General features: G+C 38.7%; 7 protein-coding genes across 11 annotated transcripts; 3 read left to right on the top strand and 4 right to left on the bottom strand.

Moving 5' to 3' along the window:
* The first annotated feature begins 15,951 nt into the window (after window positions 1-15,951).
* Window positions 15,952-35,922, top strand: hs6st3a (heparan sulfate 6-O-sulfotransferase 3a). Its single transcript, XM_067493612.1, has 2 exons — window positions 15,952-16,869; window positions 34,441-35,922. Exons 1-2 carry the CDS (start codon window positions 16,328-16,330, stop codon window positions 35,204-35,206), a joined length of 1,308 nt encoding a protein of 435 aa, XP_067349713.1. The 5' UTR covers window positions 15,952-16,327; the 3' UTR covers window positions 35,207-35,922.
* A 1,609-nt stretch (window positions 35,923-37,531) lies between these two features.
* LOC137108784 (2-oxoglutarate receptor 1-like) lies at window positions 37,532-42,905 on the bottom strand. 2 transcript variants are annotated; one of them, XR_010912241.1, is made up of 3 exons: window positions 40,946-42,905; window positions 38,456-39,957; window positions 37,532-38,290 (listed from the first exon to the last, which is right to left on the bottom strand). XR_010912241.1 is itself a non-coding variant. In XM_067493818.1 (2 exons), the coding sequence occupies exon 2, from the start codon at window positions 39,925-39,927 to the stop codon at window positions 38,926-38,928; it is 1,002 nt and encodes a 333-aa protein (XP_067349919.1). In that variant the 5' UTR covers window positions 39,928-39,957; window positions 40,946-42,905; the 3' UTR covers window positions 37,533-38,925. The 2 variants fall into 2 exon arrangements, 1 of the variants encoding a protein (XP_067349919.1); XM_067493818.1 differs by having other exon boundaries at window positions 37,533-39,957.
* Window positions 42,906-43,122: 217 nt separating this feature from the next.
* LOC137108783 (kelch-like protein 41b) lies at window positions 43,123-49,745 on the bottom strand. Its single transcript, XM_067493817.1, has 6 exons — window positions 48,474-49,745; window positions 46,874-47,031; window positions 46,103-46,210; window positions 44,644-44,829; window positions 43,625-43,771; window positions 43,123-43,539 (listed from the first exon to the last, which is right to left on the bottom strand). Exons 1-6 carry the CDS (start codon window positions 49,584-49,586, stop codon window positions 43,428-43,430), a joined length of 1,824 nt encoding a protein of 607 aa, XP_067349918.1. The 5' UTR covers window positions 49,587-49,745; the 3' UTR covers window positions 43,123-43,427.
* Window positions 49,746-51,957: 2,212 nt separating this feature from the next.
* On the bottom strand, window positions 51,958-81,343 carry LOC137108794 (collagen alpha-1(XXVIII) chain-like). Of its 2 annotated transcripts, none has more exons than XM_067493835.1 (36): window positions 81,036-81,343; window positions 80,733-80,890; window positions 78,631-79,205; window positions 77,165-77,185; window positions 77,014-77,076; window positions 72,562-72,615; window positions 72,393-72,437; window positions 72,200-72,226; window positions 71,813-71,857; window positions 71,436-71,480; window positions 70,951-71,004; window positions 69,376-69,444; window positions 69,191-69,259; window positions 67,647-67,715; window positions 63,975-64,043; window positions 62,824-62,892; window positions 62,437-62,505; window positions 62,016-62,084; window positions 61,860-61,931; window positions 61,694-61,762; window positions 61,513-61,584; window positions 61,301-61,369; window positions 60,753-60,821; window positions 60,282-60,350; window positions 58,981-59,049; window positions 58,310-58,378; window positions 56,983-57,051; window positions 56,764-56,832; window positions 56,599-56,679; window positions 56,310-56,345; window positions 56,191-56,227; window positions 55,422-55,979; window positions 54,560-54,831; window positions 54,250-54,475; window positions 52,809-53,003; window positions 51,958-52,612 (listed from the first exon to the last, which is right to left on the bottom strand). In XM_067493835.1, exons 2-36 carry the CDS (start codon window positions 80,881-80,883, stop codon window positions 52,605-52,607), a joined length of 3,672 nt encoding a protein of 1,223 aa, XP_067349936.1. In that variant the 5' UTR covers window positions 80,884-80,890; window positions 81,036-81,343; the 3' UTR covers window positions 51,958-52,604. The 2 variants fall into 2 exon arrangements, with proteins under 2 accessions (XP_067349936.1, XP_067349937.1); XM_067493836.1 differs by having other exon boundaries at window positions 54,605-54,831; window positions 81,036-81,339.
* Window positions 81,344-87,464: 6,121 nt separating this feature from the next.
* On the top strand, window positions 87,465-91,215 carry atp5f1b (ATP synthase F1 subunit beta). The gene is made up of 10 exons (XM_067493467.1): window positions 87,465-87,624; window positions 88,477-88,650; window positions 88,737-88,911; window positions 89,110-89,231; window positions 89,319-89,503; window positions 89,596-89,754; window positions 89,887-90,009; window positions 90,236-90,448; window positions 90,526-90,727; window positions 90,815-91,215. The coding sequence occupies exons 1-10, from the start codon at window positions 87,522-87,524 to the stop codon at window positions 90,910-90,912; spliced, it is 1,554 nt and encodes a 517-aa protein (XP_067349568.1). The 5' UTR covers window positions 87,465-87,521; the 3' UTR covers window positions 90,913-91,215.
* A 753-nt stretch (window positions 91,216-91,968) lies between these two features.
* On the bottom strand, window positions 91,969-95,096 carry LOC137108635 (retinol dehydrogenase 7-like). The gene is made up of 5 exons (XM_067493468.1): window positions 94,939-95,096; window positions 94,033-94,347; window positions 92,578-92,836; window positions 92,326-92,489; window positions 91,969-92,243 (listed from the first exon to the last, which is right to left on the bottom strand). Exons 2-5 carry the CDS (start codon window positions 94,343-94,345, stop codon window positions 92,029-92,031), a joined length of 951 nt encoding a protein of 316 aa, XP_067349569.1. The 5' UTR covers window positions 94,346-94,347; window positions 94,939-95,096; the 3' UTR covers window positions 91,969-92,028.
* A 5,305-nt stretch (window positions 95,097-100,401) lies between these two features.
* On the top strand, window positions 100,402-116,528 carry abcb11b (ATP-binding cassette, sub-family B (MDR/TAP), member 11b). Of its 3 annotated transcripts, XM_067493677.1 has the most exons (29): window positions 100,412-100,573; window positions 100,745-100,830; window positions 101,005-101,023; window positions 101,955-101,993; window positions 102,075-102,126; window positions 102,220-102,518; window positions 102,660-102,747; window positions 102,921-103,054; window positions 103,132-103,303; window positions 103,559-103,683; window positions 103,756-103,930; window positions 104,321-104,434; window positions 104,537-104,647; window positions 104,747-104,872; window positions 105,183-105,386; window positions 105,486-105,656; window positions 106,848-107,049; window positions 107,220-107,289; window positions 107,732-107,849; window positions 108,057-108,227; window positions 108,506-108,610; window positions 108,924-109,085; window positions 109,547-109,750; window positions 110,396-110,637; window positions 110,815-110,971; window positions 111,392-111,589; window positions 113,154-113,360; window positions 114,575-114,721; window positions 115,221-116,528. In XM_067493677.1, the coding sequence occupies exons 2-29, from the start codon at window positions 100,755-100,757 to the stop codon at window positions 115,419-115,421; spliced, it is 4,089 nt and encodes a 1,362-aa protein (XP_067349778.1). In that variant the 5' UTR covers window positions 100,412-100,573; window positions 100,745-100,754; the 3' UTR covers window positions 115,422-116,528. The 3 variants fall into 3 exon arrangements, with proteins under 3 accessions (XP_067349779.1, XP_067349778.1, XP_067349780.1); XM_067493678.1 differs by lacking the exons at window positions 114,575-114,721; window positions 115,221-116,528 and adding an exon at window positions 112,149-112,196 and having other exon boundaries at window positions 100,402-100,573; window positions 113,154-113,293; XM_067493679.1 differs by lacking the exons at window positions 100,412-100,573; window positions 100,745-100,830; window positions 101,005-101,023; ... (5 more) ...; window positions 103,132-103,303; window positions 103,756-103,930 and having other exon boundaries at window positions 103,566-103,683.
* The last annotated feature ends 1,038 nt before the right edge of the window (window positions 116,529-117,566 follow it).

Genomic DNA, 117,566 nt, shown 5'->3' with positions numbered 1-117,566 from the left:
GAAGTTCTCAGCGGGGGTGAGGTGGTATATCTTTCCCACTATAGGTAGCAGTGGCTCCACTTCCCAATCCCCCTTGAGACCCACTCTCACCACTCTGGGCCTTAGTGGGACTATAAATAATGGCCACTGTAACAAGTACACATTGAACAGAGAGAGGATGCCCAAAAATCTTTATTCATGAAGGGGGTTCTTATCTTCCCCTGCAGAGGACCAGATTAGAAGAGATACTAAAGAATTGGATGAAAGAAAGGTGAAAGAGACCTTTGATATAGCTGAGTTTTCTGTCTGTGCCCATGTGTAACCATGCAATTTAGAAAACGAGAGATGCATTCAAATATAGTGACTTTTCTTTTCACACAGTTTAAAGAGATGCGGCTTCAAAGAAGGGGGGCAAAGTGAACAGGTGTAACAGCAGGTATTATGGTAACAACTGTGCTTAGGTGATCCTGTGTGGGAAAAAATTATGGAATTTTGTAATTTAAAAAAAAGGCAGACAAAAAATTTAAATGTAATGTGTTAGCACTTTGTTTTGATATATGTGTTAATTAGTTTAAATGATTATTCTTCTAGATATAAATACATTAAAATAACATGGAGCCATAGAGAGAAGTGCGCAGTAAAATTACGTGGTATCAAGTGGAGTCGAATAATATGCTTTACTTTCCTGCAATCATTAAATCGTAGGTCACATAAAGCTGATAACATTAAATAAAGACCTTAATGGAATTATTATGTTTACCTCACATGTGTGAGTTGAGGTGTAGGGAGTATACAGCTTTTTGGTAATCAACATCATAGCACAGATTACTTACAAAGCCGAGCGGAAAGCATGAATCAAGGAAATGTTTGACTTTAGTGAACTGTACTTAGTAGTAAAATGGTAATCAACTCAGTGGAGAGACCATCAGGGCCGACCATGACACTGACACAATCTTAGCTGCAGACATTGTTTTTCCACCAATTAGCCCTTCTGTCTCTGTGGCCACATGCGGTATTACAATGATAAACCATGTGCCCCAAAAAGCATTTTCCCCATAGTCCAAAATGATCAAATAACACTTTTCTACCACATGGTGCCAGTTCAACTCAGCTCAGTTCAACCCTACTCAGTACTGGTATTAATTGTTTTGTTTTCCACTGCAAATATAGATAGCACTACTTGGTTATCATGCCAAAAGTCGTGATGTCACCATCAACATGACACACAGGAACAATGGAGAATACTGAAGGAATACTGCTCTTGATCTATGTGACTGTTTGTCACAGCAAGGGAACATTTTTTTCAGATAAAGCTAAAGGCAACAACAAAGGCAGCAAAGTTTTGAACACACTTCTTCCAAGTGTAGTTTAGACCACAAAAAGTGTGGTCGCAGTCACAAGTACCAAGCACCAGGTCCTATCCACAGCTTATGCAGCTTTTGCTTCCACATCCACCTAAAAACAAGGGATTTATTTTATTGCTGCATGAACAAGTGATGTCACAGTGACAGAGAATGTATTCCTTTGCTAAAAGGCAAAAAGCTAAATCATTTTTAATTATGACGGTAAGTGCATTGTCATTCCTTTTATCTCCAGTTTGTTTTTATTAAAGGAGTTTAAATCTACCATCAAAAATGGTTTCACAGACGCTTGTATAGCTGCCTGGCAGTGCCAGCCCTCTTCAATTTACACGAGCAGAATCCAGACAAATGGAAGTGTCAGCTCAGCAAGAGCGTTTGCCACTGCCTGAGCAACTTGAAGCCAAGCGGCAATCTAGCTTGCAACTGCCCACCGGTTTTCATCTCAGACACTTTGTTGTCTATTTTCAACGAGGCAGCCTGCAGGGGTCACAAGTGGTGAATCAGCCTTGTGGGAAGGAGAGATGAAAGAGTGCTGCAGTGGGGAGGGGAGAAGGAGAGAAGCATCCCACCGTTTCCTTTCATTGTCCCCTATGAATGTTACTCAGGTCAGAAGAGGTACCAGCACTAAAGAATTATATATAGCAGATAAATGACGAGGTTTGCACTGTTTTTTTTTATCCTCCCACTGAGCGAGGGGGCTTAGGCTCTATAGGGCAAACAGCCGCAGCAGCGGCAGTGGATCCTTTGGAGGGAATACAGGTAATAGACATTGAATATATGGAAAGAGTAATGTATGATGAAGTTGCTCCAGGGTTTGAAACTTGACCCAGACTTTATTGTAACAGAAGAAATTTTTGCTTGTGTCTGCAGCATTAGCAATCTCTGCACATTCTCTATCATCTGGTCTAATCATATATACAAATTAATCAGCTGTTGACCTTTTTCTTATGGCAGCCATTTTGAACATTTTAATGGGTAAGTCTGAAATGAACTTTCCACACTTTGTCTGGGCAAACCTTTTTTTTTTTTTGGCAGACTTGAAGGCAGGGTGAAAGCCGGGGTGATGGGTGAAAATCATTAAAATATCATCAACTTATGCATATGTTTGGACATTCAGTTATATTGATGCACTTGCATGTAACAATTAGAAGCAGCAGGACTAGGTTGAAGGACAAAAATATGTGATTGTGTTTTCATTAGTATGTATTCACTTAAAACTTAAGGATTCCTGTGTTTTCCTTAGCTTACAGTAAGCCATTTATATCTAACTGGGGAGTGTGTCCCCTTTCAAGAAGGCCACCATGTTGTGCTCCAGGTTTCTAGAATAGCCCCGAACAGACAAACAAAATATAGGCTTATCGGAGGGAATTTCTGAATGTCACTTTGAAATGGCTACTTGAATTTGGTGACACTAAAACACCACTTGGAGGATGAAGTAGAAGAAGAAGATAGAAGAACAAAGAACAATCAGTCACTTGAAAAGTTTGAGATCGTAAATTTGGATAAACTTAGGATCATTAATGACATGAAAAAGGAGTGTAAACACTCATCGGTAAAAGAAGCAAAGACATGAAGAAACAAAACTACACTGTGGTAATTCTTAATGATGACAAATGTTTTCAGACTTAGGTTGTCTGTTTTCCACTGGACAGGTAATTTAGCCTAATATGAAACCTAGTTCAGTTGACACTAGTTCACTTTGGTTTTGTATTCACATACATTTATACTTATGAGCACACACACACACACACACACACACACACACACACGCGCGCACACACACACACACACACACACACACACACACACACACACACACACGTCTCGCTATACTTGTGAGGACACTCATTGACATAATGCAATGCCTAGCCCCTCCTCTAGCCATCCCAACCGAATGCTTAACCGTAACCCTTCCTCTAACCCTTACCTAAACCTGATTGTAACCCTGACCCTAAAACCCAGTCTTGACCCTCAAAAAGTCCTTTGAAGTTGTGTGGACCAGCCAAAATGTCCTCACAACACCAAAATGTCTTCACAACAATGGTTTTGAAACAAAATTTTTCCACACAAGGCAATAAAGAGATGTACACACAAACACCATATACACATGATAATTTTACAACGCTTAGACCAAATATGGTGTAGGTAGAAACTACAGCTTATTTTCCTACCCTTCACAAAATTAACACTCAAACAGCTGAATTTCTTTAACCTTTTTATGTTTTAATTCTCATATCATATCTTGACTACATTGGACTCGTTCATTGGGCCTTTTAAAAATGTAATGAGTAAATCACACATCTTCAACTCAGTACTGATTCCACAAAATCCAAACTGGATACACATCTGTTTAACATGTGTTCTTACTTTTTGTTTTTTATACATATACACTCCTCTCATATCTTTTTTGTTTTATCCCACTGTGAACATCTTTTCCTGTTATCAAGTGGTTAACAGTTATGTTAATTTTTTTGCACATAATTTGTAGTATTCTTATTTTCACTCATTTCTGCAATTTTAGACCCATTAGCTTATAAAAACAGTGTATCAGTTGGTATCAGATAGAATGCCCTGTTAACTATTCTTACAGCTCACTTTTGTAAAATGAAAATGGATTTTGTGTTTGATTTATATTCTCCAAGCCTCCTGACAGCATGTCATGTATGGAAATATCAATGAATAATAGAATGTGTATAACTAACAAATCCTTGACTTTATACAATATTGCAGATTTTGACATTTTTTTGATTTAACTTGATGAGGTACATGATATTTCCAACTCAATTTATAATTACCAATCACTGACAAAACACATTATTTTAAGCAGTTTTTTTTATTTTAGTGTCAAGTCCACTATATTAATTTATTTTATGGTTTCCAAAAATTACATTTTATCTTGATTTAAGGATAATTTATTCATTCATTTAATACTGCCAACTCCCTCTGTACCACCTCAAGAATCTGTTCAAGATATGTGCTAGAGAAAAAACATGCTATATCATGAGCAAACAAAAATAAGTTTAGAAAATAAGTGTCTAGCCTGGACACACTGGAAAATGTATCTATATACAAAATAAAGAAAAGTCCCAAGACTGAGCCTTGTGGGACCCCATAAGCTATTTTCAATGATAAGCTTTGGACTATATTCATCATTGTAGTATTTTCTTTTAGAAACATTGAATGCTAATTTCTGTCCACAGTTAAAATGTCATTATCCTGTATGATCTTTTTTACTTTGCCTCATTATCCTTCCATTTTCCTTTCAGAATCATTGGTTCTTTTTTAGGAATTCCCTGTATATTTTTCTTTTAGTAGCCTTCTGTTAACCCATTATAATCCAAGGTTTATTTACAGTGTTTTAATTCTATCACACTTCAGTTCACTTCACTTCTAACAGTTCAGTTAAAGTAATCAATCGAGTTTTGTAGGTAATGAGTTTAAAGGGCAACAAATGTCCATTACTTGTGACTGATTAATCAGCAATTATTTTTTTTAAATTGATATGTTTAGTTTAATAAAATACAGATCGTTTTTATAAATATAAATGGTCTGCACTTATATAGTGCTTTTCTTGGCACTCAAAGCACTTTACACTGCTTCTCATTCACCCGTTCACACACACTGATGGGGGAGCTGCTATCAGCTGGCCAATACTCACTGGGAGCAACTTAATTGGAGTTCAGTCCTTGACTCTTGGACGTGTGACCGGAGGAGCCGGGGATCGAACCAACAACTGCGGAATTGTTGGACGACCACTCTAACTTCCTGCACCACAGTCGCCCTGATGTTTATTAGAATATATTGTTTTGTCTGAGCAAGATTCAACAATACAAAAATTATGAATTCATTACAAATTTGGACATAAAACATAGGCAGTAGGAAAGAGGAGGAAAATGAACCAACAAATATTTTACGTTATAAATATCATGAATAAATATTCAATAAAAATTTGTTGATTTCAATGAACTTGATAATTTTGTTTCAATTACAATATTTAACCAAATGTACACAACTTTACATATTTTCATAACATGGCACAGGTGAGTACAGTTTGCTATCAGACACTTTATTTGCAAAATTGTTAGATATTTGATTATTGCAGATGCTGTGGGTTGCATATATTGGCAATGGGTTTGTTTATTTGGCTGAAGATCAGCTATAGCAGATCAGTTTATATCTGTAAACTAAATGGCTAATCGATTAGCTAAAGATTGTTTTGTACAAAAGTAAAGAAAAATAAGCTACCCACTGTTATCCTGATTAAAATGATTAAATACTTATATATTAACATATATTATGTTTCTGTCTCTAAATGTATTACATATGGCTTTGTTTTTGCAACATTAAGATGCTTAATATTCCTTCCAAAACCTGATTATTACAAAATGTTCATTAACCTGGAATGAAAAATATCTTATTTTAGTGTATAATACATGCAATGTATTATTATTATTATTGTTGTTCATATTAGTATGAAGACACACGTTCCTTTAAGATTTAATTTCTATATTAGAACATTATGGACAACAGAAGCAGATAGAAGCATGCCAGCTCATTCTGGTGATGTTAAGTCTCCAGTTAATGCTCCATCCAGCTGGTGTGTGTGTGTGTGTGTGAGTGAGTGTGTGTAAGTGTGTGAGTGTGTGTGTGTGTGTGTGTGTGTGTTCATGCCAGGTTAACCATTTCTTTAAGCTGAGTCAGGGGCTGTCTGGGCTACATGCCAATAACTCTGGCAGTTTTTTAACTATTTTACAGCCAATTTACAGCAGCATTGCTTAAGACAGTATTCCGCATGAGTTCGGTCATCACACATCCCAGAAACACTTACAGTACAATGGTATCTGTCCTGGTCTTCAGCCCTGTTTATGCCCTTATTTATCCAAATTGCATCTACACCAGTTACCTTACCTGGCAGGTAGGGCCTTTTTGTCATAGCTATAGAGATGTTATAATTATTGTCAGGCCAAATCTGCCATGTGTGCTCACACCATTGGGTCATGATTCAATTCATGTCACAACATTCCAGGTACTCAAGCCTTTAAGAATTAGAAAAAAAAGATTTCTGCAGTAGTCTTCGGGTGAGGTGTGAATTGAAATAAGTCATTATCTACAGAAAACACCTTTCCGAGAGCCAGTAAGGAGAGGCTTCAAAAGGATGTTTTATTGTCGCAATCCAGACACATTGCAGAAAATAGGAGAGAAGCATACAGGAGGAATCTCTGGGAGGCCGGTTATGGCAAGCTGCTTAGGTAACTGTATTAGACAACCAAACATCAAAGCCTTAAATATTCAAGGAGCCCTGAGATTGCGAGAAATGTACAAATGGATTATTCCTCCTTGAATAAACATAAAATATAAGCACATGGCAAGGGTAAGCAAGGGAGTCTGCAGGAGAGCATTTAGAAAAGTGCAGTTGGTCGTGATGATAAAAAATGGTCAAATATGATGAGAGAAATAAAAATGTGATTACAAGATGAGGTATTATTGCAGCTCTTACCAGTACATTCAGCTATCCAGCTGTCACCAGGGACAGCTTCAGTCATGTCTCCCTCCTACATCAGATGCACTTTCTAAGAGAACTGTTCAACAAGGTGTCTGAAGCTGTGATAAAGTGAAAAAAAAAAAACTTGAATCCTACAGCAATGAGCGACCATATCAGAGACAAACAGAAAAATGAGCATGTTGGGATTCTCTGCTTATATGGGTGGGGTATCTGATGAATAGCTAACAATGTTTTCTAAACGCTGCTCCCGTGCAGCAGCTTCATCACTATGCAGCTCTATCTTCATATATCTAACTCCCTGCTTGATTTATTGGAGGCCATGACACAGTCGCTAGTACAAATGCTTAAATAGTCTGCGTGAAAAAAGATACCTTTGTCAGATAGATGAGTCTTGCACAGTTTTTGCAAAATATTTCAGATGCTTGTTACATGGATTTACATGAATTTGTTTGTTAGACTATTTTTATACCACCCTTGTGAAGAAAAAGCTGAAAAAGCTGTGTATCCAGTGGCAACCTACACCTTTAATTGGAACACATTTCACACAAAAACAATGATTGATTAGTTCAATCTCAGTACCATACCAGGAAACTGACCTTTTTTTACCTGTTAAATATTAATGCTGCCTTGTTGTGGAGGTCTCTTCAGGATAAGCCCAAATCGATGAGCGATATTAAGACTAGTATAAATAAAAGGGAGATTTTCAGCATTATTCAGCAGAGTGAGATTCTTTAAAATGGCTTTGATCCACAGTTAAGATGAGTATTACGACCATCTGGTTAAGATTCAGAATTCCAGAAAGCTTGTATCGCCCACTCATAAAGCTCAGTGTGTCCTATCCTGTGGCCGATTATTTAAAATGCACCGTGCATGTGTGGATTTCTTCTAAGGATAACACAAGTCCTCATGTACAGTCTAAGAAGATTGTTCTGTGAGCTTAAAAAGATCATATCTGAGAGAAACGAGATGAAACCATTTTAGACAAAGCTTAATGTGAGCCCCAGAATTGGTGCAATGGGTGCAAGACCAGAGGCTGGGTTATTCTCTTATCTTTGTGGCCAAAGCTTTCTGGCAAAGCACCCCTCCTGGCATTTAAAACACATGTCTGCGATAACATCATTGGTTCTTTTCTCCCTCCCTCTGGCCTCCAGAGAGAATCTCTAAATGTCACGTTAAGTGCTTCTCTGGACCCGCGCTGACACAAAAACGCGGTGCTTTCTGAATACAAAGAAGGCCCCAACTGGATGGCTGCCATAGCTCAAAGAGAGCGACAGTTATCTGCTCTCCTGTTTCCTGCTCTCTCCCTCATTTGTTCAAACTGTCAGAAGTAACATTTAGTCGGTAATAGGGCTGCCCAAAGGACAGGAAAGACTTCCACTAGTGGCTCTAAATATGAGTGCTGCGCTATGTTCATAAACTTGGGGCTATTTTGGGTTATATTAAGATTATAGTAAATGCTACTCAAATTAAAGTCCCCCTCTCTCTAGTGCAGGTACATCCATAAGCAGCAAGAACACAAGCAGTGCACTAATCGTCTTGTAACTTAATACTGAAAGGAAAATATAATTAGAACCTCCAGGTAAGAAATCAGAAATGCAGTGGTGTGAAAATTATGACTCCTTTAAATGCTAATGTCATAACAAGGTGCTATTTTAGCCTCCTGGAGCTGCAAGTGTGAGACAGCAATTAGTTCCCTCCTTGTTGATTTCTTGTTAATAGCAGCTTCCACGGGTGCTGCTTTTATCAAAATTCACACGGAGCTACATTTGAGCACAAGGTGGAAAGGTGCACCTTGAAAATCAGCAATTAAATCAAGTGGTGACTTCAACAAAGAACTTCGCCTCTTGATTTTTGTCATAAGATTGTCACTTGAAGTAGTGTTTACGAAAATAATTTAACATTAGGAGTTTTATGACTTTGTTGTTAGTTAGAGAAGCAGAAATCTGTTCCATTCTCATGTCTCCCAGCTACAACCAGGAGATAATTAGTTTAGCATAAAGACTGGAAGCAGGGCCAACAAAATCAGCCTACTCATATTGAGACCCTTAATTCAGTATTTTGTGGAAGCACCTTTGGCAGTGATTAGAGCTTTGGTTGCAACCTTTAATCTTTTCAATACTAGCGCCCCCCATCCCCTCACTAAGACAGAGCCAATGGTGTCCATCACATGGTTGTATGAAGTAGCAGTGAGCTCCATATGAGCTGAGTCTAAATTCTAGTTTTGGGGCATAGAAAATTATATTCCTTCCAAAAAATTGAATCGCTGTAAGATATAACAGTGAAAAGGTTGCTTGTGTTGGGAACTATGCCCCTGGCATAGTTTATGCCCCTGGTCTAGCTAATGCAATCAAAAAAACTAATTGCTTTTAGGTTACTGAGGATCAATTAAATAGAACCCTGTGCATGGACTGTGTAATATCTGTGTAAATGCAAATTTTGATAAAATACAGAATTATTTGGAGCGGGTTACCAGCTGTATACATAGAACCCCAGAATCCTGTATATTACAGATTATATACTGTAGTAGGATAATTGGCATAATTGAACATACTGTACTTTTTGCATGTGGGGATTTTAACACACTAACATACATAACAACTATAGGCACACAAAAGATTTGGACCAGCGATTCAGATATTTTATCTTGAATTTAAAGACTATTTATATTAGCATTTTTATTTATAATATTTTAGCATTTACGTGATTCAAACTTGCCCCTAGTTGGTAGCAGAGATGTTTGGGTCTTGTAAATATAGTATTTATCCACTGACGGGCCTGTAAATAATAACTGAACCAGCAAGTCAGTAATGAAGAATTTATAATGCATTTATTTAAGTCTACCAAACCTCTAATCTCAGCACATTTCAACCCCTTTTTTCAATGACCTGTAAAAACTCGCTTAGGCTTTTTAACATAAGGTTTCAGCACATTGTGATGCTGAATTTGGATTCTTATTCAGAGGTTAATGAAAAAGTTTAGTGAAACTTCAGGAACTAATATTTATATTAGCTAATAAGCAGCAAATTCTCATATCTCCCACCACTTTGAGAATGGTAAGGTATACAACATTGTATTTAAATGGTCCTTAGTGATATATTGTAAAAGCAGTTTGATAACATTTTTAAAACTTAAAAGCTATAATTTGTAACGTTTTTTGAATATTTTTCCAGGAAAATGTGTTCCAAACATATTTTCCCTCCAAAGAAATTCTGACTACAGAAGAGACCTGGCAGCAATCCAGAGATATTTAAGGTGTTGAGAAAAGTAAAAATGTTGCGCATTGAGTTAACATAACTTCCCTAACAGTCTGTGATGTACATCATGTTCTCTTGCAACAAGGATGCAAGATAGTTACAAAGTTTGTGACTGTGTCATAGCCTTTAGACATCGCCCAACTGTAATCTATGTTAGCTGCCTTCTGCTGATGGTCTATTGACTCATATATTACAGGGTAGCCTCCACCAAAGGGGCTATAATATGTTTAATAATGTTAAAATACAAGAAGTTTGTGGACATTGTTTCCCTACCCTCTTCTCTACAAAAAAGCCAAAATAAAAACAAAGAGAGCCATACATGTGGTATGTTTAGCAGTGAAATTGCATGGCACTGTCTTTAAATCAGTGAATCTAAAGAAAGGTGACCTTAATATTGGGGTACATGCTCCAATAAAGCTTGACGAATTCAATTACAGTAATTTCCTCTCTGACATTCATTCAGCAGCTCAAATCAACTTCTCTGGGAAGTGACATGCAGGCCCTGTTTCTTGAAGACGATAAACATCCATCAGTGCTAATGGTAGAGACAGGAAGGCTGATTAGGCCACGGCAGGACATATCACCATCAACAGTGTCCCCAAAGCTTCAATTACCTGCTACAAAATGCAGATTGTATATCACAGACTTCCTCTCCAATGTCCGCACAGTGTAGTGGATAGTAGACCAATCTGGGTTATATTCTGTTTAGCTGCCAAGTCGCACAGCAGGGGGCCAACTGCTTCCTTTTCTCCAAGTAGAGAGAGGGTGTCCCTTTTGATTAAGTGTTTTGGATGACGCTTTGGTGGAAGCCTGGCACAGCTTGGCGAGGTGCCATTGCCATGTTGCAGTTCTCTGGGCCTGCTGGTAGATCCCTGTGGAGGAGATTTTGCACAACTTCAGTCACTTGCTCCACATGCAGCCAAGGCACATGGCCAGGGTTGTCACTGTCTGAAACCAGAGATGCAGTATGGCATCCAATTAGAATCTGTTTCTGCTTAAACCATTTTGCTGTAAATTGCTGTTTGAAAGGATTACTATTAAAAAACATTATATGATTGTAATATGATCTAACAAAATGTTTTTCCAGTAACAAGCATGTTCAGGTGATGTAAATCATTCAAAACATCAAAACATTCACTCACACTTTCAAGTTTCATAAAATATTAATTACAAATATGCCCTTGTCCTTCACAACCCTTTAGGATGAAGAGACCTTCAAAGAAATTCCTGTTGGAGTTGGCCATCGGAAAACCTTGCTTCTCTGCACCTGAGCCCATTAAAAGCAGGGAACATCTCTAAGGGCAGTGTTGTTGTGGCTGAACTGAAGAATTCTCCCAAACAACAATAAAATACACAGTTTTTTTCTCAACAGCTGATGCTGAGCAATGGTGGATGTGAACTGGAAGCTAAATAAAAAAAAAACAGGTAGGAAAATCAGTGTTTAGATGACCTGCCTTGATAAAATACTGCATAAATAGGTTTTAGGATAAAAATAGTGCATGAAATAATTTGTTTGCTAATTTGAACTTTAAATGGTGCTATTGATCAATAACAATATTTGGCTGCGTATCTCAGATTTGTTTAGGTTAAGTCAGCGTGCCAGTGGGTTAACGGTGTTTGATTTACAATCCAAGCAACACTCAGAATAAAGAAAGTACATCTCTACCGACAGTGTACAAAGCAAATGAGTACTGAAAGCCAAGATGTTACTTTTTAATGTGCATAACAATCAGATGAATGCCAGCTTCTCTCTGAAGCACTTTCTAAATAATTTCACAGAGAAGAGGCCTGGAAAACCCTTTTTACCAGAGGGAACATAAAGGTAGCTAAAGCACTTTCATTTCAACACATTCACTTTAAAAAAATTTCCTCATAATTTGTTTGTGATGTCAGTATTAATTTGTCCAATACTTTGGTTTATGACCAAAAATAGCTTTGCTAAAAGGGTTGCACAGTGGAAATAAATAAAAATGAACACTAATGCAGTTATTTCAGCTAATTCAAAATGAGTTACACTGTTATAGAATTGCAAACTTCATTGGTATAAAAAAAACATCCTAACTATAGGAGGCAGCAAAGCTTGCTAATTTATACTTTTCAATTATGTTGCTATAAGGCTAGCAGAGCTAGAATAATGGCAGATCTTCCCGCTCCTTATTTGCATACATGAGTGTAGAAGCATTAAAGCTAAATGCTAAATTTACAGCTCAAAAATAAAAAATGTAATACCTGTTAAGCATTAACGTGTTAGCGTTGTCATTGTAAATATGAAAGCGTTTACCTCGGAGTGCCACCGTATATAAATACACCCTCAGAGCTGCTAGCATAGCAGCGGATAAGTCTTACCTGAATCTAGAAAAACAAATGATTTTTTTCTGGTGCTCTAAGCGTGTGCTTGCCATTTTTTTCTCCTAATACTAGCCAGGCAACATTATTTTGGCATCCTTTGAATGTTTGTACTAGCATTCCCTTCACTTGTAACATGTAATGAAACTACTGGGATCAATTTCAACCAACAGTGCAGAGCAAATGAGAAGTGACTGCCAAGGTGCTGCGATTTAATTGCTAGTTATTTGAAAAAGGTCAACGAAGGAACAAAATGACTCCATGAAACTTTTTTTTAGTATTTGCAAAGATAATGGAGCTGAATAATTTGAGACAAGTTAAAAATAAGTCTTTACAGAATCAGCTTTTTGGATTTGGCCTTTTCTTTTTCTAATCCATATTAATAATAGATCACATTTAATCTCAAAAGTGCTTCAGTTGGAGAGAATGGCCAAAACCACTAAAGCTTTGACAGCAGGCAGAAGCTTTTCCCCCTTGTATTTCCAAAACCTGTAACAGTTAAGGAAGAAGCTACGCCCGTAATCAGCAACAGGTTGCCAGTGAGCACATCAAAAACAACAAGCACACAAAACAAAGGCAGAGTCAGGTGGCTAACCTTTTAAGGCAGAAGGTAAAATACGGGAAGAAAATTCTACAGGAGATCAGCAACATCTAACAACCAACAGCAAGTAATCCACCTGTTAGCTACACATAGACATTGAAGTGATGAGCAGCAGCTGGGCAGTCAGGTGATGATCTGATGATCAGTAACAGCAGGTGAGGCATGACAGCAGGGAATGGAGCACAGAGGAGCTGGAGCTGCAGTCACCATCTGAAAAATTTCCAGTATGACAGTTTACAGAACACATCTGCATGCTTGAACCTTCATTGTTGCAGCTTTCACCTAAGATAATGATGTGGACAGTTACTCCCTTTGATTTTACTCCTTGTAGTATGTAAAAACACATATATGAAGATGCTGGGAATTTCTTCAAACAATTCCACAGGTCACTTGATGATCGAATATTCTCATTTATTGCATTCTTTTGGTATTTATGTTGTTAAAATGACTCATTTTTATTATCTGCCACACTTTGTATGTGTCTTATTCTCATTTAGATCATTTTCAAGAAAGCCAGCAGCCAGAGGCAGATATTTATTGACGCTATGAGGCAGTTAGGTTTGGGATAATTTTTCATGCTCTACAAAATAAATCTACAACAGCAGTACAGGATGCCCTCTTTATACTCCACATTGTTTTTCTTCTCTTTCAATTTTCTCAATATTTCTTGTGCAGCAGGTTTACATTCCATTTGCTTTCCTTAATAGCGTCCCTGACTGCTCATTTGCTAGAAATGTCCAGAAACTCTCTGCACACCAGAGGTCTCACTGCAAGAGTCCAAAAGAGAACTTACAGAACGCCTCTCTGCATCATCTGAAAATCAATACTAATTCCAATCAATACAAAATACATAGACATCTGTAGCTGCCTTGGTGAAAATGAAAAAAGACAAAACCAGATAAACAGAAATCCCAAACCAATCCAATCATAATTTCCAGGATGCTTCAGTTCCATTAATGTGAGGCCTGTACAATGCTGCTGCCGGCTGAATCAGCACTTCCCAGAGTTATTTCTCATAAGGCTTGTGTAGGAGCGTCAGGGACCTCGTAAATATCCCAGCTGCACAGCCAGAACAACACTAGTCTTGCTTCAGTGCACAAAACAGTAATGCAGATTCTTCCCCATCAGGCATTCTGCTCAGATTTTAATCAGCATGCCATTTGTAAAAAAGGGTTACTTTTGCAAAGTGAGGCCTGTATCGTGGCATCTGGGAGAGACCTTACAGGTAAAGAGCATGCTGACACAGGATGTTATCATCACCGAGCCAAAGAAAAAAAACTACTGTCCACTTCTGCATGACCTTTTGAAAATGAGATATTTCTTCTCTTGACGCTTTCCAGTCCCCTTCATGCTCCCCTTCCATCCTCTCTTAGGAAGAGGGATCTGCCTTCATTGAGCCACAGAGAGGTGAGCCAGACTAAACTCCCATACAGATTAAGTCAATGTCAGAGCGAGAGGGCAGAGTGCATTTAGTGCTGAAAGAGGATTGAATACAATACATAATAAAGTGCATCCTGGTTAAATCCCTTGATGGAGGGCATCTTAGGGAAAATAACAAAAGCTTTTGATCAGCCCAGGCTTAAAGGAAATCTGTTACTGAGGGCTAAAATGCCTTTAGTTCTAGCCTGCGGTGTTCATGTATTCAGCTGCATCACGTGTTCGAGTCTGTCAATGTGCAGGTAAAAGGAAAACCCATGTGTGATGATGAGGAAGTGGCAAGCGCACAAGCGCATACCAATGCGCACGGCCGCACGCACGCTGCCAATTATTGACTTGACGTGTTGGAATCTGTCCATGGTGCTGAAATCACTCACCGAGCGCTCGGCTGACTCTTCCCTGCTGCTGTATGGAAACTTAAAACCAGACATGTTTTTAAGCTCACACTGTGGAGAGATGCTTACAGTAGCCTATGGGAGCCCTACAAACAAACATTAGGATACTGACACTAAACAGAAAACAACAAGCGTGGGCTCTATAATATGAATTCAATAGGGTCATTTGAAGTAATTTTAAATGGATTGTCTACTGTATCAAAATCAATGTATTTTGATACTTCAAAGTCACTAAAGAGACCATGTGATACGCACAAATGACCAGTAAGAATAACATTAGAATTCCCTGTCGTTTATGCAGTGGCATTTCCTGTTTAATGTTTTCTATATTGTTTTAATAACAGCAGTTAGTCTAGGCCACTCAAATTGCCAGTGTGTGTGTGATTAGAGATGTGGTTGCGTCACCGCCTCGGCAGCCTGGACAGATGACTGGCGCAGATGTAGAGTCAACGCATGCAGAATGAAACCGGAATCTGTTTTATTTGAATGTCAAAATAAAAATAATCCTATACTTCCAGAGCATGATTTGAACTTCAGGTTATTTCATGAACTGGACATCAAGTTGATAAATGATGGTGGTCTATTGGATTTATATTCTTCCTAGCAGTGTGCAGAATAGTTGGATAGTTTTGGAAATAACTGTTAAGATGTCCGATTACGGTCCTGTATCCAGCAATGTGGACCAATTTTATTATAAGAAATTAGATTAGAAAGATTCAGTTAGAAGTGAGTTTTAGGAGCACTAGGCTCCTAACAACTAAGCAGGGTCACTAGTCCCAGCTATGTGTCAAAATGTCCTTGGGAAAGACACTGAACCCCAAGGTCAGGTGAGCATCTTGCATTGCAGCCACCGACATCAGTGTGTGAGACTGTGAACGGGTGAATGCAACATTGTAAAGGGCTTTGGATAAAAGTAATATATAAGTGGCCATTTACCATTTAGCACTGATGGTAATTGATGTCATAAAAATAAACTCTTCCATGCGTTTAATCTTGTCGACATAATCGGTTTTAATTTGAAGGCGCTGGCCGGAAGTTATGGTGCGAAATGCGCCGAGCTTGTCGCTACTGCTCCGGGCTCAGATAGCGATCAGCATTTGGCTTTGGCAGGACAGCCGAGCGCGAGCGCTCCGCACGCGGGCATGTGCAGTTTAGAGCTAAGAGGAAGTATTACTGGACGAGACTGTTTCCACTAGACTGACAAATTTAGGAAAAATGTCTGAGTCTTTTAGAAATGAAGTGACTGTTTAGTGGCAGCTTCAAGTTTGAAAAAGTGGAGCTGTTCTGGTGCAGGACAAAGCCAGTCAGAAGAGCCCCTCCGGGACATGGTCTTACCTGCGGCTGGGACTTCAGGAGCCGCCTGAAGTGAAAGTGCAGGATGAGACGAGGGGAAGAGGACTCGGACATCACGTTACCGTTTGTGCCAACGGCGTGACTGACTGTTTGCCACCATGGAGGAGAAGTTCAACAGACTCATCTTCATTCCCATTGCGGCGGTGCTCTTCTTAATGATCGGCTACCAGTACGTGTGCCCGGCAGACAGCAACACCTGCTACTTCGCCGCTGACGGTAAAGGGCTTTTCCAGCGCTATTCATCGAGCTTGGAGTTAGTTTACACGGAGCAAGAGGCGGACGAGGAGCTTCCCTCTAAAATCCCGTCTAAATTTAACTTCACGGAGCGGGACCTGGACAGGCACGTCGACTTCAACATCCGCGGAGATGATGTGATGGTTTTCCTCCATATTCAGAAGACTGGCGGGACCACGTTTGGGCGTCACCTGGTCAAAAATATCCAGCTGGAGCAGCCCTGCGACTGCATGCCCGGCCAGAGGAAATGCACCTGCCACCGGCCCGGTAAAGCCGAGTCGTGGCTCTTCTCCCGGTTCTCCACGGGCTGGAGTTGTGGCTTGCACGCGGACTGGACCGAGCTCACGAGCTGTGTTCCTGTAGTAATGAACAAGAAGAAGAGCACGAGCAAAAGTGAGAACAAAAGGTGAGGTGAGACCTTCACGACAGGTATAGAACCATTTACAACCGAATAGATGAATCAAACGTGGAATAGGGTAACTTTAGTCATTCCACATGACCATGAGGTCACGCTCAATTATTCACTCATTCATTTCCTATTTTACTAATTAATCCACTGGGTTCCAAACTGATTTAATTTTCATGAATTTTCCGATTTATTCCTGTAGTCACTTACTCACACTCTTACAAACTCATTTTATTCACTGATGCACCTATCTTCTAATTTCCTTACTTTGCTTACTTACCGATTCACTCATTCACTTCGCGAAAGAAACATGAACCTAAATGAATAAGTGACCACAATCACCCACCTTTTTTTTAGTAAATTCACAAATGAATACATAAATAAAGGTGTAAAATGACCATTTTGTCAGCACTGGGTGGGTGAGTAAATGGATCAAATACTAATTCGCGCACTCAGTCTCATTCACGCAATCACTAATTTTAATTCACTCAGTAGGTGGATGAACAAGATCATTTACTCATTTATTTTAAATTAGTCACTTAACTGTTTCCTCACTCACTTGATAAGTCACTACATGACAAGTAACATGAGTAAATTAAAGAGTGAATGAAAGAGTGTGCAAGTGAGTGACTTATTAAGTCGCTTATTTTAATTTAGTCCTTTGTCAATGAGCAGCAATTACGTTAATATGTGAACAAGTGAGCGACAATGTTATCATTCAGTGGGTAGACTTACTAGCCTTCTCACTCACAATTTTTTTCACTGATGCACCAGTTTACTAATTTTATTAGTAATTTCACATTTTAGTTCATAGACCCATTTACTTAGCATTAAGCATTCCATAAATCATTAACTTATGAATGCTCACTCATTCACTCATTGTGTCAGTTGCTCTGTTAGTCTGATCTGATCTGAGTGAGCAAGAAAGTAAATGAATAAATAAGTGATTGACTCAACAGATTAACAAGTGGATCAAGGAAAATGTTAATTAAAGTGAAGCAAATTACCAATCCAACAAGTACAAACACTCAGCGTTTAGACTTAATAAAGTCGTGAGTTGTGAGGAATTTATATAGCAAAACCTTTGCTGCCTAGTCATTATTTTACATCCTTATAAGTTGAATACTATTAGATTGGACTGCTGGTCAGACAAAGCAAGCTATTTGAGTACACAACCTTGAGCCATTTTCCCACCACCATTTTCAAGTGTTCCAGTATGTTTTTGAATAGTTGTTCATTAAGTTAGTTGATTATGATTACTGCCATGTAATGTAGTATATAGAGCTTTTGAAGATGCAGTGTTAACATGCACACCACATGGCACATCGACACCAGCCAAAGAAACAGCTAGCAGCAGAAGGTCAGTTTCAATTTCCTATAATTACAGAAGCAATAGAGCTAAGCTTAAGGGAGTAAATCACTTAAGAAGGCCAGGGTCCTCTGAGGTGTGCTGCCTGCGTGTTGAAGCCAATTTGCCTTGCAGTTGGTTCAGAGAGCAAATCTCCATATGTTACTGAGAGCGTTAAAGGGGGTCGACAAGGACCCAGGGTGCCTTCACGAATCCTTCCAATCCATTAAGTATCCTCTGTGGCAGCCATCAGACTTAATTTAATGCTTTAAAATAGTTTGGAAGAGCCACCTAAGAGCCATGTCAGCACTATGAGTAAGTCAACAACACTGCAGTCAACACTTGTCAACTCAATATATTAATCAGTCAAATGCTACTCATTAACATTGGCACTTTGCTGTGCATAAGGTTGATCACAGAAGTAAGTTTTGACCGAGTCTGGCGAGGCAGCAAATTTCCAGCTATTATATGTCAATTTCTTTTTTATTATTTAATATGACATAGGGAGTGTTGATTGTTGAATCAAGTTTCCACTCACAGAGTTAAGGAGTGCTGGATAAACTGTTGTAGGTGTTGGCTTACACAATGATTTTTTTTTTGTGGCTTATCACAGCACCAGACAATATGATATATGATAATACACTGAACAGTACTCACTGATAATGTGATACTCCATTGATCTCTGCAGTGAAATACTCTTTTAGCTAGGGCTGCTCCACAGGGAGGTCAGAGGTCATCTCAGCTTGCGAGTGGCTTTTAGGGAGTCAAAGTCGTGCTCAAGGACAAATGTGTATCTGCTTTGTTTAATGGCTGAACGATTGATTAATGTGCTGCAATGCATATCTTTTTTTTTCAATTTTTAGTCACAGATGAACCATAAATTCTTACAGCTTTTACAAGTTTTGTGTGCACAATCGTTACATATATCCAGATGAAGGATATATACTGTATATATTTTAGAAGAAAGTATCAAATTGGAGCCAAATGCACCATGAGTCATAACTCATTCTATGCCCATGAATTTATCGGAAGAGTTGTGAGTCATAACTCATTCAACAGCCACAAATCTGTCACAAGAAGTTCTCATTTGCAGGGGATAATAATGCCTGGTTAACAAACACACACACACAATCACACACAAACCGACACACACACATACACATGCACACACGCACGCACGCAGGCATCCACGCACACACACACACACACACACACACACACACTTAAGGAAGAATATCAGGGAACTATCGCATGCACCGATCTGCCTGGAAATAGACAAACATTTAAGTGAAGGCAACCTTTCATTGCACATTAAAACTGCTGAATAAAGACTTTGCTGAGCTTGTTCTGTACTCAATAGTGTGTTGCCATGAGGTTTTATAGTGTGGTTTTACCAGATCTGAAAGGGTCTTGTCCTGTCACTTTGGGCCATGTATCTCCTCCATGATGGACTGTGACACACAAAATTACAACAGTAGAGAGGGAATGGAACAGCGTGTATCAGTGTGTGTGCTACTAAGCCTTGTTACAGCTCAGCTTACTACAATATTTAATGCAATGCTGATCTATTCTTTAAGATCACTCTGCTTTGATGCATTTGTCTTTCACTCTTGATCCCTCTGTTCATAAGAGAGGTTAAGAGAGGTTAAAGAGTGTTATAGTTTTTCCCAACTTACACATACTGTATTGTTTTGCACTGAACTTAGTACCTTAGGTTAAAACATAATCATTGAGAGTATTTGTCTCAACCATCTGAAAGCAATTTTCCTAGCAAAAGACAATCCAAATTGTTGAAAGCATGTTGATATTGAAGAACGGCCCTCATCTTACACCAGTTACATAGCAAACGGAGTGCAGACAGGAATAAAAGAAGGGAATCTCATTATTTAGACCATACAGGGAGCATGTAACCTATTTTACCTATAGTATTTGATAAATATGAGGTATGAGTACTTATTCGTATTTACATTTTCAGTTTCAAACTACTAATTTACTAAATTTCGGAAGAAAATGTCAGCACTATACGGTATACTGTGGTATAGAGATTCATTTTTCAGATATTTTAACTTAAGATTAAAGCTACAGTGTGTAATTGTTCCTAATTATTATTTATGTAGAAATATCCTCCAATACGTATCTATGTATAGAGATGCTGTGGGAGGCTTCTGTGACCGAGACCTATTGAGCCATCTAACCCTAGTGCAGAAATATTCACCTCTACTGGTTTTTGGGTGAGGCTAACTCTTCTCACCAATAAAAGGATGCCACTCTTTTTCTGCCTGGTTGGTGAGTTTTGTAACTTCCTAATTATTGTACTGTAGCTTTAAATATTTTTTGGGGGGGATTGGAACCTTTTAGATATTTAGGTTTATTGCAACAGTGCAGATGTCCATAGCTAGGTTGAATGTAGTTTTTCCCCCAAAAAACTTTGAATTAGCAAAACAAATGCTAACAAATGTTTTCGTCTATACAATATTTTATGTGAAGATTTTACAGTCTAAATTTCTGGTTGGGAAATATTTATTTTAGCACCTAAACAAAAATGGGTTAAATTTATTCAGTACCATAGGTGAGTAAAAGTAGGGTCTTTGACCCAGTGACCCAATCGGTATGTATAAATAATACAAACACTGTGTGGCAAAAACTCACTGGTATTGGACAAATCTAACCCTGTACTCGTTGTATCTATTGTGTAGGTGCAACACTGAATGAATGTTTTTGACTGTGGGAGGACTGAGATAAACATTTGGTTGGACTAATTCCCCTTTTGGGTGCCATTAGAATGCTAAATAACGAGAAAACTTATCGAGATGATATAAAATTTAGTTTAATTTAATTTAATAAAGTAAATTTATGGAACAACTGTGGAGAACATGATGGAAATATGATATTTTTTGTTTGTTTCCTGTATTAATTTGAGAAAGGTTACAGTCATTGGTCCACACAGATCTATTGGTATAGTCTTGCTTGACCTCAAGAAGCTTGAGTTTGTGGATGGATTTGCAAATTGACAATACACACAGTAGAAGCAGGTATTGAAAGACATATTTTACATACATATTTTGTGATGCCACAATTTAAATATTTTCATATTTTTCAATGCCTTTTATCATATTTCCATATTTCCAAGAAGAGCTGCAAATGCAATAAATAAATTGCTCATTCCATGCCCCCTGAGCTATATCCTGTGATAACAACCAACGACTATCAACTACCTGGTTGTACTGTATATAAAGCAGTCAAACAGTAAAGTTCTGCTTAAACACATATGCATAACTATTACCTATCTAATATATTAGTCACATTTCTAGACAACCACTAACGTATTTATGTCACCACGTTACTTACTTCCTTTGCTGCTGCCTCATTTCCCTGTTGGCCCTTGATGAAATATATGTATTTGGGTCAGGGGGATGTTGTGTAATGAGGTGAAAATTACTTCAATGTACACTGAATGTACAGAATATTTTGAGAGCTTTTACCAATCTACATTTTTGTTATATGTGAAAACATCTGTCCCCGCTTATGATCACTGTAAAATGAACAGATCAGTTTTTTTCTCAATTCACCTTATTACTGTTCTTCATAAAAAGATTAATATTGTGCACATTTGGTGTATGTTGTCCTACTGGTGTGTTCTGAATACAGAAGCACCATCTGTCTGCTTTTGAGCACTTCATAGTCACCTTGAAATCACCTCTCTCCTACACACTCGACCAGTGTAAAAACTAAAAACACTTGCAAATATATGAAATACAGCATTATAATACAAAAAAACCTAGGTTTACTTACAATATAATAGATGGAAATAATTCATAATCTGAATGAATTTGGTAATACAGTATTCTTTCGTGTAATTGTGAGTTGTTTACTTATGAAAAGTTTCTTCAAAGTCGATACATGGACAAAAAGAAAAACCAAGAAAGTGAGAGAATGATCACTAATTAGCTCCTTGGTTACCAAAGGAGTTGGCATAGCAACCAGATCTCGTTTTGTTAAAGCTCCGCTATAGTGATGCTTTATAAGAATTGGTGCATTGCTTTGACACGTCTTGGTTAAGCTAGAGCCGTTGGATGTATTTAGCTCTTGTTCAGTGGACAGCAAATTGATGGTGATGGATGTTATCACAACATATTTATTAGAAGATCATATTGAATTTAGTAATTAAACTCCTGTTGATTTTTCTTTTCCTTTGCTCTTTATTTCCTCTTTATCAATTCACTCTGACATAAGTAGCATATGCTGCATTGACCCATCCACCCTTTTTTTGTCTGGCAATTTCCCTGCTAATGCACAAACTTCACTTGAATATGTGGCCATGTCAAGTAGTTTTGGATAGGCACACCGCTGGTCAAAAGTTCCTGTGGGGCTTTGCTCGCAGCATGGGGCTACAGCATTCACATCACAGCAGGTTACAAAATTGCTGAAAGGCCAGACGTCAAACCTGCTTCCATTGCCAGGCTGCCCCATTCGTCCTCAGCGGTAAGCCTCACACTGAGCAGTCAGAGAGTGTAACCTTATTACTGACCTCATTATTTCAGATTAGAGCAAAGAATGCAGGCCGGCCAAGACACAGATCAGCCTGAGTCTAATTAGCCCAGTTCTTTTTGGACATAGTTAAGGTGGTTGTAGCTGTTAATTTGGCAATGATGTCCTATTACTGATGATGATAATGGCACTATTAGCTTGAGAATTGGTAACAATATGCAGAAAGTTGACAAGTTGACAAGAAAAACTTTAACAACATAAAGAGGCTAACAATCTAAAATCAGTTGGATTGTGTACGTTTCTTACTTTAGGAGACAGTTTGCACTTGACTCAAGTTATGATTCGTCACTTCTTGTGGGTGGAAAAGTATATGTACAGTACCTGACACCAGAGTTTTATTTTTAGTAAAGGGTGAATGTACAGGTCTTTTGGGAGATCCTATACTGCAGCCTGATGTTGTGATGTAGGCTGATGAAGCATAAAAATCTCTTCAGCTAGCATTCTGTCTTTGTTAGTACTTTATATCCTTACACAACCCTGGCTTAATACCCCTAGTGGAAGCAGCCAAGACAGTGACATCAAATGTTTGCTAATGAGGTGTAGACGTTAGATGTGCTCATCATGCGGATATATATATATATATATATATATATATTTGTGTGTGTGTATGTGTCTCTTCACACCCATGACACAACTTGTTCTTACCAGCCCGTCAATGACGTCTGGTTGGATTTATCACCTTTTCGCATGACTTAGCAAATGATAAGTTTTGACTGTATCCACTGTGCCTTTATGTCAGTTCTGACCTTGATCACATTCCTTCCAGCAGAATGGTGATAATTTTAACAATTAGGCCCAACTTAGAGCAGAATGACCTTTGAACTCCCTTGTGGTTTATGAAATATTGATACTGATACCAAGGTGACACTAATCCTCTAAAATTAGGTTTATCTTTAAAATTAGTACTCGTATTATGTTACATTGGTTTGATACTCAAAATTCTAAAGATCACCAGAGTCAGACAGATAACAGACTAATGAACACAATACAGAAAACAAGTCACTGCAAAGTTTCATTGCTAAAATGTTTACTTGGCAGGTCAGTACTGAAGACCGAGATGAGATATTTGCTAACTAGACTTGTTACTAGCTGTCAGATATTAGGATGATGTTAATCGTCTTAACTAGCACTCAAGGAATAAAAGTAAATAACAGTTTGCTTAAATGTTAAAAAATGTCCCCCCCTTTACAGGCTTACTCTAATAGATTTTACTATCACTGAATTGTTTTAATTTTAAACTAACAGCCTGTCACATTTTATCCCATAATACACTGCACTGATAAGCTCAGCAGACACTATATGACCTTTATATGACCTATATAAACCATTTACGATGTGTTAACTCAAACTACAGGCTTTAATTGTCTTTGTTATGATCAGATCATTTGACTTCTCTGCTTCACATATCAGTCAGTTGTTCAGATGCAGGATCATAATTAAGAATGTTTATTTTATCCATAATCATAGTTCCTAGTCATAATTATAAGAAAAGAATAAAATATTATTTTATTATAATAATATTTTTTAAATATCTGATTATTGAGCAAACCAAATAAAAAGACAATTTTTTATTTATGTTTAGGTTTGGATGTTTGGAGATCATTTAATTGTTGCAGAGACAAACTAAGAACTTCTGCTAACTCAAACCCCTAAGCACACTCCGTTCATAACAGCAAGCAGTGTCTTGTATTCTGGTGAGAAATGTGAGATATTCAGAGGATCTTGGTAATCTCCACACTCCTTAGGGGGATTAGGGGCAGTCTAAGACAGGTTTTGTTATATGAGGGAGGAGGAAGGGGAGATTAATCCAGAAGTCTAGATTTACAAAGAAGCCTTTTTTACAAAACTGAGCCTCCATTTTGTTAAGAGAAAAAAACATGATGGGGGGAAGTCTCTGCTAGACTAATCGTTATATGCTATCCATCAAAAAGCCTCACAGGTTCTATTTTGTGCTGTCAGACTTTTTGTAGTATGGATGACAGATAAGTTATTTTACAGAGTTATAATTATAGAAAGGTTACAAGCTATAAAACACTCACAGGTTTCAAAGACTCTGTGTTAAAGTGCTGTAGGAGGACATACAGTACAGTGTTGGAAGCAGCTTTCACATAATACTAAAAAGTGGAATACTTTTCAGAAATTCCTCAGTAGTTTGTGTGGGTAGATGTGACCTTTGCAGAGCACAGTCTCCCATTTATCCTTTCCATATCTACATGGACCTAGAAGACTGACTGACACCTTCACAAAGCTGTAGAGATTAAGATGTCAAGCAAAGGTTAAGGCTAAGACGCTAAGCTGCACACGCCAGGTCATTGTGTATCTGAAGGTCTTTGACACTATACATGTCGTGGGTGTGTTTAAAAACCAAATGAACTCAAGGAACTTTAGAAAGCATGTACCTTTCCTACCCAAAATGAAGCCACATCTTGATAAATACAGATGGATGATTCTATCTCCAGAGGAAAATGTTCAATGCAAAGATGATACCTCATTTTGTACTGAACCCTGACACACACTGCATAATTTAATTTGTTAAAGTGTATGTTGGCTGCAGCTCCTCACATAAGTCTATCACCTAGTTTTCAGCTAAACCAAATCTCACACCCTTGCTTGTCTGGACACCTCGTCTTTCTGGAAGTGTTCTCAGTTCCCCCATCTCCACACCAGCATCCCAGGGGCTTTTCCTTTATCACCAAAAATAGCATCTCATATTTGCAGCCAGTGAAGATCACACTGCAGCAACGGTCTCTTTGCTCATCATTCCTCTCATACTCCCCTTCTCAATCTGTGCTTGATGTACACTGTGACTGATTCACTTGATTGTATGATTTATCAACTAATGTTACCTACTGATGGTCTGGACAACTGGGTAATGCTCTAGAGGGGAAAGTGCACCATTAATGGATAATTTTGAAGTAGAGCGGATTGTGTTGTGGTTTTTGTGTGTGTATATCTATGCTTGCTTGTAGGATAGTGAACTTGATGTGTGCAGATGGGGACTGGGATCATTTTGCCTGTAATTGGCATACAAAGATTAAATTAGTACAAGAGAGAATCGGATGAGTGGAAATGGATCCCGCTTGACCTCTTGCTCTGAAGATGGATGTGATCAGACTTACTCTGTGCATCTTGACTGAGTCATCTAGATTACATCCCTTTTAACATTCACACTTGCTGCTGCTCCATATTCACCTCTGATATTCCCATTTTATTTTTCTAAATCCAGTCTTATCTACTTATTTTCAAATTTGTGCCCCTTTGCAATTTTTTAGCTCTCCCTATTTGTAACTGCTGCTTACCAGTAGTTTTCCATTCACCCACAGTCAAGTTAAGCTGAAAACCAAATATTTTATATGCTTTGCCAAATGCAGTAGCTAAAGGCTGTGTATGTTCCTGTTGCTGAGATTCTAATGTGGCAATTTGCCTTTTTGCTGCCCATTTTAACAAGACATTTTGAGCTTTATTTGAGGTATAATGTGCCTCTATGTTGTGCATCTGACCACCCTTGTGCCCAACCATACCCTCCTGGACTTACTTGTAACTTGAACTTTGAACCTTGAACTTACTTTTCGGGCAAAAAAATGCAAAAAACACCGTGCAATAAAATTCATAAACAAACAACAGTAATTGATCTTGTTTGCAATTTAACATGAACTACTCTCACCACAGGGAGATTTTCTTTCTTTGCTCTACCTCATGTGTGCACTGGAAAAAAATTGATCATAACTTTAAGTGATAGTGTATCTGGGATTTAAGCAGGTGTGCAAATAAACAAAGTCCCTGCTTGTCCCAGCTTGCCACCGTAGAAAAGCACTAGTACGCATTCCTTGTAAGCCCAAAAAGGCAAAGCATTCAGATGGTTTAGTTAATTTTTATGCTCATAATGTGGAAAAAACAAGCATATTTTGCATCACAGAACATCTTTTATAGCAGTGAACTGAGTGCTCTGTTACAGTCCAATTTCTAGTTTTCTTTCCATGGTCTATACATAGAAGCAAGTTACATGCATGTGCATAGTAAAGATTCAATGTCATTGGTTAAAAATAAGGTGGGCAACCTCTTTTGCTGTACGTTCAGTGCGAGAACTGGCAAAATGATATGTTGTGGTTAACAATTCTGTTGAATTGTTAGGGTTCTGTAATAATTAATTCGGTTATTTTCCTGTTTTTGACTAATATAACGTCCATCACTTTTAGATGTAGCCATGCAAGATGTTTCAATGAAGCCAGTCTGCAAAATTATAACCTGAAACATAGTAAAAAGATAACAGATATTTTACTTAATTTCTTAATGTTGCTTAATTGTATTTGGTACCTAGTAAGATAATATGTGACATCACCTATTTCTAAAGGAGCCCCGCCCACTTCAAAAACAGTATGACAGAAACATCATCTTATTTAAAAGAACCAAAATAAGATGTGCTCTTCATGGAGCCTATTACTCATGGTAAGAAGCCGATTGGAAAAGTTTTGTTCATGCATCCATTCATTAGCTGTACCTGCTTATCTGGTAGTAGGGGAAACGTTTAATCAGTAAAATTGTGCTGTTTAATGAAGATTTTAGACAAAAACAAAGGGTATACTGAGAGTATTTTACATTAGAAACAAGTGATATTATCTCAAACGTACATAATTAAAAGATTAAATTTAAGATATTTCTACAGTGCTCCTGTTCCTCTAATAGATAAGTTTATTCTCTCTGTTCAATGTGATAAATGAAGTGTGATTCACACACCAAAACTTTTACTGAAGCAATCATTATCACAACCAAAGGGGGCATTTAAAAGTGATTTTAGGAAGATAAAATTGAACTTTTAAAAACAGCGTGTGACTAGAGATTGAGATGACTGAGGGTTTTTTTCATATCAGACAGTAATTCCCTCTCAGAGGCAGTGGTTAGGGGATCCCTTGTGGGCACAGAAACACCTTTAAAATGGATTTGCTCCAACTGTGCGAGTTATCAACACCCTGACTTCAGTGCGAAATCAATGGGCAGCCCTGTGCTTGTTTTCAAAGTCTCTTCTCCCAACTTGGCTGATAGAAATGGCTTGGAAAGCAATCCTTCATTGACCGCATTCATTGGACCAGTGTGAAGTTGAGTTGGAGTAATGAAATAATTTTCCAGAAATTTCTCCACCAAAGCAAAATGATGTAAAAAATGAAATTGAAATTATTTTTCTATGGCCTGTTTCTTCAGTGGCATAAATAGTTTCCATCAAGGCTTTTATCATGAGACTGATGCTGTCCTTGATGGCAGTGAGCGAATTAACAAGGCAGTTATTGATCTTTTGCTGTGAGTTTCCTCTGTAGCTTTTTAATGGTGATTTAGAGAGTGGGAGAGGGACCATCGGGGGAGAGATGGAGAGAGGCCAATCAATAGTGTTTGCAAGTTTGCTGTATGGGGAAAGGTGACAGGCAGCAAGAAGGGCATGAATGAGGTGTTGGGATTGATTTGTTGCAAAATGTGACAAGCTGATTTAACTTTACCATTATGGACAACCTGACATGATCACACTCATGCATGGTTGTGTGCTGACGATTCTGCTTTTAAATGACACTAGTGTCAACATTTTCTATGTTCACTCAAATCTGTTCGAGAGCATTCAACCAGGTGTGCAGCTGAAAATGTTCCCACTTTGTCCCATTCAGGCTGGAATTACTTGAAAGCTGCTGGGCAGAGAGCTTACACACAAGCAAGGAACAAACTATAGTGGGTGATATAATGAGTAAAAGAGATAGAGTTACTGGAGTTTCTTCAGTACAGGAAATCCTTATCACCAGTTTTAGATAAAAGTAACTTTGCTGTCATTGCTCCTTAGATCTGTAGGCTTTTTACATCAGCTTTGGTGCATTTTTAATGCAAATGGAACATTTTGTACTGCAGCATCAGATATATTGAGGAAATTTGTGATTTTCATCACCTGCCTAAGTCTACAAGAGTCTTAATGGACACTATCCTTGTTAATGACAGATTGGAAATCCCCTGGAGCCTCGATGAAGGGTGGATCATAAAGACACCATAGACACATTATTTAAACATACTTTTCCATGTCATTCACCCATTAAAACAAGAGCTCTTATTTTCACTAACGACTATTACCATTGTTTTTATAATGCAATTTACAAAAGTATCTGTGTACAGATACCAAAAACCAAAAATGTACCTTTGCTGTATATGTTCAACCTACACACATTTTCGAAAGGTAGCCCATACCTTCTAAAATCCAGAAGTGGATGAAAAGAACTGTGATTGCTGTTTATCATGGGTTAATGCTTTTGCATAAAGCCATGCTATGAAAGATACACTGCAATACAAGGGAAAGCAGAGACAATTCAATCATGCATCCATTTAAAGTTTGAGTGCCACCATGAAACAACAACCTGTGTCCTAAAAATGACATTTATATAGTACTAAATGGGTTTACCAATTATGGTATGATGACACGTAAATGGAGTCTGGTTAATGTCTGAGGCAAAGCAAGTGGCTGTGCCAGAAAGATGTGGTTCTGAGAAATCTATTTTCAGCACACATTTAAAACACATTTTCCAAAATGCCTGTGCTGCCTTATTTGAATGAACCTCCCACTTGATTGTTTCTCTCCTCCCACCCTAGTACATGTTCAGTCACTCAGATTGCTGAATGTGGAAAAATATCCAAGTGATTTATTTGCTGATCTAATGTCAACGTGCAATGTGGTGGCACACAGTTGTTAGACTACCACTCTGTTATTCTCTGTGGTCAGTTATTATGTTTTAATGCAGTAGAATCGATTATGTACTTTTTTGCTTAGATGTTTCTGTTTTGGTTGTCAGACATAAATTCATGAAATAGATTTGGTTTTAATGTGATGTATTAACCAGAATTAATTTGAGTCTTGTTAAAGATCTATAGAATATTTTATAATCTAGGGGTTTATGACAGGAGCTGCATTATATATTTAGGTATAATACATTCTAACTGTAGCATACACCATGTTTAATATTTCCCTGATGTCATCATTGACAAAAAAAATTTAAACCCTATTATTATGACTAGTAACTGGTGCCAGTGCTGGCAGATGGGAAGAGCATGTTGGTTTTCTGAAGTTGCGCAGAGGTATGTGCAGGGACACTGCATTTTCACTACAAGGGTGCTGCAACCTTTAGTAATTTCAGAGTATTGCCATAGTAGCCTACTTTATTTTTCTTAGGCGTTGGTGGAGACCAAAGTGGAGCTTAAACAAGAGTTATATTGATATTACGTTTATCACCTGGCAGGAAACATGACTTCAAAAAATGCTCAGGGTTGTGTCATGTCTAACTGGGAAACTAATATGTTTGCTGTATCAACATTAAAAGATGCTAACATAGTTTGTCAGTGTTGTTTCCAGTCACTAAAAGTCACTTACTGTAGGTTTATGAAGGTGTATTGTAAGTCATTCAATTTTCTATAAATAAAATACTTGCTAAAATGCTGAAAGAAGTTCCGGCATTTGGCATCAAAATGTAACCATAAAACATCTCCTACTGGCCATACTTTGTACTTTAGTGAAAGTTATAAATGTTCTCTATGAAAGTGAGACATAAAAACTGTCATTTGAAATAAGAAACATGAAAAAAAAAGTCAGCCATTTCATCCATCATGTAGCCTAATTAGTGTTAACCCTCACAATCTGACCCTGCCTCTGTCCCTAACACAAGTAAGGGGAGAGCTTTGACTTTTGCTGCTTTATGTCAATAGGTCACGATGAAAGCACGAACACAGAAAGGCGGGGTAGCATGAACATTTATTGATCTTGCTGCCTCACAGCTAGCTGTACAGACAGATGATAGGAACGGGAGGTGGAAAAGAGAGAGCTGTTTTCCAGGAAGTACAACAAAGCCCGCTGTTTGAGGCACTTGTCCGTGTCCATCCACCTAGTGCCGTCCGTCTAACCTGGCAAGATGGCAGGGTAATTCACTTAGCTTCCATTGTGGGTGGCCATTATCTCTGGGTGGTGTGCCTTTCTGAGGGTGTGTTCTGCCATGATATCATCATGGCAATCACTTAAGTATATAGTATAGTACAGCTGATTGATATCTGCCATCTGGTGATAATTGTTAAATTGTGGCCCTTTTAAAGCTGTTTGGCTGGGCTTAGTAAGGCAGGTTCTTTCTCAATTGTTCAAATTTCTCAGTTTAGCAGTGAAATTTAAACAATTACAGCTGTACAAATGCTTTTGTTACAAAACCCCCAATTTTCACATGTATGCAGGACTGTTTTTTATACATACTTAAGATTCAAAATGAGGAGATTTAACCAATAGTGATTAATGCATTTAAATGGAATGTATCATGTCAGTGTAAAAATAGTAAATAAAAAAAGATCAACGGCTTTTAGCTCCTCCCTTCAGGGTTGCCACAGTGGAATGGGTTCCACATGTTCATTTAACATGTGTTTTACGCTAGATGACCTTCCTGCTGTAGCCATCCCATTTTATCCGTGCTCGGCACCAGCGTGGCCCTTGGTGGCTGGGCGGGGCCACGCCTGGTGGGGCGGGATTCCAGCCTGCTGCCTTCTGCATCCCAAGCCAATGCTCTACCACTGAGCCACCAGGGCCCCTAAAAGTAGTAACTTAATATACCCTTTATTTTTTAGTATTTCCTGGAGTAAGTTTTTGTTAGGAATCAAAAACACACATGTGCAAAGGTTTGGTAAAACATGATCCAAATGTTGAAGCATAGTTTATGGAAAAATAATATGCCACAAGGCCATGAAAAAGTCAAATAAGGGATAATAAGGGATCTGTAAACATTTTATTCTATTTTGTAACATATTAAGGTATTAAGTATTTTAATAGATAAAAGGTGCAAGTGCATCTTGGCATAGCTTTTGTCCACACCCATAGTCCACACCCAAACCTGCTTTCATCTAGTTACAGTGGGACAGTGCGATCACACAGTCACGCACTTTCAGGTGTGTGATGTATTGTACACAAAGAAACCCACAAACCATAAGGGAACTGATTTTTTCAAAGCCGTGATCTGGTTTCTCCTTAGCCAAAGAGTTTCTCACAAGGAGAGATAATCAAATGGTAAACCACTGTTAAAACACTCACAGTAACTCACAGTAAAATATTGTCAACAAAAAAAGTTCAAGGTATGATATTAATGAAAGTATTTTTTTAATTTGTTATTTTTTAAATTGTACACAATGCACTTGTCCTATCAAATATAACATCTGCTATTTATCTGGTGCAAAGTCCAGAGCCTGGAGTTCAGCACATTGCTTAGTAGCACAATATTGTTTTCTGGATTTGAGCAGTGTTGGAGTCATTGTGGCAGATGCTGGGCTTAGCGTGTGTGTCACGTAGTGCTGCAGATGCTGCTTGTTGTTGAGTAAGCTTAGCGAGCTTTTCCTCATGTGACCACATTCATTATTCGTCGAACTGCCGCAGCCGGATACTCATAAACCCCATTTACACTTGGTTTAAGAATGCATTTAGGGTGATCGGATCCCAAGTGGACTGAGCTAAATACAGTTGTTAAGAATCACCAAGACGGCTTGTGATCCAATCACTGAAACCACTGCTTAGATGGTCTGGAACACATCTGCCCACAGTTTTTGTAATGTAAATGCTAATGCATCTTAATGCATTCCCGTTGCAGGAAAATATGTCATCACTGTAAGACATACAGAATTGTTAATTTTATTGAGAGCATGCCAGACCACGCAACTCCCCCGCAGGTCTGATGGCCCATGAAAGCCCCCTCAACCATCCACAGTCCAACAACAGGCTACTACCCAACCAGGTGCCAGCTCTGACATGTTGACGGACTGACTTATGTTGTATGTTATCAGAGCGAGACAGCAGTAACAAAGTCTGTACACAAGTGGCCTGGAGATAACTTGTCCTCCATAGATATTATTTGATATGGGTCAGTGAACTGTTTGTTGAAATAGTGCAGCCATGTACCGAGGTAGGCATCTGTTGAAATTGCAGCGCTTTTAACAAAACGGCAGCTGTCATTCCTTACAATGGAGCCTAAATGACACCAGTTTCACACTCATTTTTGGTTTTAAATAAAAGTAGAGCTTCTTCTAGCTGCTCGGGGGGCTTGTTTGGTCTGTTTGCCTAAACGAGGGTCCATGATTGCTACTGCATGTCATGTAATATTCAAAATTTGAAACAATGTTTCATCTCTAGTAAGTAGGGGGCCTGGTGACTCAGTAGTAGAGCATAGGGTTGGGATGCAGAACCTAGTAAAAGATCACGTGTTGTGTATTAAAAACTATCCATATGTAACAGGACTTTGAGACAAGCTTCCAGAACATGTAAAATGTCCTTGAATTATTTAGCTGTTGACTGAAAGCTTCCAGAAGGTAAACTGCAGTCCTGTTGAATGAAAGAAGTGAAATGTTTGGCTTTTTATTTAGGCTTTATATTCGTTTTGACACTGTAAGGTCATGGTGCTCTTTGCGCACAAGATGAACGTTTTCAATTTCCCTTTTATCTATCTTGTTTACCTTTTGAAAAACTTTTTGAAAATGCTGAAATTCCCTTGGTGCTGACTCCTTCAGTCATGCCGGTCATCGCTGAACTCAATAGATAAGAGTAGAAAGATGTGTATGTTAGTTGAAAGGTTTCCGTGTGGCTGGGTTAGAGACATTTTTGAAGCAGTGTTCGTGGCAGATCAGAGTGATCCAGAAACACGAAAGGTACAGGAGACGAATAAAAAAGTCATTACCAGAGGTAGGCTGGAGCAAATTGGTGTGACAAAAACAAAAATAATCTTCAGGATATTAAATGCCATACATGCATGGTTTGCATTGCATTCTCTATCATTATTCTCTAACACCCTTAGATGCACTCCATGATGTTTTTCATTTAAACTCTAATCATACTTTCAGTGCACTCTATATACTTTGAGCGTTGTGGTATTTCTTCCGGCTCAGATTTCTTTTTTTTAACTGCAGGATATGAGATAGCTGATGTGTAGTTTCATTCTCTTTCACTGTGCTGGAAATGTGGCTCATGGTGTTTTCCCAGACAGTTTGTTCAACCTTTATATCATTCACTGTGAAGAAACCATAAGAAAATGTATGCAGTTGAAATCCAGTTGATAGATGTTTTTAAAGAAAATATTGAGGCTGTCTGACTGAAAAGCAATTTATATTAACCATACAATTGCAACAGTAATGAATATAATCTGCAACCATCTACAGTCTTGTCTGCTCTGCTAAACTATGGGACAAAAGGAAATGTAACAAATGTATGTGTCAACATGAGAATAGTTTTTAAGTGTGCTGATTTGAAGCAGAAACATTTGACATTTTGTAAAATGCACATTTTTTGCTAATGGTCATATAGGAAGATAGTAGATGCCACTCTTGAGTCTATAAGCAGCAACATTTAGCTTTGCCTGGCATTAAAAACCAAAGAATAAACAAAATAAAAATAATCTGGTGATTTTACAACCAGTCTTTTACAGTCTTTCTGTACTAACAACATATAACACCTGTTACATTAGCAGTTTACAATGTTCATTATCCTTATGCTAAGATAAACTGAGATGAATAATCACTTGGGCACTTTTAAACTGTTTGTTACTATAGGGAGTGTTTTCTAAAATAACAGAGTGAAGACAGAGATGATCTTTGAGATAATTTACTCAACAGATTCCTTATCTCATGCATGTCTTTGTCTGTCTTTGCAGGAATTTCTATTATATCACCATGCTACGTGACCCTGTGTCACGCTACCTCAGTGAGTGGAAGCACGTGCAGCGTGGGGCCACTTGGAAAACAGCACTCCACATGTGTGATGGACGCCCACCCACTCAGGACGAACTGCCCGCTTGCTACAGCGGTGAAGACTGGACCGGCGTGCCCCTGGTAGACTTCATGAACTGCCCTTCTAACCTCGCCAACAACCGCCAGGTGCGCATGCTGGCGGACCTCAGCCTGGTGGGCTGCTACAACATGTCCTCCATGAGCGAGCTGGAGCGAGGCCACCAGCTGCTCGCCAGCGCCAAGACAAACCTGCGCAACATGGCTTTCTTTGGCCTGACAGAGTTCCAACGTAAGACGCAGTACCTGTTTGAGCGGACGTTCGGCCTGCGCTTCATCCGAGCCTTCACGCAGATCAACAGCACGCGTGCAGCCAGTGTAGGAATCACAGAGAAAGTGCGGTGGCGTATTGAGGGGCTGAACGCCCTTGACATGGAGCTCTATGAGTACGCCAAGGAGCTCTTCCTGCGGCGCTACCAGTACAACCGCCAGAAGCAGCACCAGGAGGAGCGGCTGAGGAGGAGGCAGGAGAGACAACAGAGGCAGCGGATGCACAGGACCTATCTAGCTGAGCTGTGGAGACTAGGAGGAGGAGGAGGGGAGGAAGAGGAAAAAGAGGAGGAAGAGGAGGTGAAGGTGGTAGAAGAGGTAGCCACCACAGAGGACTACAGCAGCCAGGTTGTGCGATGGTGAGAACACAGGAACTACAGACACCCATGCACTGACTGATTGCTGTTTGATTCATTGTGCTTTACTCTCCTCCCTTCGTTTACCTCCATCTCACCTCTACTGTGAATCTGCCAAATCCTCCTGCCCCCATAGAGCTTCATTGGACTTCCGAATGGTGTCTTAATATTTATGATGGATGTATCTGGCAACATTTTGTATTTATGTTTTTTTTTTTTCCTAAGGTTAATTTTGGCACTGCAGTTGTGAAATGTATTTATTTCTTTATTAGCAAGTGCTTTGAATGTTCTCAAAGCAGTGAAACTGTTTCTTAAATTTCTTTAAGAATTAGTGGAACTGAAAAAAAGAAGTGCTTCACGAAGAAGGCCAATTTTAGTATGTTTTCAAAACGATGAATGACTTGAAGGATCCTCTGTGTCATGTTTGTGATCTAGCGCTGTTTTGATCAGTGAAATCTTGTAGTTACTCTGTGGTGTTTGGCTTCATAAGAATATCAAAGCACAAAATTGGCAATAGTCTGCAGTGTGTTTTTCTTTATGACTGATTAAGCTGCAATATACAGAAACAATCAAGGCAATTTCTCGCAGGAAATGTGTTCAATAAAAATATGCAGCATCCAGTGATGTAAATTTGTCCCTGATGGACTCTCTCTGGTACGCATGTGTACGTGCACGTGTTCTTGCCTTGCTCCTTTTTTTCACAGCATGTTCTCACCATAAAAATCTGAAATCTTTTATGCGGTGTGCCAACTTCTTCCATATCCACACACATGCAGACACACTGACGCACATTGATGAGGCTTTTTCTCAAGGAGAGGAAAGCAGCGGGCCTGAAAGACAGGCTGTCAGAGCCAGTTTCAGCGCTCTTACATCACGGAGACAGAACATTGGTATTTCCACCATTAGTGCATTGATCACAGGCCCTTTGCTTCCAAATTGATCATTTAAAGTTCAATTGACCATGACTCTGGCACAGCAGAAAATAGAAGAAACCCAGCGACTTGCTGAATGCTTTTTCCTCCATAATCTGACAAACAGTACTGACATGCAGTACTCGGCTCGACTGGCGTTTCCATTTCCAGTCCAGTAGGGAAAACAATCTGTATTAACACATTTCCACAGACACCCTATGAGATGTTACATGCTGGAATGATTACTTAATATTAATATCCTTTTTCTGGAAATTCATGGTTATAATAAGCGTTTCATAGGCACGCCACACCACACCACGCCAGCGTTTTGTTCATGAGAAGGAAAATGAAGATGAGGATATCAGTCAGGAAGCAGAAGAGAAAACTGCTATGTCCAAAGACTAAAATAGCCTTTCCTACCCAGCTGCAGTCTCTTTTCCAGACACACATTTGAATTATATAAGCCTATGATAATGACACTAGATTTTTATTTCCATGTGCAGGAACCCAGAAAAATGATAGCCCTTAAATGTCTCTTTAATTACCTCTGTGTTGTTTGACCCATTTGTTTTAATATGTGATCTTAAGTATAAATTTAAAAAAATGACACGTAGTATCCAGGAGAAGCAACTAGCAGCCCGCCATAGTCAAATAATGTAAAAGCTTCTTTTATCTATAATGGATGTGTCATTTGTTGACGGGCAGGATTTGCTTTGGGAGGTTTGCTTTCGATGAAGACACTTCATTGATTTTTGTACATTTTAGAATTAATGCTCTATTGGAAGAACACTGATTCTGACTAGAGAGCAGTACGGATGCTTTCAACATGAGACGTGCTGACTGCCTGGTTAGCTCATGGGGAAGGTGAATACATCTACAAAGAAAACTCAGCAAACTGCTTAGATACAAGCTTTCACAGATCAGTAGCTGCAGAAGGTGTTACTGGGCTGTTAAATCATTGTATCACATGTTTGAGACAAATGTAGCAATCCATGATGAATGATATAGTCTCTTTTTGCCATCAGTTAAAACTTTCTATCCATGTCCAAAGTATTGGGAATTTAGGAAGTGCAAAACACGTATAAACGTGTTAAATGATTGATAAATTATAATTATTCATTCGAAAACAAAGCAAGAACAAAAGCCTAATGAGAAAGAAGTTAAAGTCAAAGTCACTAAGCTTCTATAATAGTAGAGATTATAATAAGAGATTTATCTTAGGCCAATAATAAACCCATGAGTTGGGCTAAAGGAAAAGTCTGAAACATACTATTTACTGCTCTTAACTGTGAAACAACTTCAGAATCACTGTAGAAATATTGGGAGCACGTCATAAAACATTTTTATAAAAAAGTCAAACTCCCTTCCTGGTTTTAGAACTGCAGAGACAAACTTTCTGCAGCTGCACACAAAAGAATGTGTTACAGAAGAGGCGTGGACAATATTCTTACTTAACATGCAAATTTTACCTTGAGACTTTTATACAGTATTTCTGTTTCAGGCATTGGAACAGCTTACTCAGAGGAAATGAAAGATCCCCTTTGTCTCGGTTGTTTCTCCAACTGATATGCAAGTGCATTTCAAAACCTGGATGGGATTTTGATCTCGTACTTCTAAAATGTAACTCTTGAGAAATGTCATCTCGATCCTTACAACATCCTCACACTTTTATTTAAAAAAAAAAAAAAAAAGTCTTGAGATACCACAAGGCTTCAAAACCATACTGATTTGACTCTTATGTAGTATCAGATTTTATGTTAGTCAAGGGTCACATGGTTTAACTTAAGGCAAAAGTTTCACACTAACATTCTCAGTACCCTGTGTTTGTTAAAGATGTCACAAATTTCAAAAGTGAGGTAATACTTCAGTTGAGATTTTTGTTTATTACGCCTAGTCTGTCTTAAACAGCTCAACTATAAACCAGGATGTTTTCTTACAAACATTAGACATGAACATTAACAGCTGCTAGTGAATCTAACAAAGCAAGCTGGGATCTAACATGCATTTTCTTCACATTTTGGCAAAGGAGTTCAACAGGGCAGAGCATGAAACATAAAGACCCAAATACACTCCTCGTTCAGGTGGTTGTGTTCTGCTTGATTGGAAGTCAATCTACTGTCAGACTGGACCAATCAGAGAAGAGCTGGTTAACACTCGGTCACCCATATAGGGGCCAAAGCCTATGTGGAGAGGACACACATAGAAACATACATTAAATGTATCAGACTAAAACATGGTAAAGCCAAATTGTTCAATTCAGACATCTCTAATTAAATATTGTGTCTAAGGCTTCTTCCTTTTGTCCTATTTTGCCTCTACAAAAAGTTACATTCATTAATTTACACCTGGCTGTGGCATTGGAGAGCAGTTCTCTGATGTTTGCAGCCTTGGTGGTATAATCCCAGTTGCACCTTATCTCATGTTTAAGTGTCCTTGGACAGGACATTGAACCTTCATTTGATTCCAGTGGGCTGACCAGCAGTTGTGAAGTGCTTCATCCATTAAAAGCACTCAAGTGCATCTCCAAGTGTACTTTTCTTTGTTTGTATCATAAAACAGTCCTATAAACCTTCAGTATGAGTACCAAGATAATTCTTTCTTCATGTATCTCCTAAGGTAGGGTTCAGGAACAAAAGTGCAGAGACAGTTGTGAGCAGCACTGTGAAACTAAAACTATAGGACAGTTTATTGTCTCTGGGGAGCACACAGTGAAGAAACCACAGCTGTCACACAGCTTTACTGACATGTCTGAGCAAACAAGCCCACAGTTTGTCCACTGTGTGAGTCTGAGAGAGATCAGGTGTTGCACAGTCACTCATACAGCTGGCGTGTCACTGCCTGTGTTACTGATGATGGCCAGCTGGAGCTGTGACCTGGTCTTAGTCAGGCAACATTTCCAGTAAAAAATGCTAAGGAAGGCTTCCCTGAACATATCGCCTGAAAGAGTGTACAGAGCAAGGTTAAAGAAGGTGTTGAGTCCAGCCAGAGGCCTGGAGATAATGTATACTGCATTAACAACATGGTCCATCATGCATGATAGCTCTTGCATGTTTCTAGTTTGGATTCTCAACACGCGCATGATGTGAAATGGCAGATAACACACTACAAACACCACCAAGATCAGCACAGTCATGCGCCGTGCTCGCATCCGACAGAGGCTGGTCGTTTTGGGCCCTTTCGCTAACTTTTTCACTACACCAATATAACACATGAACACCACTAGCAAAGGGAGAATGAATCCAAGCACAGTGAGCAGCCAGTTATACCACAGTATATCATCAACACGTGGGGTGCTAGCAAAGTCCAAACAGTAGGTCTTGTTGTTCTGCTCCTCCATGGTTATCAAGGTCAACATGGGCGTGATTTCTGCAGCAGCTATAATCCAGACAGCTGAGCATGCGACGATACCCCAGCGTTTCTGCTGCACCTGTGCCGTCCTCAAAGGATTCATCACCACAATATAGCGGAAAACTGCAAGACACGTCAGGAAGAGGATGCTCCCATACAGGTTAAAATGAAAGCCGAAGCGCACAAAGCGGCACATGAAGTCACCAAGCATCCACGAATCCCCATTGCTATAGTAATAAACCAGAAAGGGCAGACTGAGGACGTAGAAGAGGTCAGTCAGCGCCAGGTTGACCATGATGATGCTGCTGCTCTTCCAGGGTCGCAGTTTGGTCAGATAAACACTGATGGATGTTGCATTTCCTACGAGGCCTACGATAAAGATGATGGAATAGGTGACAGGCAGGTAATACTCTTTCATCAGTGTGTCCACATCGGTGCAGTTCTGATCTTCATTGTGGATGCTGGCCATGGCTGAGCCAAAATATTAAAGCTGCAGGACCTAAAATAATAACAACAATGTAAAAGGTGCTAAACACTCCATAGAGCTGAGGTAAACAGAAGTTGGATGACAATAATGTTTGGTACTTTTGATGACACCTTTTTATCATACATGTATTTATGTGATCCATTGTTGATGTATAAATATTGATCAGTGCAGCTTTAAAATGTCTAAATGTGCTGAATAAAAGGCTGAATGCTTTTTTCTTTTATAATGGATGTCTTGAGGTAGACGAATAAACTGAAGATCTGTGAAGTTTTCCAATATTCAGTTCAAGTGAATACATTAACAGTATACACTGATCAGCACAAACACTGTCAGCATGGGCACTCACACCTCCATAAGCATCAAGCATTGATTCACTGTGTGTTCTGACACCTGTCGATCACAGCCAGCCGTCCATTTTTCACATGCTGACCGCTGGCTGCCACACAAAACCACCAGCTGATCTTAATGTTGTGGCTGATCAGTGTATGTTGTTGTGGGGTGAGGCAAAAAATAGACTGTGAGCAAATCATCATTCCCTTTTCCCTCAGCTGTCACATCATTGTCAGCGGCAATTACTGCTCGAAGAAAGAAGGAAAAAGCAGCGAGCGAAACCCAAAGGTGAGTAGACTAGGACAGGCACAAACAATCAAGCAAACTCAGTGTGAAAGAAGCAAACAAAATCATCTTTTTTCGTCGTCAAGTGTGATTGTCGAAAGCCTCTCAGGAGATGACAGTGCCTATGGCATCCTGGCTTGATGGCAGTTTCCTGTAATGCTGTCAGTACAACCTGCTCTCATTATAGATGTGAGGAAATGTCGTTCACACATCTCGTGTACACCCGTATTTCATAAGACAGGAACTTGTACTCATTAAAATGGTTATATTTGTGGAATAACACAAACTTTATCTAAAAGCTCATTTTATCCAGCCTACTGTGGAAATGCACACAGACAAAATGGCTCATAAATGTATAGTTTAAAGAAGAGATTTTTCCACCCACCTTTAGTTGTAGTGTCCTCATCAGTGTTCACTCCAAGCTGTCAGTGTCAGTTTTCACATCTATTCCTGCTTATTATATCTTTTCCAGTCCTTCACACCCACAGGGGATAACCCTCGCATTGTTTAGTTTGCTTCCGCATGTAAACTGACAAAACTAAAGACTTATGTACGTATGTACACGGATCAGGTTTCATGATTAGCAAATAAAACCAGAGGTCGAGCCCAGCAATACATTTATTACTTTCCATTGGTGTGCCCTGTTCCTCAGGAAAATTGACTCAGGGTTTACAACCGAGATCTTTGTTTTTTATACAAACAGCCATGGGTCTGTGACACAGACCTTGGTTTCCGATTAAACTAATAAGGAAGTTTGAAAGAATGTGGGAAGTCTGCATACCTGTGACGTAATTGCACACTGTTAAACAATACAAGTATTTCATTTTGGACTAGACACATCAATGGCCAAACTTTAAATTGTTAAACTTGTCAGTTTCAAGTGTCTGATACTGTGAGCTATGCAAATACTCTAACTACATAGAAACTTGAAGATTCATATAAGTTTTACCTGAATTGTGCACATGTAAATGTCACTGTGTGCAAATTCAAAGCTGTCAAGCTTAATTTTAGTCCTCACCAGATTTTGAGAAATATATCCAACTCTTCTTCTGCTAAATACTGCAATATGTTCAGCTAGTTGCTAAATTTGTCTGTGACTGTACAGCAAAGTACAGAAACACTTTACAGAAAATAGCTGCCTGCAGTGTCTGAGAACGATCCTGAAATGAGAGTGATCTGCAACAATAAAGGTTTGGGGTGACAAAAGTTGAAGACAAATCATGTTTTAAAACATATAAAAAAAACCGAACAAACAAATAAATAAATAAGTTTAAAAAAAAAAGAAAATCACAAAATCAGAGTAGAGCTGAACAGCTGGTTATAATTCTTTTAGGGTTAATCAATACGGGTGACACTGATCACATTTCACATAATCTGATCCATTGCTAATATAAAAATATTTATTAGAGCAGCTTTAATTTTTTGACGCACACCATTCTGATATTTTTACAGGGAAATTGGGAAACATAGGCCTACTGCTATTTTGGATTTGAAATCTTTACCTGATATTTGCTGGCAGTGCATTTGCTCCTTTATAGTGAATCACATTTATAATATTCCATATTGGTTTGCTAAGTATGGTTAGGGTTTGTTTTGTTTGTTTGTTTTTTACCTCTAGCTAGCATAACTTTTGTTGTTCACAAGCAGTTTACTCATCACAACTTCTTCCAGCCCTTCCATTTGAACTATAATTTCATTAGATACATTTGTCCATTTTAATTCTTTTAACACATATTTTACACATACAGTTAATTTCCCCTCATAATATAAAGAACATTTTTTATTGTTGAAAAACCTGAAATAACTTATAATAATAATCTGGGATTAACATGAGTACTACTGTTCCACTAGGATCTGCACAACCCTTAGTCTTTATTAAACTACAATAAATGAGATTGCTACAAAACTTACTAAGCAAGCCAAAATGAAAGAAGTTGGCTCGAAAGGTGATCCTCCCTCAAAAACCGCCTCACTCTGCTGTCAGATTATGTTGTGAATCAGATTTCAAACAGCACCTCTCCACAGTAAGGTACGATTTAGAGCATATCTCAAAAAAATAAATAGAAATTTGCAATTACAATTTAAACTGCTGTTCGTTTTATATACGATATGATGTTTCGGCTTAAACCCCAATAACATTTTAAGTCACAAAAGGCAGTCGAAACTTTATCTATTTCACTCTAATAATTAATTCAAGTGTAATTTCCTTCTCAATGGCAGTGCACAGATGCAAATTGCAAAACATTGAAAATTGATCGCAATAAAATGTCATTTCCTGTGCCATTATCCAATTATTGTGCCACGTGTGAAAATACCTTTGATTTTCAGTGTGTTGCATATTGCACTGACTGGTGTAGTAACACTCTACAGAGTGACACATGACACGTTCAAAAAGAGTGTGTTTAAAGAAGGCACCTGCTATTACCAAGTTCAATTTCCTTGTTTAAGTAAAAAGAACAAAGGAATTAGTAATACATGTGTTTTTTCACTGCCCCTCAACGTGTGGGCACAGTGTTGCTAATAGTAATTTTCTGAACATCAGATAAATTCAAAAGAGTAAAGTGAGATTATAAATGTTTATTTTACAAAAGAAGAGCTGAAAGCAATGATGTAAACAGAGCTAGATGGATCAATCTAAATTGTCACTTCTTTTAAACGCTGTGGGGATTGGGCACTCTTTGAACCAGCAGCAGTGTTTATAATACAGATAAAAATCATCTGAGTTCAGAGAAAAATTTATGTCAAAGATCAGCTCGGCGCAAAGAAATCTGAGTGCAGAGGATGAGACGCTTCAGAGGCAGCTTGCCTGTGGAGAGGGGTGGGGGTGTTGGTAGGTTGTTGATTCAGAAAAGAAAGAAAGGTTGTGTCTACAGTTTGGGCATCCTGGCAGCGTTGAGGCGCATGGACACACAAGAAGAGCCAGCAGCATAACGCATCTCCCTCAGCATGCCACTCCACTGCTTCTTATCATCCTCATACCTAACAAGAGATACAGGTGAGTCACAACCCAGAACACCAAGGAAAATATGTCAGTGCTGGTCCCATTACGTGTTATAAGACTTACTGCCATACGTCAGTGACCTCTGTGGGAGTCACCTCCTTGTTCTCCATCTGAACCATAGCGAAGCCGCCCACAGCATACAGTGAGCCACTGTTGCTCACCAGGTTGATAGAGCTTCTTTCCTGGGGAAACTCTGTGAAGGGCTCCCACCTAAACAGATACAACATTAGGAGAAGGTCAAGTGTAAGATGAAGCTCTGCAGAGGTCTCGTTTACTTTTGTCAAATTTTCTCACCAGGTGAAACAACTGGGATGTGTTATATCCAAGCCCAAAAAGCTTAATATTGAACATTTAAACGAAACAATAGGAAACAAAAACATAAAACATAAGCAAAAATATGCAGGTTTACAGGTAAATAAAAATTGTGAAAAATCCTTGCTAAATATGATTTCATCATTCTGATGAATAAATACATTTATTACAACTCTTAATTCCATGATAAAAAAAACCTCATTTGCGTTTGCATTGTTGCATAGATAAACTTTTAGCTGATCATGTGACCCCTGCTTCATTAAGTGGCAAACACAGTGAATTTGTCATTACAATTAACCAGCCAACTTCTCTTAGTTAGGGTTAGGGTCATAGTTATTGATTGTACAGTAGTTTTTGCGGAGAAAAACACACATCTTTGTCCAGGTCAACACTCAGTCAAACAGTTTGTGTTCACATATTCTAAAATGTATTCATAGATAAGGCTTTTGGCTTGTCCCTTCATTGGTCGTCACAGCGGAACGTATTCCGCGTGTTAAACTGATGTGAGTTTTTACACCGGACGCCCTTCCTGCTGCAACACTCTTATTTTGTCAGGGCTCGGGACCAGCACAGGTGGCTGGATGGGGCTACACATGTTGGAGTGGGACTCTAACTCGTGGCCTTCTGCATCCCAAACTGATGCTCTACCACTGAGAATCCAGACCCCCCCAAAAATGTAAAATATATTCATACATTTAAAAAAATTGTTGTGGTTTCTTTTGTTTTTAGCACTTAACTAAAAAGTAAATCAATTTCAAACAGATTCATACTTGTTTGTTGCGAAGTCGAATGCTTCACACATAGCAATGAGGCCTTCCTCGTTCACTCCACCAGCCACTATGATCTTGCCATTGTGGATAACAGCTCCAAACATCGCTCTAGGCATCTTCATGGCTGGCAGCTCTCTCCACTCTGACTGCTTGTGATTGTATGAAAACATCTTGTTGAGGGCTTTGCTGTGGAGAACAATTTTCAAAATGAGAAGAAAATGTTTTGTTATTATTTTTTTTTTTTTTGGCAAAAAGCACCTCCTGTTTATTTGAGCTAAAGACATTTCAACAAAAAGATTATGGTCATTTAGGTGAATGATGGAAATTTCATCTCATGTCTTTATTTCTTTTGCTAATATTATTTAGAGCTTAACAGAGTGACAATGTGTTTTAATATGGAACCTTCATCAATGAGGACACAATAATTTGTGGGATATCTCTAGTGATTACTGCAAGATAAAGAGATGATCCGCAAGTTGCTCAGGAGGAAACAATATTAATAGAAAAAATGAAGAATGGGATAAAATAATCAACAGATATAACAAGAAATACAATCAAAAAAGGAAGCAATTTATATTAATGTAATTTTATTTAACTGGAAGGGTTTGGGATTACTCGATATTTACATTTTTGCAGAAAGTAAAGATTAAAAAAACTGGAACGCTTTTTGCCTGTATATGGCTTCTTTGAAATGTACAAATGTATATTTAGGTTTACAATGATTCTGAGTTGTGAACATATGTGTTTTATTAAAAAAATAAAATTATATATATATATATATATATATATATATATATATATATATATATATAGTTTTCTTTGAGTTACATTCATACTTTTTTCTTTACATCCTCTTCTCACAGGTTTTATAGTTTCCTTGCTGATTGATTAATTGCATGTTGTTTTTAATAGGTAATTTTAATGAAGGCTTTCACATTTTTTTTTTTTTAAACAGAGCCACAGCTGAAATTCAGTGTAATAGAAACACACCTGTTCCCTCGTGATAATTAGCACAGTGCTCTGCCAGCAGCTGCAAACACTGAACAGACGCATTTTAAGTTAAAGCATTAAATCCTAACATTGTGGATATTAATAATGTATAAATTTTCCTGAAAAGCCCAGTGGGTCACTACTGCATGCACTGCAAATATATTGACTGTTACAGCATGGTGTGTTCAATCTTGGATTATCATGCTGAGAAAATATACAGAGCCTGCTTTTTTGTTGTAACATGCAACAAGAGTTACCCAGGATTCGGATTTTCCATTATTGTAGCAGTGCTGGACTGCAGCAGTGTAATTGTTGCCTGACATGCCGTGCTGCCCTGCAGTCTGGCAGAATGATAGACCACAAACAGCTGCAGCTCACAGCATAAAGTTTCTCATACACACATGCATGCATGCATGCACACGCACACACACACACACACACACACACACACACACACACATTTACTCACTTGTCGTCAGTCTTTCCTCCAATACAGTAGACTAATCCTTTGTGGGAGACAACAGCATGGCCATGGATCTTCAGAGGAAGCTTTTTGGTCTCAGTCCACCTCATTTTCCTAAATCAAGAACATTATAAGCCATCTTTTTTAAACACATTGACTCATTCACAGATACTTTGCCTTGTTGAGAATCTCAGATACAGCTAATGATGATACATGTGATCTCCTGGGTGGTAACTTAATCACCCTGGAGTTGTAATGAACTTAAGCTAAATATTCAAACAGTAAATGTAATAAAAACTGTTCTTTAATTATTGAAGTAACAACAGGAGCCGATTAAGAAGGTGAGATCACATTTAAAAATAATTAATTACACTTAACACAAATTTGTTCAAAGGAAGCAATTCTGTTAATTTCCTGATGTTATTGATCATGTGAAAACTTTATACAAGGGAACTGACAGAGTGAGCATCAAAAAGACCAACAGCTTTCAGCTTGTCCCTTCAGGGGTCGCCACAGAGGAGCATGTTCCACACGTTGGTTTGGCATGTGTTTTTACACCAGATGCCATTCCTGCCATTTTTATCTGGGATTGGGACCCGCACCAAGGTCACCCTTGGTGGCTGGGTAGGGCCTCACCTGGTTTGTGTGGGATTTCAACCCACTGCCTTCTGTAGCCCAACCCAATGCTCTACCACTGAGCCATCAGGCCCCCTACAGAGTGAGCATCAAAGGGGGTAAAAAAAGGGAAAGAGCCAAGAAGCAAGTAATACCACTAACTCAACATCGTAGCACATGACAGAATCCAGAGACTCGTTGGTCTGAAGGTCTTTTCCAGCCACAACAAACAGCAGGTTCCCAGTCTCTCCGATGTTGAAGAGGCATCTTGGAGAAGGCATGGGTGGCAGGGCGAGCCAGTTAGAAGTGAATGGATCCAACTGTGGAGGAAAAAATAATACTGTACATTAAACTAGGGAGGAGACAGCACCCTCTTAGATCGCATTAGCTATTTATCTCCACACAAAAAAGGGCATGACTCATAGGACTGTATTGGATCCACATATTGATTATACTGTAAAATAAAAGTATTCAAGGCCTCTATTATATCCAAAGAGTGTATCATGTAGGACTGATGGGCAACATGGGAAATATAATCCATTGATGCCTGGCAGATGGATTCAGGAAAAACTGTATTTCATTCATTCTTTTGTTTACATACTGGAAAATGAATTTCAACTGCTGCTGTTCCATTTGTCCTGTGTTTTTTTTTTTTTTTTTGTGAATGGCATTATGGCTGGCTTTTTGACTCCTTTTTATAAATACTGAATGTATTTTAAACAAATCTATAACACTTTATGCACCCAATGTTGTTCAGATTTTTCTAAATACATCCTTACACAAAGCCCAGATTGCCTTATGTTTTTTATCAGTGCTTTTGGAGCTGTTAAAGTGAAATGTGGAGCATATTCTGCTCTGATTGGCTGGGGTTGGCTTTTACATTAACTCAATATGAACATGGACTAATAATAAATACATATTCTCTTACACGTTAGCTACAGCTATATATTGGCAGCCAGTGGAAACCTAAAAAGAGTAAGACAGTTGTTATATGGCAATTATATAGCAAGTCTGACTCTGAATGCGAAAGGGAAGAACTTACAGATTCACAATTGAGACTTGAACAGGATGTTTCAGATCATGTCTAAAGGTTATTTTAGGGACTTATTCTCACGCATCCCCAGTTTGATGTGACAGTAGTAGCAGCTATAACACTGCTTAATCTCCAGACAGGAGAGTCCAAATTTTAAATAACTTAAAAACACTGAAGAAAGACTGTAGTAGTTTTAAATCTCCTGTCCCTCAAACTCTTTTCTGTATAAATTATCCATCATACCAGCTCATGAACATTACTTCCTGTCAGCTACACCTGTATTAGCTGCATTAGCTGCATTCCCAAATAAGTTTTAAGACGGTTTGAAATTGGAATGTTCATTTTTAATAGTTCAACATGTATTTGTCTTCCTGAGTGTGACATGAAAATATCAATACCACTCTCATGCCTGTTCATAAAATATAAAAGCTATAGCCCAAAAAGTTGCCCATTAACATTTCTAAAGCTAAAAACAAAAGTGCTACATTTTTAATACATGTTTAACTTAATTGCAATTATTATATCAATGATTGAGACATGAGAAATTTCTTAAATATATAATCTCATTGTGAGAATGTAGCAGTAGTTAACCTTTTTCCTGTCTGTAGCCTAATAGGGAAGATGAAAATGTGACATCAAGCTTCTTCTGTGTTTCTGTATCTTAGCCTTAAGCAGCTATTTGAATAAAACATAGTCATATCAAATGATGTTGAATCCAAACCTGCTTACCAAATATACATAACACTGCAGAGGCACGTCCTTATTGTCCTCATCCACAAATAGTCCGCCAATGATGTAGAGCTGGTTTTTTTGTGTCGCTAGGCTGACATGGTTTCGTGGCACCTGGTCTGACATAGCCACCAGGAAGCACTCATTCTCGTTGACATCATATGCCACCGCCGCTGTGTCATTGATCATCATAATGAAGTCACGTGCATACATGCCATGTCTGGGATTGTCATTCAGGAAACCGGGGAATGGGCTCTCTTCCTCCTCGCCTTCTTCCTTGTCAGACCCCTGCTCACCCTCCTTCTGCTTAGGCTTCTCTGGAAGTTTTCCCTTGAAAGCATCCCTGATGATCTGGATTGTCTTTTGGAGCTCCGGGTCGGCCTTGATGATCTCATCGGTCTCCACTTTGTCTTTAAAGTACTTCTCAGGCAGCAGACGGAAGCGGATGCAATTGAAAGCATCCTTAAGGACCTTGATGCGCTTATCCCTGTCATGGCGGACCCAGGCCATGACTGCTTCAAAAACCAGCTCCTCTTTCTCCACATTCAGTGAGTCCCCTCCGATGATGGCAAACAGTTCATGGGCTGCAAGCTTTAGAAACTCTTCTTCTTTGTAGAGGAGCTCAAACCGGTCAGCAATGTAGTTGCGTGCAGCCACAGCAAGCCTGGGACAGCTGAGCACCAGGCCCATTCTGAAAATGGCCATGCAGTTGCCCAGGGAGAGCTTCTTCTGGAGGTAATTGACACAAACTGTGAAGACTGAAGGGATCTGGAATCTGTTTGCCACAGCAATTATGTCCTGCACATTGTCATCGGTGAGGTCAATCTCGGCCGAGTAGAGGTATTGAATAATCATGTCCAGAATGGAAGGATTGACATCTTCCAGGACCACCTGTTTAGTGCCCTCCACCTCCTTCCCATCCTCTGTGAAGAAGATTTCCCTGAAATAAGGACTGCAGGCGGCCATGATCAGCCGATGGCAGGGAAAGCTGCGGTCCCCTACCTTCAGGGTGCAGTCCACAAACTTGTTCTCATTTAGCAGCTCCTTTAGCCCGTCCTGGAGCAGGGTGCTTTGAAACAGACGCAGTTCCTCCTTGATGGCGTTGGGGTCCATGGTGTGTCAGGAGGGGAATTGGAGGGTGAACAAAACGGTTTGTGGAGAGAGGAAGGAGACGGCGGTCACAGGTCTTTTTGGCAGTCAGTCCTGGTTGGAAAAGGCAGAGCAGAGAAACGGTTCCTGGTGTGAAGACCCTGCAATTTAATCCTCTCCCACTCTAAATATAGCTCCCTCTACCCCCTGCCTGCTTCAGCTCCACAAGAATCTGACTGGGCCAAATCACAGAGCAGCACAGGCCTCGGTTTGAGCAGCTGCTGTCTGAGAGTGAAAGAAGCAACTGGCTGCTTAAGCTGGAGATATGCCACCATGATTCAGCTCCCCCAGTGTCATGTGTCCAGCTAACAGCGGAGACAATGCTGTCAATCCCACAAAAAGCTGAACTTATGACTCGAAGGATATTTAGAGCAGACACTGTCTCATTTACAAATATGACTTTCTCTTGGCTTTAGAAATATAAAACAATTCCTAATATTTTTTATTTTTTACCAAGTTAAATTTTCTAATTTGGCCATATGCACTCATAAAAAACAGTTTTTAAGCTTTATAATTTCAATATATTGACATATGAACAATGTCTGTAGTTTAATTATAATACTAACAGTCACTATTACGGTGCATTTTACATTTCTAATAACACTAAGATACTAACAGAGAAAAGTGGAAAATCCTCACTTGTGAATCTACAGTATATGTTATAAGATTTTTGTTATAGGTTTTAATTTAAGGAAAAACCAAAGCCAGTACAAAATGACATATGTAAGGTTAAAATGTAAAAACATTGTGGTAAAAATGGAGCAGAGAAGTTTGTTTCTGTCCTCAAAGACAGGTGTCCACCAATTACTATGGCTCTGCCTTTTCCTGATAGGGTGTATTATTGTTCAGCTGTTTGATTGTGTGTTTGTCTTTTTGTCTGTGTGATTGTGTTGCTTTGCCAGTTAAACCTTTACCTATGAAAACACACTTCAAACACTAATTACAACGCTGAAAAAACTGTTTAGTGGGTTTCCATCTTCGTGAAGATTAATGATTTCAATTTGCACACAGCATTGTGTTTTAGTACAAAATGATAAACATGACCATAAAAAATGTAATTCTCTATGTCCTTGGATCAATGGGTCCTTCTAGTGTTAAGTCTTATATCTGTGGCCTGTATGAGGGGTGTGTGGAGTTAGGTAATGTTTCTCTCATGGGCAGCACTAAAGATAGATCTTGCTCCCCTTGTCAACGAGTGCCCAGCATGTAATTTAAGCAAAAGGGGAGAAGAGATTGTACAGAAGAAAGTGTTTTCCCTTAAACATGGCAAATCACTAAAACATGTTTTGCAAATATGTATTTGTCCAGTATTAGTTACTGTATAAAAAGTACTGGCACAGGAAAAGGTGGTGGTGGAGGATTAACAGGTTCATTTTCTTTGGATTCCTGCTTTGACATCCCTTATCCCACTGATATAAATAAATAACATTACAAAGTCATTGTTTTTTAAGTTTTTGTTTTGCACATAGTCACAGATTATGTGGCCATAGGACACACATATCGTGTGTAAAAGCTGCGTTTTCTGCTCAGAATAATAAGGGTGAATCTCTGCTTAGATTTGAAAGTTTGGTACAGCTAAAATTCTCTCTCCCCCCTGTAACATTTGTTGGCATATAGTCCCAGGTTATGCCTCACACACATAGCTGCTAGTAATGTTAACGAGTCCGGAAAATGACAACACATGGGTCTGCTGATATAATTAGAGCTTAACAATATATTTACGGATGTTGAACAGCAATGCTAACTCTTATAAACAGGATAGCAGTGGTTATGTTCTGCTACTTATGCACAGACACACACAGCGGAGAGCCTCTCTTAGCAGAGCTGCTAGCATCGCTGCAAACACAAGCACCCACACAGTAACTCTCTCAAACGATAGACTTTGTGTTTCTAGACTCCCTGTCTTTGCAGTGGAGAAACCAAGTTGGACAGTAGCTTCTTATGGCTGATTAGCTGTTCACGCTACACTAATCAGTCAACAGGGCACAAGGATTTTTATTTTTTTTTTAATTATCACAATGGATAAATAAAGCCAGCTTCTTTGTGTCCCTAATTTAGTATATTTTTTTTTAACAAAATAGGTCTAGGCGATACCTTTGCACACATTAGTTTAGATCATATTTATTAAAGAAGTTTTATATCAAATGTTGACAATTAAAAGGACAGAATGAATGAACGCAATACACCTGGGCAACGGTGACAGATCAAAGGAAGTCATTTCTGCCCCAACAGTACACAGCATGTGTTAGCCAGTAGAGGGCAGTGTGTGTGTGTCCATCAGTGTTTGCTGTTCAAACTAGCAGAAGAGAGTTAGTGGTAAATGAAATCAGGTAAACACAAAACATCACATTTTATTCAGAAGATGTAGAAAACACATTGAAAATGCACAAAATCATTCCACGAAGTTACAGGGCATCAGTCATTTTTATATAAACACAAAACAATCTATATTTTATTGATATAAGTGACGAGAGGCTTCATCTTTGCTGTGTGTTATTGATTCCTGTGATTATGCTGAAACAACAATATAGCCCACAGCGACTGCTTGACTAAAGAATAGCTACAGTTTGGTTTAAAGGCATACTGATTGATATAAGTGATCTTTGAGTCTGACAGTGACAAGGCACCATTGTTATTATGGATCATGTTGAAGTTTTCATTCACAAACTTTGCAGTACTACTGACTGTGTATGCAAAACCAAACAAAATAAAAAAAAATAGGTGTGAATCCCAGGGAATTGAACACACACTCACAAAGAGTGCTCATCTGTATTCCTGAGTAGAAGTATCTCCTGCGCTGGATGGAGGTATTTCTGAAAGCTGAGCTTTCTTTTACTGTAATTAGATTAGAACAATTTTAGTTGGGGACAGGAATTGAAATTTTATGGTACATCAGTGTACATGCGTATGCCTGAGAATAATGCAAAATAAGGCAGCTCCTCCTTTAAGTATCTACAGCAGGTGTAAGGCAGGGGTCTTCACTCAGCCTCCTGAAAAAAGAAAATGCAAGAAAGTCAGTACTTTTAGAAATTTGGAACTAATAACTTTTTTATGGCTTCATTTCAGCTGCGGAAATTGCAAAAAGAGAAATAAAGTAAAAGGAAATGACAGATTTCCTGTTTTACCAGGTAGGTGTGAAACATATAAATGATATTAACATGGCAGGCATGAGTCATGAGAGTTTACCCGTGGATCTTGCGATCACACACGTCCTTCTGCACTCCTCCTCTGTGTCAAAGCGGTTTTTGTTGCCATTACAGCCTCCGTACCAGAACTGTGCGCAAGCGTTGGCCTGCTTGTCGTAGTACCAGCGGATGCTATAGTCCCGACACGTACCCTGGTCCAAGACCAAGCCACAGCGAGGATCTAATGGAACAGTCTCTGCAGGAAAGTGTGCCGAATAAGGTCAGATCATGAAAAACGATTTACAACCTGTCCATCCAATTCTGCCTCATAGCAACCACTTCTGCTCTCTCTGAAGGCAATATCTGTTTCTCCGCTGCACTCTCAGGAAGCAGCACATTCTGTAAAATCATCCACGCTGCATCAAAAATAATTGGCCTCCCTGCTCCTCACACGACCTCATTACAGAGCCTATCAATCACAAAGCTCTAATCATAACCCCGGAGCAAGGCCCGCAACACTTGAAACTATGGAGACCGGGACTGTTCTAGCCACGGAACAGTGCTCATCACTCAGAAAATGATCATTAAGGAAATTGGTTTCCTCTTTCTGACTATCCAGTTTGTTTGTGGCCACTGTCTTCACCGTCAGCACATGTCACTGTGGTACTAACTTCTAATATCATTTCTCTGATGTACTTTATCTACTAGCAGCGGATTTTCTTTCCTGCTCCCGTCTGCTTTTTGTCTTGTGTCTATTTCCACCAAATTCCTGTTAGTTCATTCTTATTTAAATGTTTAAATCTAAAAATTCTGTTGTTGTTTTTTTTATTTCACCTGATTATTACAGAAGGTATTAAACATCTCTAACCTTTACTTTTAAACCTGACTCACTCAGGATCTCTGTGGTGAATGGGGTAGATATGATAAATGCTTCTCTCTGGTTCTTTCTTCTTGGAGGATAAATATTATTAATGATGCTAACACTGGACAGTTGTTCTTAGGTTTCTTTTTTGCCGTGAACATTTAAACGTATTTTAAGTGCATCATTTATTCATTTTTGATTGTGCTACCCTATAAGTAGTAGTGCTTTGACTTATCATTGGGCTTCATTCCTCACATTTAGCAAAGAACTGTTGTTTTTTACTCAGAAGTCCCTGGTAATTAATTACAAAAAAAAAAAAAAAAAAAACCTTTCAACAACACTAGTCCAATTTTGACAGAAAAACAACTCCCTCTAATTAAAAACATATTGTACCATACCAAAGACATATTAAAACTTGCTTCACGAATCTCTAGTCACTTGAAAAAGGGCCACAATAGTTCATTGTCGCAATTTGTTTTCTGTGCCTGAGAAATTTATTTTGACAGCTGGAGGGATGATGCATTTAAAAACACTCATTTTGATGCTATAACAATACACAAATTAAAGACAAATACTTAATTATAGATATAGTATGAATACAGGGCTCCAATTAAGTTTAGTAGTATAATAGACTGTGTACCTTTGGGGAGAGCTGGTCTTGATGCAGGCACATTCTGCACAGATCCACGTGAGGATGAAGATGTGGTTATATTTGTAGAAGATGATGAAGATGAAGAGGAGCCTGTGCTACTAGAGGATTCTTTTCTGGAAGGAGGGGCAGGTGTTGGGTTTAATGGTTCATGCTTGAAAGTGTCCCCGCGCTCACTTCCGCTGCTGGTTGTCTCAGTGTGCTGTCCTCCTCCTGCCTGATGGAGACAAACCCAGCACACACTGTCAAGTACTGGTTTATGATGATCTCTATTTACAGTAATCTAAATAATGCTTCATACATGTACTGTATTGGATCCTTTGTTGCCATGCTGACTGGTCTGTACCTGGCCACTGGAAGTGCTGGTGCCAGTGCTGGTACCAGTCTGTCGGGTGTTCAGTGTTCCCTGCTCAGTCACAGACCGGGATCCGTAACCATTGACGGCGAAGTTTCCATTTATGCCATTCCTGTTGCCATTGTTTCCGTAGCCATTGTAGCTATTAGTAATTCTGTTATATATTAAGGCTCCATTCTCGTCTTCACAGAACTGGCTCACCAACTTGGACTCCAGAGCTAAGACAGACACACAGAGACATCAGATGTCTCTAGATCGTCAAAACACAAACTTTGAGCCTTTTAGGGATTGGACAGACTGCTTTCAGACTTTCATTTTAAATGTGAGCATAATGGTTGTCTTTCTGTGTTGGCCCTAAGATGGACTGGTATCCTGTCCATTTATGACTGGAAAGTGAGATATTCTGACTTCCTAGTTCAAATTGAATGTACAGTTAAGTATAGCATTATATTTAACACGGTGTAAGTTGATGGGGTAATGGTAATTGATTATATATATGACCGGGTTAGGTTGGCCCATAGTGGAGGCGCATTCAGTCAGAGCTGCTCAGGGCTAAACCTCCACCTGATCATCTGATGCAATTTTGTACACCTTCTATGTATAATGACAAATAAAGCACTTTACTTTACTTTACTTATATATATATATATTTGATTTTTTTAAACTGATACTGAAACCCAGTATATTAGCCAGTATATTACTGCATATTCAGATTTTAGCATAAACACATACAAACCTGCAGAGCTTTGCTGCTGCTCAAGTATTGATTCAGTGTGTTAACAGCCTGACAGAGAAATATATCTCTTACCTGGCAGGGTGTTGAAGTCATCAATGAGGAACATGTGCTCAGAGTCTGGGTCAGACGCAATCAGGTTCAACTCTCTTAGGAACTCAGCCTGCGTTGGGTCTGATGTGTTTACAATCCCCAGAGCAAACATTTCAATATTAGCAGCGTGTGCTTCTCGTACAGCGAAATCCAGCTTCGTTGGATCTCGCTTGTCCGTCTGACCGTCTGTAATCACGATGGCCACTTTGCTGACTCCCACACGTGAACTGTAGAAGGCATCCTGTGTAGCTTTATGGATGGCTGTGCCTGTGTGTGTGCCTTCTCCCATGTATGCGATGTTCCTGATGGCCTGCTTGATGTCCTGTTTGGTGATGTAGCGGCCCAAGTTGAACACCAGCTTCACATCTAAGCTGTACAGCACCAGGCCAATCCTGGTGGCGTTGCGGCCCACTGTGACCCGGTCGACTAGTGCGTTTACAAAGTCCTTTATGATCTCAAAGTTCTCTGGACCCACACTCTCTGAACTGTCAATGACAAACACCAGCTCCATAGGCCTCTCCTTACACTTGATCCCACAACCTGAAATCACATCACATAAAATACATGAGATGATCACTGTATTGTCGTAGGCTCAGTCTGTGGAATCTAATCTAACGATTTACTAATAAGATGAGACAGATGCTTAGAGGTAGAAACTAAATCTTATACCATCTGTGCTGTTGAGACATCACTGAGAAGTGAAATAATTATTGCAACAATAGATACTTTACTGCAAACAAAGATACTTTACCACAGATCTCTTTGATCATTCGAATGATGTCCTCTCTCTGAAATAAAACAGTGTGGCTGCATGAATATACATAAGAGGAAACTGATGCAAAAGTAAATTAAAAAAATGGGAGAACTCACAGTCAGGCCAGCTTCACCTTTGACACCAGGCCGGCCCTAAGAAAAGAACACACAAAATAAAAAAGAAACAAAAAGCAAATTGAACTAATATAAAATCAACATTTTATTAATTGTTATAAATGTTATAATTGTTATAAATGTTTTTTAGTTAAACGTTGCTTGGTTTCTACACATTTTGAGTTTAATTTACCAGATAAGTATTTGCTGAAATTAATGATAGAAGAGATATGAAAGTCACATGCAAGTACACAATAAACGGACATAAACAAGCATCATTAGTGTCACTCACAGCTTGCCCCGGGGTCCCAGGGTCTCCCATATCTCCTTTGAACCCCTTCATCCCTCTCTCTCCTGCTGAGCCACGGTCACCCTGTCACCCATTGGAGGCAAAATGTCAGTGATCAGAAAATAATCAATAACACAAACTCACATTCACATGATTGAAAAAACTCACTTTAGCTCCGGAAATGCCCTCTCCAGGAATCCCCCTTGGCCCTGTTACGCCCTGAGCCCCCTGCTCTCCCTGTTCAACACATTAAAAGACAGAAACATGCAGAGATACAGAAAGTATTAAATCTTTCTCTTAATAAAGCAGCTAAACACAATATGCGAGTGAAAAACTTACACAGAGATGCTTGAATTTCTGTATGGAAGACAACAGATCATAGCCTACCTTTGGCCCTTGAACTCCTTGTCCTTGTGGCCCCATTGGCCCTGGTGGGCCAGGTCGGCCGGGGTTACCCTGCGAGGCAAGTTAATTTGATATCACCATTCAACATCAATTCAAAGGGGTTTAATCATACCTAGGACAATGATACATGTACTAAGATATTTGAATAGAAGAAACAGACGATCGAATTTCTTTGCTTGTAGCTACAAAACTCCTCCAGATGACGTTATCTGGAGGAGCTGTGAAAAAGCAGACAAACAAACAAAAAAACAACAACCCAATTGCAGGAATGTTCACTATTACAGTCAATGCACTGAATTAAGCAGCTAGTCGAATCTGTTAACACCAGTTTCTGACTTTAATACTCAGGAGTAATCCAAACTTAAACCTAGCTAAAAATAAAAGGTAAAAAAATTATACTCTAGCATGTTACATGTAACTGGTTGATTTAAAAAAAAACTTCAGCATTGGTTTTGCCTTAGACAGGAGGTGGGTGTATGCGACTGAATAAAAATTGGGTGGATGGGCATTAGTAACAATATGGCCGCGATAAAAAGTATTTATTCAATATTGAGCATTTCGGGACTTGATTTGCTTTGCTCTCCAACAATTCATGCTTTTTAAAATATAATTACATATGATTAAATTAATTTTTAAAATATAATTAATGGTGCCATGGCCCCCCTTCACCATTCTAGAACATCACTGTTTTCACTCATTTCTGACACCCCAACTTTCTCAGCACAGATAAGGGCTGAAGTCTGCCAACGTGATCTGGATTCTAATTTTTTCTCCATTTGACAGCTTTAGTTAGCTCAATTAAATTTCACCCAATGCTGCATGAGTGTGACAGCACTCATACCTGCAGAGACACTGGTCTGAAGCCTGCAGGGAATCTGGTTGTGATATTTGAGGACATACGGGTGACGGGTGTTGCTTTAGTTAGGCCTGTTAGGCCAAGTGCTTCTCATTAGACACATATGTCTGTGGAGATTCACACAATGCATCAATGTGTCAGAGAGCTGTGGGGAAAATCATGATAAATACCCTGAACAAATGAACTGGCAGCCTTCGAATATAAGGCCCCTATGGTGGGCATGTTCACACACAAGATGAAGCACTCTTTTTCATTCTTCAGAGAATGTGACTCAATCTCCACCATCTGGGTTTACATCAAATAAAATTACAGAAAGCTCCCTGCATAAGTAAACACATTAGAATGTTGTCCTTGACTCGTGTTATCAGAAACACAATATAAAACCTGTCTCTGTGAATTAAATCTGAATGAAAGGTTAAAATGGAAATCATTTTAGTTAGAGATGTAAAATACCAGAGGTCCTTGGAGGCCTTCTCCTGGAGGTCCTGGTAGACCGGGCAATCCACGAAAACCAATATCCCCCTACGAAGATAAATCCCATAGTGAAGATATATGAACACTTACAACACAGCAATTTACAATTTATCAAAGAAATTAAGTTCTGTGCTGAGCAAGTAGTGTTTCTTTAATTAGGTTCCCTTAACAAATTGGTGAATTTTCCCTTATCTCCAGTGCACTTCCTTCTTACATCACTAAGACAAAAGGATGACCGTGGCTGTGCTTCTCTCCTTCCAATGATAGTAAACTATATGCTGATTTAACACAGTGATCTAGAGAAATTAGCCACTAATGGCTCATTTTAAACTTAACTTGCTACCAGAAATATGCCATTAGCTTCCCAGGCAACTGCCCCAAAATCTGTTCTATTTCATCACAATTTGGGAGGTGCCAGTGAATTGAGGTGACCTAAACTTTAAATTCAAACTGACAAAAAAGGTTCAAATTGACCAGCGTGTAGTGCTTCTTTATTTAAATACAATTTCACATTAACTGAACAAAACGTGTGTAAAAACAAGCACAAATTTAATTTAAATACATCACCTTCTATCGTTTTCTTTATTAATTTTTCTTTTGCCACCAACATGTATATATTTGACACTTGCTTTACAGATTAGGATTCTGACCTTTGGTCCAGGGATACCCACTCCTTCTGGGCCAGGTTCTCCTGGAAGTCCAGGAAGACCAGGTGGGCCCTAAAAGATACAGAGGGAGAATACACTCTTAGATGTGATGAATGACTACATACCTATAGGCAGTGCGATGGCTGAATTAGCAGAGAGTTAAACAGCTTGATAATTAGCTATTACTATCCACAACCTTTTACAATGCAATATATGTAATATATGTGTAATCAATTACTAACCACTATCGTGAATGGTTGTGTGATGTCTGTGGGTTGTGTGAGTTGTGCTTTTAAAGAGACGGGTGGCTATGGGACACTGGTATCTACCATTGAGTCTTCTCAGTGTGGTGGACACCCCTTAACAAAACAGCACTTTGTAGGCTGACGGTGGTTGGACAACTGAACAGATCTTTGCCTAACAAGCCAGCCTGGCATCCTGAACAGATGCAGCAGGGTGTAGATATAAGGCTCACTAGTGCACCAGCTCTCAGCTTGGATGATGATAGATTTTAAGATTTATGGGTGCACTATATCAGAGAGTTGCTGGTTGACTTTATGGTATAACTAATAACTACTAGTAGCATTTCTGGAACTATGTAGGCAAGTAATGCCTGACCACATACATTCAGACATGAGACTGGGTCAAGCTGCTGAGTTTTTGGATAAGGCTAGGAGCTAAAAGCAACTTTAAACTATGTTAGGTCAGTCAGGTTAGAAATGAAGAATGGTGTCACCTATCGTGGGGCCCAGCCGATTTATGAGAGCATGGCCTGATACCCACTGCAGGGCCCAGTGAAAGGTAGGACATTTATCATGAACATCAGGCTTTCATAAGAAAGCTCACGCAACCTTTGGCATAATTAACTTTGAAATGACAACTTCAGTAGACACACAAAAGAGTATTATTAGTATTAGTCTTTGTAGGTAATTCCTGTCAAAAGTAATAGATAAATAAATATAAACATGGAACTGCTCTTGTAAATCTCTTCCTTAGTGACTTACACAGTTAGCCCTAATGTGAAGCCTATTGTCTGTAGAAGCTCAAAATTGACCTAATATATCCCCCATGATATAGTCTTAATTAAAGAAAACATACTGAGGAGATTTAAAAGGGCCAGCAACTGCAATGTTTGGTAATAAATGTCACACTGATGGATAGATGGCTAACTGATGACTACATTAAGAAAGATGAAAGACAGATGAATGGAGGACAGGATATGATATGACGAAGGATGAAATGAATATCCAGATTTATGAGTGGACAGATTTATGAGTATGTCAGTGACTGAATGAATTCCTCGCCATAGGGCCGGGATAGCCATCTCCTTTGGGACCAAATGGACCTGCAGGTCCGGGATCTCCGCGGTCACCCTACAGCACACAGATACATATACATCAATAATTCATTTAAGTAAAGGAACCTCAGTGATATACAGATAGATTTTCAAAGGAAACTCAAGTGGAATAGGGATGTCAGTGGACACATGTGGTTCAGTGCATGCTTCTGTACTTTAGGAATTGTAAAATACATCAAAACAAGTGTAGGTCGGTTGCAAAACATGTGCTAGCATTTTATTAGTTGAAATGCAATCACTGTATTTAATTTTAAACAAATGTTGGCACAACCACAGGATAACAATGATTTGCTCAGTGTTTTCCATCCAATTTTTTACATCCGTGCTTATTCTTAGTCCTGGGAAGTGGTCTTCATTACATTTCTTCAGCTTTACACAAAAGTAATAAAACAAAAGAGGAGTTCATAGTGAGTGTCACCTTTGGACCAGGAAGTCCGTAGCCAGTCTCTCCAGTTAGACCAGGAGGACCATTTGGGCCAGGATCACCCTAAGACAAATTTAAAACTTCGTAAACACAGTATTCATACTCACTGGTGGTATTTGTGATTGGATTACAAAATATCATGTATCCTAAAAAACTTTTGTTAGGGCTTAATTCACTGTATAGGTCTTTCCACAGTGATCATCACCTGAGTGTGTCCATTTGTTTTCACCTCTGTGTACAGAGGTGAAAAGAGATTAGTAACATCCTGCTTTTCAGGTTTGTGTTAAGTTACTCTTAAAAATTCTTTATTGTCTGCATACCTGTTCTACAACTGATGACAGTAAAACAAAAGAGAATTGATGGCAGTGCAATGAGATAATGAATCCTAAGTCAGGAGTGTATCAGCTGACACAAAAAGGATGATTTTTAACAACACTGGGAAAAATCAAAATCATTAACACTTATTTTATAAAAATCAGCATGGAACACAACAGCCCTCTATAGCTTCTTAGTGACACTGCAGAAGAACTAAGAGTAGTTACCTTGGGTCCCTCAATGAATCGACCTGGTGGACCTGGAGGACCCACTCTTCCTTGTGTCCCTGGTTCTCCCTGATGAGAACAAATCCAAACAGTCGAAATGATTAACTGATCTTTCATCACCATTTAAAACCTTTCAGAAGGCCACAGATATGGTCTTAATTTAACAAATACTGAATAACAAAATAACTAATGGTGGCTTAAGAACTTCTCACCTTTGGCCCCGAGGGTCCAGCAATACCGGGTGGACCAGTCAGACCTCTTATTCCTCTTGGGCCTTGGTCACCCTTTAAGACCAAATTGGGAATATAGTTGCTAACATGAAAACTGTGATGTTATTTATTAAATACACTGTAGACATGGAAAAAAAGGAGTGGACAATATTTTTTTTTTTACCTTTTCTCCCTGAGTGCCAATTCCATGTGCCCCCTCTAGACCCCTTAGGCCTACAGCTCCTGGTTCACCCTTAAAAAAAAGAACCACAGATATTTAATTTTTTATAGGTGTGATATTGGAGAAAACAGTCGTTGAGACTATGGTATGGGAGTTAGTCCTTATTTACCTTCTGGCCAGGGGCTCCATCCTCTCCTGGCAGCCCTGGCAAGCCAGAGATACCTGGTGATCCTGGCTCACCCTGGGGACAGATTCATTGATTTGTAAATCGAAAATGTAATCATTGTAAAAAGTATAGATGACTGCCAGTAGTGTGGGTTTTTACTTTAGATCCAGGGTCTCCGGCCCCTCTTTCTCCTGGGGCACCAATCTCGCCCGGCAACCCTTGGTCTCCCTGCATGAGACAACAAGGCAATCTCAACTCCATGCCAAATATCAGCAGTTGTCCAAGAACCATAGGGTCAGTAGTTTGACACCTGTACCCTCCTGGCTACATGTCAAAGTTTTCTTGGATGAAACACTAAACTCCAAGTTGCACCTGGTAGAATAACCAAGCACCTTGCTTGCCAGCTGGTGTCCTCTTTGTATGAGTGTGAGTGTTTGTGTGAATTGGTGAATGTGAAGCAACATTGTAAAACACTTTGGGTTTAAGCACTATATAAGCAGACCATTTACCATTTAACTTATTCTTGACCTTCTAACACTAGTTTTGTAGCACATCATACACAGTGAGGGTATGTGCAAACCTTGGGTCCAGGCAAGCCCTCTCCCGGTGGGCCCCTGCTCCCTGGTGGCCCCCTGGGTCCTTCTATGCCCTAAAAAGATAAATAGATGGAGTTACAAAATGAGAGGCCATTTATTAAAAATCGATATTAAATAAAAATTGGTTGGAATTACACATTCTTTTAGTAGCTGAATATTCAGAGCGTTGTTTCTATGTGACACATTGGCTAATTAGCATTTAACAAAAATTCCAGCTGAGGAGACATGAAAATGACAGTATTGCAGATTTTAGCCAGTGTCAAAACATTTACACTTTTGTCCTGATGATGGTGCAAGATGAAAAGTAAACGCATCATAAATTATAAAATTCAGTTTAATCCACAGTATCATCTTATAAATGTATTACTTGCCTTCGTGCCTTGTATACCTACTCCTGGGAGGCCAAGGGGCCCTGGAAGACCTGGAGGTCCAAAATCTCCCTAAACGTTAAGGAGTCAAGGTTAAATGACATAATCACAGATTTGCAAAAAGCATTGCATAATTCTGACCTTTCATGTAATTAATAAAATATAAGAGGTTTTAATAAAACACAAACCTCTTCTGGATGACATCATCTGAAGGGGTTTTTGTTTTCAGATAATGTCATCTGAAGGAGTATCTAAAGAACTGTAGAAAAGTGTAAAGATGTAAAGTATGTGAAGTTCTGAAGGAGCAGCTAAACAAGAGTACAATCTTCACAATATGAGTAACCAGATGACGTCACCTGAACTATAACTATAAAACTCCTCCAGATGATGTCATCCAGAGTAATTTTTCACCTAAAACAACATGGGTTTTTTAATACTTGGAAGGAAGAGGGAAATGTGATACCATTAATATGCATGTAGCCCTCAAAGTAGAACCATAGGTAGCAATGTAATAGTAGTGCAGACACCCTTTAATAGTGATAACAACGTGTAATTGCTGATAGTAAGACAGTGCATCACATTCCTTTGCCAACTTGGAAAAAATTACAGTTATAGCATGTGGAAAGCTACCAACTGTAAACGATTCTTTGCCAAGATCTTGTGCATTTCCTTCTGACTTAGTCATAAAATGTATTGTTTGGTGCATTGAATGGATGTAAAAATCTTTGTTTTTATTATTTTATGGGTAAAACAATGTCACCACCCTTATGGTATGTTAGTGACATATTACAGTGATACATAATAAATAGTGTTAATAAGTAAATTTTCCTGGCTGTGTCCTTGTAGACATCTCTGAGCTAAAACATCCTGAAAGTAAGAATTATATCTTCATGCCCTCGTTTGACTTTGCCAGTGCAGAGCTACCTTTTCTACATTCATCAGCTCAAACCACGAAGCCTCACTCCTCCTACACCATCCAAGCTTTTACTTCGATTCATCACTTGCAGACTGTGACCTCTTATATGACACCATGCTGAATGCATTCAATAGTGACTCTGCCAACTCTTGGCCTTTTTCGCATCAGAACTCTGGTTTCACAGCTGTACAAAGTTTTTTTAGCCAGGTGTCTTATTTACAACCTTTCTGTACTTTACCTTGTCTCCTTTGATTCCAACGCCGAGCTGTCCTCTGGGCCCCCGCGGCCCCTCAAAGCCTCGCTCTCCCTGTGAAGACAGACGGGCAAGTTATTACATTTTGTCTCTTGAAATAGCAGTTAATATATGAAAAATAATGTAAGAACTTTGCAGGATGTAGTGAGCAGTGAATATGTCTCTTGGAAATAGCACATTTTATTCTCACTATTCTCACATCTGATATCAATATGATTCACCCAGTACCAAACACATAGACCGTAAAAGCTGTAGCTGAAGTTGGTGGATTCTAATGTTTTGTAGAGACTAATCAAGCAGAGACATTTTACTGTTTTTGACAGTATTTGGAACCAAGTACGTAATTATTCAGACGGACACCGCAGACACCCATACAATTTAAACTTGTAGGTTTAAGTGACCCGTATTTCCAAAAAGCTTTGTCCTGTTGTTAACTTACTGTTAGATAATTGACTTTTACCTCTCTGAAATGTAAGATATGTGTGAATGTTCTGCGAGTTTGACTTTTCAAATGGGGAAACAAGCCTAATAGCCCAGTTATAGCAAATTGCATAAGAAAACTAAGGTGATTTCTTTCTATGGTAGTAAATGACACCAACTTATGTTGTGAGTGGAGCTGCAGTCACAGCTTCCATTGAGAAATGATGAATAGTGAACTTTTAAGATGTGGGAACCTGTATTCCTTCCAATGTCATTCCTTCCAAAGGGATTTGCATGCTGTCACAGAAGTGTGTTTTTTTAACAATTTTATTTATGCTGGGATGTCATCAGTGAGCGGTGAAAGATAAACGAATAAATGAATAGTCTTATAAGAAAAGTAAAAGTGCAAAATGTATCTGAAAAGGCTTTTAATGGTTTGTGTTAAAATTAGACTTGGGATTACACCCTGGAAATGCCAACCATAGAGGGATTCTGAGAAGAAAGGTCCCCTGTGCAATGGGTCAGACAAGCACCTTGAATGGCAGCCGTGTGTGTGTACGAAAGGGTGAATGCAGAGCAATGTTGTAAAATGCTATATATGCAGAGCATTTACTATTTAAATGTGTATCTAATAAAATGTGGCTTCAGCAAGACTTTTTAACAGCCTCTGAGTTTCCCTGTTGAATTGTTTTAAGGGAAAGAAACAAAACTGAGGGAATAATATACAAAAAAGCCTGCAACTGTGGTAATAGGTAATATAAAGCTTGAAGCCATATGTTTTCTACAAAAAACTTTTTGATGTATTTTTAAACAAATGGAGGGGTGTGGATTTTGGCCCCTATCACTTAAATAAGAAGCATCGAGCACAGGAGGAATGATTATATTAAGTAAAACCCATTTCAGTGCTCATATGGGCACAATTGCATTGAAAACTTGAAAAACTGTGAACCTATTCTTCAACTCAGTAAAGTCTGCATAGTTTCTGAATGTGTAGTAACTGTGTTTAATAATGGCCAGTCTATTTATTGGTCAGTCTCAAACAGCTGATTTAAATCCCCCCCACCTCTGTTCTGACTTTGGAAACTACAAGGTTCTGTTGTTAGAATGAGGTCTGCTTACTGCTTCAGATACCATGTTTCTATGCTGACTGAAGTGGAAAACGATTATGTTTTCCTGCCTGTTCAGTGTGTCTCCAAAACCCAACTGAGACAGTTAGAATCAACTCAATCTTTTTAAAAGTAAAACTATGTAACTATATAAGCATTAATATTAAATGTGAAAACAGAGTGGCATCAAATCAGTGACATTTTCTAACATCAACATCCATAAGCTGAATGTGTAGAATTAGCAAACAAAACATTTTTTTTACACCCATGAATTCAGCTTGTTTTTTAAGATGAATAATGTGTTATTTCGTTCTAAAGTTAGGTAGGTTAGGAACTCTGTGTGTGTAACTGGGCCAGTAGTGGTCCTGAGTGGTGCCAAAAGCCTGAGGGATATCCATTTTTGCATACTGATTGGGAAAGAGTAGATGTGTTTTTCATCCCTACTTGTAGTTTCATGACTGTTTTATCAGCGAAAAAACACATATTGGACATAAATATGTATCAAAGCTGAGTATTTTGTGTGCCTAGAGGGGATATACTGTAGAAAAAAAGAGAAAAGGCTGGAATAGTAATACAGTGAGGGATTAGACCAGCCATCCAAGCTGACAGTGGCTACGATGAAAATAGTGCAGCATAATGTGTGACTCTGCAGTGAAGTCTCATTTCCCTTGAAAAATATTCCCTCTTGGCCACGGTCAGCCAAGGACAACAGCATACAGTGTCTGACATAGAACTACATTGATAAGCATAGTAATGTAGCATTTGCATGTCAGCTTTATAAAGAATAGCTTTATTGTTCCAAGTCTGTGGTCCCTCAGTTCTGCACTGAGGCCGAACTTTTAATGATGTGGAAAAGAGGGTAAGCTTCTGTGAATCTGGAGCTTGTCAAGACTCGTCGCGTGAAGAACGCTGCTTTGGAACAAAAGCACCATCTGTGAGTCCGCAGTCAAATCTCCTGTCAAGGAAAAAACGAGCACCCCCGAGGCCAGTCTCTAACAGAGAGATACACCTCCTCCCGCTAAGGGCTGGAAACTAGATGCTACCATCTCAGAGGGAAGTCGACAAATGATAAATTGGATAAAGGACTGGGAAATGTAGAAAAAGAAGGAGTTCCACCTGAGTTATAGCTACTTTTGACAATGCCAAAAAAAATGTATTATATTAGTCATAAAAATATTCTACCACCTTAATAAAGTTTTTTTAAACTGTCTACATTCATCAAATCACTTTTGTACACCTGCGATCTTAAAAAGAAGCAGTCACAATTTTCTAAAGCGACATTTTCACTAATAATTATAACGTTAGCAAATGCACTGATAAAGAGTTTATAAGTGCCATTCCCTCGTGGAGCTGATATGGTTTTGGGGTAAATCTTTGAAAGTATTGAAGCAAAATTAACATACAACGAATAATGATCAGGAAAAACAACAATAGACTGCAACTGCATCAACTATCTCAGAGTCGAGAGTCTGGCTTAGTGTGTTCACCTGTGTTAATGAGCTTAAGTGTTATTTTATTAAAACCACGTCAGTGAAACACACCACTGCACTGGGTGACATGTTTTTTCCCCTATAAAAAATGTAAGGTCTGTCATATTTCAAAAACGAGCTTGAGAAGCAAACGAAGAAGATGTACAGTGGAAACTGCACCTCCGGTTGCACTTTCATCTGATGGAGACAATATGTGTGCTTGTGTGCCCTGACAAGACACAGACATGGGAACAGACTCATTTTTTCCTATGTCTCTGGGTCACTCTGTCTTATCTTCAGGTGCCCTGGCTATTTCCTTTATGTTCTTTGCATCCTCTGCTGAGCACTAACATGTCCTTGTGTCCTCTGGTGAGAATGATCAATAGACTAGATAATAGCATTAGGTAATGAGAGCCATACTGCGCCGTCGTGTGTGAATTTGTGGAACTTCTTTGATGTGTTATCATGTCTTGTAGCCATTGTCAATTTCCTGCTGTTACAACCTGAAATCTGGGGTCCAGACGGGGTCTTTGAGTGTAGGTAAGTGAAGTAAAGATGAATGTGTGAAAATGGGGTGAAGGGGGTTCAGAGCCTTCAACTGGCTTCAGTGCCATGAGCCCCAGGAGGCACATGAGACATGAAAGACATGAGTACTAACTCACCTTTGGTCCAGGAAGACCTTCTCCAATCGGTCCTCTCTCTCCTTGGACTCCCTGTGGCCCTTGGGGCCCCTGAGTAAAACAAAACCATGTAAATGAGCAACAGAGGTATATATAAAAACTGACCTTTTTCAATAATTCACAGTTTCTTAAACCCTTCCTGTGATTCTCCAATCACAGCTTAGCAACTGCATCCACACACAGTAGGGCTGTCATTCTTTGGTTTCTTAATTAAAAGCCCTTAAAACTCACTTGGCTTTTTCTGATGAGCCATGGCTTCATACACCTTCTCACTGTTCTGCCAGTTACTGAACCTTTTTTTGTTGTTTCACTCAAGAAACTCTGTCTTGTATTTGAGTTCTTGCTTAACTTACTCAGGAAAAAAATGATGTCACAAAGCCTCAGAGTATCTATAATAACCCACTTTAAAGAGACCACTATTGCACATTCTTTGTCTTGCTTTGGATAAAAGCCATCCAGTTTCCTCAAACCATGTTACAGATCCATGCATTGCCCTATTAGAAACCAGGATCCACTCATAATTTGACTGTCAAAAAGGCCCTCTTTGCTTTGAATTACAATCTTTCATTTAGTTCTAATGCTGGTAAGATAGTTCCAGCTGCAGGTTGAGTTACTTGAACAAGACTCTAAAGAGTTGTGTTTTATTGGATAAATCTCAAGGAGTTCTATGTTTTTGTAATGTAGAGTCAAGTGCCATTAGAACACATTGCCAACAGGCTTTAGTGTGCACGTTCTGCCATGTGTGCCAGTAAGAGATAGATGAATACTTGGGACCATGGATATACAGACTAAACCATTTTTTTAATAAGCACGTGTTATTGATGATGTTACAAATTGTACTGGTGTAAAATCACGGTCTCTATGTCCTTAAACTTGCTTATTATTTCTAGGTTTGCATGACAGTATCACAGATGTTCAATCTCAGTTTTTGTATTTAATTTTGCAGATTTCATCTATAATTATTGCTTATATTTAAAGAATATTTAGAAATATTTTACAGACCCCCCAGAAATTTGAGACACACAAATTCAACCAATCCATGCAACCTAGCTATTCTGTTAAATTACCACAATAATTCCTGCAAATTTGACCTCTATTCACTGTCCCTGAATGCCTCAGCAGAACTGGCAGCTGCTATGCAGAAGACGCTCAAAACTTCAAGGAGAGGTGAGATGTTTTAAGAAATTACTACCCTGCAAAGATTCACTTTTGTTTTGCATATAAAGGGAGATAAACTGTTTTGCACCGTCTACAACATTGTGGTGGAACACAAACAATCGGCATCAATTCTCCCAGAAGACGCACCTGGAGAATTACCAAAACATGGGGAAAACAGATTAAATCATCCTGTCAGAGACTGTTGCCTCCCGAGTTATTGCAGTGCAAATAAATCTGCAGTGCTGAAACAATCAAGGTGATACTCATTTGCTGAGCTCTTTCTTTGTAAAAATGAAACATGCTAACATATATATTATAAACACCTGGGATTTGTGGCACTATTCTCAGTTTACTCGTTTCTTACTCACTGGTGGTCCTGTCTCTCCAATTCCCGGAGGACCAGGAGGACCTGGTTGCCCCTGGAACCCAACATCACCCTATGGAGTATGAAGGAGCAAGAGGAATGCACAAACACAATGAGACATAGGTAGATAATAATTTTGTGGCTTAATTTTCCAAAACAATAGCACAATAGATAGAAAATAGATTTCACCTTGGGTCCTGGAAGGCCAATCCCTGTTTCCCCTTGGATTCCAGGTGGCCCAATGAGTCCCCTTTCCCCCTGTAAAAGACCGGAAGGGACAGACATGGGCAAGTACAAAAACAGATGCATTTTGACATGGGAGGACAGCAGTGGAGCTACTCAGAGACCAATATTATACTTTTACTCAACTACATTTATGTCAGTACCTCTTAGTTACAGTTTAGATTCAGATCAATAATACATGATACAGTATAATAAGACTTTATCAACCCCCATTGTGAAATTCATAAGTAGTTAGCCAAATGCAAAGAGATTAAAATTAATATCAATAATTATAATCGGATAATATATTATTTGGTGTAAATACTAATGTGTACTTTTATTTTTGGTACTTTTTTTACTTCTTGTTAAGTAACACTTACTAATGGCATTGTAGCACAGTATTTTTACATAGTGGCAATGATAGTTTTACTTAAAAGGAGCTGAGCACTTACTCCTCTGCAAACCACTTTTCCTTTGGATGATATTAAGCTATTTTCAAAGGGGGTTTAGACATGTACGCTCAGGGTTCCTTCATTCCTTCGTCCAGACTGTGGTGGTATAGAATGCAATTATTCAGTCAGAAGTGGTAAATAACAGTCATGGTGTGCAGCAGGAGGGCACACAACAGGCAAGAAGAGGGTGTGAAAACACCGGTAGGTACATACCGGTACCTTTTTTTCCTTTACTTGCCCTTTCAGGCAAGTTAAGACAATGTTTAAAGCTAGACATTAGGCTGCCTTACAGGTGATATAGGATGACAGCCAGACAATCAACATGAACATTCCTCCAAAATAATTAAGGAGGGAACACTTGGTGGGGAGTATGGGTTCATGGCAGAATTAGCAGCTATAACATGGTAACAGGTTTTAAAAGTAGGAACAGACAAATGGGCTGACAAGGTAATAACAGATTTAGTATTTCAGAAGGGTTTCAATTTTTCAGTGATGATGGATTATAACAAGTAAATGTTTAAATGTATGGTCATGCGATCAGTTCAGATGCCTACTTGACATTTGTGATGTTATTTATACCCATGATAAATTGATTTAATCTACACACGTTCTAAATGTCAACTTCGTGAGTGTAGTGCTATACTGACAAAAATTCTCAGGAACAGAGACAACCCTTTATTACATCAAGTATGGTTTTCCACTTTATATTCTTCAACAAGCAGCAGTACATTTCATTTGTCACCTCTGCCAATCGAGGCGCCAGGCGCCAGACCAGGGTTTATTCATTATCTGTGTGCTGATTAATCTGTTGACATGGATAATTTTTTTTGTACAGCTATGAAAAAGAGTTCAAAGCAGACTTCATGTATCCAGCTAAAAACCTTTAAATATGTATCTGGTTTTGAGAAACGGGTCATCTTTGATCAGACTAGTAAAAGGGAACGGTGACTTTACGCACATTCGTAAAGAAGAAAGAGAAACAGGTTTTGAAGTCCTTCTTTCTTGCACCAAAACACCTCTCAGATTTCAGAATATTGGTTAAAATATACCAAGCAGACATTTACAATGACCAAACACGAGGAGTACTTACTTTTGTACCCACTGGACCTTCAGGTCCAAGATCACCAGGTGGGCCAGGTACACCCTAAATTGAGAATAAGTGTGTTGTTATTACATTGGGTAATAAAAAGGAATAAAGTCTTTAACATACGAATGGCACAATTGATTGCTAAACCTCATTTGACCACAACAGTGGGCCCTCAGATTTCTCCACATGCTGAGTGGTTTCAGTCATTCTCTAAATTGAATTTTCAACAATCCTTATACAGACACTGAAGCTAACAGTCAATTGTCACATGCATCATGTCCATCAGTTTGCACCCTTGATTAGCTTATTTGTCTGGGCTGTAGGCCACTGTTGTCCAAAAATGAGTTACTACTGGGTGACATGTTTTTTAATTCTGAAAGGCTTAATTCCCAATATGACAGAAAGCTTGACAGGTGTAGCAAGATAATATTCGGGGGTGGGGCAAGCGGGCAATTAGATTCAATCATAAAAGAGTGGTATCATTTTACCTGAAGTCCACGATGTCCTCTTGGGCCAATTGTACCTTCAAGACCCTGCAAAAGATTTGTTGAGATTTATAGTCCATGGTGATCACATCCTAGAGTGTCCTATACTGGTTCAGTTAGGTTTAGTGATAGTATGTAAAATAAAAACATAGATTAAACTGATATGGAGGTTCTGTCAGTGATTACTATAAAATATTCAGTAATAATATCATTTTATAAATGTCAGTAATTTTTTGTTCATTCGGATAAAAAACTGATAAGTGAGTTCTGGCTTTAGGATTTCCTTGATTGAGTCACAAAATATATGTATAGCAGTAAAACTGCAGCTACACTTATCGTTGAACATGATTTTAAGTTACAAACATTAAAGGATAACATACTCTATCTCCCTTTATTCCAGGTGTGCCGCACTCCCCTCTCTCCCCCTGTAAGAGAATAAAAGCAGTTTAGTGAGGTTGGTGAGGATTGTGTAATTTTCCATAATTTCAGACATATATTAAAATTCTTTGGTTTTCCCATATAAACTTTATGACACTGAGCTCAGGCTTCCACTGGCTTATTTTGGAAAAATAAGTTTATATATGTATAGTTTATATAAAATAGAACAAAATGCTTTTTTATGTGTGTGTGCACACACTCTTTTTTTACAGCTCACTGTCACGTCTGGAAAACATAACTCTCCACTTTCTGTTCTCTCACTTACTACCTTATACTTTGATAAACCACAGGTGAATATTGAGAGTCAGTAGAATCCAGAAAATCCAAACCTTCTCTCCTTTGTATCCTGGTTTTCCCTGTGTGCACAAAAGCAGTGTAGGTAAATAAGGACGGGACAAGCAAGAACCAAAACACTACAAACACAGATCAACGTGGAAGATGGAAAAATACACATTTTTATAAAAATATAGCATTTCTTCATTTTAAATAAATTTTAGTTTTGATTAAAAAACCTCAACTTACCTCTGCTCCTTCCCGACCTGCAAGTCCACTGAGCCCACTTTCACCCTAAAGGAAAGAGGTATTTCAATTTTGTGTTGAAAAGCAACACAGTTTGTTTGAACATACCACCAATGTCTTTAACTGCTGGTTGGTTGTTATCAACAGTTTTAAATATTAGTATTGTCAGCACCTTCTGTCCTTTAAGGCCAGGGCTTCCATCCTCTCCAGGACGACCCTTCTTGCCCTGCAGGGTAAATCAGAGAAGCCCAATTAGGCAGAAAACAAGTATAATGACTTGAAAACAGGAGTGTTTTTAGAATGACAGGTATGCAGCAGCATAGCCTTAGGTTTTGAAAAAGCCAAAAGGAAAAACATGACATCAGTTGAATCTGTTTGTTGTATATGTGTGAAGGAGATAAGCTGTGAAAATCTATTAGAAAAATTTAATAACACCTTTTAAAACATTGATTTCTACAACTCACATCCAAGATCATTTAAGGTTTTTACACTACCTGACATTAAGAAACCAACAATGTACAATGGACTACACTGGGCTGTATATTCTAACTTCAAACAAAAAGCAAGCTTCAACAGACTTCACCTGAGCGTATGTACAAAAATGTAGAAAATATACAATATTTTCTATCTTTGATTATGCTATTGATTATGAGAACATATCCAAAAGTGTGTTCAGTCCACTACTTTGGCAGAAGGCTGAATACTACAACAACCATGAGCTTTCACCAGTTGTGCTATTGGGAAGAAACAAGTCAAAAAGTGCAAATCAAGCCAGTAGCACATTTAAGAAATAATTTGAGAGATGGTACAGGAATTCAAAGATCAAAAATGTACTCAGTGATTGATTGATTTTCTTAAAGCTAGTTTGCATCCTATGCTTGAGACACCGAACCAGTCCTCTCTGCTCTGCCCAGCTCTCCTCCACTCACATGAGTCCAAGATAAATGCTCCAAATTTCATATTTCCGAACTATAAATGAAAATATGTGGAAAAATGAAACCAAACTTTTACCTTAGAAATGGGGGTGGCTGAAATATTTCTTCCCACTTCGCAGCTCTATTAGCACATTTTTACAACACCTTGGTTTTACCCTTTACTTTGTTTAGATTTAACAAGCAAGGTATGATGTGTTAATTAGTGGGCTATATTTAGGAAAGAAAATAAATATTTAATGTTTGTTCCTCTAGAAGATAATTTAACATGGTCACTAGCTATGAATTGTAGTGTCACTGCTGATCCATACAGTGCTACACATACAGTAATTCCTTAATTGCAATGGTCCAAAGGTAATTGGGCATTGTTTATGAGGTAGCTCTGTGTTGTTTAACCACCGGTTTGTGCACAAACGAGCTCAGAGTTGACTAAGAATTGCCATTTAGATTAAGCTTTTTCTAGATTCACTTTTGCATAGGTTTGCACAAGAACATTAGAAATGTACCTGTATATGGATTGATGAGCTCATGTGTTTTCAAAGAGTAATGAAATAATTTTAAATACATTTTCTTTAGAACTGAACAGCAAGTGAAGAACCTTCTGCAGGACGTATGCAAACATATTTTCCTTGTAAGGCTCCAGAAAAAAACTTTATAACCAACAGAACGACCAAAATAATGTTCATTTAAACCAACAAGATGAGCAAAGTTTTATGGATTGATGGAACTGATGAAACAAAAATGTACCTCTATTGAAGTGATAGAGGAAAGTGTGATGGAGGAACAAAAGGAACCCGTCATGACTCAAAGCACGACCTTATGTGTCAAACATGATGGTTCTGACATGGCTCAGGCATGTGCAATATGGCTGCCAATGGAACTGGCATTTGAAAACTATTTTATTGCAGAAGCAAGAGGATAAAGTCAGCAGTATACAGGGGCATTGTTTATGTTCAGCCAAATGTATTAAAACTAATGGGTAGCAATTCTACAGTTCTATATTGTCATAGAATTTATATTGCATTCATATTCTTATCATTAATATTTTAAATAATTTCACAGTTTTGTCTTTTACAATTGAATTAAATACTACACTAATACTAATACTAAGAGACATGATGCACTCCTTCTCCCTCAGTCACCACCCCAACATGAAGATGTGTGTCCTGACCACTAGTGGCACCAGACAGCAGACTTGGTCGGCTCAGATATCTCTGAGAAAGCTTGTCCTCTAGGAGCCAAGCATTTCTCCTGAGTTTGGTTAAAGAGCTTATATACATTTACGTATGTAAAACGTGTTTGTACAGAGTTATCAGTTGTGAACTGTTCTCCAGATCCAGCGTTCCTGAAATCAGTAATAGTACTCCTTGGATTTTTGTGTGTTTGCGTCTGTGTTATTTTATATCCACTCCTTACACTATTTAATATGAAAGCATGTGATGTCTTGGCTTCCTCCAGCCCATTGCTTCAGAATTACTGATTCTGAATTACCGACTTTTCTAATGTTTATAGTCCGGTGGTCCACCGTGTTTAGATTTTGTGTGGCTGTTCTTTACTTCCTCAATGTTTCCTTTTATCTTCTGTCTAAAAGTCTGCAGTCTCATACCCTTTTATGAGCACTAGCAGTGCATTCACATATAGTAAATAGGAACAACTATAATGCCGTTTCACCTTAGAGAAAAATAGAATTCATCATTATAAGAACACAAGAACTAACTATTTTTGCAGTTTAAGAACATGTTACAAATTTGACGCATACTTTTCTTAGAGCAAATTTAAGAAAACACTGAATAGACAAATAATAGAAAGATAATGGAAAACCATGCCCAATGATCCTACACATTTAGCTAAAGCGACTACAAAGCTCTTGAAGACCAAAACATGTAACTGTCCAAATATCTTTTGCAACTATACTTTAAGTCATGCAACATGTCTGAAGGCCACTGAGTCTGGGAGGAAATGAGTCAGAAGGGAGAGATAATGAACAAAAAAAACAAAAAACTGTCTGGCTTTGTATATTTTTAAACATGTATCTTGTGTGTATTACAGTATGGCTTATCTTTCAAGTGTGTCCCACTTTGTATGTCCCAGTCTGCACACACTGCTTCCATCAGTATGCACCTGCTGCCCCGATGTGAAACTGATTTTGTTGAGAACATTTACTGAGGTAATTACTCTGTTCTCATCGTGTGAAAATACATCAAAGCAAAACCACTCTGTCTAATTGTGGCTGACATTTTCCATGTTAAAAATAGGAAAGTTTATATCATAGGCTTTGGCAAATGAAGAAAGTCATGCAGGACCTATTTGTCTTCTGAACGTGTCCTCAGAAATATCAAGTGGATTCTTTGACAGACATGATTCTACTGATTTCCCATATAAATATCTGTTTAGGCCTGTTCTCCATAAACTGTTAGAGGAATGTATGGCATTCGGTTTACCCTCACTGCTGCAGGGAAACGTTGCTTTTAAAAACCGCTGGATTTACTAAAATCCCCCCAAAACCATGTAATTATGTAGCATGGTAGCATCAACAGGAGCTTTGTCAGCTGCTTTCCTCTACAGTGCTTAAAAATGGAGCCAGTCTGGGAGTAATTATCTATTAGAGTTGACAGATGAAGTGAGAATTGATGTTATTACATACTAGAGAAAGGCCGATATAGGATCCCCAAATAATTAATATGAAGTAGATAAAACAAATACTTTATTAATAATTATATGAAAAAAAACAAAAAGACATTCTTCACTCGTCACAAACAGCAGTGTTGGAAAAGCTACACTGGAGCCATCTCTCAAAGTTTTCTTTGTTGTTGCTTCTACAGAAAATAGCAAAAAATTACAAAGTAATTCTTTGAATCACTTTGCAATTATGAATTAATTCAATACTGGCAAGCTGATATAAAATGTAGCAAAACTACTTTGAACTCTTTTCCCATTCATGCTTGATGTATGATTTCAGCTGCTCAACAGTTTGGGGCCTCCTTTGTCATATATTTGCTCTCATAATATGCCAAATGTTTTCAAAAGGTCACAGGTCTGGACTACGTACAGGCGGCGTCTGGACTTTCTTACTGCAGAATCAGGCTGTAATACATGCAGAATGTGGTTTGACATTGTGTTGCTGAGATAAGCAAGACTTTCCCTGAAAAAGATGATGTCTCGATAGCAGCATATGTTGCTTCAAAACCTGTATATATTGTTCAGCATTAATGAGGCTTCACAGATGTGCAAGTTACTCATGCTGTGTGCTTTAATGCACCCCCACAGTATTGGAGATGCTGCCTTCTGAACTGTGTGCTTAGTCACAATTCAGACTTTAAAGTCCTTATTTCAATACATTTTTATGGCAGCCTTAAGCCTTTCCACAACAACAAATATCAGAATTATAATACCTGACATTAGTGAGCTACTGTTATATATATATATATATATATATATATATATATATATATATATATATATATATATATATATATATATATATATATATATATATATATATATATATATATATATATATATATATATATATATATATATATATATATAATTATTACAGTAGCTCACTAATGTCATATATATTACAGAATTACATAATTTCTTTTTTGGAATTATCTATTAAAGATACTTATTCATTCAATAGTAAGGACTTTTAACACTTCCTAGCCAAATACTATAGGTTAAATACTTACAGCAGGGCCGCTGGGTCCCCTCTCGCCCTTCTCACACATACACTTGCTCTGGGCCAGAGGACACTTCAAACACAGGGAGGAAGGAGTGAGATGGGCCACACAAAGACGTATATCAAGATATGTGTGGACAGCCTGCAATCTTGAGACTTACCCCTTCATCTGCCAGGCTTGTCTGTGAAAAAAGAAAGCAAAGAATGTCAAGATAGTGTTACCTCATATGGTTGAAATTAATATCGACTTTAGAACCAGGGACAACAGTCTTTTAATGTTTACCCATTTAAAAATATGAGCTAAACGTTTATTCTGGACTCACTACAACATTAATTTCAAACTCCAAACACTGACACTTAAACACTGAAATTCCCTATTAAATCCATTCACTGCTGGCCTGGGTTGGTTTTTGAGATAGCTTTAATCCTCCTTCCCATAATTCTGTAAGTAGACAAATATTCTGCATCTTATGTTGTACCAGACCCATCTGACTACCTGTCAGAGCTCTGATTTTCAGCCCTATGGGTTCTTTTCTCTTCAAAGCCAATGACTTTTACTGTGCAAAGGGGAAACTCAACACAAACATGCTCTAATCAGTAAAATAGCCCAGGTAAGCATATTTCTGTAGTGGGGAGGGGTGTCAGAAGACAACACAGAAAATCTGTCCCCTCTTAGAGCATGGACCAATACAGTTAAATACGGTAACTAAAGAAAAGACAGTTTTGTGGTCGGGACTGGGGCCCATATTTATGACATACAGCTGGGTTGTAGTTTGCCAGCAAAATGCAGCCTGTCATGTTGTAGGAAGCCTTAGTGCAGTTTACCCTTTTTGTTTTTGAAAATGTACCACCTTGGTTAACTGCAAACCTGATTTTGAAGTAATGTTTAAGGAGCTAATTAAGTTTTGTAGCATACATGCATGTTTTTCCTGCACCGGATTTCAAAATGAAGAGTTTTATTGTAGAGCTTACGTCACAGCCAACAGCCCAGTTGTGTGGAGGATGTTGCTGTGCTGCACATGTTCTAATTATCATAGCGGAAATGTGTCGTAAGTTTCTGAACGTTACCCCAGACACCGAAGAAAAGATAAACAATTGGAAATTAAGGCCAACTTTCCCTTACACACACATGCAAAGTGAATTCTTACTGCTTTTTTTAACTTGCTAAATTCAGATTGGAACTTAGGTGATATCAGCTGATTAGTTACTATGGCAGCAGGTAGCAGGTGTAATTCAGGGATTCAAAAAGCCACAAAATCCAAGCAGTGGACAGTCAACACTAAAGTCAAAGACGCCAACATTTTATTAATTTGGCTTGCCTCTGTTTGCATAATGAATTTTTTAAGCTTCCATAGGTCATAAATGTTTGAGCTTTGGTAAGAAGAACTCAAACATACATGTCATTTTACATAATGCAAGTGCTAATAAAGTCATACATAACCAATTTCCATCCAATCTCATATTAGTCAAAATGTATTTAGTGATCTACCCTAGTGATTTACATAGTCTTGAGAGGAAGAGGAAGCAGATCAAGCTTGTGTCTATTTTGCATCAAAAAAGTTCACTGTAAAGACATAACTAAAATTTGTGTGCATTCTCATATGCAAGTAATGTAATTTTTACTTACAATTTCCTTGATGACTTTTTCCACAATTCCTCTGTCCTGCAGGTTGTGAAGGTAGCGGGAGGCTGGGGAGCTAGCTATAAGCCGCAGCTGTGCTATATTTGTAGGCTCATTGGCTTCAGGTGTGATGCCTATGGTGAAGAAACGGACGCCCTGGTTCTTGGCATCAGCCACAGCTGAAAATATGTCTGGGTTCCTGGGATGTGAGATGCCATCAAAGAGCAGAATGGCGACCTTGATGCTGCTGGGATCCGATTCTTCCAAGTAGATGCGTGTGAGGTTGGTAATAGCATAGGTGGTGTAGGTGCCGTGACCAATGTAGGTGAGGGAAGCGATTTGGGCCTTGAAGTTGTCTTTTCCTCTCCACTGTTTGAAGGTCTGCTCTTTGATGACATTGCTGCTGTACTGAAGGAGGGCTGCGCGGTAGCTGAGCCCACGGCCGGTTTGCAGCCGGAGGCCCTGCAGCCGGTCTACAGTGTCTAAGACAAAGCGCTTTTCCTGGGCATGGTTGTCCTTGGCACTCTCTGAGCTGTCAATGAGAAAGGCTAACTCCAAGCTGCAGTCCTCATCAATGATCGCTGGGAAAAAAGAGGAAAGACGAACCTATTTAAATAACAATAAAGGGATAGTTTGACTTTGCTTGGAATGCAGATATGAGGAGTTGACAGAAAAAATGGTACATTGATATTATAGTGTAAGACATAGTCTGGAACTTACTGTAAATTGTCTACTTGACTTTGCTTCTCCATATGTCCTTTTTACACTCATCAGTCTACACTCAGTAGCACATTACTAAGCAAAAACATGTTTTTTAGAATGTTTTAGAAATGTTTTTTTGAATTGTGATGAAAGCAGAGTAGGGACATGGAAACCACTTTGTGAAAAAGGCATGAGACAGTCAACTTAGAGTTTTCAAACTGAATTGAAAGGTTTCTGGGAGTTTGAGGGGAAAGACTTTCTGGTCTGATCTCTAACTTTCACACAGATGCTCCTCATCACCTGGCTAATTTTAACCCAGTAAAGCATGGTCCAAATTTTGACAATGCTGGAGTGAGTTCAGGACTCAACTGTCAACTGTCTCTCAGTGACCCAACTAAAGCCTGAACCCTGAGAGGTGACCTTCAGTGTTTGTCCTGCCTGTACAAACTCTGCAGAGTAAAATTGAAGCTGTTGCCAAAGTGGCTACAAAGCACTGAATTAAAGACATGAGAAATGTAAACTGTAAACTAGCAAAATGGGAATTTTATCCCATTCAAATGAAATGTGCAACACAATAAATATGCAAAAAACAAAGTGGTCAGAATTCCTTCTGGTGCTGTAGGTTTAGATTTCAAGGTGTATATTTGTTACTTTTGGACAGAGCCAAGTTAACTGTTTCCTGCTGTTTCCACTCCCAAATATAAGCTAAGCTTACTTCCATTTTCTCATCAAAATCTAGGAAAAAGGCAATAGCAGTATTTCCCAACATGTAGGAATATCCTTTTACTAGATTCATGATTAAAAGCAAAGAGAACCAAGCAATGTTTTCATAATAGAAATTACAGTTTATTATCATTAGATGAAAACTGTTGAGACAAAACAACCCATCAAGTTAACTAAATATGATGTATTTTCTATAGCTTGGATTATGTAATAACACAACAACGAAAGTCTTGATGCCTTTTCATGAAAAATTTGTGATGAGTTCATGAACGTGATATATAATTTTGTAAAAATGGGTATTAAAAAATAACTAAACTTGCTGTGCCAGCCTTCAGCAATAGAATGAGGTCACTGATCCAATACAGTCTAAGGATAAATCACATTCATCTCTGTGGAAATATGTCTCAGAGAGAATGTGCCTGGGGAAACTGAGTCAGTTGAACATTTGGGTAACAGAGCACCAAAGGGTCACACAGGAGATGGATGGTTGTGAGGAGCCTGAGTGATATGATCAATCCAACTGCATCCTCCAGCGATGTCCTTGTTGAGTTTATTCACCTATGGGATACCCTTGAAAAAAATGTGCCACCTGCACAAATTCCATCACATTTTTTCAAATAAGAGCATCAGCAGGCAACGAACTGACTTTACATGACCATGTAAAATTTCAACATTTGACTTACATTGGCCGCTTTGAAGTATGGATTTTGATGCAGAGAGTTTGTTCTTTTTCTTTGTGGTAACCACCTCTTCTTCATAGTCTTCTTCATAGTCCTGTGCCCAAAGACCCTGGAGTCCCAACAGCAGCAGCAGCCAGTGCAGTGAGAGTAACATAACTTCCCTGAGCAACAAAGACAACGACGGATAAAAAAGACCCAGACACATGTTCACTTTTTAATGCAACTCTAAAGAATCTACACACATTTAGAACAGGCTTTAACAAGCATGGGTGTTTGAGATTCAGGCATAAAGCATGCATAACTTACAGTGCAGCTGAATGAGGTCTCCAATGTGATCGGCTCTACAGATCTCCTATCAGTGAGAAAATTCCCAAAAAAAGGCAAATAAGTGAAATTCTTCATTCAGGGTTTATTTGGTTCCATGTCCTGAGCATCAACTGTATGTCCTCTTTTAGTGCCTGGATCTTAATTGAGATTCTGTAGGTCAAGTAGATGACATGTATTGGCAGCAGCAGCAGCAGTGCATAGCCAAAAGTTTGGACTGTGTTCTGACTCTAATGAGACACAAATCTGAGCCATTCCAGGCTCACAGTAAACGTGAGCACACACACACCCTTTTTTTTTTTTTTTTTTTGTTTAAATCGCTCACTCCCACTTTTGGGAGTGTGGGAGGGTTGGCTGGGGAGGCAGCCACAGTACAGGCAGAAATTGTGACAAAGCAATGCCTTAGCTCCCTTTTGTCAATTTTACTTTGTAATGATATAAAAGGGACATTTTACATATTTTTTTGTCTGCTTTTGAAAAACACACAATAAGTGACTAAACATTTATGTTTTAATAAAGGTTATAGTTGGTATGAACTAATCAGTGTGATGCACCACTTCAAGATTAAAGGTAGGTTTTCTGCTTTTCATTTTCTACAACTGAGGGATTAACATTTTTGGCAGAGATGATGGCAACAACAACAAAAATTATAGATTTATGCTCTTGTTTTTCTTCAAGATAAAAGCAAATATATCTTCAGGCTATATTGTTCATGATGGACATAGGTGTATTACTCAAACTAGATACTAAATCAAACCATGGCACCTATTCACTCCTGTGAAAGTTCCTCAGTGGTTCACTTATTCAAAAATAAATAAAACCATCTTCACTCCAGGTTCCAACTTCCAGTAACAGCTGTCAGCTAAGAAACGTGAATGTAGAAAAGTCAAATTATCTTTAGACAGACAGACATCTTGTACACTTTCCAAACACTACTGGACAGAATGTATTCAATAGCAATGCAGTGGTAAATATTAGCCAACTTTTGCCTTGACTAAACCTTTACCTAGTTAGAGTCTGGCTTCAAAGAGAAGGCAAAGTTACACGCCTTGGGCCAGATCAAATATAAACAAACAGCAATTTAATTGAATTGGATTTTTTTTTTTTAAATCCCACACAGTCAATGTGGGTTACACTTCAGGAAAAGGAAAGTTTATTTTAAAATGTTTAAATCCTAGTTGTGATGTTGCCTGGCATCTACAGTTTCTGCAGGAAAACACTGCACATTCCAGTTTTAGTTACATTTGCAAGAAGTTATTACCTTTTTCACTTGAAAAAGGTATTAACTTCTTCTGCTGGTGACACAAAGTTCATTTGACCAACTTGATGGCAAATAGCTGCTAATCAATATAAAACAGATACTGCATCATTAGCATCTGTTTAAAGTTATGCTTCTTGTTGCTATAATTGTAAGTTTAATAATCACTGATCTTTAAATTGTGTTTTTCACATTTAGCGCTAATAGCAACTATAGAATTACATGTTATGTCATATCGACTATAGCTGCATTTACCTTCATTTTATCTGTTTATTGTGACCATACCTTAAGTATTCTTGCCCTCAAAATAATGTAGACACCTGGAAACCGTTTGAACAGCATTTAGAGCTTCAGGCAATCCATCTTTCAAGTTAAGCATACTATGATTCACCTGAGAAAACACCCAGAGCACTCATTTGTAATTCTGTCACAATTTACTGCCAATATACATTTCCGCACGAATGGAGTGTAGTGCGACTGCACAATTTACAGCTAAAAACATAATTTGTTCATTTCTGACAGGAAAGGGGCCTTTTTTTAAAACTACAATCCAATTGTAGAATGTGATTATTTCACAGATTTTATCAATTCATGTTACTTATATATCTATTTATAAAAAAGTCAGATCTGTCTAATAGCCATTTCTGTTATAGTCTATACACTGCAGTTTCCTCTGCTGTCCACCAGATGTCCTCAAACTTTTTCCCCATCTTTCGTTTACCTGGTCACCTACACACCTGCTCTCATTTGCACATCAACCTCAACTGCAGTAGCTTTGCTTCACTTACTACCCAGATTGTTGAGTTCTCTATTTTTTGCTGACTTTTGTCTAACCGGCCTTTCATTTTTTTTTTTTTTTTTTTGTCCTGAGTCATTGTCTGATTCCGGTTACCAGTCTATTCTTCCTGTTGTCTGAACCTGCCTGCATGCTTTTGCATCCACCTCATTTTCTATTAAAACACTTCTTTGCACCTGCCTGCCTGTGAGTCTGTGTTTGGGTTTTCCCCACCACTGACACAAAATCAGATTCTTCACATTAATACAGAAAAAAGACTCTTCAAACGTGAGTGCGTAGAACGTTAACAATACATTTCTTATTAGGAATTAGTTCAGTTCTTTTTGAAAGCTGGTGTATGTCTATTTCACCACTAAAGAACTGTCCCATATGTAACTCTCTAATCTCTCTCTATTTGCTAGTCCTGGATCAGAGGAGTCTTAAAAGCCCATTGAGACTGTGTTTAGCCATATAAGCTGGAACTGGAACCACGTAACGCTGCAACACAGATGACAGTGTGTTCTTTTATTATCTACTGTTTTGTTGAAAGCAGGGAAGGGTGAGCTGTCACTCAAGAATGCAACACCTGAAAGATGGACCTCTTTAAATCTGGGTTAGTGCTGATTAAGCAAAACTACACTGTTTGAGACAAGTTGGCACTGAGATATTAAAAAGTTGTCATTGTTTATGTCTGACCTTACAGTTCTAATAGTATAGGCTTACATTTCATAGAGAGGAATACAACTTTAGAACAACATAGCTTGGACAGTAGTTTTGTTTCATAAGACACAACATATGGCAAATCTAGGACACAATGTTGCACTGAATATCACTGTGATATGCCTTATACCCTCAGAAAACCACTGCATTACTCATATTACATTTGAGTAAACGACAGAAGTCTTTAAAACCTAAAAAGACACTTGGAATTCCACAAGACAGTCCTAAGAAATTATTTTAAAAGCTTTTGGTTCTCACTTTCCTGATTTATTTCACTGGAGGGATTCTCAAAAATTGAGCCTCAGCGTTCACCATACTGCATTTAAAGTGTGCATTAACTTTGCTGAAAGGTTTCCTAGAAGCACATGCACAATGCCACTAAACTACTCGGCAATTAGGTGACATTCATTCAACAAGTAAATGGGAATACATGAATAAAGATCTATCTAAAGAGCACAGCGATGCTCTGAGCAAGTGCAGACCAAAATAAAGGGCAGAGCATGGCATTTTTTATTTAATGTCACACATTTGACTTTTAATTAGCAAATAGCTTCTGAACAAAAGGGCTCTGCTATGAGGACGTGGGTGAAAACAAAACAATAGTTTCTCCTTTATGATGCTGCGGAAGCTACAACTTAGCTCTTTGATGTTCCCTTACCCCTCCAGGTAACTTCCTGTGATATTTGGCTTAACTAATGCTTTTACATGATAATGCATGTTTCCTAAACACAGGTCTATGGTTACTGCAATGAGGAAAACATCACTTGATATCAGCAGCTGTTGACTATTGCCTTGGTATTACTTTTGCTATTGGTATTGGTGCATGCTGACCACTGCACACCAACCCCTTTCTCAAAAGAATGGAGACAGGGGCAACAAATACCAAAAATGGAGGAGATGTTTCATGCTAAAAACAATGGACAGTCTTTCTCATTCCAAAATTACAAAGATTTCTGGGATTTAGAAATGAGTGCAAGGGTTCAGTCTTCACACTTCCAATGTTTCTGATCTGGAGATCATTTAAAATGCACTGAGGTGAAGTGAAAAACCGTCCTGTGGTCCTGCGAGTCAAAGATTAGAAATGTTTAGGAAACCATGGATTCTGCATCCTCCTTTCATTTATGATCTGTACACAGCTCAAAAGTCAGCATCTTGGAAGCTGTGGGGGGGTGTTAATGCGCACAGCATGTGCAATTTATACATAAGTTAAACATATTCTGCCATCCGGACGTCTTCATTAGGGACACAGTGTCAAACCATATTTTGCATGTATTACAGCAGTATGGCTCAGTAGTAAAAAAAAAAAAAAATATTGGTGCTAGACTGTCTTGACGCCTGTGACACAGCATCAGTTTTACAGACATTTGGTCACAGGTGAACTTTTGGACAAATAGAAATTTTAACCCGGTGATTGGATTTGATTAACACTCGAAGTGGCACTAGAGGAAAAGTCATTGGATTACTAAAATGATTAAACTCAACTTCTGGAGACTAAAAATGACTGCTCGATTATGTATACATAATCGAGCAGTCATTTTTAGTCTACAGAAAGATACAGGTGGTGGACCTGTATGTTTCTGTATACCTGTTGAAATAGTTCCATCAAGATAAAGACCTGGACTGACTGACATGCTGGTGTATCTACATAGCCTAGAGCCATATCTCAAGTGTTTTTTTCTTTTTTAAGATCAGAAAAAAAAGAACATTTAGAAAAACCACATCTGTTTTAGTCTACGGCGACTGTGAGCACATTCTCTTCACCTATGAAGTTTTTGATTAAAATTCTTGGAACCCATCTGAGTAAGGTGAAAGGTCACTTGCAGTCTGAATTGCACAAGTATGATAAAGGGAAGCTTTTCAATACATGCCAAAGAAGTAGCACACTGTAGGTCCATTTGTTTTGAATGAGGAACATTTTTGGTTTGTGAATAGATTCTGCACCATAATATTTATATTACTGTTAAAATGGTGACCACATTGGTGTGCACTGTGCTGGATCATTAGACGGAACATGTCTATTCTTGTATCACTGGGTCTCTCTCACTGTGCTGAACTCATTCACCCTATGATTGTACAATAACAGAAACCTAGAACAATCGCAGTTTTGTAAACACAAAATAGAAACTGAATGAAACCTTTTTGAAATAAAAGTAAATTATAATGTAATGTAATTAAAATAATACAAAAAAATTATAATTGACATTACATGACATAAGAAGTGTTGACAATCTGCCCTGATTCCTGCATGAACCTGCAATAATCCAACAACACAAGCCACTAAAGCTTAGCAACACACACTAATGACAGTCATCATTCATCAGATTGTACAGTATTTTAGGGCATGCACAGGATGGTTACTTTAAGCATGTGCCATGTTATCACAGACAAATACAGACTAGTATAGATCCATCTATGCTTGCAGAAAGACTTTGTTCAGTCAGTTACAGTAACATCTAAATCATCAGGAGGTGTGTTTCAAAAACACATATTAAAGAACTCCAAATGAATCATGGGGCTATAACATGCTGCAAACACTGAACCTAATGAACTCATTTGGAGAGTATGCACTGCTCTGTGTGGAGTGTTTGCAGTATGGTATGAGAATATTAAAATGTTGTGCTGATAGGACAACCTACACTACTGCTAGGCTAAAACCACGCTATAACATGCTATAACATAGAATATGATCCTATATTACACTTTAAAGTAAAGACAAGTTGATGGTTTACGCCCATTAAAATGTATTAGGTTAAGTATTAGGCTCCATTTATCAAAGTTATGTATGCACACACACACACACACACACACACACACACACACACACACACACACACACACACACCTATGATCACACCTTCACATTACCAATCTTGTGTACATCCTGTCTCTTTTGATGCAGCAGCACCCTCTAGTGTAAATAAGGTGGACTCATTTCTAGGCACACGTGATGCATTCCAAACCTACTATATATATATATATCTATTATTATTATTATTCTATATAAGACATCAATCGACTTTAAATTTTTTTTTAGGATTTTCCTTGCTCACAGCAGCCATTTGTCTCATTAGCAGGAATGCATGCTTCTTTACATTATGTTCCTTTTCAGTAAGCAGCATAGTGGCTTATCAAAATGGAGTACTGCCAATTTTGACTTGTCCCAGTCACCTACTGGGACAAGTCAAAATGCTTGCTAAGAAAAGGGTCATTCACAACTTATTCTAGTGTTTTTTCTGTAGTTTTTTCCATCATGCATTAGATTGTGGGGGAAGAAAAACTGGGGGGAGTCTACAAGGTGTAGTAAGCTCAACTGACGCCTTGTGTTGAATTTATGTGGAATATGATATAAATATAAAAGTTTCTGTAAACTTTTCTGTTCTCTTAATTTTCAGTTAGCTGCTAACTGTGAACAATTCCTACAACCTTTAACATCGTGCACATATGGAAATATGACACTACTCAAATGTCCATGTAGATCTACCTGATTTAAATTATAATTCATCATATATGTAACCTTGGTTTTGAATGTCACTCAGACACATATACTAACAATTAGTCCAACTCTGGAGGGCAGAATGTCAGAGGGATGCGCTTACCATGTACGCATGTGCAATGTGCCTTTTGACGTTGCACGCATGCGCATTCCGCCACAGCGGTCATTCAGTATAAAGCTTCTAGTTCCCCCTGTCTCTTTCCACCTTCAGCCATTTTGACGATGTTAGGAGCTGTGGGACGCTGTTGCACTGGGGCTTTGCAGGCTCTTAAGCCTGGGGTCCAGCCTCTGAAGGCCCTCGTTGGATCCCCAGCCGTTCTTTCCCGTATGTCCTGCATGCTTGTTGGTTTTTCGGCAAAATTGTAGGAAGCATTTTGGCGTTTGTCAGAAGAGGGCAGGGGCAATGCTAACTTTAGCTGATGTTAGCATCACGCTGGCTACCCGGCAGGCGGAGAAGTAGGCCCGAATTAAGAAGTGTAAAGTTTTAGAAGTGTTGACACATTTTATACAATAGAAAATATTGGTACACGTGTGCAAATGTTTATTTTGCCAAATGTTAATAACCAGATGTTGCTTAGGTTATGTTTTACGTGTGCCAAAAGCGATGACCTTTGTGATAATGACATGAGGCGGTGTGCGACTGCAGAGCTGCTAACTTAGCATTACAAGTTGCTTTTAGCAAGATTAGGCGATCATATTAGTGAAGCTGATAGTCACCTGCATTTTAACTGACGTACGCATTAAGTTGGTGTAGCAAAAAATCAAGCTTTGAAGATTATACTACGCCATAGTGTAAACGTCCTGTGTCTGACGTTGAGTTAGCGCCATTAGCTTGAATTAACATTAACCTTTCGCTTCATTCATTTGTCAGTCTTCCCATGCTAACTCAATTTAGTAGGGAAAATGGCTCTTTCTACGCATCAACATTAGGAACGTGCGCAGTTTATTTTGGTGGAGGCCCAGTCAATGGCCGTTAAAAAGCGGATTCACATTTGAAACGAGAACAGACACTTGACATTGACGAACGGTGTGACCAGTCACGCATTTGCCATACTGCCTTACAGGGACAGGGTGGTTTGTGAGGAGCGATCAACAACAGTTCCATAACAAAGTCACGATTACCACAGACCTGGATGACACTGGGCTAAATGCACATATTGTTTGGATTATTTAACAGGCAGAGATTATGTCGCACCTGCTGCGGCTGCCAGCGTTGCCACTGGGCGCATTGTGGCTGTTATCGGTGCTGTGGTGGACGTCCAGTTCGATGAGGGTCTTCCTCCAATTCTCAATGCCTTGGAAGTCGCTGGCCGTGACTCTAGGCTAGTCCTGGAGGTGGCACAGCATCTTGGTGAGCGCTTAGGAGCAAGGGTTGCAAAATCATACATTAACTTATCAGAAGCAGAAAAACTAATTGGCTATATATGATTCATTTAGGGGAGAGCACAGTGCGTACTATTGCTATGGATGGTACCGAAGGTCTGGTTCGTGGACAAAAGGTTCTGGACACCGGTGCACCAATCAGAATCCCAGTGGGTCCCGAGACCCTGGGCAGGATTATGAATGTCATTGGCGAGCCCATTGATGAGAGGGGTCCCATCACCACCAAGCAGTGAGTTTCTTAACTGATATGTTTCAACATATGCATTATGAATGTCATGGGGGGGAAATAAAATAAACTGAAACTTTGCAGCAGTGGGAGTACTCACAGGCATTGACGACCTTGTTATGTTGAGCCCAATTAATATTTATGTTGGAAGGAACTCTGTAAACTTGGCTTTTTAATATATATTTTGAACATTTTTCCTAGGACTGCAGCCATTCATGCTGAGGCCCCTGAATTCACTGACATGAGTGTGGAGCAGGAGATTCTGGTGACTGGCATTAAGGTGGTGGACCTGCTGGCCCCATATGCCAAGGGTGGAAAGATTGGTATGTATTCAAGCAAATGTTTTCACATCATTAGTGTTCTAAATGACAACTTGCATACTGGAGTCTAACTATTTCTCATCGTTATAGGTCTGTTTGGAGGTGCTGGTGTAGGAAAGACTGTATTGATCATGGAGCTGATCAACAATGTTGCGAAGGCTCATGGTGGTTACTCAGTGTTTGCCGGTGTGGGCGAGCGTACCCGTGAAGGGAATGACTTGTACCACGAAATGATTGAGTCTGGTGTCATCAACCTGAAGGACACCACCTCTAAGGTGAGGATTGTCAAGGGCCTCTTAAAATACTAGGACCTGTGATACTTACAGGTATTAATCAACCACTTACACTGAACTCTTCTCCTTACAAGGTGGCACTGGTGTATGGACAGATGAACGAGCCCCCTGGTGCTCGTGCCAGAGTGGCTCTAACTGGACTGACTGTGGCTGAGTACTTCCGTGACCAGGAGGGTCAGGATGTGTTGCTCTTCATTGACAACATCTTCCGTTTCACACAGGCTGGCTCTGAGGTTGCTATAACTTCAGTCATATACCCCACATACACAAATACAATAGCATGTTTTGTGTAGCCAAATCTGAACCTGTAGCTGAACATGCCAAATTGTACATTTGAGACTAGCAGAAGTTTTATTACCTCTTAGGTGTCTGCCCTGCTGGGTCGTATCCCTTCTGCTGTGGGTTATCAGCCCACTCTAGCCACTGACATGGGTACCATGCAGGAGAGAATCACCACCACCAAGAAGGGTTCAATCACATCTGTGCAGGTAAAAGCAAGAGCTCTCATGACACTCTTTTACCATCTGTGACTTAGGCGAAGCAAAAACCCTTGTGGGTTGCTGAACAACTTTATTAGACCAGCACTTTTTTGTACATGGACTTTGAGTTTTATCTCATTTATATCTCTCCATTAAAGACACCAACAAAGTTTCGTTTACTGGGGGGTTTTTCCTTTTTTTTTTTTTTTAATTAATAATTATACCCGTCTACCAGGCAATCTACGTGCCCGCTGATGATTTGACTGACCCCGCCCCTGCCACCACCTTTGCTCACTTGGATGCCACCACTGTGTTGTCCCGTGCTATTGCTGAGCTAGGTATCTACCCTGCTGTCGACCCCCTGGACTCAACCTCCCGTATCATGGACCCCAACATTGTTGGAGCTGAGCACTACGAAGTTGCCCGTGGTGTGCAGAAAATTCTGCAGGTGCGACACTATGTAATTTTATTTATTTTTGTTATATTTTGATGGCAACCATTAATATTTGAGTTTCCTTTTTGTAGGACTACAAATCCCTGCAGGATATTATTGCCATCCTGGGTATGGATGAGTTGTCTGAGGAGGACAAACTGACTGTGGCCCGTGCACGCAAGATCCAACGTTTTCTGTCCCAGCCTTTCCAGGTGGCCGAGGTCTTCACTGGCCACTTGGGCAAACTGGTGCCCCTCAAGGAAACCATCAAGGGCTTCCAGAGCATCCTTGCTGGTCAGTGTTGATACATGCTTGCATTCAGGGGTTTTATTTTCATAATTACTTGATGCATATAATCTATTGATATTCTTTTCCTCCTAGGTGAGTATGATGCTCTGCCTGAGCAGGCTTTCTACATGGTTGGCCCCATTGAGGAAGTTGTTCAGAAGGCTGAGAAGCTGGCTGAGGAGCACTCATAAACATTAAGAATCTATTGTGGGGGGGGAGAAACAAAAGGAGTGGGGTCGTGCTGTTAGGAGCACTTGGTTTGTAAAACATGTCAAAATGCAAATGTACCTGTCTCATCATCCTAAAAGTTGTATTTAATGTTTCCAATGAAAGATGGAATAAATCTGTCTTTACACACAACTGCTTAAACTGCATAATTCCTAAGATTTAAAATGTAGTTGAGTCTTGTTGGAGATTCATGAAATGGCTGTCTTCATCTGAACTGTTTCAGTGCAGCTTGTCACAGTCTGAAATAAAATTGTGGACAAATTGGATGTGTGTTTCAAATTAAGAGCACATTTGTGAAAACCTGTGTTAAACCACAGAATGAGGTGACTAGAAATATCACTTTGAAGATTAAGAGTGGAAAGAGGAGGGTGGGATAGCACTCAGTTCTGTAATCAATGAATATCTTTAACAATGATTTGCCAAACCAAAGAGTGCTCATGTGCAGCTTAACTGAGATTTTGTGGCTTTTTATACCATGACCAGCATGAAATACTGGTTAAGCAGCATTGTGGGGAACCAGTAGAGACAATATGATCAAACAGTCCTACTTGGGATCAATTATTAAAGATATGGCCAAATGACAATCTGGACATGTATAGGAAGTAATTATTTAAAATTTACAGCATTCTCTATTCAAAACATTTATTAAACACAATTAAATGTACATGTAAAATCCCTAATTCAGTCATGTTATTAACATGTAAAAACCTCTAGAATAATTTGAGACCTGCAACAATTGAGTCAGTCCTCTAAAAACAACTGTTGAACTTGGACAAAAGGAAAAAGTGGAGTTGAATGAGGAAATGAGAAAATATCTACACAGCACGGTTAAGGTAAAGACTAGAAGAGTATCACTAGGCAGCTCTATTTATTGCTCTTCTTTAACCTCTGATGCCAATCATCAAAGCTAAGAACTTTAGACCCTTATCTGCCTGTAGATATGGGGCCAAGAAAATGTGTATAACTGATGATCGTCTGAGAGAAAATGTTCAGAAAATGAAGGGAATCAGACAACGCAGTTTTTGTTTAAACTAGTGTTTATGTCACTGTGCACAGTTCAAAAGAGCAATTCAAGCCACTCACTTGGCAACAGGAACGGCCTGTCTCAGCATCATGTAATCAGTAACACAACTTGGCATGTATGATAGCGGCAGCCAAAACAGCTTGGCGTCCCAACCTGGAGAGTATCGGGTCCGGGGCCTGACAGCAGATACAGCGTGCTCCATGCAGTTGACCACCTTCATCAGATCTCCATCACAGATCTTGGTAACTTTGTCTTTTATTACAGCTAAGGCTAAGAGGGACAATGAGTTTGATAAATAAAGATAGACATTAAAAACACACATCAATGTACAGAAAAAAACATCAAAACATACCTTTTTGTAAATATTCAGGTCCATAGTCCTCTTTGATGTCCTGAGGTAGTCTTTCCCACAGCATCTTCACATTATTACTCAGAATGCTGGTTTCAGTCACATTTGTTTTGAAGAAGCCTGGTTCAATGCAGACGACTTTGACACCAAAAGGTGTCATATTTAATCTATGGAAGATATTTCATTTAGTTACTGTTCAAACTAAATGTCTTCGTGTTCAGTAACTGACAAATCAATACGAGTTGAGTGTTTCACCTGAGGCTGTCATTGAAAGCCTCCACCCCATACTTAGAGATGGTGTACGGGCCTCCAGCAACACTGATCCTCCCAAACACACTGGCTACATTGACCACCCTTCCCTTGGCCTTCTTAATTAGAGGCAGGACACTCAGGGTGACAGCAATCAACCCATTCAGGTTTACATCCAGCATGGACTTGTAGTCATCAATGGTGAGCCAATCATTTGGTGCAGAGGGAATAGCCACACCCGCATTGTTCACTACAGCCCATAAGCCTAGGAGGAGCAAAGGGCAAACACTCAGTGAATAAATAAACACAAATTTCTTCAGATCTACCGCCCTTTAACAGCTGAAAGCTGCAAGAAAATTAAAAGCATGTTCCTACACATAGCTGACATATTAATACTTTTGACCATACTTTTTGGATTCAGTATAGTGCATCTAATTTCAAATGAAATAAAGATAAATTTCCATTCTTCTCCCAGGCCAAACTTATTATCCCATAATAATTTAATAAAACCATATTTTTATAGATTTGCAAATTGATAAAAAAAACATAAAAACAACCTGAAATGTCTTTTAAAAACATATTCACTATGTTAACCTTTACCTCTACAAGCTTCTCACACATGGATTTACCAAGTTTATCCCATTCTTACTGACAGATCCTCTCAAGCATCATCATACATGATGGGAAGTGTCAGAATTGACATCTTTATGCCTCTCCATACGTGCTCTGTAGAGTTTAAATCCAGGCTTAGGCTGGTTTACTAAGAATAAAACAGCATTGTCTGGGCTTTTGCATTGAGCTGTCCTGCAGGTCTTATTCAATGTGGAGAAGAAACTTCTCCTGTATTGTTTACATTCATCCTTATTGCATTTTGAAAAGTCTCCCTGTTCCTGCTGCTGAGAAGCCTCCAATATGCAAAAAGTGTGTTGTTACATTTAGTTTTAGTGTACACTTGACACAAATCTTTTATTTTACAAGCACACCAGAGGCCTGGTTATGTGGCTTGTGCGATTTTTAAGCTCTGAAGAAGGTATGAGATATCTGTTTATAAAATAAAGTCTGCACTGCACAGCCATCAAGGTGCCCCCACCTCAGCAACATGTCTGAAACGTCTGAATACCTTCCGAAGCCACTGTAGGTGTGTGCTATTTAAATGCTTGAGGGTTTGAGTTGGGGATAGATGAATCTAATACTACACTATTAACAAAAGCAAAACATAAAGAGCCCTATTCTTGAATTTAAACCAGAACAAAAGTGTTTAAACATGTTAAATATATGCGAGACTGTGCACCGTGGAACATTAACTGAAATGCTAAAATCAAAATGCTAATTTTCTTTATTAATATGATATGATTAATACATAAAAATAGCTGAGGCTGATGAAAAAGTAATGGACAAAATGTCATGCCAACCATGAAATAGCTGTCTAAATATTTTATCCTTGCTCACTGCAGTACTCACCGCGCTCCCCCACTTTGTCCGTGATCATTGCAGCAACTTTGGCGACACTTTCTTTAGACCTAACATCTAGGTGTGTAGTGATCAAGTTGCTGGAGCAGGACTTCTTCAGATCCCCCTCTCCCTTCTCTGTGAAACACGCGGCGATCACTCTGAAGCCCTGCTTGTCCAGATGCCGGGCCAGGAGGTTGCCAAAGCCAGAGTCGCACCCTGTGATGTAGACATACTTGCTGCCTTTGTTGGGGACTCTGGGTAGCTCCCTAACCCAGCGGTACACATAGTAGAAAAAGACCAGGCCCAGAAGGTACAGATACATGACTGCAAGAACAAAACGATCACTCAGTCATGTTAAATCCCAATGATTATGTGGCAATACTTACTGCGCAATATCAAGATAGAAGGGTCAATTACCCACTTAGGCAGCTCAGAAGAACTTTGAGCATTTGCAACATACGCTACTCACATCTCCACCCCGGTACATACACAGGCATGTAATGGAAACCTGTGACATTGTCTCTTGTGGTCATAAAGGGAGATTGAAGCCCATTTCAAAGTTTAGCTAGTAACAGATAAATCGATGTATGGTAACTTCACACAAATAAAGTCTTTAACTGCAGGTTGTCGTGCTTTATGAATTGTATGCACGGCAACTTGTCATATGCGATTCGAGGCTGTAACGTTTAACGTTAGTCTTTTAATAAACTAGTCACACACAATTGTAACAACTAAACGAGGACATTCTGCACTGTTGCACAAGCCCGACACAACCAATCAAAGTGAGGCAGATAACTTTAACTTTTCGTTACGTATTCAGAAATTTATTTAAAAGTATTGGTTAAAGCAGCTTTATGCCAGCTATCTAAATTAGCTCGCCGAACACACGAACAAGACAACACACAGGCCACATACCTAATGTGCAGAGGTGTCCTTCAAGCTGTTTTATGAATGAAGTTGGTTTGGCTTATAAACACCGACGTTCTCAGCATTAAGGGTGGAACTGAAGGCAGGCGCCGCACGTCGGTTACAGTGGTAATGACACGAAAACCTCCCCCTATTCTCTCATTCACTACTCCAAGAAAGTTCACTCATTGGTTAAAAATTATACAGACAACCTTTAGACACTACTAGAAAATGGTCACTATATAGTCAGTAGGGTGTAAGTTTGGACACAACTCATTTATGGAAGTAGAATATTAGCAAGATATTAGCATATAGATAATTAAAAATTACGACTTACTCGATGTCATGTTCTTTTGTGCAATTATTTAAAAATAAACATGAGTATGGAAGTAGAATAGTAGCACAATTATTTGTATGTGCAGGGATTTGTGTGTCTGTACTCGGATTTGAGTGTCTGTACCAAAAATCTGTAACTGTATATAATATTTGTGTGTATGTAATGTGTATGTAATGTGCAAATGTATTCACTCAAAAAACTGACTGTAAATGTCTAATAATCTGAGAAAACACTTAGGTTTTAAGGAAAAGTGCTGAAAAACATCACAATTGGCTGTTTTTTTACAGGTGGAATTTTCCTACTGTTCTGCTATGGAGAAAGAATAGTAGCAAAAAAAAGCACTTTAACTTAAAAAAAAGTGTTTTCTCAGATTAGTAGACATTTGCAGTTAGTTTTTTGAGTTAATACCTATTTGTACATTTACATACACACAAATATTATTTACAGTTACAGATTTGTGTACAGACACACACATCCGAGTACAGACAAACCTATCTGAGTACAGACACACAAACAGACTGAAATACAAATCCGAGTACAGACATACAAGTCTGAGTACGCACACACAAATCCCTGTACATACACACAGATTGAGACATACAAGTCTAAGTACGCATACATGAATCCCTGTACACATACAAATAATTTTGCTACTATTCTACTTCCATACTCATGTTTATTTTTAAATAATTGCACAAAAGAACATAACATCGAGTTAGTCGTAATTTTTAATTATCTATTAACCAAAAGGTGAATATCCCCCCTACTCACTCAAACACCTGTTAGTGATGCTCAAATACATCATATATGACTTTGTCAAAGTTCTGCTTACTTCCATTGCTTTTCTTGTAATCCAAAGTGTTATCATAATGGAGGAAGATATACAAGGTTCTGCCATAAAGAAACATTGAAAAATGTGACCTAAAACCTAAAAGGTTTTAATTAAGCAAAATATTTTTTTCAGAAAGGTAAGTCAAGGTAAAAAGTCAAAAGAAAACCTACAGAAACTGCAATAGTTGTATAACAAACAGTAATTCAACATGCATTAAAACATACAGACCTACTGATATTTGCCTTGAAGTTAAGAGGATATAAGGACTCATTTATTTAAAGACAATAATTAATTTTTATATTTTGTCATATATAATTTTATAAGCCCATTCTATGTTTGAATGATAGATTATATAACAATGTGAAGGATCTGTTATTGTGTGGAGTAATTTGATGAAATGAGATCATATTTCACCCCCTAACATGGGTCACAATAATTACAAGTAGCATTAGCTCAAAATTCTACTTAAGTATCTTTGTTGCTCTCTGTCAATGAGAGAAAGGACTGCATTAACATTTCTCAAGTGGTCAACCAAGGAGAAATTGGCACAATATATAAAAAATAAAGTCTAACATTCAAGTCTATTAAACTTGCCTTTTGTTTACCTGCCCCTTGAGGTGGATTCACTCTTTATCGGTTTGTGTGGAGTAGAATTTACAGACTAATCTTAGATTTGTAGACATGTCTCTAAAGAGGCATTTAAACCTATTTTTGATGTTGGGTAACTCTCAAGTTATCTAGCAAGCTTCATATATGATCAGGATCGAAATCCTGAAGGTCCATAATTATAAATTGGCCTCTGCGAAGTATTTTGCGTGTGTGCGTCAATTTCAGAGGCAGATGATATCAAAATGTGGGCCTTACTTGTTGCAGGCATGAAATCTGTTTTACTTTTCCAAACTGACATTTGGCATACTGTACATCCTCTCTTTGGAATGTAACTTATATTTTAAATCAGCATTTATCTTTAATTCATTGATTTTGCTGCCAGCAAAAGAACATTGGAATGGGCAGCCTCACATGCTGTAGCACCTTATGGGCCATAACGTGTCATGGATTACATGGTTTTAGCCAACGACTGCGTAGTTTACTCACACCCCCACAGGCAAGGAGCAACATTTTGGTCACTTTTGACTTGTGTTTCTGTCCAGCTGATGAATTTAGGTGAAATATTCAATGACCTTAGCTTAGCTTTGGGTCTTTGTAACCCACTTGTTGGCTTTTCATATCTTTAGAGCTCAAGCTGAGCCTCCTCTGCTAATTTACTGACTGCAGCTATTTCAGATTGACTGCTAATGAAAGCATTACATTAGTCAGGGCAGCACTAATGGCAAAGGAGAAACAAGCTGCATCCAATTTCCTCTCGTTAATTCAGTGACATTTTTGGCCTCCCACCAATATTACAAGTGATAATGACTGTTGAGTTATTAAAATATATGTTTCCTCTTTTGCTGAATTTATAAAAAGCACCACATTTTACTTTGCTTTAATAAATGTTTTACTGTTTCTTGTCTTGTTAGTAATTGCTCCCATAGTTTGTATAAGCAAATCTCTGGGTGAACATTCAACAACATTCAGTACATTTACATGCTTGAGATTTAGATGATAACAGAAAATTCTCCATTTCCATGTAAACCTCTCAGTAAATCTCTCAGTTGCCTGGCTTTATACACAAGATTGTTTGTACAGTTGTTCTGCCTGTGAGATGTCAAATGTACATCTGTAAAATATTTCGTTCTTGGTCTTAGTTCAAATTTACATTCTCTGCCTGACTTTATAACAATTTTCATCCAATATACATCAAAAAATACATCCTTCGGCTGCTTTTTGGTACACCCACAGCCTGGCTGCATAAGCCTGAGACCAGTCACAGGGCAAAAATAATACAAATACCAATACAAATACCAATAACACCAATAGCCACATAAAGTTGCAGAGGTGTGTGACACACATGCACGCACACACAAACACACACACACACACACACACACACAAACACACAAACTAGTAATAATACAGCTTTTTGCCTCACAGCCAGCATATCTACGTGCTAAGGGTCATATGCATCATTTCACATTTTACCCACCAGGTGGCAGCAATGTGATTCATTTCCAGTTGTGCCGATGGTGCCTTTAAGTACACTGCTTAATCCTGTGACTAATACTAAAGTTGCTTACTGTACAAATTATGCACATATGGCTTATTTCTTGTTTTAGCAGAAAATAGATGACAGAAATATATAATATAGTTGTTCCAATGTTGCTAATAAGCAAAATTAGGTAACAAAATAGGCCTGGACACATTTTACGCTCAGCTGTTAACGTAGCTTTCCAACCTCTAAATGTGCCCATATCTCTGAACATAGGCAATGTGTGCTTTTAATGGCATTACAATTGTTTATTTTTAAAACTGCCCGGTCACTAACCTGTCCTAAACTTTACAGATGACAACAAACACTGAGTTGATGGCTAAGAGGAGGCTTCCACACAAACCGCTCTTCATCAGTTCTGAACTTGGCATGGCCAACAAACCAATACAAGTCCTTGCTATTTGAAGTTTCCTGAGAGCATTTAAAGGCAGCAGTGAGTGCCCTACAGTTCATTATCACCGCCAGTGAGCAATGGGTTGTTACTGCAGACATCTGTATGAAAATTCACAAGTATAATTTCATAAATAGTCTGACTTACAAATCAATCTAAAACGATCATTTGTTCATTTGTTTAACTCTTTTTTTATTCAGTTTTTACATTTAATGAAGTAAACAAGCCTTCAGCAGCAGGTTGATTTGGAGTGCCCTAGCATATTGTTTACCTTTGGATCACCACTGTTACTTTCAGCAAGGATGAATATTCATGATGTACCAGTGCACTAGCAAACTGTGCCTGCTGGTAATCTGTACCCTAAATTCATGTTTAATTTTCTTTCAGCTTTCAGCAGGGTTTTTCTTCGACAAAGGCAAGTGCAGAAATTAGTCTCTGGGTTAATATGTTAATATATAAAGATCAGGTCAACAAAAATTTAAAACAGTTGTTTGTTTTAAAGGAATTCAGTAACAACTATTGTTAGACTGAGATGGTATTTGCCTAATACTAACACCCAAAAACACAAACAATAAAGAGGGGGTACTACCTTTTTCTCATGACTGTATGTATACCATGTGGGTGACCAGGAAGTCAAGTAAGAAAAGGTTAATAACCTCTAGTGCAGAATGTTTAAATGTTGCAACATCTACATCAGTTGTCAACTAAAGGGTAAAAGCCAATGTAACTCTTGCATTACTTTCATAATATTACACAAAATGCATTTTAACATGTGTATAGTGTAATAGGATGAAAAGAAGGAAAGATTTCTGTTTCTCACTAAGTCAAATCATTGACAGATTCAACAAAATACCTACTGAAATAATTTCACAAGAGTTTGATTTTTAATTAAATATTCATTTTCCTGTTTTTATTAACTTTAAAAAGTTAATAGGAATAGTTAAAACAATTAAGATCTTCCTGCTTCCTTTTACCTCAGTAATTACTTAAAAAAATCCACTTTTCTTATATTTCTTGTCGCCTTTTTCAAAGAAATTTAAACAGTCCCCATTTATTACAGTGTTTGTCAAGTTTAAAATTTTCTTGCGTATTCTCATCAAAGATCCTTTGTTTTCTTAAAGCTTTTGCCACATAATCATTTTCACCATTCTTCACCTGGATAATTGTCTGTGGAGACTGTGGCTTTTGTAATTTTGTCCATGAAAACAAGTCAGATTTTATGGGAATATCAAGCCATCAACATAATTGAAGAACTGTTCAGACAAGCTCCTGGTCTTAAATCCTATTAATCCCTGCACTAATTAGGATTTTATGAAGTCTCAGGGTCTATGAAATCCTGTTGAACACAGTAATTCTCAAAGCTGAAACTGTTTGGTTTATGCAGTTTTTTCAATTTGGCTGACAGGCAAGCAAGTGTAATAATACAGTTTTCAGTTATAGAGGAACTACTGTTAATATATATACTAAGTAACTGAACACTCGGCCCCGTGACCATAAACAGGATAGTATATGACAGTATGCATTTAAAAGCATTACCTGTGTGATTATAAGTCACGCTTAGTAGGTAATGATGCAGAAATAGTGCAGTGCCTTTGCAGGTACAATATTTGCTTTGGCAGGTTCATTGGCCTTTTCTGCAGCATAAACCGGTAGGACACTTACCCTGTAAAAAAACACTCTGAACCAGAATTTCAACCAATCCCAATTGTGCTCCATAAGAGCATGCGAATCGCAGCCAAAATACACAGTGTGTCACCTGTGAACGGGGTGACAAGCCCCCACAGAAACTGCTTGGAGGACATAACTGTGGAGTTATAGTGTAGTAGGGCTGCTGAGAGTGCTTGGGAAACTTCACCAGACTTTTTGTTGGCATTCATGATTAGATCTAATCAGAATTAAAAAAAGTATAATTTTCTCTTAAAAAGAAATGTGTAGGTAAGTCATCAATCGATATTTTTTTATTTTTAAACTTATCTTAGAAGTGGATGACTGCTAAATTAAAATTAATATGTAAAGTGTGACTTAATATATAATAGACATAGACTCACAGACATAATTATTCTGCTATTGCATGTCTGACGTGTACTTCCTTTTTGCTTCTCGGAGATGAGTGAACATGACAACTGGATCAGTAAAATTGCAAAGCATTAAAAAACTGGGACAGGAAAACCACAGCTATGTTTCAGATGAGGGTAATGCACTCCATTTAATTCTCTATATAAAGTTGACAAAAAAAAATCTCTAATTCTTTATTAATGATTAACTATCAAAATGTTGCATCTCATTTTAAATATATTATTACAGATACAAGTTTCATCTGATTTAAAAATATAACACATCATGCATATTATTTTCTTGTATTGCAGAACCTGCTGGCTCCTATATGTAAGTAGAGTGTTTTACATTTCAGTATTTGTGTCATTTTAGAGGGTTATAAACGAGGAGTTTTACAACTATTACCGGTTATATTTGTAGATATAGAGTAAGAGAAAAATTGAGTGGGTTTGATGTCAGCATGGATCATCGACAAAATCTCTGTTAGAGGGTAATTTTAATATCTATGCATGATTTCACAGCACAGAGCACAGCTGGGAAAATAAGAGGTCTGTCTGATTCCCAAATTTACTACTGCTTTAGGTCCCAGAAATAATGAGAGTCCCCTTCACAAGGAATTTGAGTTTTGGTTACTAAAAAGATGGATTTATTATCACTGGGGCGGTCAATAATCATGTGCGGTCTTGGTTTGTACACTTTGTAAACAGGCATATTTGCATGCAAATATATACTTTAAAGTGTCTCAGGTGAGACCAAAGATATTTTTCCATGTTTAACCTTTTTTCAACAGCACAGCAAAAGTCTATACAGCACATGCTGGAGTGTTACAGTAGACACTAAAGTTAAAAACAAAGCTAATTAAAGCTAGAATATGTAAATTCTATCAAAAATATTTTTACTAGAAATAAGAACTTACAAAGTGAAGAGCTGCTTTCAAAGGTTCTATGACTCTGATCTGTCTGCAGCTGAGCAGAGATACAACCTTCTAAAAGGTTTTTGAGTGAGGTTCATCTTTCAGAGAATGCCAATTATTTCTGCCTGACTGGGAGGTTTTCCTATTTGTTATAACTTCATAAGATGTATACCTGAAGGGCTAGACAGAGTAGAGTGAGCGGGTTTCATGCTGCAGTTAACAAAAGCAAATTGTAGTTTCACAGAAACAGCAGTTAACTGTTTTGTTCATATTTGCAAACGATTAAGTTGGTGTTTCGCAGAAGATATGTGTAGCACTTCACAGGATGCTCTGTTTTCCTTCATGCAGGACCATGACTAATGCCAAGAAGAAAGAGAGTGAAAGAAAGTGAGTAGTACAGCAATCGAGGGTTATACTTTGTCACATTGACCTCAAATATAATCTGACTAGCCTGTGAATTTCAAACAGAGCTCAGAGAAATGCAGAGAAACCAGCAATAAGGGTTGGCTTTTTTCAACTGGTAAAACACCTTTTCCCAGCTTTCACATTGTTAGCACTTGTCCACTATGAGTTTCCTCCGCCTAATCCAAGTGTGTGTTTGGTGCCTGTCCAGTTCCGTTTCGCCACATGGAAGGAGGTACTGATGATGGTGGTGGGCAGCATGTGTGCGGTGGTGCACGGCTCGGCCCAACCCCTGATGCTGCTGGTGTTTGGCCTGCTCACGGACACCTTCATCGCGTACGACATCGAGCTGAACGAGCTGAACGACGACAGGAAGGAGTGTGTTAACAACACAATTCAGTGGAAGAAGAACTACACTGCAGCAGTAACACTGCTGAACCAGTCAGACTGGAGCCTCATAAATAATTCAACTTGGGAGATGCTTACCCCGCTGAAGGCCATGTCATGTGGGTAAGTAAGTGGGTTGTGAGAAATGTATGAGGTCTGCTTTTTAAAACCTCAAATATAGTGGAAAGACGTGATACGAAAAGTGTGGATTTTAATTCTGTAGTCCATGTGTATGATTTATTTACCAAGTATGCTGAATTTCAGGCTTCTCGATATTGAATATGAAATGACCCAATTTGCCTTCTATTACGTTGGAATTGGAGCAGCTGTATTCATGCTAGGATACTTTCAGGTTAGTCTTACAACTTCACTGTATGCATACAGATCGACTCAATCTATCGGTCATTCCATGCTTAAACATGAGGTCAGAGCTCAGTGCATGGAGCCTGATGCTATGTTACCCAGCTTGCCTTCGTACTTAGCATTGAACAAATCTGAACATAGCCCCTATTTCACCCCTCACAGATCTCACTGTGGGTGACGGCCGCTGCCAGGCAGATTCAGCTCATCAGGAAAATGTACTTCAGCAAAGTGATGAGGATGGAGATCGGCTGGTTTGACTGCACTTCCGTAGGGGAACTCAACACCCGCATGTCAGAGTAAGAGGGACAGAGATGACATGACTTCTGGGTCACGGATTGTTCTGGTGTTACAATGGTTGTAATCTGCATTACAGTGATATCAACAAGATTAACGATGCCATTGCGGACCAAGTTGCCGTCTTCATGCAGCGCTTCACCACCTTTGTGTGTGGCTTCTGCATTGGCTTTGTAAAAGGATGGAAATTAACACTTGTCATAGTCGCAGCAAGTCCACTCATTGGTGTTGGAGCTGGTCTTATGGCTCTGGTGAGAATTATTATGACATAAGTCAACAGGACTCTCCTCTCCCTCTCTCTTCTCCCTCTCTCTCTCTTATCTTTCCTTCACTTATTAATTTGACCTTTGAACTTTTCCACACCTCTTGTTGACTTGGCTTGAAGTAACTCTTGACTAGATTTTTTATAAACTGACTTGTCAACTTAACTTGTCAATGACTTAAGTTAATTCCTTTGTCTTTACATAATTTCTGTCTTTTTTGGGGGGGATTTCCTGTGGTTCCAGTTTGTGGCTAAGCTGACAGGCATGGAGCTGCAGGCCTATGCCAAAGCTGGAGCTGTAGCTGATGAGGTCCTCACTTCCATCAGGACCGTAGCAGCTTTTGGTGGAGAAAAGAAAGAAGTACAAAGGTAAAGCCTGAGCACACTTTGTAGTTCTCCCCATATCAGTGTAACTGAAGTGAGGTCCTCTTCTTTTTACAGGTATGACAGGAACTTGATCTCAGCACAACGCTGGGGCATCAGGAAGGGTCTGATCATGGGTTTTTTCACTGGATATTTGTGGTTGATCATATTCCTGTGCTATGGTCTGGCCTTCTGGTATGGCTCCAGTATGGTAGTGGACACTAAGGAGTACACTGCAGGAACACTACTCCAGGTGTTAAACTGTGCAGAAAGAAAAAAATTAAATGTGTTTTTCTTTCCTGACCTTTTGTTAACTGAAACAAAAGCGAAATAATTTGTTTCCTGTTAATCAAATACGTTTGTTGTATTTTTCTGTTTAATTTAATTTTGTAATGTTTTTTTTAAACAAGCTCCTTTATGTTTTTTTTTCGTACAAGCCTTGAATTCCATCTACCCTTTATTTAGTTTGACATGGATAAAACAGTGTGAAACAGAAAGTGGAAGAATTTCATCATTTTCTTGTGCAATTCCCAAAATGCTACAATGAAAACCATAAAAGTGGTATCTTGCAATAATATTTTTTGCAGGCCAATAATCTTTGGTTCTAATAATGCTACAATAAATAACAACCTCTTCCTTTAAGGTGTTCTTCGGAGTTCTAATAGCAGCCATGAACTTGGGGCAGGCCTCGCCTTGTCTGGAGGCATTCGCTTCAGGCCGTGGAGCCGCAACAATCATCTTTGAGACTATTGACAGAGTGAGTATGCTGAAATTGTATGTTTGTGAGATGTGGCTCCTTACAAGGTACTGTGTTTTTACAGGAAGGCATGGTCTTATTTTTGAAATGTGTTACTGTCAGGAGCCAGAGATCGACTGTTTATCTGAGGCTGGATATAACCTTGACAGAGTGAAAGGAGATATTGAGTTTCACAATGTGACCTTCTACTACCCATCCAGACCTGAAGTCAAGGTACTCGAGTTTTTCTACGGTTGTTATTAGACAGTACTTTACAGTTTTACAAGCTTTCATTGTCTATGGTTACCTTGGTGCCCTGTCACATGTAATCAGATTCTGGACAAGCTCAGTGTTGCAGTAAAGTCTGGGGAGACCACAGCCTTTGTGGGCCCAAGTGGAGCTGGAAAAAGTACTGCTATTCAACTCATCCAGCGCTTCTATGACCCTAAAGAGGGTATGGTAGGTTGGTTTTTCAAATAACCATCTTCACTGGGGGATAGAAATCCATGATAATGGGTTTCATTATTCAGGCAATGCGTTCTAGCAGCTTTATTTTTCAATTTTATTAGAATTACAGGTTTTTACACACCTTACTTCCTTTTTCCTTTTAGCTTCTTGAGAATGAAATAGCTTTTGCTGAGCTAGAATAACAACCGGTTCATTTCAAACTAGTCTTGTTGTAAAAAACACATTAGTGCAGCAAAATTCTTTATTAGCACCATCCATCAATTTGAGCCAAACCAGCTGCTTTCTGTGACCTCCGTCTCAGGTGACCCTGGACGGCCATGACATCAGAGGTCTAAACATCCAATGGCTTCGCTCACTGATTGGGATTGTGGAACAGGAGCCTGTGCTCTTTAGCACCACCATCGCTGAGAACATACGCTATGGTCGTCCTGGTGTCTCCATGGAGGACATCGTCACTGCTGCCAAGGAGGCCAACGCTTATAATTTCATCATGGACCTGCCACAGGTGGAGTGGCCCTGGGGATGTAAAAATGACAAAACAATAATTTGGAGTAGCTTTAAATATCAGTGAAACTAAATTTGTCTGTTATGTTAAATCTGATAGAAATTTGACACCTTGGTGGGAGAGGGTGGAGGTCAGATGAGTGGAGGTCAGAAGCAGCGTATCGCCATTGCTCGAGCGCTAGTCAGGAATCCTCGAATCCTGCTACTGGACATGGCAACCTCTGCCCTCGACAATGAGAGTGAGGCTATAGTTCAAGAAGCTTTGGATAAAGTAAGTCTGATTGGTCTATGTGTTGAACTAGTGTCTGTTCTGTCTCCTCAGATCAGTATATATTTGTTTGAACAAATATTTTAGTACTTCATATTTAATTTTATTCTTTTTTAAGAGTTACTTAAGTTTTTTGATCTATTAGAGAAAGAAATCAAAGAAAGGAAAGAGATATACAAATTAAAACACACAAAAAAAAGAAATCAGTACCTTAAATTAGAAATGTAGGTATAGTGTTCATATTGAGTTGCTGCTTTTAACAAGAAATGACGTGAAAAAAGAAAAACATGCTTTAAATTAAAAAGCGGACACTGCAGAAGGGGAAGGTGAGAGTCTCAAACTGTAGCTCTGCGATGGTGTGGCTATCATCAGGTAACACTGCACTTTGCATCATGATGCTGTGACAATAAGAAAGTTTTGTTTTTAGAAATGTGAACATATGTAATTATAAACATAATTATTACTATGTAGCTACAATAAATATGTTTAAAAACAAAATCTGACCAAACTGTTTATGGACATGAAAAGAAGACTGTGGGGCAAAAATCTCTTAATTTAATTTTCTAATGGAGAAAAACAAATTTTACTAGATTAATGTTATTTATTTTAACTCTTTGAGGTAAAGTATCTCTTAAAGTTTTTAGTTTGTTCTTAATGTAACACAAAAATATTTTAATTAAAAAGTTTTTATCATTTTAATTACTGAATATCTAATGCCATAATCTTTCAAAGTAATTGCTACTTCACATTAGCTGAAAGTGCAAATTCATTGCTTAGTGTATTAAAAACACTAAAACAATTTCATCATAAATAATTTTCTGAGCCCCAAGTCATATTAGACCTGTGATGTTAATGATGTAGTTAAAGTTCTAGTTCAACAATTGCAATTAGGATCAGTCAAAAAGAATGTCATAGTACAGTAATGCTATCAGCTTATCTTTCAATTAAGATTTCTTTTCTTTTCATAAAATAGAAAATGTTGCCATATTCAAAATAATACGATAGATAACACAAAAGCTTTGTGATCAAAAGCTACAGAAAAGAAATCCATTGAATTACTGAAATCTGTGTCTGTTTTAATGTTTAAACCAGATAAAGCTCTAAAATGTCTAATTGTAACAGGGTGAAGTTCGCCATCACTATAATCACTGTAACATAATAAATGACAATGATATGATTTTGATTTGATCATAGGTACGTATGGGTCGCACGACTATCTCTATCGCTCACCGGCTTTCCACCATAAAGAATGCTGATGTTATTGTTGGCTTTGAGCATGGCCGGGCCGTGGAGAGGGGCAAACACAATGAACTGCTGGACAGGAAGGGAGTCTACTTCACTCTTGTCACTTTACAAAGTCAAGGAGACAAGGCTTTGAATGAGAAAGCTCGACAAAGTAGGCCCAACTATGCATCTCTGAGTGAAAAGGCTCAACTATGATCTTGCACATGATCTTGATTTCAGCTAAATATTTGGTTGCATCAAAGATCCCAGATGTTTAGCCACATGTGGAAATTATAATGCTCTAGTTGTGATCATCACCCTCTGCTGCGTCTCTTGCATTAGTGGCTGACAGTGAAGAAGGGTCAGACAGGCTGAGTCTATCCAGAGCAGGCAGCTACCGTGCCAGTTTGAGGTATTACACAAACACACCAACCATCACCTCCTGACCTTCATCACTTGCTCATTTGCTTACTTAGCAGAGTATCCATTTACACAGCCCTGATTATGCATCTAAATTGAATTATTACAGTAGTCATTTTGTGGCTTATATTGACTTGTGTCATGGCAGAAACTGGTACCTTAATTCACTTAATGACCTACTTCCATTTACTTTGACATTTGGAGCATTTAGCTGACACTATCATCCAACGCCACTTACAGATGGTACAGCAGCAGAGGAGGCTTATTCTCCTTTATCGACATTGTTACAAGCAGCTAGTAATGAATACAGGAAGAAGAATGACAGAAGTGTTTAGAAAACCTATTAACCACTATACATGTCTGTCCTTAGAATATTCATAGATAAAATGAGGTACAGCAGTTCAGAAAACACTCAAAAGTCTTTGTTTTTTCAGAGCCTCAATTCGCCAGCGCTCTCGATCTCAGATGTCCAACATGATTCCAGACTCTGTTTCCATCGCTGGAGACCATAGCACCACATCCTACGCTGTTTTGAATGCAAACAACTCCAAGGTTTTTTTGTGTGTGTGTGTGTGTGTGTGTGTCCATTGTATTTTATGCGTCGGCGGTTGAACCAGGCCAACAACAATTACAGTCAGTCTCACTGAAGTGAAATTTTGCTGGTTTGCTTGTTTTCAGATATTAAGTGTATGCAATAGCTTTTACTGTACATGCCTGCTCATGTGCCTTTCTTATTTATTTGTCTGTGTGAATGCTCAGAGTGCCATTCCAGAGGAAGAGGAGGATGAACTTGTTGAGCCAGCTCCAGTTGCCAGGATCCTGAAATACAACAAGCCCGAGTGGCACTATATGCTTTTTGGAGCAATTGGGGCTGCAATTAATGGAGGGGTCAACCCTGTCTACTCTCTATTGTTCAGTCAAATATTGGCAGTAAGTTTAATTAATCTTAAATGTTGAAAATTAAGTCTATTTTATAATTCTTAAAGCCACTATGTGCTGAAATGTAAAAAATCTGTATGGATGAATTAAAACACAACTTCATTGTGATGTTGTTTGTGATGTTGAAGTTTTACAAGTTTGGTGCCCTGTGTTATCAGTGAACAGAGCAGAGCTGAACACAATGATCACTTTGCTGTTTTTTACTGCATATATGTACACTGTGATTTATTTAACTGCTTTCATATGTGCACTTTTGTGTATTCGTGTAGACTTTCTCAATAACAGATCCCGTGGTTCAGAGGAATGAGATCGATTTTGTCTGCCTGTTCTTTGTCATGGTCGGCGTGGTGTCTTTCTTCACCCAGATGGTGCAGGTAGAGTAAGAGTCTGCTTCAGTGAGAATGAGTGTAGTGCGGCTCTTCCACAGCCCCCACACCCCTTGCTTTTGTTCAAGACTGGGGAGGCCTGAAATTAATAGCCTGTTTAGAAAATTTCCTACATTTTGCAGGAATGTTTTTTTATTGTTAAATAGATGATAGATCGATAAGTTCTGACCCCCCTGGTGGGGAGAAATTTGACAAAGACCAAATTTTCCTAGATTATATAATGGTAAATATCACTATGATCTGATTTTGGATTTTATAAAGAATACTTTCTGTGTGTGTGTGTGTGTGTGTGTGTGTACAGGGTTATGCCTTCTCCAAGTCTGGAGAGCTGCTGACTCGCAGGTTACGACGACTCGGCTTTCACGCTATGCTGGGCCAAGAGATCGGCTGGTTTGATGATCACAGGAACAGCCCCGGAGCTCTGACCACACGTCTGGCCACTGATGCCTCCCAAGTTCAAGGGGTAAATTACAGCTTTGGTTTAAAAAGCTGATGAAGGTGGAATTTGTTTATACTGTGGGCATTTTTTGCTTAGAAATGATTATTTGACTTGAAGAGAATATATTTTATAAAATTAATGGTTCAATTACTTTTAAAAAGCAGTGTTTATATAAACCAGAGTTTATATTTGTTCAGGTGTGCTCAGGTGAGTTAGCAATGAAGTGATACATGACATGTGGAAGGTGAAGGCCCCGGTGGTAATTGGAAAACCAAGAGATGAGACCACTAAACTGGGAGAGTGGCCCCAGCAAATTCCAGGAACATCTGAGATCGTTGTCCAGAAAAGTGAAGTAATAGGAACAACTAAGATAATGTGCAGGACCCTCAAGCTCCCAAGGCTCTGGTTCAATCCAAGAACAGAATCATCACAATGCACATAAACGGAGTCAAGTAACACTACTCTTAATTTTGTCTTCTTTAAAGGCCACGGGTTCGCAGATTGGCATGATCGTAAACTCTCTGTCCAACATCGGTGTGGCCATCATCATGTCCTTCTACTTCAGCTGGAAACTCACTCTGCTGATTTTGTGCTTCCTGCCATTCATCGCGCTGTCAGGAGGCTTCCAGGCTAGGATGCTTACAGGCTTTGCAAAGCAGGACAAGCAAGCCATGGAAGCTGCCGGACGGGTCAGATCTTGATGTTTATACTGTGCAATGTCCAAAAACCACGACCTCTCTTGCGTCTACTAGTGACTATTCATTAGCCTCTAGTTTGCAAAGGCTATAACTGCAATGTACTGTACAATACTGATGACAGGCCAAAAGCACCAGATCAGTACACTTGGTAAACTTTATAGTGGGTGGAGCGGGACATCAGCTGACTCATAACTTGACTCTTAACATTTTAAGCTCTGGGTCCTCATCGTTTAGAAGAAGCTCTACAGCTCAACTAGTTAGTGAGTTAGGCTTAAAATGCAGTCATAGCACTGAAAACCATATTGAATAAAGACCTCAGGCCAATACAGAGACAGTTGTTTAAAAGTCAGTTTAATTTGCACAATCTTAATTAATCTAATGTCGTATATCCCACTCATCAAAATAAAGTGGATTGGATGAAATCTAATGATCGCTATGGGGTCAATTGGTTTACTGCAGCCGCATAAAATAGAATATACAGTAGATAAGAACAGACGAATTTTGTATCTATATTCATTCCCACCTATACATTCAAAACATAAGAATCACGAGAGGCTTATTTTTTAATAAATTTTTTTGCTAGTTTTTTCCCATTTAATCCATCGGAGAATTTTAAGCCAGGTTTCAAACTTACAGATCTCTGGTGAGGCCCTGAACAACATCCGCACCATCGCCGGTCTGGGGAAGGAGAGGAGCTTTGTGGACATGTATGAGGTTCACTTGGAAGCTCCGTACCAAGCAGCTCTAAAGAAAGCTAATGTTTATGGAGCATGTTATGGCTTCGCTCAGTGTGTTGTCTTCTTGACCAATGCTGCCTCCTATAGGTTTGGAGGTTACTTAGTACGAGAAGAGGGGCTTCATTTTAGCCTCGTGTTCAGGTGAGGGGAGTCAGATTGTTGCTCATCTTGCTCGTTCAATCTTCTATTTGTTTTGTGGCTTTTTACAAACTTGGCTACAACCACCTTTTAAATTTGTTGCATTTACAGAGTTGGAAAAAGTAAAGGAATTAAAAATAGGGTGGAAATGAGGTCACACAGTATTTGTTTCATTTGCAGGGTCATCTCAGCCATCATTACCAGTGGCACAGCCCTTGGCAAAGCCTCGTCTTACACCCCAGACTATGCCAAGGCCAAGATTTCAGCTGCACGTTTCTTCCAGCTTCTGGACCGCATGCCTCTGATCAGCATCTACAGCGACAAGGGAGATAAGTGGGTAAGAGTACATCTGTTATTCAATACAAGATATGCTATGCTGCCACATGCTGAGTGTATGTAAATGAGCACGCAGGAGGGGATCAAGACAAAAAATTCGGATTTCTTATTCTTTTGCTTGTTCATCAGTCACGGAAGAGAGATGCGTAGATAGAAGGAAGAGACAACAGTTTCCTTGTCTTTTTGTCATGTATTTACATCCAAAGGAGTTTCCTGAAAGTACAAGCCTGCAGAGTTCTTTAAAAGAGACAATCATTTTGAATGGAATAATAATAAAAATATCCTTATAAGACAGTTGTTAGCAATAAATATATTTAATCGTGTACTAGGACTGTCGTTGGACAGTCTGCCTTTGATGGACAGGAGGTGGCATCCTAACACACAAAAAAAGCTGCTCTCCCTCCTTCTGTCATGTTTACAGGAAAACTTCCAAGGGAACATTGAGTTCATTGACTGTAAGTTCACCTACCCCACCAGGCCTGACATCCAGGTTCTGAATGGGCTGAATGTGTCAGTGAAGCCCGGCCAGACGCTGGCTTTTGTGGGCAGCAGCGGCTGCGGGAAGAGCACCAGTGTTCAGCTGCTGGAGAGGTTTTATGATCCTGATCATGGCAAAGTGGTGAGGAGGAAATTCACATTCTGTATATATGCAGACATTATGGTGAATTTTATAGTGCATGCTGTCAGGGGTATATTTCTACTCATTTACACTTTACTTCATTATTCTTCTAAAGTTTTATTTAAACAAAACTAGTTAAATGAACTCTTACTACTGTGACAAGTACATTTTGCTACTTTACCAGTATAGATGTACTTAAAATATATCTTTGTAGCTTATAAGACGCCACATGCTTGGCATAACATGGCATAGCGTAAGTATTTGATGCCCTGGGAGGATCGAGTTTAACACTCGTGCTACAGTTTGATTGCTAAAAGCTGGATATTGCAGTTTTTAGTTTTTTAGGGACTACACAGAGTTCAGTTCATTTGTCATGAGCACTACACAGCCTTTAAAAAAATCTTTTAGGAGCCTTTTTGCATTTCGGAGACAATGAGTGTAATGAAAATGCTGTCCAGTCGCTTTATGGGAAATCTAGGATTCTATGATTTTGAACCTTGAATTGAGTATAAATGTCAGAATATAAACATCTGCTGCTTTAATTCTGACCGTTTTCCAGTTTCTTAGTCTCTTACTATGAGGATCACCATGCAAAAACTGGAGAACAGTATGTCTTTAATATTTAACACATCAGATTTTTAAATGCAATTAAGTACTTTACAATGTAGTTCGCTTTTACTTAAAGCTGCTATAAAATTAGTCTTATATTTATGCATGAAAATGAAAAGAGTCGCTCATAATAATGAACCCCCAGAGATCATTGCTTCCTGGAGAACGAATCTCACCCCATGTATTACACAGTGACATCTCTTAACAGTCTGCTGCTGTCAGACTTTACAACCAGAGCTGCTCCCAATGAATTGTATACTTATTTGTACTGTATACCGACTGTTTTTTAATCTTGTACAGACATTCTTGCTGTCCATTTGCAATTTTTTTTGCTGTTGTTTTTAGCAAACCTCTGTACACTACTTTTTGGTGACTTGTTAGTGAGCGTATTTAGCGGCTAGTATGGCCCTGCACAGGGAGACTTCTTTGCCTAAACAAATATAGATTTGTGCAATTAAAGGTTCAGCCTTTAAATTGGCAAACATTATTTTGCCTCAGCAGATGATCTTTTCTAAAATGTCGGGGATCTCATTTTGTTGTAGCTGTACCTGTCAAATCTGTAATGTTTCAAAGTCAGAGAATAATTGCTGGACATTGCCTGCATTTGATTGAGTATTTCTGAGCACCCAGTCAGTTCTGGTCATTTATCAGTCAGACATTTTTGCTGACGTTGTTCTCTATCTTAACAAGGGGCACTCTATTCAGGGTGGAGGTCTGATTTGTGCCAGTAAGGGACCACTGCCAAGACTTAAATAGCCTTAATTGAGTTGGAAGTGGTTTGGAAATGTATAGTCCTCATTCTCTGAGGTTTAAAAAGGACAATATCACCTCTGCATAGTTAGGAGACAAATTGCAGTACAGATGGTAGTATGATAGCTCATTAAGCCGATTGTATTTCTAGACTTTGATTATAATATTGCTTTCCACTAATGGCAAAATCAATCGCCTCCTACAGCTGATTGATGGCCACGAGTCCAGTCGTGTCAATGTGCCCTTCCTGCGTTCCAAGATTGGCATTGTGTCCCAGGAGCCCGTCTTATTTGACTGCAGCATTGCAGAGAACATAAAATACGGCGACAACTCCCGGGAAATCAGCATGAATGAGGTCATCTCTGCCGCCAAGAAGGCCCAGCTTCACGACTTTGTCATGTCACTTCCTGAGGTATTGAGGACTTTCTTTGTCTCAAAAGCACAGCTAAGGGGATGTTAAATTTTAGGTTAACTATGTGTCCAGAAAACAGGTTGGCAACAGGCGGTCAGTCAACAAGGAGAATTGACATAATTGAATTAATTATGGAATTTATCCCTGTGATTTTAATGCCAGGCAAACTTAGCTTTAGCTGGGCTATGAGTCCATAACACTGCCTGTTCTTTGGTTTCAATAATTCTGAAAAAACTTAAGGGGCAATAAGGGTCTGATATGTTAGTCCCTCAATACATTGAGTTTTGATTAAAAAATACTACAATTTAAAAGTCAATACTAAGAAGCTGAACAAAAATTGTAAAAGTATATATAATTTTACAATGTTACCAGAGCTATAGTAGTGATGGTAATTGGGCAAATAAATAATAAAAATCCACTTGTCAATGGCCTCTAGTGGCCTCTGTAGAATTGTAACAGGTTCAAAATGATTTCAAACTTACCAAGCATTTGTGAAGTGTAGTTTCTTGTAAATTATAAGCTGATATACACTTTACACTGATAATAAGCGGATATTGACTGTTATATTATTATATAAATCTTGCTTTACTCTAACTTATCTCACACAAAAACAAATCAGAATGTTCTACTAGTATTTTAGTTTATTACAAATAAATCAAGCTCTTACATATATACTGTATACAGAGCTCACACTATAAACATTTAAGTACAGTGTGACAGTGTTTTTTCTTTAAGCACTGCAGTAGGAGACTGGCACGTTTTCCACTTGTTTACCATAGCTGTATGTGGCGCTGTCGACACTGTTCGGTACTATAAACTCGTACAAACTCGACTCTCTCAGCTGACAGCTATTGACTCTAACACATCATTCTGATTCTAGAATCAAACTTCTAATCAAACCTAACATTGAAACTCCTAGCTTGGTCTTGGTCTTGGTCTAGGTTTGGCCTTAGGTCGTTATGTGCATACAGCCCCTGGTCTGAGGCACACGTATAAGAAGTGCTATACAGTGCCTGGGGAAAGTGCTGACGGGGAGATGGGGAACGTGTTTTCATAGCAATTTTATTACTGGTCCCTAAAAGCAATTAACCTCAGTTACCTATATCTTTACACAGAAAAAGACAAGTGTTTATGTACACATAACATGGGCTCATCATTAGTACATTATCAGTAATAGTACATTTAATATAGCTTTGTATTTTCCCTTGCCTCAGAAATACGACACCAACGTGGGCGCCCAGGGTTCTCAGCTGTCTCGTGGTCAGAAGCAGCGCATCGCCATCGCCCGGGCAATCATACGTGACCCCAAGATTCTGCTCCTGGACGAGGCCACCTCTGCCCTGGACACAGAGAGCGAGAAGGTCTATAAACTCTGATGTGCTCAGTCATCATTTGCTGAATGAGCACACTTCATATCACAGTGCAGCTGTTTGCTATTCTATGGGCACAGAGAGCACAGAGAGCAGGCATTTAATCATTATTACTATTATTAACATCATTATAATTCATCATCTCCATTATTATCACCAGCAGCTCACAGTTCATACCAAACCTCCAGGAGAGGCTCTTTAAGATTAATATGGTCTGTGGGCCTATACAGTTGCTTTTCCAGCTCAAATGGCTGAACCATGATGAGCGGCACACAGCACACTGCAGCACACTGATCCACTGGAACATTGTAATGATAGTAATCACCACATGATTGTGAAATTGCAGTAATTGTGAAGCACGTGTGTCTGCTGTGTGGGAGAACAGATGATGGCTCCTGCCTATATGTGTGAGTGTGTGTGTGTGTGTGTGTGTGTGTGTGTGTGTGTGTGTGAACACTGCTTCATGTGTGTGTTTTTATGCCCATGGCAGACCGTGCAAGAAGCCCTGGACAAAGCCAGAGAGGGCCGGACCTGCATTGTTATTGCCCATCGCCTCTCCACCATTCAGAACTCGGACATCATCGCCGTCATGTCCAGAGGCTTCGTGATTGAGAAGGGAACACACAACCAACTGATGGCCCTAAAGGGAGCCTACTACAAGCTAGTTACCACGGGAGCACCAATCAGCTAAATGCTCCAGGAAACAGGAGCCTATTATCGAATCCAGCAAGAGAAACAGATGTGAGGAGCATCACGCATCAAGTGAGGCCACTCCTGAAAGCATGCCACACAAAAATTTGTATGAAGAGGACAATACACCTGTACAGTACAGTATTGGTATTTTGCACAGGAATCCTTTCACAACAATAGGAGTTTGATGAGTCGCACACCCTATTTTGAGGTATTGGAAACAGTGTCTTATGTTAGATGTCTCAGATTCAGGGTCTGCGTCACTTCCCAAAGTCTAGTAGCTGTTTTAAGGACTGGTAACTGGGCACATTTTCTTGTTTAAGTTTGTTAAGTACAGTTCTGAGGTAACTGTACTTTAATTCAGTATTCATTTCTTCTATAATAAGATCATTTCCTACTTTTTACTCCACTACATTTATTTGAAAGCATATTAATTACTTTGCATGGAATTGTTATATTTATTGTTTGTTATGGTGAAATCAGCAACACATTGGCGAATGAGAGAAGCTGCTGTAAATGTCTTGGTGCGTTGTCATTTAATGTAAATTTGTAATAAATATTACCTGAAATACTTTGCAGAGGGCATCAAAGGTGTAGCAGTGTGTAGTAGAGCATACTTGGGTGGAACAGAGTGGACTTATTGTAAGTCTAATTTAATTTATATTTTTCCATTTTTATTTCTTCTGCTGTCTAACTACAGTTAGTTCATTAGTCTGTACCCATACCCAGATATTAATGTAGATATTCAAAAAACTTTCCATAAGGCAGATTTGGAAATGGGTTTCTCCCATTTTTAGCTGATGTCCACATGCAAAACTAGAATCTAAGGGGGGAAATGGGTGATTAGTTTACTTTAACATAAAGCCTGGGTAAACACTTTCCTGTCTGTATTATAAAGCCAAACACATATAGATGTGTAGACAGCTAACAAGGGTATGTTCTCAATGTTACAATAAATGTTTAGAAATTTCAGTTTTATTCTTCCTCCCAGCTTTTGGAGTTGTGTTTGGTTGTGTTTGCTTTTGTTGTCATCTGATTGTCTGTGTTATATTGTATGAATGGTCACAATGTTTTTTTATTTGTAGAAATAAAATACAACAGTGTCTGAGCTCCGCGGAACTGTATATTTACATAAACAAAGAGATCGATTGATTCATCATATCTCAGTGAGCGCTGATGAATTTCCATTAGGACCTGAACTAGTGGACATGTGTCATTTATGTCTTGTTGTGCACTTTTACTACTCACAAATATTATAAGTGTGGGCATCAGGACAAATCCCCAGTTTAAAATCTGGTAGTGTAGACTTTATGTAGTGGCCTTCAGAAACAGGTTCTTCAGAAACACTGGCTCTACACTTTTTAAATGTAACATCCAATCAACCACTGTCTTATAAATGTTAATTCTATTCAAGATTCCAAGGTAAAGTTACATTGATTCATTTCATGTTCCATTGTATGTGGAGAAATTAGAAGGTCCACATGTTTCAATGGAGATGTTCTACTGACTTTAAAATTGTGTAGTTCCTGTTGAAGTTAAAACATGTTTATTACACCTGTTGTTGTTTGAAGATTTGGCAGGAAATGTCAAGGCTCCTTACAAGCCAAACTTGTAATTGCTTTAAAATTGTACTTCTGCTTAGTGGATTAAGGGGTTCTTACAGTGCCCTACCATGTGTCCACACACTCCAATGAGCCATAACAGGCAAGAGCGGCTTTAAGCAAGGGGTATGTTTGAGGACAGTTAAACATCAAGTTTGGCAGACTTGTCATTTTTTTTCCTGAGAGGTTCGAGAATGTCCGTCAGGGCTGTGATGCCCTGAAACTGACAAAAAGCTGCAAAAGGTTGGCAGCTAAGTCATCGGTTAATAGTTAATTAATTAGGATGGAGCTCATCCAGCCCCAGGTTTTAGGGACAATCCACTTGTCACACAAAGATGGAAGCAGAGAGGAGGCTTTTATCCAGTTATGGCTGCCTCTGCTGTTGCAAGCAAAATGAACACAGTTAATTGTTCTTACATTTTATCTGTCTGCATTGAAAAATCATTGTGGGATGGTCAGGCTGCTGAACCTTTTAATTTATAATATTTTTTATTATATTTTATGATGATTATATTTTATGATCATTTATTGCAGCATTACTCTAT

The sequence above is a fragment of the Channa argus genome, chromosome 23 (assembly GCF_033026475.1).
Source record: "Channa argus isolate prfri chromosome 23, Channa argus male v1.0, whole genome shotgun sequence".
NCBI lineage: Eukaryota > Metazoa > Chordata > Actinopteri > Anabantiformes > Channidae > Channa > Channa argus.
The sequence above is the reverse complement of the archived record's forward strand: the minus strand, read 5'-3'. Positions and strand labels throughout refer to the sequence as shown.

Coding starts and splice junctions, on each gene's coding strand:
- hs6st3a (XM_067493612.1), top strand. CDS start 16,328: ATGGAGGAGAAGTTCAACAGACTCATCTTCATTCCCATTGCGGCGGTG. Junction 16,870..34,440: donor AGCAAAAGTGAGAACAAAAG/GTGAGGTGAGAC, acceptor CTGTCTTTGCAG/GAATTTCTATTATATCACCA.
- LOC137108784 (XM_067493818.1), bottom strand. CDS start 39,927: ATGGCCAGCATCCACAATGAAGATCAGAACTGCACCGATGTGGACACA.
- LOC137108783 (XM_067493817.1), bottom strand. CDS start 49,586: ATGGACCCCAACGCCATCAAGGAGGAACTGCGTCTGTTTCAAAGCACC. Junction 47,032..48,473: donor TGCAGTGTTATGTATATTTG/GTAAGCAGGTTT, acceptor TTTCCTCCACAG/TTGGATCCATTCACTTCTAA. Junction 44,830..46,102: donor GGAGGAAAGACTGACGACAA/GTGAGTAAATGT, acceptor TGTTCTCCACAG/CAAAGCCCTCAACAAGATGT.
- LOC137108794 (XM_067493835.1), bottom strand. CDS start 80,883: ATGTTACTCTCACTGCACTGGCTGCTGCTGCTGTTGGGACTCCAGGGT. Junction 64,044..67,646: donor AAGGTCTTCCTGGACCAAAG/GTGAGTTAGTAC, acceptor CTGTCTTCACAG/GGAGAGCGAGGCTTTGAGGG. Junction 61,585..61,693: donor TTGGCACTCAGGGAGAAAAG/GTAAAAAAAAAA, acceptor TTGGTCTTAAAG/GGTGACCAAGGCCCAAGAGG.
- atp5f1b (XM_067493467.1), top strand. CDS start 87,522: ATGTTAGGAGCTGTGGGACGCTGTTGCACTGGGGCTTTGCAGGCTCTT. Junction 87,625..88,476: donor ATCCCCAGCCGTTCTTTCCC/GTATGTCCTGCA, acceptor ATTATTTAACAG/GCAGAGATTATGTCGCACCT. Junction 89,755..89,886: donor TCACACAGGCTGGCTCTGAG/GTTGCTATAACT, acceptor ATTACCTCTTAG/GTGTCTGCCCTGCTGGGTCG.
- LOC137108635 (XM_067493468.1), bottom strand. CDS start 94,345: ATGTATCTGTACCTTCTGGGCCTGGTCTTTTTCTACTATGTGTACCGC. Junction 92,837..94,032: donor GGACAAAGTGGGGGAGCGCG/GTGAGTACTGCA, acceptor TGCTCCTCCTAG/GCTTATGGGCTGTAGTGAAC. Junction 92,244..92,325: donor ACCTGAATATTTACAAAAAG/GTATGTTTTGAT, acceptor TGTCCCTCTTAG/CCTTAGCTGTAATAAAAGAC.
- abcb11b (XM_067493677.1), top strand. CDS start 100,755: ATGACAACTGGATCAGTAAAATTGCAAAGCATTAAAAAACTGGGACAG. Junction 103,055..103,131: donor CTCAACACCCGCATGTCAGA/GTAAGAGGGACA, acceptor TCTGCATTACAG/TGATATCAACAAGATTAACG. Junction 109,086..109,546: donor ATGCCTCCCAAGTTCAAGGG/GTAAATTACAGC, acceptor TCTTCTTTAAAG/GCCACGGGTTCGCAGATTGG.